This window comes from Hetaerina americana, unplaced genomic scaffold, assembly GCF_022747635.1.
Source record: "Hetaerina americana unplaced genomic scaffold, ioHetAmer1.1.p SCAF_3, whole genome shotgun sequence".
Taxonomy (NCBI): domain Eukaryota; kingdom Metazoa; phylum Arthropoda; class Insecta; order Odonata; family Calopterygidae; genus Hetaerina; species Hetaerina americana.
Window position 1 is genome coordinate 38,203,475 of NW_027286874.1, and position 116,329 is coordinate 38,319,803.

At 35.5% G+C, this 116,329-nt stretch overlaps 5 protein-coding genes across 10 annotated transcripts; 2 read left to right on the forward strand and 3 right to left on the reverse strand.

Moving 5' to 3' along the window:
• Nucleotides 1-10,767: 10,767 nt before the first annotated feature.
• Nucleotides 10,768-54,466, reverse strand: ALiX (programmed cell death 6-interacting protein-like protein AliX). Of its 2 annotated transcripts, none has more exons than XM_071588634.1 (15): nucleotides 54,217-54,466; nucleotides 53,936-54,054; nucleotides 53,714-53,841; nucleotides 47,103-47,256; nucleotides 43,880-44,004; nucleotides 40,614-40,715; nucleotides 38,694-38,916; nucleotides 37,552-37,675; nucleotides 32,925-33,230; nucleotides 31,298-31,487; nucleotides 26,932-27,135; nucleotides 23,047-23,196; nucleotides 21,919-22,066; nucleotides 13,202-13,408; nucleotides 10,768-12,717 (listed from the first exon to the last, which is right to left on the reverse strand). In XM_071588634.1, exons 1-15 carry the CDS (start codon nucleotides 54,420-54,422, stop codon nucleotides 12,632-12,634), a joined length of 2,472 nt encoding a protein of 823 aa, XP_071444735.1. In that variant the 5' UTR covers nucleotides 54,423-54,466; the 3' UTR covers nucleotides 10,768-12,631. The 2 variants fall into 2 exon arrangements, with proteins under 2 accessions (XP_071444735.1, XP_071444734.1); XM_071588633.1 differs by having other exon boundaries at nucleotides 21,910-22,066; nucleotides 54,217-54,465.
• Nucleotides 54,467-56,508, forward strand: LOC139690964 (transmembrane and ubiquitin-like domain-containing protein 1). Of its 2 annotated transcripts, none has more exons than XM_071588636.1 (3): nucleotides 54,467-54,534; nucleotides 54,883-55,566; nucleotides 55,807-56,508. In XM_071588636.1, the coding sequence occupies exons 2-3, from the start codon at nucleotides 54,899-54,901 to the stop codon at nucleotides 56,204-56,206; spliced, it is 1,068 nt and encodes a 355-aa protein (XP_071444737.1). In that variant the 5' UTR covers nucleotides 54,467-54,534; nucleotides 54,883-54,898; the 3' UTR covers nucleotides 56,207-56,508. The 2 variants fall into 2 exon arrangements, with proteins under 2 accessions (XP_071444737.1, XP_071444736.1); XM_071588635.1 differs by lacking the exon at nucleotides 54,467-54,534 and adding an exon at nucleotides 54,549-54,794.
• Nucleotides 56,509-56,763: 255 nt separating this feature from the next.
• put (activin A receptor type 2 punt) lies at nucleotides 56,764-86,044 on the forward strand. 2 transcript variants are annotated; one of them, XM_071588696.1, is made up of 11 exons: nucleotides 56,764-57,508; nucleotides 57,602-57,786; nucleotides 58,352-58,511; nucleotides 58,594-58,736; nucleotides 64,807-64,968; nucleotides 68,759-68,926; nucleotides 71,632-71,871; nucleotides 72,042-72,179; nucleotides 72,772-72,903; nucleotides 75,803-76,157; nucleotides 82,362-86,044. In XM_071588696.1, exons 1-10 carry the CDS (start codon nucleotides 57,451-57,453, stop codon nucleotides 76,097-76,099), a joined length of 1,683 nt encoding a protein of 560 aa, XP_071444797.1. In that variant the 5' UTR covers nucleotides 56,764-57,450; the 3' UTR covers nucleotides 76,100-76,157; nucleotides 82,362-86,044. The 2 variants fall into 2 exon arrangements, with proteins under 2 accessions (XP_071444797.1, XP_071444798.1); XM_071588697.1 differs by having other exon boundaries at nucleotides 64,822-64,968.
• Nucleotides 86,045-96,176: 10,132 nt separating this feature from the next.
• On the reverse strand, nucleotides 96,177-104,743 carry LOC139690389 (uncharacterized). 3 transcript variants are annotated; one of them, XM_071587821.1, is made up of 6 exons: nucleotides 104,657-104,743; nucleotides 104,344-104,574; nucleotides 102,822-103,148; nucleotides 100,525-100,582; nucleotides 97,986-98,057; nucleotides 96,177-97,538 (listed from the first exon to the last, which is right to left on the reverse strand). In XM_071587821.1, the coding sequence occupies exons 3-6, from the start codon at nucleotides 103,137-103,139 to the stop codon at nucleotides 97,180-97,182; spliced, it is 807 nt and encodes a 268-aa protein (XP_071443922.1). In that variant the 5' UTR covers nucleotides 103,140-103,148; nucleotides 104,344-104,574; nucleotides 104,657-104,743; the 3' UTR covers nucleotides 96,177-97,179. The 3 variants fall into 3 exon arrangements, with proteins under 3 accessions (XP_071443922.1, XP_071443921.1, XP_071443923.1); XM_071587820.1 differs by having other exon boundaries at nucleotides 104,344-104,725; XM_071587822.1 differs by lacking the exons at nucleotides 104,344-104,574; nucleotides 104,657-104,743 and adding an exon at nucleotides 103,829-103,993.
• Nucleotides 104,744-107,315: 2,572 nt separating this feature from the next.
• Nucleotides 107,316-115,627, reverse strand: LOC139690916 (methionyl-tRNA formyltransferase, mitochondrial). The gene is made up of 6 exons (XM_071588540.1): nucleotides 115,310-115,627; nucleotides 115,015-115,215; nucleotides 113,153-113,275; nucleotides 112,748-112,926; nucleotides 109,725-109,948; nucleotides 107,316-107,552 (listed from the first exon to the last, which is right to left on the reverse strand). The coding sequence occupies exons 1-6, from the start codon at nucleotides 115,540-115,542 to the stop codon at nucleotides 107,421-107,423; spliced, it is 1,092 nt and encodes a 363-aa protein (XP_071444641.1). The 5' UTR covers nucleotides 115,543-115,627; the 3' UTR covers nucleotides 107,316-107,420.
• Nucleotides 115,628-116,329: the final 702 nt, after the last annotated feature.

Genomic DNA, 116,329 nt, shown 5'->3' on the forward strand with positions numbered 1-116,329 from the left:
TTCGGGAGAGACCAATCTTTCAGTGGATGCGGATTTTGTAGATTTTAAAAAAATTTTCGACAAAGTACCACAGAGTAAATAAATTACAAATAGTAATAGTAAACCAACAAAAATATACTGAGCAGGATTAAAGACTTTTTGAAGGGTCTGGTACAAAGAGTAGTCATAAATGGAGTTATTTCTAATACACTAGAAGTCACTTCGGATGTTCCCAAAGACAATATTATCGAAACTATTCCATTCCTTCTCTACCTTAACGACATTAACTCCGTAGTCATTAATAAGATACGGCCTATTTGCCGGTGATGTAGCGGTTTACAGAGATATTCGTAATTCTAAGAATAAAGCGGCTTTAGCAGATGATCTAAACGCTATACATCCCTGGTGCAGTACTTGGTAATTAGAATTAAGCTTAAAAAAGTGCGCAGTGTTTTTTTTTGGAAAAGGAGCGATTCCCTCCTGACTGCTGCATCGGGGACACTCAATTAAATACAAGGGTAATTTGCGGAATGGAATAGAAATAAACGACTTCTTTCGGTGAAACTTTTTTACTTTTCTGCTCTCTCCCTGAACACTAATGAACTTGGTCCAGCGATGTTCCAATGTCTTGATCCAATCTCCAAAATTATATTCCTTCAGGTATGCAAAATACCCGTCTTCTTCGGTTGTTAGTTCTTGGTTTGAAGATAATCTCCATCCACCAAGGAAAATTTTGAGCTTGAGTAAGAGAAATGGAAATCTGATGGAGCCAAGTCAGGCGAATACGACGGGTGTGGTAACAATTCTCATCTTAGTTCACGTATTTTTGCCGTGGCAACGACACTTGTGTGGGCGTGCATGGTCTTGATGAAAGATGACTTTCTTCCTTGCCAAACCTGGCCTTTTTACGTGTATCTTTTGCTGTATTTGGTCCAGGAGGTTAGCATAGTATGTCCAGTAACTGTTTGACCAACGGGAAGATAATCTATCAGCAGAATCCCTTTCGCCTCCCAGCGAACTAAAGCATCGCCTTTCCGGCCGACCGTATTGTCTTTGCTGCATTTGATGGTAGTGAATCAACATAATTCCAATGCTTTGACTGCTGTTTGATTTCTCGAGTATAGCAGTGGACCCAAGTTTCATCTGTATTCACAAACCTGCGCAAAAAATCTTGTTGGCTGCTCTTAAAACAGGTCAAACATTGTTAGGATATTTCCATTCCTATACGTATGTGATCCTGCGTCAAGAGTCTAGTATCCACCTAGCAGATAATTTTCTTATATCCAATTCCACCGTTAAAATGTGATATGCTCGCTCAGAGGACAACCCCAAGGCTTCATTGATTTCTCGCGCTTTTAGTCGGCAATCCTCCATAAACATTTTATGCACTTCTGAAATAATTTCTGAGGTGGTGGTACATTTTGGCCGACCACTACTCTGATCTCTTCAAAGCTGTCCTGATCAAAGTTAAACTGATTTGTCCACTTGGTAGCAGTTGAATATGAAGGAGAAGATTTCCCTTGAGTGTTCTGAAAGTCTGCTTGAATTTCCTGTGCTTTATACATTTCATTACAAAGTATTTACTCACAGCTCGAATATCATTTTTTCCATCTTCACAAATCACAACACGGGAACAACAACCGAGAGGGGTTCGTCCCACAGATCTCTACCCAGAGCACTGACGCGTTACGTGTTTACTCATTAAGGAGTACCTATTGCCGCGTGGGAAACTCGTTGAGCTAGCGCAGACGCTTGGGTGTGATCCGGAGAATCTTTCGAGGTACCCTCGTACTTAGGAGTTACCCTCACTCACGACCTTTATTGGGTGAAACAAATCGGGGGAATAGGTGGACAATTAATCAGGACTAATTAATGGAGTATTGAGAAAATGTGCTGAAAAGACTAAGAAAAATATTATCTTTCGCTTGTTAGGCCTCATTTATTATACAAATATTCTGCTAATATGTATACTATGGGATCCTCATGAAGTTGGATTGATTGCCGAATAGGATCGCGTGCAGCGTAGAGGAGCTAGATTTGTATAATTTTCTTATGATGAACAGAGTAGCGCAACAAATAATTCTTTTGGATATTTTAGTACCGTGCATGCCCTCGCTAGGGTTTGTGGCAGGGGGTGAATACACACCAGACTAATTAGAGGAGCTAGACTGGGAATCACTCACGTTCATCTTCAAAAGATCCCATGAAACGTCGCCCAATACGTCTTTGGAAGACAGGGTACATTTTTTTAAGTCAATACCGGTAGGTACTGACTATTGTGCCATTAAAAGGGAGAGCCACGATCCCATATCTCCTTGAGTATGGGACCAGACCATCCAAGAGGAGAGAGGACCGCAGGGGAGTTGCTCCCAAACGATGGCGCCCGATGCTATTTGCTCAAGGATTCCATTACGACATTGGTAACGAGAAATGGTATCAGAGGCTACTCCGTACATGTCGTCGATGCCTTTTCTGGATGCTATATGGGTGTCGGGCTGCCGAGCCCGTGCCATAATGGTATCTACAAATGCATTGCCCTGAGTTAGTCATTTGTCAAAATCGCCATACAACACATACTGTAAACTTGAGCGTTTAAGAAAAATGACTTGAAACTTACGGTATAATAAAATCGCGTTTTTTCAGTCTCAAGAGCTTTAATTTTTTCATCAATATATAAGTCCATCGACAAAAGAAAGATAAGGAATACATTTTCGCTTCCCGGAGCCATTCTGGATTGTCATTATAAATTGTGGTTGACTTTAGCGTGGGCATCTAAATAATGGCAAAAACTAGCTTCAAGTCAGGGTACAGCATCATTAGTACTTAGATGCACATTATGTAGCACTGCTTGATCTTAAAATATTTCGCCTGTGGGGTGCATATTTGAAATATTTGGGCTGAAAAATGCATTTACCTCGAGCAGGGACCTTCCAGAAAATTAAAACTCTTGCTAATGACAATCTACCGTCTACCATTTAAATTCATATAAAAATAATAGTGTTTTACAAATTTTAGAAAACAACACCACAATTCTTTGAATAAGAATGAGTCTTAAATAAAAGATAATACTATTATTACTTTTTGAACTCACTTTATTTTATTTGTTTACTCTGTAGAAAGATGCAAAATACTGGATATATTGCACCTTTTGATTAGAATTATTCATTTCAAGTGCACTAGAGTGACATAACTAGACAATTTAGATATTTCGCCACAAAACCAATTGAAACATTTCAGATGATAAAAAATATGCCATGCAAGTAATATCCTAAGTATCCTAAGGAATGAATAAAATACCCAGTCCTTGGATAAACAAAATCTGCCCAGTAAAGGGTCTAAGTCTGTCCATATTCATTCTCATATATCAAGGCGTTACTTCCAAAAGAGCAAAAATAATTCAACCCCAACATTGATAGTATATGATACAGCAAGATCAGAGTAAAGATAAAGAATTCTTTATTTTGTTTCTAATCGGGCAAGAAAGGCAATTCGAAGCAAAATTTTATTCTAAAATTTTTTTCGACAAATATATCATCAAATTTTGGTGACCTAAAAGTACAAGGCACTTCATTTTAAATATTATTACTTTTAACCTTTGCACTGATGTTCTTCATCATCAGTATTCCAATTCCTAAGATTGATTTACAGCAGCCCTCCAACCTTCTCTATTTGGTCTTATTTCCCTCACCCTCTGATAGGTTCCCGGTTCTACGTCCTTAATTTGCCCTATATACTTGTCTCTTCGCCTTCCTCGCGGGATCTTTCCTTCTATTATGTTTCTAACTAATCCATCGTGCCTCAAGGTATGTCCAATCCATCTAGTTCCTCTGTGCTGTAGAGTTCTCCATATGGTCCTTTCCTCTTCTGCTCTTCTATATACTTCATCGTTTCTCACTTTGTATGTCCATTTAATCTCCAGCATTCTCCTCCAGCACCATGTTTCAAATGCTTCCATTCTTTGTTGGTCCAATATTCCATGCCTCCGGTCCATAGTGTCATGCTCCACACGAACGTTTTGACGAACTGCTTCCTTATTTGCAATCTTACGTCCTTTGAACATAGTAGTTGCCTCTTCCCAATGAACGCCTCCTTTGCTTGGGCTATTATTCGCTTGATGTCTGTCGAGCTTCTCCCGTCCCAAACAATACTGCTGACCAAGTAGATGAAGGATTCCACTTGCTATTGTTTCACTCCTCGCATTGTGATATCTGCATTCAGTTTCTCTCTTCCACACTCAAGGATTTTCGTTTTCTTCTTGTCGATGCTCATATTATAATCCTCCAATACATGGTCCATAGTATTCAGGTTTGCTCGCAGGTCCTCTCGCGTCTCTGCTACTACTGCTATACCGTCTGTGAACCGCAGCATGTTAATTTCTTCACCTTTCACCTTGATTCCTTTGATGCCTAATGCTTGTGCTTCCTTTATTGCCTATTCTAGATGTACGTTGAAGAATGCTGGCGAGAGGTTGCATCCTTGTCGAACTCCGTTGTTTATTTTTGCTTTTATTTCCCTTCCGTTTTTCATTTGAATGTTTGTTATCGGATTCTTGTAAAGGCGATGGATTATTCTTCTGTCATTGCAGTCCATTCCAAGCGCTTCTAGTATCTTGAACATTTTGTTCCACTCAACATTGTGGAAGGCCTTCTCCCAGTCCACGAATGCCACATTTAATAGCTTGTTTACATGGATCAATTTTTTGAACAGTACCCTCAAGCTGAGTATTGTTTCTCTTGCTCCTCGGTTTTTCCTGAATCCGAATTGGTTTTTCGAGAGGCTTTCGTCTACCTCTATTCGTCGACTGATTATCCGAGTATCTTCGATGCGTGAGAAGTCAGGCTCAATGTTCTGTGTTATTCGCATTTATCTATTCAGGGTTCCTACAGTATTGCAATCTTTCAGCCATCTCGAAGTCCTCAGGTAGTCTTCCACTGTCGTAGATACAAGGTGTGATAAAAAAGACCGGACTGATTTTATTCTGCGCAAAGGGTTCAACGGATCGAAACGAGACACAGAGCCCCATCTAGGGACACATCCGACAACGTTTACGTCGAGTCGTTACGCAGCAGCAGCGGGATGTCTTAACCTGTTCGTCGCCGCGTGTAACAGCAGCAACGAAGGAGCTAGAGGAACATGTGTGCGTGAAATTTGGTCTCCGACTTGTCAAAAGTGCTACGGAGACATTTAGAAAGATTCAGCAAGCCTTTGTAAATGAAGCTATGAGTCGAAGCCAGTGTTTTTAGTGGTACAGTGGTTTTAAATCGGGCAGAACCTCGGCAGACGAGGATACGCGAAAAGAGCGCGACAGACCCCAACAAGGTCAAATTGGTGCGGGCAAATCGCCGTTTAACTGTTAGAGAGATAGCCGAGGAGGTGAGCATTAGTTTTGTACCCTGTCAGTCAATTTTGACGGACATTTTGGGCATGATGCGCGTCGCATCAAAATTCGTCCCGCGGGTGCCGACTGATGAACAGACAAAAATTTGTGGACATTTGAGGGAACTCCTGGATCGAGCCAATGCCGACCCAGAGTTTCTTAAAACCATTGACCAACCGTTGACGAAACCTGGATTTACGGTTGTGACGCTGAGACTAAGGCCCAGTCTTCTCGGCGGAAAGGTCCTCATTCTCCGCGACCAAAGAAAGCTCGCCGGTCCCGGTCCAATGTGAAGGTCATGCTGGTGCGTTTCTTCGATTGGCAAGGGCTGATTCATTACGAATACGTCCCTCAAGGTCAAACCGTCAACAAAGATGTCTACTCTAAGGTTAAGAAGAGGCTGAGGGTCGCAGTGAGCAGAAAGAGGCCGGATGCGTGGAGAAGCAATTCATGGAGTTTTCCCCACGATAACGCGCCGGCTCACACGGCGATGCTGATCGTGACAGAATTTTTCATCAGAACCGGAACTTCCGTGATCCCGCAGCCACCCTATTCTCCAGACGTGGCTCCATCAGACTTTTTTTTGTTTCCCAAGTTAAAATCAACCTTGAAAGGGCGCAGTTTCGACTCTATTGTGGACATTAAAACTAATTGTGCGGACCTGAAGAGGATCTCTAAGGCGGCTTACCAGGCAGGGTTCGAGAGCTGGAAGAAATGTTGGCTAAGGTGTGCCGTCAGCCAAGGCATGTACTTTGAGGGCGACAATTTCGATTAAGCTGTATCCGTCGAAATAAACAAGTTATAAAATGAGTCCTATCTTTTTTTATCACACCTTGAACCTTTCATTAATTCAAATTGGGTATCCTTTGAATTTGCCGATGGTTTGATTATTTTCTCCGTTTATTTTATCAACTACCGGTGCCTTGTTGTTATTTAGCTCTTTCACGGCTCGGTCGAATCCACTTCTCAGTTTCTGCGGACCACGTTCGTCTTCTTCTGTCACGCTTTCTTATTTAAGTAAGTCATCTTCAAGTGGTTCGGGCCCTTGATAGAGATCTTCAATGTATTCCTTCCACCTCTTCATCTCCTGTCAGTATATTTCCATTAGCATCTCGGACGTTATGGGGTTATGTTTTTCTTGCTCTAAATTTTGTCTAGACCAGTTCATAAGCAGTTTGACTGCTTCCCTTCCTTATGTTGTCACAGTTTCCTCGCAGAAGCTTTCAATCCATTCTTCCTTGGCCTTCTTGCACTCTCGTATGACTTGGTTCCGCAATTTCTTGTAAAGGGCTTCCTCAGTTTCATTTCTTAGATTCTTGTATTTTCTTCCTTCCTCTATGAGGCATCTTATTTGAGCTGTTATCCATGGCCGTCTGGTTGGCGCCGTCTTGAGTTGTTCATCTGATACTTCGGTAATGATATTCTTCATTTCCTTCCATCGTCCTTCTATGCTAGTCGCTTTTATTCCTTCTAATTTTTTGTCAATGGTCGTGGTGAACTTTCCTCTAGCCTGCTTTTCCTCCAGCATTTTTGTGTTTCATCTTGGTTCCAGTGCCACTTTCTTAATTTTCTTCTATCGCAGTTGGCTGTCCATGATCACCACGATACGATCGCTATTTATATCTGCGTTGGGGTAGCTCTTGCATTGCCTAACTTGGTTTCTGTATCTCAGTCTTACGATAATGTAGTCAATGAGGTATCTTGCCCTGCCCCCTTGCATCTTCCAGATGTATCTTCTTCTCCGATTTTGCTCGAAGTGGGTGTTTGCCACTACCATGATCTTCTCATTGCAGCAGATGTTCTTCATAGAACCCATTCATTATGCTCTTTGACAAAAATGAAACTTTCTTTATAATAAACTCCAGCACTACTCAATTAGTTTTGCCAAAACTGAGATCTAGCTACATTATTTTCATAAACCTGATACAAGAGGATCCATGTCATTTCATCAAAATACTTATTACCACTTTAAAAATAAATTTAATGCTCACTTGATGCCATAGGATAAAGGTCACACTAGTGACATAGTCATTCTTGGTGGCTTGAAAATTGAAATAAATTTAGGATCATTCCCGGAGTTTCCTCGGTGCAGGGAAATGTCTCTAGTCTCTCATCAGTCAAGTTATCCTAACTTAAGTCACCACAATCATTAATTTTCACTTGCATAAATCAATCAGAAATACATATTATATGTTCAATGGAAGCCTGGGGTTTATTCAAAATTTGTGCCCATCATAACACTAAGCAAGTTTCACATACAAATAAATTACAAATATAATTATGCAAGTGGCAAATGTTCTCTAAAATCCTATTAAGTTATTGACCTCAATGGACATACCACATTTGCCATAATTATACTGTTTACAGCTTTAACTACTACTCCCAAAAGCAATATGGTGCATGCACATATAAACCTTCATCAAAAACTGGATAAAATACTACTTGTGTGTTCATAGTGATCACCCTAACCATTAATGGCTGAAAGCCTCAGTTGGGTTCGTGAAGAGGTGGGAGACAGGCATGACACTGGTATCAAAAAGCTGCTTACAAGGATGCAAAAAGTGAATGATCGTCAAGGCGACTATGTAGAAAAATTGCTAAATGCTCAAACTTTCCAACGATGTACACAAATTTGAGAATAAATTTGATTTTTCATGAAAAAAAATAGGACACCTTACTTTTCGAATCGCCCTTGCATCATACATTACCATAATAAGCCCACCTCTTTGGAGTACTGATGCTAGTGTGATTGATCTAAAGAATGTAAGCAGCTCTACGCAAGGGTGTAGGAGTAGTCATGGTAGGCATTTCTTATCACCATTATTCCTGCAAACCAAAAATCCTGTAATGCAGGACTTCTGTCAGGTGGCAGACAACAGAGGAAAATGGAAAACTATCAGGATTGACACCTCATTCTCCGGTAGCATGCAGGGTGTCTAAATTCAGGAAGGGTGCTTAAGAAAAAATGTCAACTTCACCTATAGTCTTAACACCTTTCCCCATGTTTTTCTTGGCCACTCTCATTCCTAATCGGCATAGGTACCAGTTTTTCATCTTACGATAAAGGTAACTTTACAACAGTCGGCATTAACATGACAACTAATTAACAAGACAAAAAAAGGTAAATGGATAAAATGTGATTTCAAATAGATGCAGGGTATGAAGCTTTAACTCTTTTCAATACTTAATAACAAATCTACAACTTAGAACAAGTCTCATATTTTGTTATTTAATATGCCCATGTTGACATTACAGAAAAACATTGTTACTTCGATAACATATACTTGTAATTCGAAACACCATGTCATTCAAAGCTAAGAACAACCTCTAATTAAAAGCGTGAGTATTTTTATGCTTTATGAAAAGTATAAATATATCTACAATGAAATTCAAAATCATTGCCTGGTCCAGACTTGCAAATGTATTATTTCAAAATTTACCAAAGGCACTGAACACCACTAAGCATTCATGCATTGCTAAGTTACCGGTATTCATTACAAGACTGTAATTTCTATAATTAATTTTTCTGACAGAAAAAACTGTAACTCCTAAAACTACTTTTGGCTAGGTCCAGTCAACATGGAATAATAGTGAATATATATGATATTTGTAATAAAATATGGAAATTAAGAAAATATCTATCTTTCAATTAATACACAAATAACTAATGTTTGCACTTACTCAATGGTTTCAGATTTCAATGCATGGAATTATTTAGGAATCTTATAAAAATAATTTTCACTTTTCGACAAACTTATTTTGAAGTACCAAAGTGTATCACTGACTGGCAGCAGGATGCAACAAGTCGGTCAAATGCATTGTACCGGAAGATAAATTTTGTGGAGAAGTAGAAAGTTCTTTAAATGTATACTAATTTTCGTTTATGCTTTTGGTGCATAATGTCAATGGTCAACAACCTTCATGCAAGATTCAGCCCTCAAAGAGTGTCAAAGAAAACTCATAGTCAGGCACTTGTCAATCGTTAATATATTGTCTAGATATAATGACTCTATTCTCTCCCTAACTTTTCCCTGGGTTAGGTAGTAGGTGGAGAAGTCAAGGTCACACTGCCACCTGCCTCTTGCGGGGAGAGCGGAAACAGCAGTTGGACCCTTAAGTATGGCAAGCAGGTTGTCAGACAAAATGAACAAATAAGAAAAAATTCTTAAGATGGCAAATGCAGATTCTCTACCCCAAGTCCTTTTGAGATGCCCTTAGAAATGCTTCCAAGCACATTCAGGGACTGTAAAAGTGTCCGCAATTGTTTAACTTGGCTCTCCTAGTACTATTTCCTGAGGTACTAAGTAGAGGAACAGATGAGCACTGAAGTGACTTCCACCTGAAGCTCAACATCTCGTAGCCTTTTCTCATGTCTGATAATGAATGATATAACACATGCCCCTTTCTCAAAAGAACTCTTGGGGAATTCACTGTACATAATCCTGAACTAAAAATAAACACTACACAAAATATGTAAACCCTGTGCTGATAGTAGTAGTTTTTTATGTATATGATACTCCAAAGGTTATATTAATACAAGTATCCCGCATCTTGATGCAAACCACTCCACACATATAAATGATTTCAACAAACCTTCCATATGGTATAAGGTGTTAAACATTTGGGATTGCCAGCTGATTAACAATTTGAGATGAACACACAAGTAAATGTCAAAGTTTTCACTAAATAATATAGCCAACATTCTTATAAAGCAGTGATGAAGAAGTTAGCAATTTATGAATTTATCATTCATTTAAACTTTAATGTTAGGCAATAATTTTTATCACTTGCATTGGGGATTTTATACATGCATCGATCGGCATGGGTATTTCATGTGAAACTTATTCTGGTGCAAAATTATTGCAATATTGATACACTACAGCCATAATTCATGGAAAAATTGCACCCTAAGGGAAATTAATTCAATTTCGGAAAAGGGAACAATCACATTAATCTGAAGAAATAAAAAATTCACAATGCAATAGAGCACTCCAAGAAAATATGAAAGAACTAGCTTAGTGCGGACTCAATGGAAGTCTCCAATATTTAAGTGATAATTAAAGAGAATCTTCCAACAACACAAAAACCAGAATGAAGCACTTCTTATGCAAGCAAGAGTGGCATAAGAAAGAGACAACAAAAAAGATGCACTTTCAATATCTGCTTTAAAAACATAGGTTACACAGATTTTTTGGGTGTAGGCCTAGGGATAGAAATCCAATTTACTAATTCATCCCAGCATAAATCATTTTTGTATTTTATTACTGAATACTTTCCGCAGCAAGTGCTTCTAAGTGCTACACATTAAGAAAAAAATTAAATTACAAACTTGCCATGTTTTTAACCAGTATTTTAATGGGCACATAATAGGTCATTGAGATGTAATTAGCCAAAAAGAAAAAGAATTTTGTTAAGTCTATTTATTTCAAACCCAGATACAGATTTAAAATCCATTTGTTTCAGTCACTTGAATTCCAAAATAATGAGGATTACTTGCATAATGACTTTCAAGTTGGTTATCACATATGTTGATGTCAGAGATTTAATTTAGATGTATTACAAGAATGCTGTAGATTTAAGTCAGGATATTCATAGAAATTTGGATGGCAAGAGTATTGCTATAAAAGGTCAGCCTGCCAGTGGTCAGCACCCAACTGGTGGACACAATGACCCTCTGTGTGAGTTTTGAGGTATGCTTAGCTGAGCGAGTTGCTTGCTGGCAAGTTTAAAGATAATACATCTCATACAAAAAGTCATTCGAAGTCGAGATGGTTTCATGTTGTCCATGCTAAATTTTGTCGATGCTAATGAATGTAGATTAGTTTCAGCATAACGTAGACTTCAAATGAGATTACTCATATACTTATTTAAGGTTGTTGACAGGTGTTTCATCATCAAACAGCAGAAAACTTCTCCAGCAATACAAACTAGAGATTGAAACTACTCATCAGAACACCAAAATGTTATCATCCTACATAATTTGTAGAAGGCACCTATTATATTACCTACCTCCGAATTCTGAATAAAATACAACAAATGCTTATTTTTTTTAAAATGGCAGTCTTAATATCACTTCACATATTTTGTGTGCATCACGTCTTTACAATGACAACAGCCAACAGATATATAAAACAATAATAAAAGAGGCAATACATGAAGTAAATCATAATTATAATACTATTTCTAAAGTAATAAATTTTCACAGTTGCAAAAAAGAAGGCACTTACAGTGCAAGGGAGAGTAAAGCCTAGATCTTCAATTTTCTACAAAAATTAATAGCAAGAAAAATTGTTTCAAATGGTACTACAATAACGAGATAATAATTAATGTTTATTTTAGAAGGGTTTTAATGGCGCATAATAAAGTATTAGTAAGAATTTCAAAACATTTCAAGATTCTCTGCTGACTTCCATTCAAACAGGATCCTAAGGAATGAGAGAAGCCTTATATTTTTACATAACGGCATTCTCATTTCAGCTCACAAAAAATTTTACCACAGCAATATCTTCTCATAACGAGGAAATAAATCCGTAGGTGGTTTACCATCAAAAATTAACTTCATCATGAAAAATGCCTGAAAAAGCAAGTCAGTCTTTGAGTTTTTAATTTCAGTTCAGGAATTTACCTTTAAACCAACAAAATTTGTAGCCAGAGATGAACATATTTAGTCATTATTTTCAATACCAACAAGATAGTTAAGAGTATGTAATCAACCCGATTACATATTCCCTAAACCAGATCTGCTGTAAAGTATAAATAATCAACATACCAAATTTAAGACAAAAAATCAATTTTCCTTTAAATATCAATAAAAACTGAGAGAGTATTCAAAATACCATTTCTGTACATACCTGATGCATCCCTTAATGCCAAAGCATTCTTGCTCAGTGACTATTAGAAATAAATTTCTTTAACTCATTAGCATTTTTAGTAATAATTTCATAAAGTCACCATGAATACCATTTTTCATTTATGCATTTAAGCATGATTCATTATATGCATTACACAACAAATTTTATAATTTATATTACTGGATTATAGTAGTTTAATTATTAAAGCGATACTGAGAAAAAATAGACTATTTAAAAAAGTCAACAGATAAATATACTTGTGTTCACATTTGAATATACTCAATTTCAAATTGTACCATGCTATATGTTACTTAGTTTTGAAAACATTACCAAATCATTGTAGCAGCTAATAAAAATGATAAAAAATATAGAAAATATAGCCAGTAGTTATTTCAAATCAAACACTTGATACAAATTGGAATCTTCATGATGGAGGAGGGTTTTGAGGAGGCTGCTGTGGATAGGGGTAACCAGCATATGCTCCTGGTTGAGGATACCCTGGGTAGTAGCCTGCCAAAAAACAAATACAACAAACAACAAATCATCAGCAAAGGTCATGGAGTAATTATATAAATGATTACTAACATTATCGTAGAAATCTTAATACAGGACACCCTAGCTAATCCGGACTATATGGGGTTTAGGTTTGCTCAGGTTAGGCAAAAAGCAGATTAACAGGGGCTTTGATACAACCCAGTGAGCACCCCCCGCCCCCTAATCTTGCACATCACCGTTTTCCAACAACTTCTATTGACACCATTAGGCCCCAAAAGGTATGCATTAGGCCCCCAAAGTGTAACCCTTAAATTTTCAATTAACTTATTTAAATAAAATACATCACATTTTCCTAACAAATAATTAATGAGCCAACTGCACCACTACATGGCTACTGTTTGGATTACGTGGAGTTGTTTATGTTACGAGATTACGCTACGAGATGTTTCTCATTCTAAATAAATGAAAACATGAATTTTTCAGAAGAAATGTTTCTCACCTGGTGGAGGTTGTTGATAATGTGTAGGATAGTACTGCATTGGCATGCCCCCATAAGCTGGCATGGTTGCATAGGGCATGGGCATGCCTTGGGGCTGGATTGGATATGGCAGATTAGGAGTAGGCTGATGCACGGTGGGTTGGTGCACAGCAGGTGCCCCAGGAGCTGATGCAGTTGGCGTACTTTCCCCTGGAGCTCTTGCACCACCTACATGATTTATTTGCGTAACAAGATGAATCGAAGGGTAATCATAAGTACCATCAATTAATTTTTTGTCTAAATTTAGTTTAATAAACTGGCACTAACTAAAAAAAACTGCTAGTATCCCACAGTAAAAAATCCTGGAAGAGTCACAGTACTCTACAAACTTTCCTCTTGCAATTTTTCACATTTAACAATTCAGCCCTAATATTTGGGTGTCCAAAATTGTTATTCATTACAATATTATAATTAATAAGACAACCTTTTTCACCAAAAATATTGCAAAAAAAACTAATTTAAAAACTTCTCAAATTTTCAAAAATCTTCCCACCTCAATGAAAAATAGAATGATTCCTCTTTAGCCTGACTGAATGGGATGTGTGAATTATTTCTTAGAAAAATTAGTTCATTTCTAACTATTTCTATTGTAATGGACACAATCCAAATACTCTCATCAAGTTATGAGCAGGCATGTTGATCAGTTTATACTGCCCCCACTTATTATGCAGCATTAATGCTAAGTTAAACTTTAAATCAGTTCTCAGGGAAAAAAAACATGGAGAAAACATGAAATTCAAATTTATGTGCAAATAAAGGCAAACTTCTATGTTGAACATCAGAAAAGACAGTCTTGAACATGTATGTTTTGTGGGGCTGGGGCGTAAAAAAACGAAACAGAAACACTCACTCACACCCTACTGGAATCAATGAATTTGTGAAATATATGAAAACTAATAATCACCAGACTTAAATTTCTATAAGTGCCCATATGGCTATTGTTTTCAAAATATGTACTTTCTCCTGAAAATGGATAAAGATAAACTAGTTCTCAAATGTTATGAACAAGAAGAGTTTGAAAAGTCCATATGAAGTCAGATAGATAACACAACTGGTGCATATTGAAATTATTTACAGAAAGTAGCATCTTTTGAAGGAATGTACACGAGTTTCAGCCAGATCAGTTTAATACTTTACTGTTTAGCAGTCACCTGAATCAAGCACATTGAGTGATTTCCATTAAATGAAAGAAAGAGAATTCAGTGAGTTGTTCCAAAATTTAATGAAAAGCAATCATCTCCAGATATTAAAACAGGAACTTAATAAACATTATGGTGAATATGCACCTTCAATTAGAATGGTTTGCAAAAGGCATCAAAATTTTCATTGTGGCCATAAGTTAAAAATTGATGCTGAATGTTCTGGATGCACTGTTGAGATTCCTACCCCAGGAATCATTGATAGAATACACAATATGTGTTAGATAATAGTAGTGATAAATGAGACTGGTAATACTGCAGGCATCTTGAGTGAATAGGTACATAAAATATTTTGTATTGAAATTTGAACATGATAAAGCTATCCACAAAATGGGTGCTGGGTTTGCTCACAGTTGACAAAAATCAACATTGTGTGACAAGTTTTAACTTCAGTTTGTTGTTGCAGCTAAATACAAAGGACTCTAGGTGTCATTCCAGCTACTTTTCATTTTAAATTACCTCTCATTTCTCGTTTTTTGAGAATTTTTTAAAGATAGTTCCCCTTCCATTACGAATAGATTTCCAGGATGTCTGGTCACCCTATCAATTAACACATGAGTTTATAATCTCACATCACAGAGGCAAGAAGGCAGCTTTCACCTATGATATCAAAGGAATTTTGGCATTGGAAAATAGCTACTTTTCTATAATTATCTCATCTATAAATTTCAATTTCAAGGAATTAGCACCATGTTTCCCAGGCTCATTATAAAATTTGGCATTGCTACATAACAAAATATAAATCATGCAGTGGGAAGGGCTCTTCTGAATTAGTGCTTAATTCTGCTAATATGTTCCTAAAGTGATTAGCAGCAAGATTCCGCATTTTTATCGACATTTTTTAATAAATACAAGTGAAGCCAGATGTGAATTTGAAGCAAGAAGCCATAGTCTAATGAGGAGTAAAATCTACAAGGTAGCAGTTAATAGCTAGGCAAAGTTAACACATTCCTACATTACTTAATGTGATTATACTATCTGGCATGCTGCTACCAAAAGTGTTCCTTCGCTTGCACAAAGGTGGCAAACACTTCAGCCCAAGAGTTTGCAAGAAAATGCATGAATTGATAGGAAATGCATAAAAATTCAGTCCTAACTACAAACAAGTCCAGAAAGTTTACAACCAAAGCCTATACTCTATTCCTTACCAAAATTATAAAACACGTTGAAATTGTGATATTGATAGAAATGAGCTCTTACGGCTAGTAATATATAATATATGTGAAACTCCAATAGCCGTAAACAGTTAAGACTGTTTACGGCTATTCGAGTTTCACATTTATTATATTATACGTTGAAATTGACCTATTTTTATACTAGGGGCAGTCAAATGAAAACCAAACATCAACCATAGCAAACAAACCGCTAAAAGCTAGCTTTTTGTGCATCGATACTGCCACCAATGAGTTAGGAGAACTGCATAATAACAACTCAATGGTGCACACAGTTGTTGGGTTATGTCCTTGTACAAGATCAGTTCAAAATCTTCGGGACTTTTCCATTTTTTCAAAAATTATTTATTCATTCATGAATATCTATTTTGTCCCTTTCAAAGTAATCCCCATTAGATAGTATACACTTGTGCTAATGCTTTTTCCAATCCTCTAAGCACTTCAGAAAATCATTTTTTGTGATTTTGTTCAGCTCCCGCTTTGATGCAATCTTTATCTCGTCAATCATAGCGTAGCGTCGTCCTTTCATGGGCCTCTTCATTTTTGGGAACAAGAAAAAGTCACTGGGGATCAGATCTGGGGAATACGGGGGCTGCGGCATCATTAGTGTGTTGTTTTTGGCCAAAACTTCACACACAAGTAACTATGAGAGAGCAGGGGCGTTGTCATGGTGCAAAAGCCCATTTTTGTTCTTCCACAAATCCGGGGGTTAGTGGCGGAATGCTTCATGCAAACTGCACATAAATTGCGGATGATATTCATTATTTATCTTCCTACCCTGTGGCTAGAACTCATGATCCTCCATGCCCCTGCAATCGACGAAAACTGTAAGCAAAACTATCACATTCGACCAAACTTAGCGTGCTTTTTTCGGCCTCGGCTCGAACTGCAGCTTCCATTGGGATGATTGAGCTTTAGTTTCCACGTCATAACAATAACCCCACGATTTGTCACCAGTTATGACCCTCTGGAGCAAATTTGGGTCGTTGTGGACAGAGCCCAACACCTCATTAGCAATGTTAATGCGTTGCTGTTGTTGGTCGAAATTAAGTGCGATTTTGGTGTGCATTTTGCGGCGACCCATGTCATGCCCAAATCATTGGTAAAATCGAATGGCACTAGCCAACTGATATGTTTAGGTCCTCAGCAACTTCTCTAACGGTGATTTGTCGATTGGCCAATACTATTTTCTTCACTTCATCAATGTTTTCGTCAATTGTTGACGTGCTTGGGCATCCGTCACGCTCTTTGTCCTTCACATTTTCTTGGCCCTCTGAGAACATTTTGTACCACAGCATAACGTTGCTTCGGCCCAAGGTAGCTTCTCCATATGCCACAATCAACACCCGGAATGCGTCCGTGCACTTAATATCATTTTTCACATAAAATTTAATGCAGATTCTTTGATCCATTTTTTGGAACAGGCAAAAATCGAAGAAAAACCAAAACATGTCCAAGCAAAACAGCTGTTACCAATTAACTAAACATTCAAAATGGCCGAACGTACCAACATAACACCATAAAAAAAATCAAATATATGTAACTCATGAAAATTCAAAATTCGCGATACCTTTTGAACAGGCCTTGTATATCCAACCAGCATGGACTGGTTGTTTTAGCGGTTGTTCGGTTTTCATATAACTACCCTCATACATACACTAACTTGTGGGCTGGGCATGGAAATGCCATGTACACAACCAAATGTTTAACAAAAAAACATTAACAGAGTCACTATATTAGATTCTACCGAAAACAATAACAAAGTGTGTCTGGTAACATATTTCTACCCAAAAGTGAAAAACTATACTAGGAGAAATTAAAAACTTCCTCTTTATTTTACAAAATAAAGAGATTTCACTACTAGAAGTCAAGTCATCAAACTTTTAACAATAAGGCATCTTCAGCTGCAATTCCAGTTTCCCTATCAAAGACTCGGTCAGCTTGTTTTTTTAGAAGTAGTCAAAGAGTAAAGGTAGATTATTTCATGGGCCCACGATCTAAACACTGCTACACTCTAAACCCCACCAAACACAGCACTAAACACTGGAACCCCTTCAGCTACAATAAATCACTCCATTAACTCAAGACACTTTCTACCTCATTTCATCCCATCCCACTTGCCTAATTTTTTCCTACCTCTAATACACTTACCTAATATTCTCCCCTCTATCACGGTCGTTAACGTTTCATTGCCAATCAGTATGCCTTGCATCCAATCTTCCTGCCTTCTTTGAAGTTCCCTCAATCATCTTCTCTCCCCCCCCCCCCCCCTCTACCTGCCTGGAAATTCGGGGTACTCTGAGTGCATATCAAAATTAAGTGATGAGCACAAGATATTTAAACATTACGTCAACTTTTCAGGTACAATTCAACCTTAATTAATTTCACTTGAGGTCTTCCCTTCTTTTCTGTTGTTGGTGGGATTAATTTACTAACTGAGTTATGCTAATGAAATAAGAAGTAGCCAGTCATATTTGGTCAATTTCCTCCTCAGTTTCATTAGGAGTACATATCACAAATATTAAAGATTGCTTTTTGAAAGGAGAGTGTATTGTGTATCATTGCGCTCCACATAATGTAACAGGAGTCTCAAGCAATTGTTAAGATCTGGCATTGACAGAAAAACTACGGTGAAAATTGTCGCAACTTCTAAATTTCTCCCTCCATAAAATATCATACAATAAATTAATGATGCGACAGCAAGTGTATTATCTTGAGTTTTTAATTTCATGAAATAAAAAGTAGACAATAGCATTTAATGTTATAATTTAAACATTTTTGTAGTAGCCATACTTTCCCTCACGTTAATTTGTCCTAAGAATTCCATATTCTCCTTAAAGCCAAGCAAATACATAGTTTTACTATGCAACAAATGTCTTAACTATCTACATTGGATTATTTTGTTCCGTATTAAATGATATGAATCCTTTTAATTGATCCTTTGTCAATATTTATCCTTAGCCAATCATTTGTTTTTTCTTGGCTATGTGATTGGTTTAGCTTTTGGAGGAAAATAAGTTCTGCTATGCACTTGAAGATAATTCTGTTTTCTTGTTCAACTATAATTCCACCATCATAAAAATGACTGAAACATGACACCTTGTACTTTCCATTGCTAAATAAATGTGAAATTATCACAAGGAATAGAAATAGTCTCCGCGTATATATCATGACAATATTTTCCATAAATTTTGGTTATGCGTTTATCGATAATCTGTGCTTCATCATACATCATCCATTAGCATTGATTTTCAAGAGTTTACTGTAAATGTATAGATATAATATATAAAGAAATATATGGTTGGTAGAGAGAAAGAAAAGAAAAATTATAAATGAAAGCATAAACCAATAATAACAACAGGACTGCATGCAAGTTTGAGTTTATAAAGCGGGAAGGTGAACTTTACATAGAATTGAAGGGGGACCACACATGTAATTTAAAGATATGTATTTTTAAACTGCATTAAAAAAGTTTCAAGGGCATTTATGCTCTTGTGGCCATCGAACAAACAATTTGTACACTCAATATAAGGCATGGACATTTTGAACATGCATTTGACTTTCTAGCCACAAATTTGGATGTGACCATGCCCAGACCTATATCATCAACAGTCAACTTCACAGATGCATCAAAACAAAAAAACTGCCTCAACCTGTCCTGAAGGTTTCATCACTTGAGGGTTTTTAAATATTTCCACTATTAAATATCTCAAAAACTATGGCCATATGGACATTTTTACCATTACGGGCACACATTCCACAGGCAAAATTACAGGTAAGATGAATATACATTTTCTTTCATCCAGCTAAGTTTGATCATAAACCGTATATCTTGGAACCAGGTCTTGTCATTAGAAAATGGAATTCAGGTTGATCGTAATGGTCTTATTACTATGTGCAATTATGCATCATATAACCAGCAGTAATACGATGAGGCATAATTTTTAACATCAATAAGATCATTTTTGGCAACAAAAACTCATAAATATCTATGAAATATGAAAGACAACACACCATAAGTAGCTCACAAGTCATTTAAATACATACTGGACGAAGTATAGATGTCGTGATAAAAGCATGTCGTAGTAGTGGCCAATAGCCCATTCAAGTAGACTTCTACCATTTTAAATAGGCACAGAATTACATAGTTTTTATTAGAACAACTTTGACTGGATTATGCCACAATTATGAAAAAAAAAGCTGGCAAATTTTTGGGTATACTGCTCTAGATAAATGTATGATGGATATTTTGCATCTGTATTTTTTTTCATTCAGGTTAATTTAAATTTTTTGTCAATATTACTAAAATATGTCAATTAAATCCATACAACACAGACAAAAATCGGTAGTAACCTTCATTGTACTTCCCTGCAACAATTCAAATAACTAGAGGCTGGAGGGTATCACAGGTGCCTGAGACAAACTTGATAGCTGAGATATATTATTACTCCAATACAATATAGTATTTGGTAAATATTGCTCAGATATGCAATATATTGATTCACCACCTCAATTTACATGTATTTCTATTATATTTTAGTAGCAAAATTAAGACATTTACAGTATTACCCACACCAGAAGAAATACTTTCAAAATATCTTGCTTCGGAACAATATTTAAGCAAATGATTTTTGTTATTAGTAATAGGGATATGGAGAACCAGAAAAAGATTCCACCAATTAACAGCTGCATTCCAGAAGTCATATTAACATTGAATGACGGCTCACTATCATTTCATAATCACATAGAAGTATGAGTTTAAACTTCATTATTTCAAAATACAACTAAGAATTGATGAAAACCCCACCAAAGATATTTTTATTAAATTATTTTTAGATCCTTGCATTTACGTTAACATAATAAAATGTTCTGGGTAGTAAGCCAACCAAATGCTTATGAAAAACATTGAGATTTCCCATCAAGGACAAGAGTTTGACTTCAGATGATAACAAGGAAAAATATTGGACTATTCATCACATCTCACTTTAAAGGAGGGAGCAAATTAATCAATCTTGAGAGTCCAGACGAATTTCAATTAAGTAAGAGGTCCCAGAAACCTCCAAAGTAAATGCATCTACTTGACAACAAATTTATAATACAAACAATTATGACTGTTTATAAACTGCAACACATTCATTATATACAAAAACACTACATTTTTGTTAAAACTATAGTAATCTTATATGAAAACAAATAAATTACATTTTTAAAAATACATTTGAACCTTACTTTACAAAGTTTTGCATGCCTAACTTACACACTCGTGAGAAATTGTAGTTAGATTAAGAAAATTAAATGGAAAGACTTTGAAATGGATGTTTTTAAAGGGAATTGACATTATTACATTAAATTAGCTACAGATATATCAATTTTTTTATTTGCGGGCAGAGAACTAAGTCTGGCACCTGCTCAGCCCAACACAAAGCTATATGATTAGATATCTCAGTTTTACTGCACTTAGTACTTCACTAATACTTGGCTAAATGCTCACAGCTAAATACTTTGTAATGAAATACATTCGGAAAGCAAAAATAAAATCACTATTCTGACAACACGTTTAGGAGAGCATACACATTTTTACTTTCTAAACCAAAAATTGTTTAGTAAATGGAATGAGATACTTCACTTGGGACTGAAAAAAGGAGCTTTAAATTGAAGAAACACTTAATTTGAGAAAGTAAAAATAAGTAAATAGTAGAAACGGATAAGTTAGTCATTGATTAATCAAAAAAATCCAAAAATTGGGAGCATTATTATACAGAAAATTAAAAATTGAAAGATTGGAGTCTTGCAATGAAATCCCACTTATTCAAAACATTTTCTAAAAGCAAACAAAGATAATCCCTTGATAATTTTCATTTTACCAATATCATTAGCAGATAAGTCGCATCCAAGCTATTGTCTGATAGTAATATCATTTAAAATGGCTAAATAAATAAATAAGCAGGAAAGAGCTTGAATGGAAAGGTAAAATTCAAATTACAACAATACAAAAATTGTTCTTAGTTTTTTCTTTACTTAAAAAGCAACAGGGTACAACTATGCAACGTTTCCAAATAAAGTGTATAACACCACATTTTAATACAGCACACACACTATTGAGAAAAAAAGTACAAAACAAATATTTAAGCCAAAATTAAAATAATAACTGTTAAATGTAGCAATAACAAGTGGAGAAGCACACAGGGAAGGTAATGGCATACAAAATGGCTATTTCAAATTAGGAAGGGATAAAAATGTCACCGGAACAAAATGTCTCTGACAACATCAAAAATTCCAGTAGCACTTAGGGAAGTACCTGCTGCACCTGCTGCATGATGGGAAGGAATTCCTGGCAATTGTCCACCAGCTGCATCGCGCCCTGCATTCTGTGTCAGATCTTTGAGGAGTTCCTCCTTCTCAGTTTTTCGAGCAAAACAAAAGTCAGCGACTTTATTTTGAAAACCCACAAGCAGCTGAAATTTCAATAAACAGTGATCAATTTTCATAAAAAACATAAATTAAACAATTGCACCATAATTATTAGATCTATCATAATCCCAATATGTATGTGACCCCAATGACCGTATCAATCATTGGAATCATAAAAAATTACACACAGCAACAAAAAGATTTAAAATATCACTGAAAAAATACATTGAGATTTGCATAAAAGTCACATGCTCTATTAAAATGTAAAAAATTCAAGTTAAATACCATATTTTTTACATAAGGTTGTGAATATCAAAGAGATTCATACTTATTGAAATAGTTACAACCCTACCTGCCCAAAAATAGTTTATTTAGAAACATTAGTACGGTTAAGAGATGAAGCCATTTATAACAAAAAAATCGTTCAAAGTCATGGCAGGGCAATGGAATATGACATCATAAAGCATTATTATTCTAGACCATAACGTTTAAAGTAATAAAGTGTTAAAACTAATACTTACATAACAGTAATAACATTTATGCCATGTGCGAAATGCTCATGGTCATTTGTCCTCACCAAAGTTGTTAGTATTTTACATGAATTATTTAACAACCCACATTAGATGATATCAGATAGATGTGTTCAAAATAGCCAATGAATGAAATTACTGGCAATCACCAACAAAATTACCTAATATTATCCCATTTGGCAAACAATAACAATCTTAATTAATCATATTTCCTGAATACATATTTGAAATTATTCGCCAACATCATGGGAAAGTAGAATTTTGTGATGCCAAAGAAATTTGAGGGGCATGCAAAAGATCAAAACCCTGAGGGTACAAAAGACAGAAAGTGTATACTTTTTAAATGTATTCAGTTAAATTAAATACTCATGAATCACCCAACCACTAAAAATAATAGTTTAATGATTATAGAAAGATGACTTTTCTCTTTAGCACCACACAGTATGAAACATAAAATGTACCACTAATGGGAACCTTCTATTTTGTATATTTACCTGAGTCAGATCATTGTAGAACTTAGTTCCTTCATTGAGATTACTTTCTAATTCTTTGAAAGCATCATATGCTGCTGCTAACTGCTTCAAAACTTCCTCCCTTTGCCCAGAGCCTGTGGAGCGCTCTTGAGTTAGCTCTTGATTCACTCGCTTATGAAAAAATAATCAGGAAAACAAAACAATTTTAATGCAATATAAAATGGTGATGCAATCTTTACAAAAGTCTGAGACATTCAAATTCCATCCATTCTTGCATCATAGCCTCTGCATCTTATGAAATAAAGCAATGAACTATTAATGATGATTCCTTGCTCTAACTTAAGGCCAGCTTACCAAGTTCACTGCATGTCCTATGCTGCTATTACACACTACAACTAATTTTAACACATATCTATAATTACATCAAGTGTACATCATCATCATCATTGGTCATTCAATCCTAAGATTGGTTGACAGCAGCCCTCCATTCTACCCTATCTGATGCTAATTCACTTCCTGGTATTTTTTGCAATGTAATTTCTTTTTTTTATTTGTCCCATATCTTTATCCCTTAGTCTTCCTCTTGGAACTTTTCCCGCTATTTTTCCTTCTATTTTATTCTTCACAAATCCATTGTGCCTCAGGGTGTGGTCAATCCATCTGGTTCTTCTTTTCTCTGTGGTGTCCCCCAAGGTCTGTTCTTCTTCTGTTCTTCCGTATACATCTTCATTTCTAATTTTATCCGCCCATTTGATCTTAAGCATCCTCCTTCAGCACCAGGTTTTGAAGGGTTCTAGTCTTTTCTGGTCTACTTTTCCAATGGTCCATGCTTCTGATCCATAGATTGCCACGCTCCATACGAATGTTTTCACGTATTGTTTCCTCGTTTGTAGTTCTATCTTCTTTGAACGCAGCAGTTGTCTTTTCATTGTGAATGCTCTCTCAGCTTGCGCTATTCTTTGCTTTATGTCTGTAAAACTACTTCCGTTCCATGTGATGGTACTTCTGAGATAGGTGAAGGAATCCACTTGCCCTAATTTTTGTCCTTTCAGTGTGACTATTGTATTCCGCTTCCCTATTCCACATACTACGATTTTGGTCTTGGTCTTGTTATACTCATGTTGTACCTTTGTAGAACTTGATGCATCACGTTTAGTGACCTTTGAAGATCCTCCTGATTTTCTGCTATCATTGCAATATCGTTGACAAAGCATAGCATGTTTATTTCTTCTTCATTGATCCTAATTCCATTTAATTTAATGCCATGAGCTTCTCTTATTGCCTCCTCCACATATATGTTAAAAATGCAGGTGAGAGGTTGCATCCTTGTGTTAGTATTTTTGATGCATGAGACACAAGACCCAAGTTTTGGAGTACCTCACATTTCTCTGACCTCGTCTTCTTTGGTATCGCAATCATTACACTCTTAGAAAGTCTTCATGAAATCTTCCATAGCTATCTTTGATTATTCTGTACAGATTGTCCCTGGCTTTGCTTCCGAGTGCCTAGATGATATCTCCATCAATTTTATCTTCTTCAGGAGCTTTGTTTTCCTTTTGGTATTTTACTGCTCTATCAAATTTGCTCCTCAGTAGGCATGGGCCCTGGTTTTCGTCACCCGTTTCACCCTCATCCTTCATCAGGTTTTCTTCCAGCGGCCTTGGACCTTGGTCGAGTTCTTCGATGTATTGCTTCTATCTATTACCAATATCTTAATCTTCTATCAGGGTATCACAGTTTACTTCCCTGATGTTGTTGCTTTTCATATTCCTTTCTCCAAAATGTTTTTTCACCAGTTTGTTTGCTGTGTCGGCATTCCCCTACTTCATATTTTCGTTGATTTCCTCGCAGCATCCTTCTATCCAATTCTCCCTAGCTTGGCTCTTAAGCTTATTATAGAGCCTTTCCTCTGCATCATTCCTGGCATTCTTGTATTTTATTTTAGTTCCTTATCTCCGTCGCGATCCATGGTTTCTTCGTGTCGGCTCTCTTTCTCACCAGTTGCTCTTCTGCAACTTCTCCGATTGCCCTCTTCAGTACATCCCATCTCTCTTCGGTGCTCCTTTCTCCTTCATCACCTAGTTTGCTGTCAATGGCCATGGCAAATATTTCTCTGTTGCCTTTTTCTTTGCCAGCAATTTTGAGTCTCACCTTGGCTCTTGTTTGGTCTTCTAAAATTTCTTGTAGTGACATTGGCTCTACATGATTACTAGGTTGTGATCGCCATTTATTTCTGCACCAGGGTAGCTCTTGCACTGCTTCACCTGATTCTTTTATCTCCTTACTAGTATGTAGTCTACTTGGTATCTTGCGATATCCCCTGGCATCTTCCTTGTGTACCTCTTTCATCAATGTTACTTGAAGAGGGTGTTAGCTAATACCATATTCTCTCCTCTTCCTGCTTCACCATCAGAATTCTCTCTTTGCACGGCAATATTGTCTTTACTCTTCCACCACATTCCTTCTTCAGTATGATGCCAATCCCTGTGATCCTGCGGTTGTCTACTGAGTATATAACTCGATATCCGTCGCTCCAGTAGTTGTCTGCTCACTTGATCCACTTGATCTCGCTACCTTCCAGGATATCTGTGTCCCAATCCAGCATCTGTCTTTCCTGACCGATGTACCTTTCCCAGTAGTCCCCACCCAGAGAACTGTTTGGGGGGGACTATTTTACCTCCAGAATATTTTACTGGGAAGGATGCCATCATGTCATAAATAGGTAGAGTGTGGTGCTGCATATCCTCGTGAAATTAATGTGGTGGTCTCCCGTTGCCTTCCGCAAAGTTTACATCAATATTATTTAATCAATGCTTTCTAAAGTATGTTTCCAGCCAATTTAGGCACTGATTGTCCTTTCTAAAAAAATTATGAAGGAAACTTAAATAAGCTAATTCAAATAGTAGTTCAAGTAATATACACAGCCGCTTGATCATTTAATATTAATACAGAGCAATGCTTTAGAAAAAATAGCACAACTGTATGCTTATAAGTGACGTATAACTGCTTGAGTGTTAAAAACACCTTTAGAGTTGATTAAATGTCATTAGCCAACTATACAGCAACTGGAGGGAATTTTCTTGAAGGGACAAATAGAAATTCACCTTTTGAACATGAGGTCCACAGATAATATATATCATACTGTAATTTATAATAAATCAATAATTAACTACGTTGTTTTTTAAATTTTAAAAGCACATATGGCATAGAATGTTCATTGCTGTAGCATTTTTATGCTCACAACTATCTAATTTTTTGAGGTCACTTACAGGTGGCATTACTTTCATCTAACTTCATTATATTTTGTAGGTTTATGATTATCCTTTGTCACCAGACCTGAACCATTAGAGCACCATTAATTATATTACTACTATACATGTAAGGGTTATTAAATAGGGTATTGAGTTACACACAAATGTAACCTAAATACATTCTTCAGAATCAACTATGGCACCATCTGTGCCCACATATTGATTTATGTGATGCATGAAAAATTCTTGGAAACTTAATTTCATAAGAAGTAAATTATTTACCGGATTCTTTGCTAAAAGAAAGCTATTCCAGTAGCGATTTTGGAAATCATAACATAGTGATGAAAAAACAACCTAACTGTAGTGGAAACTCATACAATGAGTTCCGGGCTCCTTTACTGAAACAATTATTCCAATATAATGTATATTAAATGCATATTTCGCAGAGAAAGACTGCAACTACTATTTGGAAGGATTAAAAGAGCATCACTGAAAAAAGTGTATTATTTATTAAAGGAGGCTAAGTTGTAAAATAAAAATTTTAAGAAAAAATGTCTAGTTTATTTGTTACGTCAAAAACTTTTTAGACTGCTCTTGTACTTCTACTAGTCTCTGCTTACATGCACTGAGAATGCAAACAATTTTAATGTCTAACCTGTATGTTTGCCAGCAATGTTTCTTGTCTACCAACACTTTCCTGCACCCGACGCTGTAAAGGACCATAGGTGCGATTCAGCTCTTCTACGCCTGGCTCTTTTCCCTCTTGGCCTAAGGCGTTCAAAAACATATCTTTCATATCTGTGGAAGCAGATTTGAGTTCCCACTCTATTGTATCTCTCTCAGCACGCACAGCTTCCACCTGCAAGACAATGACAACATTTAAAACAACACACATTTTATTCCCTAAATCAGGTTCTGTAAGCATTAATCATGTAACCCAAAAAAGTTTCAAAAAATATACAATATCTATAGATTGCAACCTCTGCCAAAAGATGCAATAATTAGATCATGGCTGAAGGCATCACATCGCCCACCATGAATTCTCCATAATTGTTCCCTTGGAGCATATGGTTCCATTGTAGTCACTCATTATCACTACATTTGTCACATGCTTTCAGGGATAAAGAATCAGTATAGTAGTGATAAGCGAATTGATAATATCACCAACAGTTAATCCTCAAAGTGATAAAGAGTAAAAGAATAAAACACTGGCATTGTGCTATGGCAGGTTTGCATATTTTTTTCACTTATTGCCATGATGGGATAAGTTTGAATGCACAATTACATCGCATAAGCATACCAAAATGCAACTCACATTAGGTTTAGTGTGAGTTGCATTTTGGTAAAAGTTTTCTTGGGGCTCAAAAATTAGACTGGTTGTGACTTTCAATCTCTATCGAAGTGGAAATAAGGACACACTAATATGCAGGTTAATTTCATAACTCACTTTGATAGCAATTTTAAAATAATGCAAGATTATCCAATGAAAGTACTCAGTTCACAAATTTCTATCTTATTTTCAACATACAATATTTCTGAATTAATTTCTTCTCTGATTAAAATTGTAGCAAGAGCATGCTACATAATCAAGACAATTTTTTTGCTAAAATTCCTAAAAAATATAAATATATATAAATATATATATAAATATATATAAATATATATATATAAATATATATATAAATATATATAAATATATATAAATATATATATAAATATATATATATATATAAATATATATATAAATATATATATAAATATATATATAAATATATATATAAATATATATATAAATATATATATAAATATATATATAAATATGTATAAATATATATATAAATATATATAAATATATATATAAATATGTATAAATATATATATAAATATATATAAATATATATATAAATATATATAAATATATATATAAATATATATATAAATATATATAAATATATATATAAATATATATATAAATATATATAAATATATATATAAATATATATATAAATATATATATAAATATATATATAAATATATATATAAATATATATAAAAATATATATAAAAATATATATATAAATATATATAAAAATATATATATATAAAAATATATATATATAAAAATATATATATATAAATATATATATATATAAAATAATGGGCTGACACAACATAACACAAATAGAAAAGAATAGATACATATAAAAGAACACTTACACGGTAAATTGTTCGAGCTTTCGGCCCTCTCAGGGGCCTTCTTCAAGAGAGACTCTTCTAGATGTGTCTATTCTTTTATATTTGTGTTATGTTGTGTCAGCCCATTATTGTGCCGCTCGTATGAGTTTTTCCGGACAATCGTGGTGTGTATATATATATATATATATATATATAACTTAAATATCATTGCATTATTTACTGGTCAAGGTATTTCTGATGGACCCAAAAACTAAGCACTGCTACACTTTTAAGCATCACCTAGTATGGCGCTTAACACTGATCCTCATATGAGGGTATTTAGTAAGGTTCCATGAATCACCACCATGTGTCAGCGCTAGTAAAATGAGTTTCCCACGCAGTAATAGGTAATCCTTTGGGAGTAAGCACATAATGGGTCAGTGCTCTGGGAATAAATCTACGGTGTTGATGCCTCTCTGTTATTGTTCCCTGTAGTGATTAGTGAAGAGGATAAAAATTGATATTCCAGAAGTGATTAAATACTTCGTAAAGAAAGGCATGAAAGCATAGGAAATTCAAGCTTGAATGGTCATGGAAGATCGTTGACTAGAAGTGCAAGAAATCATTGAAGCCTTGGGGTTGTCCTCGGAGCGAGCATATCACATTTTAACTGTGGAATTGGAGATAAGAAAATTATCTGCTAGATGGATACTGCGACTCTTGATGCGTATCACACACGTATCGGAATGGAAATATCCGAACAATGTTTGACCTGTTTTTAAGAGCAACCAACAATATTTTCTGTGCCAGTTTGTGACTACAGACGGCACTGGGGTCAACTACCATACCCTAAAGACAAAACAGCAGTCAAAGCAGTGGAAACATCTTGACAACCACCACCAAAGAAAGCAAGGGCAATACGGTTGGCTGGAAAGGTGATGCTTCAGTTTGTTGGGATGCGAAAGGGATTCCGCTGATAGATTATCTTCCCACTGGTCAAACAATTACTGGACAACACTATGCTAAACTCCTGGACCAATTACCGCAAAAGATACACGTAAAAAGGCAAAGTTTGGCAAGGAAGAAAGTCATCTTTCATCAAGACCATGAATGCCCACACAAGTGTCGATTGCATGGCAAAAATACGTGAACTAAGATGAGAATTGTTACCACACCCATCGTATTCACCTGATTTGGCTCCGTCAGATTTCCATCTCTTCCCCAAGCTCAAAATTTTCCTCAGTGCACGGAGATTCTCTTCAAATAAAGAACTAGTAGCCTAAGTACATAGGTATTTTGCAGGCCTGATGGAATCTAATTTTTGAGATGGGATCCAAGACATTGGAACATCCTTGGACCAAGTGCATTAGTGTTCAGAGAGAAAACAGAAAAACAAAAAAGTTTCACTGAGGTAAGTCTGCTATTTCTGTTCAATTCCGAGAACTTTGTCAAATTACCCTCGTACTACAATTAAAAATTCTCCAAATCCAGTTACTTCCTACATCAAATCATCCTGCCCAACATTCCTAATTTCTTCCACCATCTAATAGCTCAGCCAACATTCTCCTATTCTCCTTTCTCTCACAGTCTTCAACATACCAATTCCACTCAATATGCCCTCCACCCAATTTTTCTGAGGACTCCACATTTTTACAAAAATACCTTCTCCCTTCCCTTACAATGAACTTCTTCATTTCCTTCCCCTTCCATCTATATCATTTTTTTGTGATAGATAATCAAATCATTTAAGGCAGGTTTTGGAAAGACACCAACAACTACATATTACATTACTGGTGAACAAGAAAATCCAATATTGCACACATGAACAAGTTCTGTGAACCAGATGCATATTCATCAAATGCAACATCCATTGTCATCAGTGGGTATTTGTTGGTAGTTGTCAATGATTAGAAATTTGCCCTCAATGTTTCACACAACTCAAGATAAAGGAATTTGATTACTATTTTATATTTCTTTCACAAGACAATAGCCTCAGGCTCATAAACACTGGCCTCTGAGCCCTATGGGATGCATAGACATCATTGATACACTCTTAGAAATCCATTAAATTTGAAATTGCACAACTAAAATAATGTTACCAATGGACTAGGCAATCCATACACTTCTTTCCTGACAGTTTAAATTCCAACCTAATTCACAAATCAAGATAACTCTTGATGCATGATGGCTCTCAAGGTTATCATAATTAATCATTTACATGGATCATGGCCGATATTGATCGTAAGCCAATTGCTAATTTATTTACTGGCTTATGCGGGAAAAATAACTAAAAGTATACTCTCCCACTTACCCCACTGGATTTTTGTTATTTTTACTTGAGTTTGGAATTTTACTTTTATACAAAAGGAGAAATCTCAGCTAGCAAAAGCATAACAATTTACTATCAATTAAAGAATACTGAAAAATGACCATTATTCACTTAATTCATTCAAGGTATTTTACCTAATGTGGGTTTTCAGAGTTCCAGATGCCAATTAACTTGTGTCGTGACAACTTCCTCTCGTTTATCCTACAATATTATTTCATCATTCACTCCTTTGTAATGTTACCTACCTACATGCTGTCTATAAAGCTGACTTCCTTCCTCAACTCCACTTACCCAACATTCTCCCTTCCATCATGCCCTTCAACATCTCACTATCTATCAATATTTCCTCCATCCACTTCCTCTGTGTTTTCCTAATTTTCTCCAGGAATTTCCTTACTCTCTTCACCCACTCTATTTTAAACTTCAGAATTTGATGAACATGACAACTACATGTAATAGAAAATACAACTACAAAAATAAAGGGCCATCACACTCTGGAGCATGAAAAACAAGTTACCTCTTCCATTAGTTTCCTCATTTCTGCAACACCTCCTTGGCTGGATTGGGGTGTACTGGACTGCCCCCCCAAAGGCACAGATGCATTCAGCTGCTCCATACTTTTGCTAAGAAGTTCTATTCCTGCTCTATGTTTTCCAAATTTCTCCTTTACAGACTTATCAGCACTTATTGCATTTGATATTATCTTTCTGAAAACAATGAGGAACCAAACACAATCAGACATGGCATCTTGAATAATTTCAAATATTTATACACAATTAAATCCACTGCAGAACTTATAAAACATTTCAAATTTCCAAAAGACCAATTTTCCCAATTGTACCAATTTTCCCAATTGTACCAATTTTCTATACATGGATGAGGTAAAATAATACAAAACTTGGTGTAATCAAATATGGGAGTTTACCACTGGATTCCAAATGACAAACTCCAAAAAACAACTCCAAGTTCTTCAAAATTTTAAATTTCTTTACTAATCTACAGTTATTCATAATTTTGATGCCAAGGATACATTAAGTCTTTTGTTGACAGAAAACTAAAGCACTTCACATCACTCAGGATTGAAGGTTATCCTATCACACAACGTCCTCCAACCAAGGTTGCTGATAGGCACTGCAAATATCTTGGAGCAGGGATGGAAACACAATATGTAATGTTTACAGTTTACTGTAAGAGAGATAATTAATAAACAATAACTTTTAAAAAGCAGAGTGCTCACAATGCCATTGTTTACTGCAAAAATTTGACCTAGAGAGCCAATCCCAAGCGTAAGATGTGTGCAAGCGGAATCGCAGTGACATGGAAAGAGGGGATTCCCTAAATCAGGTTCTGTAAGCATTCAGCATGTAACCCAAAAAAGTTAGAAAAATATTAAATGTCTATAGACTGCAACTTCTGCCAAAAGATGCAATAATTAGATCATGACTGAAGGCATTGAATCGCCCACCATGAATTCTCCATGATTGTTCCCCTGGAGAACATGGTCCCATTGCAGTCACCCATTATCACTACTTTTGCCATGGAGAACATCACCTTTCAGGGATACAGAATCAGCATGGTAGTGATAAGTGAAGTTATATCACCAGCAGTTGCAGCAAAAAGCAATGAAATGAAACTGCTGAATAATGGTTGAGATAAAAATGGGCAGCTACAGAGCATCTACCATACCCCATAGAGATGAGCCTTTTATGAATATAAGTGTGGCCTTTTAATTGCTTATTTAAAATAATTAATCTCTTCAGAGATAGTGGTCTCAGAGGTTGATTATATGCTTCTAGTGAATTGTCTTTCATCACTGTTGGTGCCACTGATATCACCCAAGTTGGTCCTACCATAGTTTGGTTTTTGTGAGTGGGCTCCATGCATAATGGCCTGTACCCAAGACGAACTGACCTCATAGCTAAAGGGAGCAATTTTGCTTTGGAAATTTTGGATTTGCTTATCCTATTACTGCTTTTCTTATAAAAAATAATATTATAATAATGTCATGATGGCCATAGGAATTCTAAATTATCACCTGAAGATAGAAAATTTGGTTTACAAAGCCATCAGAGTTCATACTGTAAAAATGAAAAGAACACTTCAGGTGGTACACCAATCGACATTCCATACATCTATATACATACCTATATTTTTCAGAGTTGGAACGGAAAGTTTCTGTGAGCTTTACAGATGGTGTCCTTGTCCAACGATCTCCAAACTGAGTGCGAAGCTTGGAGTCAGATTCATTCTCATCACGAAGCATGCGATCAGCTTCATCGAGTATGTCTTGATTCCGTTGCAGTAGATCTGGTAGGTCTTTGATCATCTTATCCAGCCACTCAATTCCATTTGCAGAACGAACATAATCTGCTTTCTCACATAATGACTGAGGCAGTGAGTCACCAGTAGTTTCTTCAATAGCCGCAGGAAGGTTGAGAGAAGCCAGTATGCTAAAGAGAGTAAATTAGAAGGTGAAAAGGGGAAACTGCAGGGCATCCACCAAAATCCTTGGACATGAGCCCTTCTGCTTTTGAATTGCTTCTGAAAAAGTTAATTTCTAATTGGGAAGATACTATGATTTTCAGGCAAGGTTTAGATTTAGGTAGAGTGCTACAAGGTTTAATTATCATCCATACTAAAAAGAAAGACTCTTACTTTTCCACAGATTTTATTATACGGTATAACTCGTTTCACCGACTTACGGCATAATCAGGTATTTTAATTATCATATTTAATCTTTGCAAATTGAAAAAAAAATACCTCCTGCACCAAAATTAGAGCAGATACACTCCAGGTAAAAATTCTCTTTGATGATTTCATTCTTCCAGGTAAACATTATTTTCCATGATTTCATTCTTCTTCAAACAAATTCAAAAATACAAATGAGCAAAGGTACTTTTCTTTGATTTGACTGAGGTTCTTATTCTTTTCTTTGATAGTCAGTTTTAAAATTAACGTAAATGAAATGAAACTAATACCAATAATTTAACTTTGGAACCTTTTCCTGAAACATTTGATCACTTTGCATTCATAAGGACAAACAAATTAGACGACTAAGTGGTATTATCATTAATTATGACTATGAAATTAAAAACCAAGAACAATATGACAATGGAGGAAATGCATACAAAATGGCTCTCTGGATTTTGAGTAGATTCAAATATGGGAAAATCAAATTACACCAACAATCATATTCTTCATGATATTTGAGAATATTATGATAATACAATTCATAGAAGGCATGATATAAAGGATATTAACAAGAACTGGCTACACACTCGAGTCTAACCAAGGGAAGCGAGAGAATAATAGTGGAAAAATGACACCAAGGTAGAAGACTTGCAGGTGGGCAAAAAATAACAGCAAAGAGTAAATGATAATTTCATAAGCAAATTCAGTGGACTCAGTTCATCACACGTGTAATTTGTGTACAGTTGGGAATTAACTTCATTTTTTGCCAACAACTCAAATTTTGAAAATGATTTATTTTGAAAAACAATATTAAGTTGAATAAATAATCTGGAAGATCAATATGCATTACGGATGGATAAAATAGTATCATGATTATTCTCCATTGACATACGTTTTCACATTTTTTCAGTAAATTTATTTCAAAAACAGATACTATGAAATTCTATTTTATTCACCATACATGAAAATAACTAACTAGGCATGTCTCTGTATTATTATCACTGCCATTAATTGAGGTTTCCATTTAACAACCCAAAAAACCATTCGGCACCTATTATTGGAAAGATCAACTGCCGCCGTACTCTTATTGGTGGGCAAAGGATATGGTGAGGGAATATTTAGAGTAAAAATATGAAATTAAATTAAAAAATTATAGTGGGTTAGGATCGAACAAACGATTAAACCAACATACGATAACAAAACGCACACTAGCTAAGGTGTACTAGCTAGCACTGACCCTTGCCCGTAGCAAGCACTCAAACACCCAGGGCTTACGAGAGATTTCTGCCAACACCAATCACATGTAATAAAATAAATACAAGTAAATAAACCATGCACAGTCTAGCTTGCATATACTAAATAGTATTGACCCTCGCTAGTCTAAAACATTCACACACAGGGCTTACATGAGATTTCTCCCAATGCCAGCAGCCCACCAATCACCCACAATAAAATACGAGGGTCATCCGGAAAGTAGTACCCGTTCGTGCCGCATGAAGTGCTGACGACGCGAGTAGCCGCTGGACGAGGTCAGATAGCTTCAGTGGCTTGTCTGCCTTCTCTGAGCCAAGTTGCGTGACGCTAGCATTGCCTGTGTTGTTTCTGTGATTGTTTACAATGTTTAAAAAAATTGAGAACGCCGCCAGTTGTGAAGTGAGGGCAGTGATTAAATTCCTCAATGCAAGAAACGTTCGCCCATGTGATATTCATCGCCAATTAAAGGAGGTGTATGGAGACAATGTAATGGACGAGTCGTCTGTTCGGCGGTGGTGTCGCAACTTCAACATGGGGAGGGGGAACACACACGACGATGAGCGTTCGGGGAGACCGTCTGTCATTACAGACCAACTGGTGAGCTCAGCTGACGAATTCGTGAGGAACGATCGGCGCGTCACAATTGATGACATCTGTGAGCATTTTCCCAATGTTTCTCGAACAATTGTTCATGAAATTGTTAAACACCATCTGCATTATGCAAAAATTTGTGCAAGATGGGTCCCTCGCGTATCTCAATGAGCTGGCGGCGAAGGACTATGCAGCAGGAATACAGAAACTTGTCACACGTTATGACAAATGCCTTAATTTGCTTGGAGATTATGTTGAGAAGTAGTTTAAAGTATCCTCTTTCAAATAAAATTTTTTATGTTTGTTAATATTTACTTTTGTGTCTTTATTTCACGAACGGGTACTACTTTCCGGATGACCCTCGTAAATACAAGTAAATAAACCATGTACACTCTAGCTTGGATACACTAAATAGTATTGACCCTCGCCAGTATCAGGCACCTGCACACACAAGGCTTACCAGAGATTTCTTCTTATGTCAGTGGCCCACCAATTACACGTTATAAATAACAATAAATAAACCACACACTCTCTAGCTTAGATATAAAATTGACCATCACTAGTCTCACTCATGCACACAGAGCTTACGTAAGATTTCTCCCTACCCCAGTAACTTTCTGGCTTAGGTATTCATAAATGCCTTAACCCTCGCAAATCTCGCTCACACAAGCAGGTCTTCCATGGAATCTCTTCCGACATTAGTCCAGTAACTTGCACTTAGGGAAGGGGAAGGGAGGTGCCTGGAAACTGACACAGTGTTTCAATTGCCAAGCAGTCCTCTTCAGAGAAGGAATGATGCTGTCTCGTGTCTAGTATCTTATACATACTGTTTGTTTTGCAATGGTCAAATGTTGGCAGTTTGGGAAAGGTCATGGCGGAAGGGGAGGGTGTAAGGAATGATCATGTTTGGAATTTTGTTACTTGGGGGGATGGGGCAGAAAGCCATGGAGTGGATTATAGTCAAGGTCAGCCTAGTCATTAATGGTGTTTTTAAGTAGGGTAATTTTGGTGTTTTGCTAACGAGAATAAGAATGATGAGCTGGGACCCTGGTCATGGTTCATGAGTTTGTTTTTGGAGCAGAGGATGCGAATGCTTCATGGTAGTCTAAATAAGTGGTTTCGTACTGTGCTAATTAAGTTTTAAATTTCTCAATCAGTGTTGTGTGAGTGTTGATACATGTGTTTCTCAAGTGCTGATCTTTCAGTATGGCCTGTCAGTAGCAAGCCATTTGTTCTTTACACCATGTGGGAATGTTTCTATGTGTCTGTTCAATGTACGATTGGACACATTCGGGACAAATTATCCCATATATGCCTGATTTTTGGAGTTGATAGATGGGATTTTTTGGGTTTCTTAAAAGTGTTTTGAGTTTGTTGTTGTGACAAATGTGGGATGTCTACCATGTTTTTTTGAAGATCGATGCAAGTACTTAATCAGTGTGGGACAGAAAGGTAATTTTATGTATAGTATTTCTTTTCATCTGTGGGTAGTAGTGTAGTGCCTTCTGGAAGCAGTTTTTTGTGTTTTTGTTTCTTGAAGATCATATGAATAACATTTGGGTTATAACCATTTATTACGGCGGTTTGTTTCATGTACGCCAGTTCTGATTGAATTGGAACTGGATTATGTAACTCTTTCATCAGAACGTGAGTACATAAAACCCTGCAAGCCCTGTGTGTGTAAATGTTTGAGACTAGCGAGGGTCACTACTATTTAGCATATCCACGCTAAAGAGCGAGTGATTTATTTATATTTACTTTTTATTTATTTTATTACATGTGATTGGTGGACCACTGATGTAGGGTGAAATCTCTCGTAAGCCCTGTGCGTGAATGTTTCAGATTGGCAACGATCAATGCTATTTGGCATATCCAAGCTAGTGTGTGCATGATTAATTTGCATTTATTTTATTACATGTGATTGGTAGACCTGGAGTTGGGAGAAATCCCTTGTAAGCCCTGTGTGTTTTAGTACTTGCTAAGGGCAAGGGTCAGTGTTAGCTAGTACACCTTAGTTAGTGTGTGTTTTGTTATCGCATGTTGGTTTAATCGTTTGTTTGATCTTAACCCATTATCATTTTTTAATTTAATTTCATATTTTTACTCTGAATATTCCCTCACCATATCCATTGCCCACCATTTAGAGTACAGCTGGGGTTAATCTTTCCCATAATACTCATACGGCCATAGTTACCATTCATTCGCCTGCTATCATTCATAGTTACCATTCATTACCTGTTTAAAAGCTGAGTGTTCTCACGGAGTTTCAATACTTCAGCATTGACTATTTCATTTTTCTTCGAGTCATATGCAGCCATTGCTTGATGCACAGCCACAGGCACCAATGCAGCAAATAAATCTAAAATGAAATTGAAAATGCAGACTTCAGTACATTTAAAGGAAAGGAAAGTTTAAGCCTTTGGTTTCACTACTCAATTCCAAGACTAGTTTATAAGTGATTGCAACTATGCACAGAAAATATGGGTTACTTTGTAGAATCAATTTTTTTTATCCCTGATGCTTATACTTGGTGATTCTGGCCGGGAATAGAGATGATTTTCAAGGATATAAGGATATGGTGCCATGCAATGTGCTATTCATGCCAAATTCATTGTACCATTACGTATTCACACAGGGAATAAATTAGAGCTTATTGTTTTCTATCTTAATTTTAGGTATGCTTTACAAGGAAGGGTTGTACTATTTCCAAGTATAGAATTATAATTTTGTTAAATATCTAATTTTTTACAAAAAATTAGTTATTATTTTCAGAATGTTACCAATGTTTTACAAAAAGATATATAAAATAATGTGATATCACTATTTATTTACGACCTAAACAATATATTATTTTAATTCATGCGCAATATTGGCTAACAAGTATATTTCAATAATATTAAATATTTTCTTAATTCACTTTTCTAAGAATTTTTCTTCGGGGACATTATTAAAACTTTGCACAATATTATATAAACTTTGCCCAAAAAAATCACAAATAATTCGTCTGAAAACAAAATTGGAAAAAATGACAACTAGATGCTAGTGAAACAAGTGTTAAACACAAATTGAAGCAGCAGTCATGCAATCATTCCAGGATTCCCTCTCTCCCTGTCACTCCCAAAAGGTCAATGGTTCAGCAAGCCATTGCTTAAAAATACTTTTACTCATTATGTAAATTACCCACTATGCAAGGTGCTCATTAAGCGAGGTTCCACTGTACCACTTTTGCCATGGGGGCCATTCAAAAAATATTAAGCCTTGACCAACTTACGACAAATTTTGAAAAATTTTTCTCTCAACAGAGGAAATAGGGATATAGCTAATACCGCTAATAAAATAAAATTGAATTAAGTCACTTTTGATAACACAGTAAATACCTGCAAAATTAGCACTAAATCTTTCTGGAAGAGGTGTAGCTTTGGCAGGGCAAAATTTTCCCACAGGCGGCAATGACTTTGGATCTGGGATCCTTTCATGGTAGATGAAATCATTGTTCTTCTTTGCCTCCACTAGATTTAGTTTTGCTTTATTTAAATAGTCTTGCAGAAGTGGATTTCTTACGGCACTTTGCTGGGCTACCTTCATCGCTGATAAGGATACCTAAAAATAATTAAAAGGTTATGCATGATAATTTTTCTCCCCTGACCTCCAAAGGCATTTTTGATCAATAAAGGTACATGACAGTTTTCAATAAATAGAAAATTTCATCTACAGGAAAAGTCATTAATACCACAGATGATAGAAGACTTAAAACTAGTGATCAACAGTATAATTATTCAAAAATTTAAAAAATTAATGCAATAATGCATTAATTTTCCCATTTGAAAAATCTCATCTCTATTGGCATGAGAGAATTAGCAAACCAAACTTTTTGACTTCAAAATGGATGAGATTAAATGATGATGAGAAAATTTGATCTTTAAGGATAATTAAGTTTTATTTCTTGAGCAGTACGTTTCAATACATGAGCAATAATATGAAAAAGTTAGTCAGAATATTCTGACAAGAAGCCAAATACAAACTTTTTGTTACATGAGTTCTTTACCAATGGGTAGGAGTCGTTTGATGCAAAATGAAGTGCAGCCAGACATAATGATAATATAAAAGTTTCTTAACCACCAACTGCTATCAACTATGTCATAACTTGTCAAATAATTAGCCAATTATGGGAATGTATGCAGTAAAACAAGACATCAGAATTGTCATGGCAATTCACTGATGATGATGAAAGTCAAAGCAAGTTCTGATTGAACTTCTGTTTATATCATACATTATACATAATTTTTTGCAGCATTTAATAATTTATCTTTTTATTAAGCAAATTCTTCATTACAGTCTGCAATATTAACTAGTTAAAAGAGGTCACTAATAGAAAGGAACATAAAAGAGTACATACAATCAGGATGTATTTGTTTGTTTCTAGGATTTCTAGAAGGTATTCAATTGAGTAAACTGGAGGAATTAATGAAAATATTACAGAGGATAAGAGTAAATTTGAGGGATAGGTGACTTATCCACAACTTGTACATGCCCCTGACTGTTTAAGTGTGTATGGTGGATAGCAGAGATCGAGAGGGGTTTGAGACAGTGATGGCAGGAGTGAAAAGAGGTGGGGAATTCACAAAAGATTTTTGAATTATCAAAATTTAGTTAGCCAGCCAACCAAGGGGTTACCAATCATTGCTAAATATATTAGAAAATCATAGTGATATGTTAGGATGAAGATCAACATAAACAAAAACATTAAAAGGTATTTCAGAAAAAGGAAGGCTAAGTTACACAATCGAATCAGAGGGTGAAAATTAGAGTTAGAAGACCAATACACCTATGTACCAGTGTGTATTCTTATCGTGTAAGCGTTTTGGACCAAGATGGACCTAATAGTAGGGACATCAGAAGAATGGTTACATCTGGCAAAGAAGCTTTGACAAGGAGAAGGTATCCGATGACAGGGATGTTGAGTAAGGACGTTAAGAAAAGATATTGAAAATTATCATTTGGAGCATGGTTTTGTTTATCCAGACAACCTTCAGATTAGCGAGGGTTTACTGCATAGTTAATCTAAGAATTAGCCTAAGCAAAAACTATTGGGGATATCAAGTTTGAACTACATCAGCAAATATTTTGTCAAACCACACATAAAACAGACTGCAAAGAATATTTTCAATTACCTACATCAGCCATTTCCATTACACCATTTAGTCAAAACTAAAGAATTTTTCATTCCATCTTTATAGAAGAAGTTCTCAAGTCTTAATTCTATCTTAAATAAATACAGTGTGACATTGAAAACAAACCTCTAGGCGGGCAATTTCTTCACCAACTTCTTTGGCATCTCTGCACACTAAGCTTCTATGATAATCAGCTATTCCTTGATATAGTCCTTGTTTTGTGCACACCTGGAAATGGTGACAATCCTTCATTAATATTATCATCGGCAAGATATATAATTGGCATTTTAAATTTACACCTAAACATCAATTATATACACATACAAGTTATAATCAAGTATTCCCTCAAAGTTGAAAATATGTAAATGATCAAAAAAATAGATAATTCTTTTATTGGTGTAATAATTCTACTAGGACAATTAACAAAAGTACATTTGTAAAAAAAATAGCAACATAAATGTAAAACTAAATATTATACTTGACATGCACTGATCAATACATTTTAACAAATTGGAATTAGATGGCATGAAAGAAGGCTAGCCAATGAAATAGTGGCCACTCAATAAGCATAATAATCTCCTAATCCTAAAATTAATCATATTTTCTTTAAGGTTGATAATTTAATAACTTTATTCTTTAAATTATATGCTGAGTCATTAGAAATGACTTTTTTTTGTTTGGCATGATGATTTATAATTTGAAAACAGCAACATTAGAATTTCATTAATAGTATTAATTTCCCAATAAATAATCCTAATTTAATAAATGATTCAAACTTATGCTCACCCCAATCTGCTCAGATTACATTGGATGTTCTGGAAGAATTTGAAATCATTGTACCTAGCTTTATGTAATTTGTAATGTTGCACATCAATGATGTACATTTCCTGGATCTCCCAAAATTTAAATTATCAACCCCAAAAACTGCATACCATCTCACTTACCCATCCCCCTACTCCCTTTCTTACTTCCATACCCACCACAAGGCCTTGATATGAGAAAAAATGACAAAGTGTGGGAAGATTAATGGAAAGAGGTAGACAAACCAAACTTAAAGAGAAAATCGACCATAGTTTTAAAATAAAAATAAGAATGCAAAAAACTAATAAGAAACAACTACCTTTTAAACAGAATTATTATTGATTGGAACCAGCTGCCTGGAGGTTTGTTTGAACCCTTTCCATCCAATTTTAGGAGTTTTAAGAATAAGTATAAAGCAGCCACTGAGTGATTAACTTCATTGATCAGTGAGTATTATACTATTGTACTAATAAAAAATTGTTTGTAAGTGATGCGGACGGTGTTAGAAGTTGTATTGCAAAAGTGAATGATGTGTTACCGGTGCGTGATTTTGAACGGTATATGAAATTGAAGAGTCCAGAGTGGAGGGAAAGTGACAATGGATGGTGCAGAGTATGAACTCATATGGTATTAACATAATCCATGGGTGATGGTAAATGTGCGGTTGGTAATCTTTAATTGTCATTGTACATAAAAACTTTTTGTCTCCCATCTGTTCTTCTTGTGTATGTCCATTGTAAGAGTTACAGTTGACCAGACTTAACCATTGCCACCAGGTTGATTTCCTATTTGCAAGAATAAATTCTTAAATAAAAATAAAATAAATATGCAGGCCCTCCTCCATTCCCACTAATTGATGACACCCTACCAAGCCTTGCACATACATCATTGCCCATTCCATTACAATATCCCTCAGTGCCCACCCCTTCTCCACTGCACTAACCAACCACCTATCCACCCGAGTATGCATAAAATAAATGTAGATGAATTCTGAAACTAAGCTGAATTTGTTATACAGGAATGAAACCAGCATCATTCTTTAATGTGGAATCACAAATTATATTGAGTTCTTTCAATCATGCAGCAGTTCCACATAGGCACTCCAACAACCACTTTGTATTCCTTAGGCACTAATGATAAAATTGTATATTATGCTCTTGAAAATCACTAATATCAGAAGGTGAGAAAACTGGTAGCATAAGTGATTGCCATGAGAGAATTCTGAGAAACAGAAGACAGCATTTTCTTGAAAGCGAGATAATAAAAGAATCACTCAAAGAAAAGCCCACTCACTGACTAAACTCTAAAGAGGTTCCTGCTGCACCATGGGAGAAACATAAGAGAGCCACAAGATAATCCTTTCACAGCAGAACTGAAAATTATTCTTAAGATCAACACAGCATTACAGAAACCTAAATATCACACATGAAACACATTAGGTCCAAAATTAGAGATTCCATTAGATGAGGGTAAGTGGCCTGATGTCAACATCCGAGTAAGAATAAAATGTTTAATTATATTAGTATAAAGGAGTTGCATGTTAATACATGATTGAGTAGCCACATTGTACGGCACTCAGATATTGCAGAATTGTGATAGGTTTTTAATATGAAGCTAGATATACCATTCTGGCAGAAACTGCACACTGGCTCTATTTGCATATTATGTCTTGATTAATATGGACATCAAACAATTGCAAACAGTGAGGCCTGAAAGTGTCAAGTATAGCTATATCTTTAATTGAATTTAATTAAGTACATCATCAGGGACCTTTAATTGTTTCTTTATAATTATAAATGAAGCAAATTGATGAGATCTTGAAGTTTACAGCATACTTAATCAACTATGCTGTGAGCTTTTACCTGCATCCCTCTGGATCTAGCATTATTACTTAAGTAAATTTTGGCACACACAAATTTAAACTAATACAGCAGTTGTTGGAATGTACTAATTGCACAACTTGGGGATCACCAGAGGTGACAAAATATTCTGCATCTGAGCAAATATTGTTGCATAGTAGATGTGACCAATTGTTGATAAATTTGTGAACACTGAATCATTTCCTGAGCACACTATTCAGAGGGGGCAAATTGCCAGCACATCTTGTTCCTTTAAAAGCCCCAAAATTTCAGAGTTTAAGAGAACGCCTTGATAGCTTAACTGGATAAAGCACTCAACTGGACATTGAGGGATCCGGGTTCGAATACCAGTCATGGCGACTGATTTTTAAACTCCAAAATTATTGATCTCAGCAATGGTTAAATTTGTTTAGAAATATGAAGAAACAAATGAATTGGCCTGTTTTTCTGTAACAATGATAATTGCATTAACAAGCATTTCTTCAAAATAGGGAGTTCTAGTGCCATACTATATATTTCCTCGGACATAGAACTATCAACTTTAATGCAAACACAGATATTGTGACTTTCAGAGTCCCTCTATTAACAGCCTGGCTAATTAAGGAGATATATTTTTATAGTCCCTTAAACTTGGAAACTTTCACTGCATTATAATAAAACTAAATTTAATCAGTATTTGATCTAGTAAAATTTGTATGATAATCAAAAATCACCGCAAAATTTATTACTCACTGTGCTTATCCAATCTCTATCCCATAAAGGCCTCAGCATTTCCTTTTGTAATTGCTTGGCAACATCATCATACATCTCCACACACTGGTAGCTTAGTTTGGCAATAATCATGTCTTTCATATTATCTGCAAATTTAATTACAATTTAAAATAAATCAACATAAAAATAATGTATGAAGGAAGAATCAACATGACTTTGCATTTCCAGAGGAAACAATATATTGCACACTAGTTTCACTACACCAGAAGATAATCTAGATTGATTACAAGAAATTCACACCATATATATACTTTGACAATTGGTTGCGCAGAGAATGGGGGGGTGGAGGATGTGGGTGGACCAGGGTGGTTGTGGATGTGAGAGGAGAGAGGGAGGTCAGGAGGGGGAAGAAGTTACCATACGGTGGTTAGTCACTGGTTTCAGAGTATGAAGGAGAAGTTATTAATGGTTCTTAGGTAGTGTTAGTAATGTATTTGATGGTTTTGATGATGACGTCTAAGCATTGAAACTAGTAGTACCAAAATGGAAAGGAAACAAACTATGCAAATTTCACTTGAATAGAGATTTATTCACGACCCGGGTTTCAAACACTTAATGTCACATTACAATGTGACATTAAGTGTTTGAAACCCGGGACGTGAATAAATCTCTATTCAAGTGAAATTTGCATAGTTTGTTTCCTTTCCATCATGGATAAATTTCACAGGGTTAACCCTAATACCGTTCGGTTTGTTAGTAGTACCAAAATTAAGAACAGTGGAAAAATGCATTAGGTTCTTCATTTAACAAGTGTTAGTAACCATGAAATGCCTAGGAGAGGAGAGTGGAAAGGGAAAAGGTGGTCATTAGTGATAGTTTCCTTTCTCTGAACATACGTCAGTATGGCCAATTGTTTGTGGATGCCCATCCATGTCCCCTTCTTTGCACATCATTTGCAGCAGGAGGTCTACATGATGACCCTTGCTGAGGAGATGGGCTGTATACTGTAACACTACCATTCCTTTGTTAAAGTCCCAGCAATGTTCCTCTGTTCACACCGAAGACTTCTTTCCATCTGATTAAAGTATGATGCCTCGTATCGTACATTGGGCAGGCAGTAAGACTTACATTTATTGTAGGTGATAAACTCCACTCTGTTGAAGTGTCTCCATAAGGTCATTCACCAATGGTAGCAGGCTTTTGAGATTTTGTTTGCTGTAGGATGCTGTTTTTATGTCAAATCCTTTCAGGAGTTTTTCAATTATGATGGAAGCTTTCCCCAATATTTTACACGTCACCAACACTGTTGTTCCATGGGATGTGAGGTATAAATTTTTCTCAGGGCTGATTTCTTTTGTTTTTGTCATTAATTCATCTATGGTTTCCTCAGTGAAACCAATAACCACCACTATTTTTGCAATGGTGGCTATGTCTTCAGGAAGGGCTATGGATGTTAAGGGTATAGTCAATACCCTTTCCTGCTTAAATTCACACCACCTGCCATACCCTCAAGGGACACACTAACTTCATTACTCCCCTAATATAAGTTACAGGTTAATTTGTTCCGACATGGCAATGATGAAAAGTCTTCATAATAAATAGGTGGTATATAACATATTTTCCAGTGCATAGGATTTAGTAGGGTATAACACTCCGCACCCCCTTTTTATGCAACTTCTTAAGAAAAAAATTCCACAAAGGTATCAGGACAAATTGAAGTGGGGCTCTTTAAATCTTCTTTCTCAAAACCCAGAAATTCATTTCTAGGGCTGAAGAATTATTGGCATGCTCTTCATACGCTCTGTCTGCATATAACCAGTGCCATCAAGTGAGTTACCAATTTCACATTTCTTGATTGACTTTACAATTCTCACCGTTTAACACCATCCATAAAGTTTTGGCCAGTTGACAAATCTGAAAATGCTAGGCCTTTTCCTTAATTGCATTGGAACTGATTGGGTCACTTCAAAATCTGCACCCTCCACCTAACGGTTCCATTTCTCCTTCATGAAACATTTAACTGGTTTACTAATGTAGACATCTGATGGTTGAAGCAAACTTGGTAAGGCACCTGGAATCATAGCTAACCAAGTTTTCAAATGGTTGATTGTATTCCTCACATTTTCTGTGCTGTGACTCCAAAACTGATCACATACCAGCAAGGCAGGTTTCTTTCACAATCCACCAGGAGGTCTACACTACTACACAGGGTCCATCAAACACTAAATCCCCCTATCATCTATCCAGCCCATAGGAAAACATGCACACACAACATTAGGCTGCTTTTCCATGGGCAAGGTTTTATTTTGAAAATCAAAAGAGGCAATATTTTTGTTCCATTGGCATAGAAAGACAACATGACTGTGTGATGCATTCTCCCATTACCATAATATTTAACAGTCACTTTTTTTGCTCCTTTGGATCTAATGATGTCGAATCACTCCCAGGAGACGGTCAATTATAGGGAGAACTGAAATCTCAACATAAAATATCACAGAATACAGATGATGTTCTGGATGAATCTACGAAGCTCAACATTAAAACACTGTCGTCAGTCAATTGTTGAAATGCAATCATGCACACACACACTGGATAGATGGTAACCTTAAGAGTCCAGTGGATTTGAAATCTATTTTACAGGCAGTTTTGCTCTTCCAGCAATGAAGCATGAAATATATCAGCAAGCTCATTTTTTTACAGAATAGGAAAAAATTAGGAAACTATTCAAAATTATTCTTTCACTACAGATTAAAATTAAACAGAATAAATGCATATTAATTTAAGCCAGAAATTTTAGACTCAGGAATTTCACTCATGATTTTTATTACTGGTGGATAAGATGCACCCCATATTTTAGGTATATTTTGAGGGAAAAAGTTCATCCTATATGCCAGCAAATATGGCAATATTTTCAGTAGTACGCTAATACATAAACATTATAATTACACATCAACGAATATACACACTGGACTACATGCAAGAGACTGCAGACTTTTCTTTTACTCTTTACTGCTGTTTTTCCCATAAATATTAAATATAACAAATCATTAAGTTCATGGTAAAATGACTATTGATGATAGTGGTACAGAGGACAGATGAATGGATATCAGCAAGAGTCAGGACAACCAACCATTCACAAATGCCAACTCAGCAAAACCAGATCATTTTCAGTGCTGTGACAACAATAAGGCAGAAGAACTACTTTAATTTAGAAAATTACTTTAATCGCTTATCATAAACTTACCATGAATTGCTTTCAAGACAAAAATTTCTTGGGCTTGAGCCATCATGAGTGATGACAGGGCCCCCAAAGTTTCTGGGTTCAGGTCAGGAGTTGGATTTTGTTGAAGTAAAGGCATCACACATCCTTTAAGATGGCTAAAGATTCCAGCAGCTTGCTTCAAAGAAAACATAATTTTAAAATTAGACAAATCCTTCAAGAAATATGAAATTGTCTTTCAGTGAATTGCGAAGTGTAATTACAAGTATATAGGCACTTCTGTCAGTGTTGAACTGATGAATACTAAATTTAATATTTTAGTGATACAAACGATTAATCATGGGTAAGACAAAACATTTGAGAATAAAACATTTTTCACACAAAACTAGACCGTAAAAAAAACAGTAAAAATATGCAAAAAAGTATCAATGAACACACATTTTCTCCAAACCCAAATGTTTTAAAGCACTGAAAAGAATAGAAATCAAATTGAAAAAAATATCACAGGATTACCGTATTTCCTCATCCATAACGCGCACCCAGAACTTTGTAGTTATTATGAATTTATATAGATACCGCGTGACCAGGGCTTCATAGTTATCTTGAACGCGGCATAGAGGCCGCGCATCTGATATACATATACATGCACATAAAAATTAAAAATAGTGTGAGTAAAAATGTCTATATCGGATGTGAGAATGTAAAAATATGTCTATATTTGGATTTTTTTCAATTTTTATTACATAACCCACATCATTTTTTCGATCATCTGAACACAAATAATATGTATAACATATACACATATGTATATACACATAAACATACGAGGGTCATCCGGAAAGTAGTACCCGTTCGTGAAATAAAGACACAAAAGTAAATATTAACAAACATAAAAAATTTTATTTGAAAGAGGATACTTTAAACTACTTCTCAACATAATCTCCAAGCAAATTAAGGCATTTGTCATAACGTGTGACAAGTTTCTGTATTCCTGCTGCATAGTCCTTCGCCGCCAGCTCATTGAGATACGCGAGGGACCCATCTTGCACAAATTTTTGCATAATGCAGATGGTGTTTAACAATTTCATGAACAATTGTTCGAGAAACATTGGGAAAATGCTCACAGATGTCATCAATTGTGACGCGCCGATCGTTCCTCACGAATTCGTCAACTGAGCTCACCAGTTGGTCTGTAATGACAGACGGTCTCCCCGAACGCTCATCGTCGTGTGTGTTCCCCCTCCCCATGTTGAAGTTGCGACACCACCGCCGAACAGACGACTCGTCCATTACATTGTCTCCATACACCTCCTTTAATTGGCGATGAATATCACATGGGCGAACGTTTCATGCATTGAGGAATTTAATCACTGCCCTCACTTCACAACTGGCGGCGTTCTCAATTTTTTTAAACATTGTAAACAATCACAGAAACAACACAGGCAATGCTAGCGTCACGCAACTTGGCTCAGAGAAGGCAGACAAGCCACTGAAGCTATCTGACCTCGTCCAGCGGCTACTCGCGTCGTCAGCACTTCATGCGGCACGAACGGGTACTACTTTCCGGATGACCCTCGTATATATACGCATACACATATGTATAACATATACACAAATGTATAAACAACGCGCACTTTATCGATGGGAAAATACGGTCATTCATTTCTAAAATACAGAGAAATGAAACATTTTGTAAACACAAAGCAAAATGACAATTTCCTTCTATCATCATGAAATTTAGAATCAAAATTTTCTATTAGTGGATTAACAAGTATAAACCATTACAATGCAATAATTTCAGAGTGAAAAAATCATTTGCCTTGACCAGGATTCAAACCCAGATCCCTTGACGTCCGATTGAGTGCTTTATCCACTTAAGCTAACAAGACTTCCAAGAACGCATTATTGGAATTATTTTAGGTATAAACTAGTTAAAACCTACGATACATTAGCATAAATTATTAATACATTTAAATTTATCCAAAAATTACCATAAAATTTGAAAATGAAATAAAGCACAATTTATGTATGATTTTTTCCCACTGCAAGGATTCCAATTATTTTTATTTGCCAAATTAGCAACAAGCCACTTGAGGACATTACCATCAATGATACCTCTCAAATATACCCCTCATTCAAAATGTACACAATAATATTGATATGGTCGGTAATAAGCAATGAGGATATTAGTATTAAAAATAAAGAGACATTCATAAAAAGTTTTAAAATACAAATTGCTTTGTATCAATAAAAAATTACATAAAATGGCATATAACTCGAGCTTAATTTCAGAACACCAAAATAAGGTTTCCTCAACATGATAATTTTCAAATCATTAGGCTAGTTGAAGAATCATCATATATTGTGAATTATCTTAATGTAATTTCTATATTACTTAGTATGCATGGTATTGTCATCAAATATTTGTTTAGGAGTGGAAATATGACAGATACTAAAATAATAAAAGAAAATGTGACTTCATGCAGAAATCAAGAAGCTGCATGGAACTGCAACAGCTACATAATATCACTGATTAAAAATAATCTTTCCCTACTCTTAGATAATACTCACCGAAGTGTTAAAAATAACAGAACATTTTTGTTTAAACAAACTAATTACAATTCATTGAATTTGAGACTTGTAATTCCAAAAAATAAAGAGATTAGAGTCTCATGTCACAGTTTGTGATGAAACTTTCATAATAAGTCAGTCTGCCGAAAAGACCAATTTTAATGAATTTAACAAGACACTAAATTACCCAACCCTTAAAAACTATTTCTAAATTTCCTATGCCCTTATGGCCTGTGCATTTTTATTTTAAGAAAGATATTTAACAGCATATTTTCACAGCAAGAACATTAATTTAAAGATAGCACCAGCCTCAACAAATAGACTTCCAAAACAGCAGTGGTGTGACAACAAACATCTCTCCCTTTCAGGCCAAACCAATCCCAACACAGAATTCAGACTAAGTCCTTTTAGTCAGGCAGGTGGCACTCCATTTAGAGCTAATTGCACTCAGAGCCGTGGATTTTGATTGAGTTCCTTCCCCAGATGGGTTCCCTCTCGTGCTAAGCAAAACCTCTAATCCATTCTCTCTTCATTAGGAAGGGTTTCTGCATGATTCACTCTGCTATTGACCAGAGTATCTGCCAACATGACCTCATTTCCTCGGCTGCCCCATGTTGGCATTCACCATTCTCAGTATCTCTTTCTACGCTCTCAGTTGTTGGTCTACATGCATTTCCCATGTGTTAAAGTCATTAGTCTGCACCATGTAGGTTATCGCTCCCAAGCATTCAATCACTAAGGATGGAGCCGACTTCTGATTATACCTGAATCTGCTTGCTTATGTCTGATCCTAATATGCAACCATTCCAAGGCATGCACGTGCATTTTACATGTCCTCTTGTTTTGCTGTCATCTGCTGGACAAAATCTGGATGGAGTATGTCTTCAGGCATACGTTCATCAGCAACTCTTCTGAACTTCAGCCAGTTGCACTTTAAGTGGTAGTGGGTAGCACTCCTAGGTACCTGACAAGTCAGACCCCAACTCCCTCAGATAATCCATCTTGAGAGCATTCTTTGTGTGTCATACCATATACTCACTTTGCCAATTCAGGTAGCAGTGTCTTGGGGGAATGGCAACGTGGCATATTCCAATGATTCTTCTAATTCAGAACTTTAAACATGAAAAGCATCCCATTATCCAAATTTATAGTCTCTGGAATGCCATGGACTGTAAAGAGCCAATATAATACCTGCATGGTGGAAGTGCACTCGGTCATACTCACTAGAAGCACCTCCAGCCATTAGGAATACTTGTACATATTCACGACTATTAAAAAAGTTTTGCCTAAGAATGGCCTTGTGGCATCAATATGAAACTTTGACAGGTTGTCTTTGGTGGTGCACACTGTATATTATGGCATTATCAAATCCTGCCTTCCACACCTTCACCTATTCAGGGATTGATAGGTAACTCCTTGTCAAAGTCCTATGTACAATCAGAGTGTAAAAATCACTGATGGCACAATCTTTTTGTCACATCTTGTTCCTTTAAACCCCTAAAATATTTGAGTGTAATGGGATGCCTTGGTTGCTTAACTGGCTTGAGGTCTCGGTCGGACATCAAGGAATCCAGGTTCGAACCCCTGTCAAAGCATATGATTTTTACACCCTGAATTGTTGCATTGTAATTCACATTGAGCAGATGACTCCATTAAAAGTTACTATCGCGGCATCTCCAACAGTTTCTCGGAATTCTTCTCATGTAGATTTCTTTGTTGTGGCTCATCTAGTGTGTTAAGCACACACCCTAGGGCCTCCTCCTGAAAAATCTCATGGCACTCCCATCAGCACTCATTAAGGCTGATAACTCACGTTGCCTTTGGGTAAAAGTTTATCCTGTAATGAGCTTTCTCACTGGCCATCCTCTAAAGCACCCAGCTCATTACAAATGAAAGCCAATGATCTCTCTTAGTCATCCTACCAATCACTTTGGCCAATATTGGTGATCTGCCAAGGATTTTGAAGAGAAGTATTCCTAGCGAGGTGGTGTCACATTCCTACGCAATGGAAAGGGGTTGACTACTACATCTTTTGCCATTTACAATTGAATTCCCGGGTACATCAAGGAGTGTACAATCAGATGCAAGGTTGGCTCCAATCGAAGACCCATTGAGACACTATTAATCATGTTTGTTGGTCACTTCCTATTAAACTCGGTAGTAGATTTTTGTTGGTCCCATTTATAATGTTTTGGCCATATATGTATGTACCTGTGGAACTCCCGTGACTCTCAAAATGATTGCCTCCATATCCATTGGGGCATAATTGCAGTTTTATTCTTGGTTCAAGAATAGAACACGATGGGCACTTCATTATAGTGACACTTGTTCACTAAGGACACATCCAAAGAAACAAAGGATGCAACCCATGACAAAATAATTGGTTTTAAAGGGTCAAAGTGTAATAATTAACTATTCCACAACAAAATTTTCAACTTCTCTACATGTCCATATGTGGATTCCATCACACAGCCATTTTGAGCCCCTATCCATAATAAGTGTATTTTGTCACTTATTATTGCCTTGCCCTTAGAGAATATTTGCCTAAGAAGGCTAGAAGCTAGTCCAAAATTTGTGTGAAGTACGTTTATGATGACCTGGATATCTTCTCACAAGCCCCAAGGATTTAATGTTTGCCACCCTTATGACACATTGCTCTCAGCACAAATTCCTTCCAGAGTGAATCTAATCGGGGCTTCTCCAAAATACTGGACTGTTCTTCATAGTGGCTTCCTTTAGAAGAACACCTCAAAATGAGAGATTGCCCCTCAAATTTCTGCTAGAATAAGGTTTAAATCAATTGCTGTGGAAATCCTGTTTCCATAGATATCCCAAACTGCAAGCAACAACATCTAAACGAGCCACTATGTACAATCATTGCCTGTGTTCTTGCACACCCTATATCAACAAGTAACTGAAAAATCGTCCTGTGATAAATGAAACTTGGAGAACAATCTTTCTCCAGAGAGTTCCAACAAAAGTGGGGTTAGCATTAAAGTCTACTAAATGTGCATTTAAAGTCTTCACATAACCAGACACATTGGATTATATTGCTGCATGACAAGTCACTCCACTTGCTCAACCGCAACTCACTTGGATATGCCTTGATCGAATAGTCACTCATTCTTTCGATCTACCTTCAAACACTGGCACAAGGTGTTCCTGGTCTTCATCTGGATAAGTAAAATGGTCTGATCACACTATATGTCAAAAGCAGGACCAAGTATTCATTGACAAAGGTCACAATTCTTAGTTCTCGAGGTCCGAATTCTTATTTAAAATTTCAATGTACTCTGCAGCATCAAGGTCATGTCAACTGCCAGCAGAGTGTTAAATGTTTCTAGTATGCTTAACCCACTTAATAAACATTTCAATATCAATTCCTTTCCTTTCATCTTCACCAGATAAATATGGGAGGTACTTGGAAAATGATTTGCTTCAAGGGAAAATTATCTTGGCCATGGAAGAATCCATTGACATTGAAATTTAAGGCGTATTTTTTGGTATTTAGTTCATGTATTTTTTTTAACCCTTGAGAAATTAATCTAAAATCTTTCTCGAATCCAAGTTATCAATTTTCAACTTATCAACTATATAGAATAGCCTTGTTCACCATCAACTGTAACATACTTAAGTGAATTATCCCGATTTCTACGGGACCAATAACATGTCATCATCGGATTTTACCTACATATCTCGGATAGATGGAATAATATATCAGGGTTGATAAAAGCAACTAAAAATTACAATATCCCATTAAACTAAATTAATGAGGCAAAAATTATGGGATATTGTGAGCCTTTTAGTTTGGTTGATTAATTTCTAAATGAACTTGGAGGTAAATAAAGAGAGCAGTAATTTTAAGCCATCAGTGCAATTCATGATGACGTAACATTCCATCCACTCATCACAATTTTATGGAAAGTGATGAAAATTATTAATGTTAGCAGTAATTCTCCCCGTATATCTTACAATTGACTATTGCCATCACGGCATATTTCAACATACAGAAGTTGGCTTAAATAACTGACATTGAAAGTGAAAATTCAAAACAATTAAATTACCTGTAAAAGTTTCGCCGACAGCTTAAGACCTTCATCACTTTCAACACTTTGTGCAGCCGCTATGCTACTCTGAAGAGCCGCAATATTGAACAAAATGCACACTCTTTCAAAGGATAGAGATGTTATTGCTGAAAATAAGGATATTTCAAATTTAACCGAAGGTGATTAAAAATGTTGGTTCCTCTATTTTTACTGCCGTAACATAAGGAATTCTTAACTAACTTAGGCTAATGCGACCGCCAAAGATCGAGCCTTTATCGAAGGCATCCTTCCACTTGAAAGGAATCTGGATTTCGTTGGGTGGTACCTTGCATTCCAATGCACTTAGCTGATCATAGTAGCTACAAAATTCAAAACAAAGACATCATTACAAAACATGACAGGTCCAATAACACAATGATTATATCGAAAACTAGGCTTCACAATTGAAAAATGAAGTACTATTTAAAATCTCTAGGCTAATTTACCAAATGAATATATAAATGTTTAAAAAGAACACAAACCAGTTCATCATTTCCAGCGCCGTTTCATTTTTCTCGAATGCACGCCATATAGCACTACTTCTCAATTTACTGAATTCGCTTATAGCTTCACTGTAATCTTCTTGATTATTGCTTGAACTATAAGTGGACGATAGGAAATTTTTCAATGGTTTGATTACATCTACATCGGACGGTTTCTTTAACGGAACCGCTAAAATCCCTGCCATTGTGACCGAAAGTCACGTTACAAAATGACTCATTCAGTACTTCCTTTACATCAGAACCAGAAATACACAGCGAATGAACGACGAATTAACCGCGAGCGAGCACCTACTAGTGGCAAGTAGTGACAATATATTCACCTTGACTGTTACGTATTATCCGGTTGATTATCTTCGTTGTTGGTTTTTAAGGTTTATAATTTTTCAAGTTTGAGAGCCTATCAAGATTTTGTTCTTCAGCACAATACAATCTGCGTTTAAAGTTATTCAAGATACTTTTGACCTACGCATAAGCTGTTTCTACCATTGTTTATTTTCCTTAAAGCTATTTGCAGTCGATTCAAATAGGTGTCATGTCAAAAGTTACCATCGCTTGAAGTAATTAGGAAACGCATTATAGCTAATGAATTTGCTGTTGTAACTAATTCTTAACGATTTTTTGAAATTTTTATTTCTTCAATTACAGGTTAAAAAGAGGGAGCATGACATTGATAGAAGGTATTGGTGATGAGGTGATTCAGTTTTTTGTTGTTGTTTTTATTGTTGTTGTGGGACTGCTGGCATGGTGGTCTACGAGTATTGCCGAACAACCTCTAGTTCGGGCAGTGTTGGTTTTAGAAATGATGACACGGCAAAGATTGGAAACAAATCAAGCAACCAATACAGCAGGAGAGACTTCAATAGATACAGGACAAAACACTTCTCCCAATAATTTAGAAGAGGAGACCGAAAATGTCTCATCTGATGTGACAACTTCCCTCAAAGAAAATTCTGAAGTAGTGTCAGACTCGAGTAGTGAAAGTATAAATCGCACTTTAGGTGCGCCCAGCGAACACACACAAGTGACAAATGGAGTGGAGCCCAATTCATCCAACGAAGAAGAATCGGATGTTTTAAGAAAAAGAGTGGCATATTTTGAAAAGAAAACTCTTTCGTCGTCAGCCAAGGCAAGTTCTGCTAGTAATGTTGAGGCATCTACCGAAGGAGATGTGTCAGATCCTCAAGTAACTGTATCTGAGATATCACAAAATGAAAACACAGAGGAAGATGATAATTCACCTGGAGTCATCAGAATACGTCTCAAGTATTTAAATGATACCCAGAAGTTAGTCGTTGGAAATCTCGAAGAGCAGTTAGGTGAATTTAAGAGGTAATGTGTTCCTCCAACATAGAAACCATTAGCTGTAATCATAATTTGCAATATTTAATCATCGTTCGCCCATAACTGATATTCATATTCTATTATAATTGGCATTATTTATGCCAAACGGTGTTTTAATTTCCTTTCAATTCTCGTTAAAGAGTAGTTTCTGGTATCAAGTGCTATAGAGTAACGTTTAATTTGGCCAACCTAGTGTCAAACTAGTAACAATTTTCAATTCTATTTCAGGAGACATTTTGGATTGGAGATACAAACCAACAAACTGGTTCGCCTAATATTTAATGGACAAGTGCTGCTGAGGGATAGTGAAACTTTGCAAAACTACGGACTCTTTGACAATTGTGTAGTTCATTGTTTAGTTCATAATCAAAGGCCCGTTGGCAACAATGCTAGTGGCAACTCAGTGGATATTGGACAAGCAAATGGCGTTAATGTCAGAGAGTGGGACATGGACAATCATCTGTTCGGGTCTTTGAGCTTTATATTGGTTGCAGCTTGGTACTGCCGCTATACTTATGCACAACTTTTTACCACGACTACTACTGTTGCGCTTGTCTGTCTTACTGGAGTGTTTTTTGTATCCTTGTTGGGTGTTTACTTACCAGATCAAGGAAGGGAAAGACAATGAATGTGAATTAATCATACGCATTGTTATTGGTTCTTGATTGTAATGAAAGTTACACATTAAAGCAAACTTGTAATGACACTTGTAAGCCTTTTCTGTAGTTATTGTACAGGTATTACCATCACAATGTCTTTCTTGCTGCAAAATGTCGCTGTACGATATTATTTTGATACTTTGTATATATTTATGAATTTTATTAATGTGATTTGTTTTAATTTCTGTTAAAGTGCACATATGAAAGATTGTTAAATAGCTTGTTTGAGATTATTGATTGGAATGCCAATAAAATACTAGAATTTGGGCCTTTGAAATTATCGTTTCCTGAACTTCCTTGCATAATTTTGTGTCATCGAAAATTTTTTAACGTTTGAAAACTAAATAGATTGTCGAAATATTATGACAATCGACCGTCTTTGAATAAAGTATAGGCGTCAGCACATGAGAAATGCGAAGACGCAGGTCTAAACCCCAAGCGGGAAATATTGAACCAATCCTAAACCTCCTTATATTGAGGGTAGGTTGAAGGACATACGGGAGTTCTCACTGCGTGCTCCCGCAAAAAAAGTACGCCATATTGTTTCGCCGATGTGGAGAGATCTGATGTGTAATGAAAGCAATTTATTTGTCACCGTATTGTGCTGTTTATGGAATTATGAATTTTGAAACTATTATGCATATTGTGTGCGTACATACCTCGATGTGACTTGGGGACATTTAGTGTTGGTGTACAATAATGGACCGTGGAGTAATGTAAGGATTGATCTTCGTAGCATTGTTTTGAAATGAAATAAGTGTTCTTGTTTACAGCCGACTGATTATCCCTCGCCTGTTTTGGAAAGAAATTAATTCATTATTTTAAAGTTTACCTTATATTATGATCAGTGCGTCATACGATAACTGATATGAAAATTAACTCGATGGGGACAAGTGTTAGTAGGACTTATGTTTTTACGAATGTTATTGCGAGTGAATACTTCGTAAAGTCATATAGAAACCTGATTTATCAGTTTTCATTGACATAATGAATTCAAGGATAATAATTCCTTCGGTATGTTGGGTCTATAACGATTCAATATAACTGAATTAAGTAAACATCGTTTTGATAAAAATCAGTTTTGTACACCTTTTAACCCTCAATCATTTGCTCTACATCAGAAGTTATTCGCTTCGAAATTAAGTAATACACGTGTTACTGTGTATTATGTATTTACGTAGTTCCCAAGCACTCGTCTGAACTATCAGATTCAATGTTACCCTGGGCGTTCATGAAGACGTCGCTGTTATTTCTCCTTTTTTTGTTTTTTGGTGAGTGAAGGAAATCCTCAGTTGCAGTTATATTATACATAAGCGAGGAAACTGCTTGTCATAACATAACCAACTTGTAATACGCAATTTCAGAAGTTTCATACTGTCATGCTATCACAACCACACGCTGTGAGTACTACAATGCAACCCTATGTCAAACTTCAAGACAAGGATGTAATGAGACACAAGAATGCGCGCAAACGGAGCCCGACAAGAGAAACCATTGCTATGTACTCTGGCAGAATAGCAGTGATGGAAAACCTTACATAAAGCTGAAGGTGTGTATTATCAACACCAGGTCAATTCCTGTCATACCTTGTTCAATATTAGTTTGAAGTTTAATATGCAGGCACTTGTATGAATAAGAAACTCATCCATTTGTTATAGCCTCAAGCTTAATGCCAGCTATGAACCTTGCCGTGCCTGTTTTCATGGTAGAAAGGGATGCATATTGTGGAGTCGTGCTTTATCACGAACAGTCATTTTTGTTTTGCCAAATTTTAGCAAATGGCCCCAATGATGCTAGCACTTTTGCCGTGCCTGTGTTTATATTTTACTTATTATGCCATAACTTGTTTAATTCACAAATCATTTAAGTTTCGCTTTGCGTGTAATTTAATGATATTTCTATCACTTGCGGTCCACTCCACAACTTTTTATATTTGATTTCATAAAATAAATTGAGCTTTACGAACTCGTAAATCAATACAATATAAACTCTTCTAGCCGTAATAACTTATCTGAGTTTAAAGGACTGAGGCTATAGGAGTTTTAATTTATTCATTTAATTCAATGCCTTGATAAATGTTGTATTCCAATGATAAAAATAACTTTAATTCTCAGGGGTGCTTTTTGGATAACATAAGTTGCTACGACCAGCAGCAATGCATCGAAAAAAGAGAAGAACCCATGAAACAGCTCATGTTTTGCTGTTGCGAGGGGGATATGTGCAACAGCAATTTCACTTGGGAACCTTCTCCAACTCACTCACCCACCACTCAAAGTTTGTACTTAGTTACTTGGAACTGCAATGTTTGCTGTCTTGTTTATAGATGTGTATTACACGTAAAATTGTTACTTTGCAGCTCCCAAAAAACCAATCCATCCTGCGAATCACCAAGTGTTATACAGTCTAGTTTACACGTTTGGTTGCCTGATTGCAGTCGGCATTGTAATATCCTTCCTGTATTGGCTCTATAGACAGCGAAAAATGGCATATTTTAATGAGGTAAGTTGGCTTATTTTTTCGATGTATATAGCAAGTTTTGTTCACATTGGTCATTGCCTAAAATTTCGCAGTGTTGTTGTCCCAATATATGCTTTAAGGTTTCATTTTTTTGGTATTTCATGCCTACATAAATACTTGTGATGATGTAAACAAAATGGTGACATTCTGGTGAGTACTATTTTGTTGTGTTCATTCTTGTTTGCAAGTGAGAACCTTGTATCTAAAGGAAACCCAAAAGCATGTTTGTCCAAGATTGCTTTGTAGTAGTAGTTCATCTCCCATTTAAAATCTGTTAGTTTTGGTGTTCTGCATGATTTCAAAATGTACTATATAAACTTGTAGCCCTTGTCCATTTTTAATAATGTTGCAGAAAGTATCTACTTTCTCCTACTCGATTGCATTACCTTAAATGTCGATCTAAACCATGATAATTGTGGCAGAAATTGTCTTCTGAAGGGTTTATGAGCCTTCCTTTAGATGCTAATGGCAGCCATGCCCAAGTTTCCATTCTGGTTGTCGACTTTATTAATAATTACCAATCTGAACAATAAGGATTCCTATGGTAACGTTTTCAGTGCCATAAGTTTTTAAAGTGTTGATATATTAAAGTCAGGTCATCATATAATGCTATTAGAGTGAAATATAATAGGAAGACACTTTAAAAAACACTAATTTTAATGCATTATATTTCCATGTACACTTATTCTACTGAAAGGTACGTGTGAAATTGTAAGAAAGTTTGCACTCGCTTGTCTCATCATGACACCTGAGTTTTATAAGCAGTGTGTTACTGCCTCAATTGTAGTGCAGCACTTTGGCTCCTGTCTCATTAATGCATATCACACTGAAATGTGAGGCCTCAAAATTTTGGATCTGGTAAACTTAGAATCTGTATGAAAATTTTTGCCTCACAAATCGGTAATGCTAATAATCTTTGGGTCCAAGTGGCATGTATAATCCCACATGCATTATTCTTTCAATTGCCCCATATTGATCTGTCTAGTTGCTTTGTGATTAAAATTGTTTTATGAGACTTAAATGATACAAGGATTTAGAGTTCAGCACCTTTCCTTGCAGCAGAATATAGTAGAGTGCTTTACGTAAATAATTAATTACCTTGTGAGAAAAAGAAGGCTTGATTAAACTGCTTTTAAAATATTATATTAAAATTTTACTAATGCAAGATTTGTACATTGTAACAAGGTGATTATTGAAGTAATTGTGATAATAAAAATTCCTATATAAAAACATGACTTCAGTAATGAAGATGGGATTTGAACTAGTGACCTTAAGATTGAGTAGCTAATGTTTCTCAGTGTGATAATGGGTCATCCACTAAATATGTACCCATATATGGATGGAAAACATTGTGCCACAATTTTATCACCATTGTAGGTTTCTGAAGCATTAGTCATCATTAGTGCGCATCATCAAACTCTGGATATGCTATGATGTAGTTTACCAAGTTTTGAATGTGCAGACATAGTAAATTTGAACTGGCTTACGAGGTATATTTAAATTATTTCATGAAAGTATATTAACTTATTTATGTACACAGAAGGTATACTAACATGAATTTGTCTGGGCTTGCCACTCTATTTCAATTAGTGATGTGTAGAAAACTGCATCTTTTAAAGACCATGTATATTCCTGGCACATTCATCTTGAAGGCTTTTATTCCAACATAAGAATTATCATAAAAATGGAGTCAGGCAATACTTAGTGGAAACTTACCATATTACAGTCAAACACAACTCTATTAACTTGAGTCACCATAATTTATTAAAGAAGAACCATGGTTTTGACAGATTACTAATTATCAGGATGCATTCAATACCAGGTTGAGCCATTCATTTCTGTATATACCACAGCATTTGTGTAAATGTAGTAAGTGATGGGAGGAACCTATGTTGTAATAGGCTGGAAAGGAAATATGAGTGAGGGTTATGGAGGAAAAACAGGTCTCCAAATTGGATGCCAGGAATCAATCCTAGACGGTAGTTTTTTGTGTATGTAGGGATATTTATGGGGGATATGTCATCAATTAGCCAGTGACATCCTACTTTTTCAGTAGGAAAGGTTTCATTCTCTATGCATTTTTATATCCTGAAAGGTGCCGATGAATTAGGAGATTACTGAAGTGTTTCCATTTTTTTAATTTTATAAATAATGTATTTGTTTATGTGTAAGCACATATGTAAACATGAAAGCCTAGTTATTGCCATGACTCTCTCTGCCACAAGTCCTTTTGGCAGTTTATTTGCTGTAACAGTGTAAATATTATCTTGGCATATCTAAGAGGTTTAACTGCCTTTATTTTGTCATTTTTAGATTTGTTTCAACGTGTATCAGAATCGGGGAATGCATTTAGTTAATATCATGTACTTCAGCCAAGTTTTATGTGTGTTGTGCATTGTTGGGGAACAATGAAAGCATGCATCCCTGATTAAAATTTTTCTTAGTTCTCATTCATTTCAGTATTCTGGTTCACTTACAGTGTGTCAAAATTAATGTTCTAAAAAATGTGTCGGGAGTCTTCCATCTGCAGCTGTGCTCTAGAATGAAGCAATCAAATACCTCCTATTTAAACCTGTTATGCCCTAATATCAGATGTAGAATGCAACAATGGCTGTGAATCTACTATACCTTGCATGAATGATGTTGTGTATTGCATGTTCCTGTGAATAGTTATGTAGTGAAATGGCCAACTCTTGAAGCAAATATTACTCATTGCCAGTTAAAGTATTAGAGAAGGCACCTTGTGATCTTGGCATACATTTTGTGTACAATTTTGTGAAAATAATTGTCAGTTTTAAATATTTCCACGTGGTAGATTGTTTAATTACAATGAATAAATTGAAAACTTCCATTATCAGTAATTGTAGAGTTATGTTAATTCTATGTATATGTTGGTGTAATAGTTAAGAACAGGTGCGGTTATTGTTGTGGTAGAAGTGCTAGATTCATATTTAATGAGATAAATGATTTGCGCAGGAATTTTCTTTGGTCAAGCAAGATCATTGCAGCATATTTTGAATACAACAGTTCTCCATATACTGCTGGTTCACTAAAAAATGTCATATTTCAAAATGGTAATTTTATTTGAAATTCAGTGATTGCACAAAAATATATAACATGTGTGCTTTAGTCATTTTCACATCAATAATAGTGAGCATATGCTTTTACGAAGTAGTTGGCAGTAAATGCCTGAAACATGGTTTACATAACCTCTATAGTGCACATTTACTCATAACCTAAATCACTCGTTAAGTAGTTGTGCTACAACAAAAGTCCATTGATACTCATGTGCACATTTAATTAGTTGTAAAGTGCAAATACCTAACTTTGTAAATATTTGCTCCAACCTCCTAACTTGTTTGAAGTCCTTTTTAAAAATATAATTTATTCCGAGCAATTTTTGTTAATATTTTCAGGAATGCAAATTCATATATGATAGTTAGCATTCCTCAGATAATTTCAACAAAGTGACAAGATAATATCTGAAAAGCTTTTGCATGTGTGATGAGCATGTGAGGTGTAAGTTGTGTAGCAATCAATGTTATATAAATCTAAATCTCTCCTGCTTCAGTGTTGATTGCCACTTAACATTGATGGTCTAGCACAATTAACACAAATTGCCACATTGTGCACATTCTCCTCAGAAAAATTTGATATAATTTCAAGATGGTCATAATTGAAACTCCTGTCAGGGGTACCAAAAAGCACTTCTTTGATTAATTTCTTAGAATGATAGATCAGAATTCTTCCAGACCATGATAATAAAATTGGAGCATTATTTGTACTGTCCTCTTATTATAATATACAGTATGCATTCTAACACCTAGACGTAATCTGTGAAACATTCACTTAATGGCATCACTTAAGACTTGAAAGAATGTAATATATATTTATTATAATAAGTGAACCACACAGTGTTCTCCATTTAATACAGTAGTGTTTCTCACATCACACTGAACATGGTTGAACTTATTCTCCCGAAGCATCCATCTTTCTTTTTTTCCTAATACTTTGATTAGAAGATTCTATTTGCTTTGGAGACCCATTTGTTCTGGGTATGTAATGCTCTACCCATTAGAGCATGCAAGTTTTTTTCTGATATTCTAGTGTGGTTTAAGTTTCCACACTTAAAAGTTTCTCCACCAGATATAAAGGAATGTCCTTTGTCATTTGAAAATATATGGTTACCATTATAGGTTTTAATTAGTTAATGAAATGAAAGGAATGGTGACTACGGCCGTATGAATATTATGCGAAGAGTCAACTCCATCCGTGCTCTTAATTAAGAGTACAGCTGTGGTTGATTCTTCCCGTAATATTTTAATTAGTTCATTCTTTATAACCTTTCAATAAACATTAACAGAAAATCGTTAATTGCGTAGGGTTAATATTAGTAGGAGAGGAATTTAGGAAATGATTTGAATTGGGGCCAGTTTAGTAGCAAGTTTAACCTTTCTTATAAAGCATATCAATTAAATAATGCTAAGACATGTGGGATTGTGTTGATTGTGGACATGTGTTGATTAGTCTTCCTAGTGGCTTATTTATCTTCAGATAGTGCATTAACAAAAGTTCTAAAAAAATATGCGTGACTTGTATACGAGGTCTGTCCTACTGAGTTGATTCGAATATTTACTACCGGAATTGATACATTCACTCCAAAGTTTTCAAAGTAGCACCCTTGTGCATCCACATTCGGTTGCCAGTGGGTTTTCCACACCTCGTACGCCTTCTGAAAGGCCATACTTGGAATGTTGCTGAGCTCCCTTGTCACAGCCTGTTGTAACGCTTCCACCGAGCCATGGTGATATCCTTACAGGATGGATTCAAGGCAGGGAAAGAGGAAGAAGTCTGGTGGGGCATTTTCTAAAAAAATTGAAACATTAGGTGTGTAGGGTGACTAAAGCAGGATCGGAAGCTCTTGGCTGATCATCCTGCAAGTTTCCTTTTGTTCATCAGAAACCATGTGAACACTTAATCTGTGAACCCTGTCCAACAAAGCCATCCCTCTTACAAGATTCTCATCACTTTTTGAGGTTGAAGGGCAGCCTGAACGTTCGGCATCTTCAACATCTTCTCCACCCTGCCAAAACAACTTGTGCCTCTCAAAAAAGCCTGATCTACCCATGGTGTTATCACCATTAGCTGCCTTAAGCATGTCATGAGTCTCTTTCCTGGTTTTGCCAAGGTTCACTTAAAATATGATTGTGTAGTTCTGTTCCAACAGACGGTTAATGATGAAGCGTAACAAGGTCACATTACAGAGGTTTTGCAAATGAACAATCCTCACTCCGCAAAGGATGAGAGCCAACTGCCTCCAGCCTTTCCTGAGACTCCCTTCCCTCGAACCCAGCCAGAGAAACCACCACCTGTCCATCTGTATATCTGGGAAAAAATAATTCATACTAAATTTGGGTCAGACCTTGTAAATCTATCCCCAGAGGATCTTAAACATTTTTCTAAATGTTGCACTCACTAGTTAAATTTCTGCTGTTTCTCATTAGTAATTTTGGTGATTCAAAATTCATAACTCAGGGACTTAGGTGTCAGTTTTGCTAAATTTTCAATTAATTATGGAACCCATTGGGTAATGTCATTTGTTCAAATCGGCCTGTGCCTTTTTTTTCAATATACATCTCTAGTGATGTCTCAACAATACCATGTCATCATTACTTTTTTGGATTTGAGCACTCATCCTTTTTTTGTTTGTGTTGGCATCATCATCAGTATGTTTAATCTTAAAATTTGTTTACTGCTGCCTTTCACTCTTTCCGTTTTAGTATTATCTCCTTTAGTTCCTGATAGGTTGTTTGTAACAATAAGTATGTAGTTATTCTGTTATTCGCACTTAAGATTATGATTTATTTCATAGTTATATTCATTTATTTACTTTTGAGTCGATTGAAGAAAAGTTTCTTTATGGTTTAATTCTATTTGTAGATCAAATAAAAATTAATTAAAGTTTAGCATGAATAGATCAATGAATCAAATACAAATATCTTTTTACTGGCATAAATATTTTAACTTAAACCTTTCTCATGTCTAAATACAGGTTCCCACATTGGAGCCTTTACCACTTCCACCATCATCACCATTGTTGCTCGGGCTGCGGCCTATCCAGCTCATCGAAATCAAAGCCAGGGGTCGTTTTGGAGCAGTATGGAAGGCTCAGTACAAGACGCAAACAGTGGCAGTGAAAATTTTTCCTATCCAGGTATTTATTGTATAATTTGTGGAATAATTAATAGAATGAGATAGTGTTTTTTAAATGTTAATCATATTCACTTGATTTCATTTTACTTGATCACAAATGGATTAAACCCTACTATACTGGTAATTGTTAGAAGCCAGTTTTGTCTAAATCAATTCTCCTTTCTTTTGCAAAATTTTGGTATGAAAGTGAAAACGTTCGTTGATAATCCATAGTAGTATCAGTATTATATGCAGTGAAGATTTTACTGTATTGGTGTAACATTTTATCGATGTGTTTAATTGGCACTTGTAGTGCTTGTCGCAATGTTTTACTGGTCTACTTCTTGGATGCAGTAGCAATTACAATGCTTTCCCTTTGTTAGGAAAGGATTGTAATGTGATCATTGTATTTACATGTTTCTTGTCCATTCCGTATAATCTACATGATTCAGTGAATGTTTGCATGCAAGTTGATATAGTACCTGCATTACAACAATTCTTACTGGGTCAACTTTTATTCATGTTGGCTATCTTGACTCTAATAATAATCAGTTTGAAAATTTTTAAGGTATTAATGAGAGTAAGATGTTAATAGGTTGTTAACCTAATGTGATTCTTTGGAGTCTGTTTTACTATGCATGAAAATCAGTACCTTTACAGCCTCATTTTTGTCTTTGATCCTGGAATTGATGTAACATCTTGCAACCCCTTGGAAATAATACCAATTTTTATTCCCTGGTTTTGTGTGTGAATTGCAAATTTCATGTTTATTTTTTTTAAACTACAAAGAAACAATTGTTTCTAACTGCTTTAAAAATTTTACTAATTTCTAATTGTGTAGTGTATTTTCATCACATTGATGTTCTACTGTATATTCTCAGTAAAAAGAATTTACTCATTTTTTTAATTGCTCCTAGGGAAATAAATCTAGCACCTTAATCTAACCTGTGCAAAATAATGTTACTTCCAGTGGTAGCAGTTTTTTAACCATCTAAAATCATGCCAAAGTAATTAACAAACTTTAGTGTTGCATATTTTTATCTTAAATTTGATGTTTTTACTTAATAAGTCAGAGTAATATCAAAAATCTGGATATTGAATTTTAACCTTGAGGGATGCTTGATATAAACCCTCCCCCTTGGTTTTAATGTATTGTAAATATTCATTGTCCATGCTAATGGATGCGTGATAAAGCACAATCAAAATTACCATAATAGGTGGAAAATATATCCATGATAGAAACAGATTAATATAAAAACTCTCCATTTCCTTTCCTTGTGGTTAATTCATGAGTTTTAGTAATGAAAAGGACATTTTTCCATTCTTCAGCCTTTTTATGGTTGAATGTTAGGTTTAACGGAACACTGCACTGTTATAAAGTGGATTGTAGAACATATTTTTTCAGAAAGCTCAACTCATACATGTAGCCTGGGGAAAAAAATGACTTACATAGGATAAATTTTAAAAAATGATGAAAGGATTCACTGTCATTATGTGATACCCAATGCATTGTAGGCCGGTAATAACTTATTTTTAGCATAGGAAGACTATGTATTTGCTCACCATAATGGATAATGTGGAATTCTAGGGGCTGATGAATGCGAAGGAAATGATAATGGGAAAGCACAGTCAGTATAGAAATATTTAAATGAAAACATTAAATATTATTGACATCTTTTGATTTTGCAAAATTAAAAACTTTGAAGAAAGCCAAGGTGTTTCAAACTTGCATTTTTTAAAAAAAGTATGTCAAATTTTCTGATCATGCAATAACTCTATGATTGTAATGTTGTGAAAATTTCAAGGTGCTGGGTAGAAAGTAGCGCTGATAATCTTCACATGGATAATTGAGACTGTATTTGAAAAAGAATTCTGCAAGAAATAGGTATGAATATGAGAAACACTGGGAAGTTAAAGGTTCAAATTCCAATTTGAATAAAATAGCAAAGGGTAATAGCAAGACATAAACTAGGATTACTTTTTTCATATTCGTCTGCATTTTCCCCAAACTTAGGGACTGCTCATTATAACAATACAATAAAAATGAAGCTAATGAGAGCACACGGTCCCTGCAAAAGCAACTGCTTTGTAGAGTTCTCATTATTGTTTATGTGATGTAATCATCAGATATTGGCTAATTCTTATGACTTTTCAAGATGTTATAATCATCAAAAAGGACATTTTATGCCAAAATATTGAAGTATCAAATGGGAATTTGTTGATGATAGTTCATCATACGTTTTTATGACTTTTCAGGCTATCAATAGCATGAATCATCATTTTATAATATTTATGTAAATAATTGGTGGTCGATATTGGTGACCGCACTTCACTTTACATCACGAGCATGGTGTGATTTTTACTAGAGATTACTACTGCTAGAAATATATTAATAAGTGGAAATGTATGGCAAACAAGATAATATAACTTTTTTTTAACATCACAGCAATCCTTCATGTCCACCACTTTTCAGTAGCACCATTCAGTGAATGTTTAGTGAGGAAAGAATTTGTTAAACAGTCCTGTTTCATCTCATCAAATTGGCATTATTTATGTAAATATTTTCTTATATCAGGGTCGAACTTCGGAAAAACAAACGTGCCCCATTTCTATCCAAGTTATGACCATCTGAATGCTTTGTCTGTCACTGATATACTCAGTTTGGGCTTAATTAGATACCCACTTAGACTGTTGATATAGTTGTTATTAAATACCTACTTCATCTTTAAAAAGTTCTATTAAGAAAGGATACAGAATTTGTGATGTCCAAAATTTTTTTCAATTTCATTCACTAGCAAAGACAGTACTGTGGGCCCGCTCAAATGTTTTCCTGCAGAAAATGAGCCATGAGAAATATAGTTACCCATATATTACTGATGGAGAGCCTGAGGTGTTGAAAGAATTGGGTTCTTGGCCATTAAATAATGATGCAATTTTGTTATTTATGCAGGTATTGATCAATCATATTATTAAACAGTCAATGCAAGGGCCATGCCTGTTTCCCACTATTTATGATTTATTTTACATGTAAATAATTGGGCAACAAACTGTACCTTGGGCAGTACTTGTCATACTGAGATTCTCCTTGGAGAATATTACATTTCCACTTGTTATATTACATTTCCAATGTGCACAACTTCCATGGAATCTAATAGGTAGTGTCAGCTAATGAAATACAATTGTGATCACATCATTCTTGGATGGAAATCACAAATGGAAATGTAAAACATAATAATTATTTACTTGTGTCTCTCAACGGTATGGCAACTAGCAAAACATAAATAGTGTGCATTTGCCCCTTGTAAGGACAAGACCTGTTTCACCAAATACAGGATTTAAAGTATTTAATAGATGTTATGCTATGTGGGACTTGGGACTTGAGAAAAACTGAGGTATTTGGTTATCAGAAACTTACATTGATCGGTAGATTACTAATAATATATTTATTTATTTTGTTATAACCCCAGGAGAGATTATTTTGTGAAAAATGGAAGTATTCTTTCAAATATTTTTCTCCTACTCCCAATTTTTCTTTTGTCAAACATATCTTGTTAATAGTCCTCCCAAAAATGAAAATTGGAAGTTTCTCTGTATTTTAGCCCTATCTCTGCTACCACTGGGAGCAGATATAGCCAGTCTACTTGTGATGGGTTTACAATTAAAAAGAAACAACAAATTGAGAAATATTTTTTTTACTTGCACTTTTTACCTTATTTCCTAATGTTATGATTAAGTTTAAAGGCTCTATGTAGTAGAATTCACGTCACCATGGTTTATGGAAAATAATCACACTTCATCTATTTCTCCTGTAGGACAAGCAGTCCTGGATCACAGAGCAAGAAATTTTTAAACTTCCTCATATGGATCATGAAAATATTTTGCACTTTATTGGAGTGGAAAAACGTGGAGATCATTTGCAGACTGAGTTTTGGCTAATCACTGCATTCCATGAGAAGGGATCCCTTTGTGACTATCTTAAGGTAAGTTACACACAGCATCATTCCTTCTGTAGTTCATGAGACATGAAAAAGGATCTACAAATGGGTTCTCTTGTCAATCGTAATGCTAAAATAATGCCTAGAGTTTGTTGGAAAAAAATAATTTCCATTACAAATTGTAAAGTAAAATGAGCTTGCAATTGATGTTTTATTTTTGTATGAATATATATTACTGAATTGCAAGCTTTCAATAATATGTCATGTTAATTTTGAAGCAAACCATGGTAATTAGAGCATATGGTAGTGGTAATAATATTTGTCAATTTACCAACACATTAGAAAGGATTTGCACAACTTTTGTAAAGCTTCAAAAAAAATGGATTGAATCGCGATTTTGCAAATACATTTATTTTTGTGCAGCAAAATGTTGAAATTTTGCTTCATTGAATACATAATAGTTGATTTTATATTAATTTTATTAGTCTGGACCGGGTAACCCTTTCAACAGCAATTGAAGTCTTGGTGCTTTCAAAATGTTTCACTAGTTTGCAAGATGCTTGAAAGAAAAGGAGGGATCATTAGTTTTTATTGTGGGATATACTTGTTTTAGGATATTTCAGATTTTGTGAGTACCGGGTAAATAGGTGGTAATAAGGTTAGACTATTAGGGTTGTGCATTTTGGTTTGAGGAATATTTCTGGTACGTTTTTGTCACAGTAGTAAGTTACGAGGGTAAGGTGAAGCCTTCTCAGCCTCCAATGAAATACTGCAATTTTCAGTTAAAATATTATTTGATTTTAGTACATAATCTCCCATGACTTCAACACACTTGGTCTAGCATTTCTCTAACATCAGTATTCCTTCCCGGACGTGAGAGTCTGAAAGGCTGTGAAAATATCCATCTACAGCCCTCTCAACTTCTTTATTGGATGCGAAGTGTTGCCCAGAATTTTTTTTCCCAAGTTTGGGAACAGATGAAAGTCTGAGGGAGCTAAATCAGGAGAATAGAGAGGATGGCCGAGCAATCTTATTGCAAATCCCATAGTTTTCCCATCGCCAAGGCAGCTTAGCAGGTGACACCAGGTTGACCTGGTGAAAGATGATTTTTTTTTCTTCTTTAAGTCAGGCCTCTTCTCAATAACCATTTGCATCCAGCTGGTCAAGAAGGTTGGAGTAATATTAGCCTGTAATTGATCTGCCCCTTTCAAGGCAGTCAGTTAACAGTATCCCTTTTGCATCCCAAAACACACTGACCTTTCCAGCAAATGCAATTGACTTCACTTTCTTTGGCACTGAACCACCAGCTTCCAACCACTGCGTCAATAGCTGTGTTGTTTCCAGCATGATGTAGTGGACCCATGTCTCATCCATGGTGACGAATTGCCTAAAAATCGGTCGCTTTCCTCTTGAATCAGTCTGAAAATTGCGGCAAAAATAATTTGCGCATTTCCTTAGGGTTAATCCATCCAAAACAATAAATTTTATGACCACACAATTCAAGTTTTTCCAGTTCTACGAAAAACACGAAAAGAAGTCTATTGCAACAATACGTGTTTACAAACTACTTGAGAGAACTAGTTGAAACTTAATTTATGAGCTAGTGACACATGTTTTTCAGGCAGGAATCATGGAATGCAATCTCTGAGTCAGGTCGAGAACTTTTTACCTTACACCTCTAGAGTACCCACAGTTGCTTCTGGTATGGTGCAGGCTATCAGTATATTGATGCAGGGAGGGGGCATTATTAGGTATGCATTGGCCATAGATGGAGAGGGGGAAAATGGTATGGAGCATTTATTATTGGAGTGGTGACAACTGCAGGAATGGAGGCATTGTTTGTGGCTTGCTGATTTTTTGGATAAAATGTTCTTGTTTTCAAGATGGATGCCTAATAATGTTATATAGTCCATGATAGAAAAACTGAGAGTTAGATTAGAAGAGGATAAATTTTCATGTCAATGAACCCAGAGGAGTATATTTTCTTTGCAACTGGCCCAGAAAGGAGGTTTGACATTTTAATTTTAGAGAAAAGTGCTTTTGAAGTGGCTGATGAAAAGGTCGGCATGAGAAAAGACCATGAAACTATCCAGAGCAGTGCCTCATATATTCAAATGAAAAAATTATCATTGAAGGTGAAGGCATTTTTCATCAGCACTTTCCTGCCATGTGCATGAGAGAGGAAATGTGTTGTATGGTGCATTTGGTGATGTGATACTATGAAGGTTCTAGGCATTCTCTGTTGGGGATTTTGTTATAGAGGGTAGTGACATCAGTTGTAGCCATGAGTAAGTTCTAAATATTCAATTGTTCCCGGCTCAACCTTGTGGAAATTCATTTTAATTAAATGAAGAATACAATAGGACAGTGGAAAGATACATGAGTAAGTTCGTTTAATAGGGATAGAGGGTAGGAGGAGGCTGAGGTAGTGGTAGATATCTTTGAAGAAGGAGAGGATGGATGTGACAATGGGCTTAAAAGCTTTGAAGTGAATAGATTCATCAGAATGAGAGTTGATTTTGCTGAAAAAACCTAAATACTATGCAAATCCTAAATTACCTATAAATGCCATCATACTGCTTATCCCTTATGTAAAAATGTATACACCTATTGGGTACTGAATAGAAATGCAATGAAGACAATATTTCAGTATGTCTTTTGAGGAATGGTTGATGAAACTATGATAGCTGATTATCTCAGGGGCTTGTGTTTTTTGTCTTGTTGCTTACCCTAAAATAATTTATTTGCAGGCCAACATAGTTACCTGGTCCGAAATGTGTCGTATTGCGGAAACAATGGCACGTGGCTTAATGCATTTGCATGAAGAAATTCCTGCTAACAAAGCAGATGGTTACAAACCTGCTGTCGCACACCGTGACTTCAAATCTAAAAATGTTTTGCTGAATGCAGATCTAACGGCTGCCATCGCTGATTTTGGCCTCACTCTGGTATTCCTACCTGGGAAACCATGTGGCGACACACATGGTCAGGTAGGTGAAATCAAACTTAAGTAATATATTTCACGTCAGTAAATTCTCTCAAAAAAATTTGTGTTCATGTGGAAACAGGTTATGATAATTGTACACTTCATAAGGACGGGTTGCAATGGACTAGAAATTCTCTTGTTCTTCATAGGATAATATTTTATTTTTTAATGTAGGTTGGCACAAGGAGATACATGGCTCCAGAGGTATTAGAAGGTGCGATAAATTTCTCTCGAGATGCCTTCTTAAGGATTGATATGTATGCATGTGGTCTTGTTCTTTGGGAGCTTGCTTCGAGGTGCACGGCTCAGGAGGTAAATATATTAGTTAAAATCTTTTGAATGAGTTTATAGTTAATATTTTTTGCCTTTGCATAATCAGCAACTATAACACTACGAGGAAATATTACATTTCCTATAAAGACTCCATCCTTTATTTTTATAGTTTCATACTCACACCCTCTACCAAATTTCCGCGTGGTGGCTTTCAGGGTATTGTGTAGGCAATACCCTGAAACCAACAACAAACCCTGAGTACCCTTTCAGGGTTTGTGTGTATTGTGTTGATGATGAAGCTATGAAATTTAACTAATATTATTTAACATTTAATTTAAACTTGTCTTGCTTCAGTACTGATGACCTATTATGTTATTTTGTACATCTTCTTGCAAATCATGTAAATCTGGTGTTACTATTTCATTAAATGGCCCTTAGCTTGAAAAGAGAACAAAATTAATTTCACAATAGTGAGCAACTTGAATCATCATCTTTGGAATGTGTTTGACCTTGAGAGAGGTCTGTTTTATATGGAACACCAAGTCTGTGGGCAAGGAGTTTCCAAAATCTTCGGTTCTAACATTAATTGTTTGGAATAATTATAATGCATCTTAATGATTATTTTTCTTAGGGACCTATCCCAGAATACATGTTGCCATTTGAAGAAGAAGTGGGTCAGCATCCATCTCTTGAGGACATGCAGGAGTGTGTTGTCCACAAGAAGCTGAGGCCCATCATAGGAGAGACATGGAAGAAACATCCGGTAAGTCATCATGTAAAACCTTCCATGAAGTTTAATTATTCAATGAAATACTTCTCTTTTCTTATAGAATGCATTACCACAATTTTTAATTGTTTCCTTATTAATTTTCATCAATCTTTTTCAAAAAATTTATGGATATGTTAACTTATGTGACTGTCTAAATTTACATGTTATTATGACAGAGTGCATTCCATCTTTTGTTTAGCATTAGTTGAAATGCTCTCAAACTCTGGTTTTCCCATCAGCACTCTTATAGGCTTTTCTAGTGAGCATGCATCTATCTCTTGAAGTTCTCCATGCAAAGCTGTCAATGGGCACTCTAAAAGCTTAGTTCCAGTGATGTAGAAATGGAACAAGAGTCTAATATACTGGTGCACCAAAACACTTGAACAAGATGGCCTCTCATATTCTAGAATAATATTTTTGACTTACTCCTAATTTCATCGTCAAAAATGTATTCTTTTCATGATTTTTTGCCGAAATGTTTGGTTACCTTTAGTGAATTATCCCTCATTGCAGTATATGCCTCTGTTACTGACTTGTTGACCCTGTTGAAGCTAGAGGCAGAGCACCCCAAGTAAATTTGCTGTCTCCTGCGTAACTTGTGGAATTCATCGCATATTGAAATGAAATAAGTAACTGAGTAATTCAGCACAAACTTTATTTAGAACACGACCTAGGCTTCAACATTGGACATCATCATCAGGTCTGAAGATGATGTCCTACATCAAAACCTAGGTCATGTTCTAAGTAAAGCATGAGTGGATTATCAAAGTTACTTATTTCATTTCAGTACCCCCAAGTAAACTAGAGGTGTAATATAAATTAGTATTTTATGGCAATGCAATGAACATGAGCACTACCGCAGCCACCAATAAGCATTGAATTATGTGGCAGCTGGCTATTACTGTACATTATGGAGTAATATCTTTCATGCATTTTTAATAGCATTTTTTACTAAATGAAATTTGTTTTTGTTTTCCATTTTTTTCTCCTAATATTAGATTTTGACAGGTGGCAAAATGTCTAAATTTTTAAATTTGTGACTTGTGTTATTGAAAATGGAAGATGTGGAGCTATTGGCTGTTAAAGTAATAATCTCAAGGAAGAAGATCCATCCATCCAATGAGCGTACCCATTGATATTGCCCTTGAAAACATCGCAGATTGGCTACACACAAAAGACATAACACCCATTGAAATTAAAGAATACGTTACTCTTACTAAAACTTGCATGGACATAACATACTTTCAATTTAACCAAAAATTTTACAAACAAACGCAAGGCACAGCTATGGGAAATCCTCTTTCCTGCTTTGTCGCTAACATCTTCCTACATTACTTTGAAAAAGACTGTAAACACACGTTTGACTATTTCCCCAACACTTGGCTTAGATACGTAGATGACATTTTTGCCATTTTTGACACCAGCAAGTGTGACATAAATGACTTTTTGGACCGGCTGAACAAAAAACACAATTCCATAAAATTCACCTTTGAAGTCGAACAACATAACTCACTGCCTTTCTTGGACATACTAGTAATTAAAAACCATGAGGGCTTAGAGTTTGACATTTTTAGAAAACAGACCCACACCGACAACTACATCAAAGCAGATTCACACCACCCCTTTCAACAAAAAATGGCAGCTTTTAATTTTCTCAAACACAGACTACTGACGACACCACTCAACAAACAACGCTATTTCAAAGAGTTGGAAAACATCAAACAAATAGCCATTAACAACGGATACACACCCCAAATTATAGACAAATTAGTTAGAAACAAAAAAAGAAAACTTGCCAATAAACATACTACACTTCTACCACAACGGAAAGACAACAATAATAAATTTATCGCATTACCTTTCTTCCCCACATTAACCCGAGGCCTTGATAAGGTCTTTAAACAAATTGGTACCAATGTCACTTACACGAACCGTAACACTCTTCTTACGTGTTTAGGGAACCCGAAAGACATAACACCACAGTTAGACAAATCAGGTATTTACGAAATTACTTGCTCACACTGCCAACTCTCCTACATTGGACAGACCAAACGTAATCCCAAAATCAGATTCAAGGAACACATAGGACACTTTAAGAACGGACGTTTCGATAGATCAGCGGTCGCCAAACACATTTTTGAAACGGAACACTCTATCACTCCCAACGACTTAACATTATTAAAACCGATACAACACTATAAACTCGATGCCTGTGAGAGCTTACACATACACTTAAACAAGAATAAACTTATGAACATTGAACCAGGCATCATCAACAGTTCACTTTTTAATTTTGTTAGTCATTTCAGAAACAGACAGCCCCCTCCTAATAGCCACCACTCTTCCCCCACTCCTTCCCTCGTGACCTCAACAAACTCCCCCCACCTAGGGACCATCACTTAACCCCTCCCCCCTTGCCCCTCCAGGTATATATACCTCACCCCCCCGACCTGAACACCCACTTGACTTTGGACGGTGCCTGTGCACATTCCTCTTCTTAGTTCAAGTGCCCTATTTGATTTTCTCCCCGTTGATGGTCACCTGTGTGACCGAAATACCGGTATAGGAGTTCTTCTTAATTATTTTTATTGGCCTTAGGATCTTCTTCCTTGAGATTATTGTGTTATTGAAGATTATTTACTTCAGTGTTTCTAAACATCAGAATGAGATAGATGATTGCTATCTGCAAAATACCTTAATAATCACATTTTAGAAGTATTTATATGTTTGTAAAAATTTTGAAATATTGCTGATTGTATCCATTTTAAAAATATACAAAAATTGTGATGTGTTGAAGATTTCTCTTGGCCCAAGGGCAGTCCTTACTTATTTTGTAATATGGTTGATGTTATCATTCTGCTCACTGATTTGTCTCTTTGGCATGTATTCGCAGGGTCTCTCAGCCCTTTGTGACACAATGGAGGAATGTTGGGACCATGATGCTGAAGCAAGACTGTCTGCATCATGTGTAATGGAGCGAGTTGCTCTTCAGGCGAGACTCCTTCCCCCCTCTTCCACGAATGTATACTCTCCTCATACACTCCAGCAACCTCCCACATCTTTCTCCCCTCCGCCACCATCCTCATCACCTCCACCACCTCATCATAGCCTTCTCTTGCACCCATCTGAGGTTCCAACAAACGGACCTCCTCCCACATTTGCTGCCAGACAAAAGGAGTCGAGCATCTAGCATTCATTATAAGTCAGTGCAAGACAAATGAACTGTGGAACTTGGCCTGCTGATGATGGTAATTTAAATCTCTATTATGGCGTTCACTAAAATGTGAAAGGTGTGAATGTTGGTGATGTTTCTGTTTATATGTTAATTCAGTAATACAGTTTGGGGCATATAGGATTCTGAACTGGGAGGTTTGTCCAGAGTGCAACTTATGTTTACATGTAGGGAGCATTGCAGTGGGGGAGCCAAACGTGTGCTGTATTGACATTAGGGCAGTATGCCTCGAGCTGCAGTATTTGGAAGGCCACACCACCTGACATTTATTTACAGGAGCAAGTCAAAATGAGCAATGCAATTGGTAATCCCAGCAAATGTAAAATCCATTTAATGATAAGGTTTTTACTGGCAATAAACCTCTAAGCTGCTGATATTTATCAGGAAATTTGAGCGATGAACCAACTAAATGAGTGACAGTGTTGTGCGTCAATAGTGTTATACATACATATATACGTACGAGTCATGTTCATAAAGGAAGGGCCCTGTGGTCACGGGAAAAAATATATCCATGAAACACATTTTATTGGCACTTTTAGTCAGCTACAAACCCCTTTCACTTCTCTGCATAATTGCCGTTCACTTCTAAGCATTTTTCTTACCGCTGCACCAACTTCTTAAACCCCTCTGCATAGAAGCTCGCCACCTGAGAGTTGAACCAATTGACAATGCCGATCTTAAGTTCCTCTTTGGTTTTGAAACGTTGCCCACCAAGCCGCTGTTTCAAGTGCCAGAAGAGGAAGTAGTCGCTAGGTGCAAGGTCAGGACTGTATGGTGGGTGGTCAAAGAGTTCCCAACGAAAATCTTGAATTTTCTTATTGGTTTTGGCAGCAGTGTGAGGACGCACGTTATCGTGGAGGAAAATTATGCCAGATGACAGTTTCCTGTATCAATTGTTTTGATCGCACGTCTGTTTGTTGAGCATTTCACAGTAAACATCAGCTATAATTGTTTTCCCACGTTCCATAAAATCCACTAAAAGAACACCATTTATGTCCCAAAAAATGGTAGCTATCAATTTTCAACTTGTGTACTGAGCTTGCTAAAACGTTTTCAATTTTGGTGACTATGACTGTCGCCACTGCATCGATTGCTGTTTTGTTTCTGGATTGATGTAGGATATCCACGCCTCATCCCCAGTAACAATGCGAGAAAACAAGTCTTATCCATCTTGTTGGTAACGGCCCAAAAACTATCGTCCACTGGACATTCTTGGTCTTTGTGGTTGTTGGTGAGCATTTTCAGTATTCACGCAGCACACATTTTGTGGAATCCAAGGTTTTCTGTGGCAATATTGTAGACAGTAGTGCGTCCAAGTTGAGGAAATTGTTCAGCCAGGCCATTAATTGTCAATCGACGATCACATCGCAGTTTTTGTTCCACTTGCAAAACAATTTCATCTGTCAGAATACTTGGCCTGCCACTTTGCTCTTCATCATGGACATTTGTTCGTCCATTTTTAAAATCACGACATCATTGTCTAACCTTTCCTTCCCTTATACCTATAGGTCCACAAACTAGGCATAACTCCCTATGAAATTCAGCAGCCGACAATCCTTTTGCATACAAAATGATATGACAATGCACTTCACAGCTGGTGGGATAAATGATTGTCACGAACATTGTTGTAAGGAAAGGACTTCTGAAACAAAACAAATGCTGCTATAGCTTCTCAATGAATCAGTAGATGGTGCTGCAGGAGCAAAACTGTGTTCTGAAGCGCCAATATTTAAATATAAGCCCACTGCCCTTACTTTATGAATATGCCTTGTGTGTGTGCATGTATGTATGTATATATATATGATCATAAACACAGTAATCAACCCTAAGGTCGGTTTTAGTAGGTGATGGTAGAGTTCACTCAGTACTAAGCCTGACGGCATGTGTAATTCACACATCAGGATAGGGGGGCCAGTTCCTTTCCCTGTGCCGGTTATGGTTTTCCAGGAAGATCTGATACCTGAAAACTCACATAGCTTGGGTGGAGCTGCAGGTGCCCAGACTGTCTTGCCCGGGATTCGAACCCGAGACCCTCCGGTCAACAGTCCAACACTTTACCCACTGGACTACTGCGACCCACATATATATATATATATATATATATATATATATATATATATATACACATATATACATACATACACACACAATGGATTGCAGTAGTCCAGTGGGTAGAGCGTTGGACTACTGACCGGAAGGCCCGGGGTGGATTCCTGGGGAAACCACTCTGGATACTTGCAGCTCCACCCAAACTATGTGATATTTTGGGTACCAGATCTTCCATTACCATAACCGGCATAGGGTAAGGAACTGGCCCCCTTACCCTGATGTGTGAATTTCACATGCTGTATAGGGCTTAGTACTGGGTGAACTCTGCCATCACCTACCAAACTTCGGGCTGATTACTGTGTTTATGGTTATATATACATACCTTCAAACACAAAAACCCACCGTATGGAAAACAAATACTTATTTGTATGGAAATAGATAAAAGGGATAGGAACATACAAAAAAGAAAAACTTAAGAGAGGTGAGGAAGGCTGAATCAAACAGATCACAAGTGCCAAAATATTTCCTTGAATGGGACTTGAATTACGCATCTTTTGACTTGCAGGGCTGATGCCCTCACTACTTGAGCTATTGAGGAAATGTAATTTACACTGAAATGTGCAGGGGGTTTATGTAACCTAGTGCATGCAACCAGAATTGGGGCAATCGGGTTAACACTTAGATTTAGACTTTCAACTATAACCAAATTTTTTGCAGGGGTATATACTTCACTGAGCTTTTAGTTCAAATAGTCAAATTCTGGTTGAATTTTCAATAATTATTTTGTCTAGTTCTGAAGATACATTGAAATTATCATGGTATTGAAGTATTTTTCGAAGTCAAGACCTTTAATAGGATTATATTTTTTCCTAAAGCAGGAGTGTTGTACAAATATTTGTATGTGTAATTATAAATACTTTATTATTCCCAAATAATGCCCATCATAGGATAAAAAGTGATCAAAATTCTAATTTCCAATGGTGAGTCTAGAAAATGTCAACAAAATTTGTGGGAAAGTTGCTATGCAGTGCACCAGTTAATTTTAGTGACAATTGTATGTGGGGCTATCAAAAGAATAACTCAAATAATTCCGAATAATTTTTTTTGCCTGAAAATTCACACCTGAGTTTCCTGAAAAAGTACATGGAATGAAGAACACAATGAATTTTTCCACTATTCTTTATTTGGTAATGCTAGTTTCAATTTAATCGTCATCATGAAGTCCATGGTTCAAGAACCTGATGATGATGCCTAAGCATTGAAACTAGTTGTACCAAATAAAGAACATTGGAAGAATACATTTTATTTTTCATTCCATGAAAATGAACTTCCATGAAATTGAGCCGGAAACCTTCGAATACTTAAAAAGTTCATTTATATAATGGCTTAATCAATTATTTTTCAATCTTTAGCTCCTAATGCCTTGGTGATTCTGCTTGTTTGCCTTGATTCTGGACTTTTTCATCTGTTAACGATAAAATCACTGCCTAATCACCTAGTTTTTATTCCTTTGGGGCTGCATGGTTTCAGTGCAGCTGAAATATGTAAATTACCTTATCATTTGTCCATTGTGTCTAAAAATATAGCTCAAAAATTCAGAAAAGTTCATAGAATACATATTATAGAGTGGAGAAATGGGAATGGCTGCTCAAGTGCTATGATGTGCTCAAGTGCTCAAGTCTAAATGATGATATGTCACAATTAGGTAATGGGTTAACTTGTGATGTTAAAAAACCAACTTGATGTACCCATATCTGGATACCAAACAAATTTATTCAGTTAAATTATTTTTCTTGTCATATGGGGATCTAAATATGTACCATAATTGGTACACTGAAATTTAAAGCCATATATTTGGGCCACCTAATGAATTATAACTAATTAATTAAATCTTATAACCACTTCAATTCATTACAGATTTATAATGATGCGACACTTTCCTTATTTTTTAGGGTCTTTGGCAGCCATGGTAAGATTAAAAGGCCTATCCAAAATTTGTATTAAACCACTTGATCGTAGTGAAATTGGGATGAAAAAATTATATTCTTTTCCTTCTCTAAAATAAGATTGGTAAACCTGGTTCATCTAGAAATAAAAATTAGCTTTCCAATTTATAATTATTGAAGGACTCTTTAACTTATTTTGATGGTACACTTTCATGTGCTCATTGATTGTTTTACTTGAAAGGAGACGGAGTATTTGAGGAACTAAGGTTAGGGGTAGTTAGTTAATTTAGCTGAGGTGCATGATTCTTCTTGCGATGGGTAACTTGTGTTCTCAGGACCAAATTTAATTTAATTTAAACAAGCTCTTAATAAAAATAAATAATGAGCGTACAGTCATGTTTATTTAACAATTTCAAAAAATCTTCAAGTTCCACCAAAGGGTAAAATTTCTGTTATTACCAAAAAGACCACCTATTAATTAAAAAAATAATGTATGCCATTATAAATGCAACATTAAACAAGTATCACACCTTTAAAATTGTTTTGACCATTCTCAAAATATTCAGTTTCAAGCTTAAGTTACAGTGTTTTGAAGAAACATTTAAGATAATCATCAGACATGGACATTAAAATTGCAACACACAAATGTGTTTGACCTGGTAACCAATGTTCCAATTCCAAAAATATTACTGTGTCTAGTACTCTAAATGATTAATGATGATTATGGAATCATTCATTTTATAAGTTCTTACTTTCTTGATAATTTTGTCATTGGTGCGAAGGTTTTATTTTGATAGTGATGGTGTCAACTGGGAAACTGTTAATAATAATTTATTATACATACTTATTGACTTAACATGATTTTTATAACATACATTTCCTTATAGTTGTCATAATAATTATAATTTTTAGTGCTCAATCCTGGTGATTGCTTGTACCCTGTATTTTTTGTGGTTATCAAAAAAGTTGTTTGCTATAAAGGCACATGATTTGGGGTGTTCTGAGAGATTATCTAAATATGATATTGAAAACCCTGTCAATGACTACTCTGCTTAATAGGGTACCACACTACCTTTCATTGATTTATAAATTGTTCATTTTCAGGTGTTATTGTATCTTCCATCATTTTCTGAAGTTCCCATCTCATGCATATCTCACTTCCTTATATTTGACATAAGTGGATTGAATGCTAAATAAATGCTTATCATATGCCTGTGAATGCGAGTCAACTTGTACTTTTCAACGAAAAATGTTGACTGAAATCAATGAATAGAGTACAAGTATTAGCGGAAATAAGAAAACATAATTTAATTTTGATATTTTTATTGACAGTCAGTCAATAAATAAACCAAAAGACAAGATAAACATGATTGAATGTATGAAAAATATAGATAACAATTCAATGATATGTAAAAGTTTTCAACATATTAACTGTTTGTGGTAGCTTCATCGTAAAGGATAACCATTAAATTTTCTACTTTTTAATAAAATTATTCCTGAAAAAGTAAATTTTGTTGCTCAGCTATGATTCACCTTCAGCTATTCTCCTGTCTGAAGCAGCAAGAACTTTCTGAGCATATTCTCAAAAAATATGGTGCTATGTAATTTCTTTATGGTGATTATTCAACTGTTCATGTTTAACAAAATAAGGAAGACATTGGTTGGTTTTGTTTGCTCAAATATCATTCAGTCTACATTTGATTCCTCTGTGTATCTGCATGAATATAAGAATGAATGTTATATGTCACATAGCAGTTGTGGCCAACTCTGAGATATGTTTTGAGGATAGGGTGACGGAAGGTATTACGGGACAATGTACATATGTTGAATAATTTAAAAGTAAGCTTTCAATCTAATGAAAAGAGAAATTAAGTGAAAAGCATGCCAAGGAATTTTTGACATTAGGACAATGTCTTTCATTTATACCAATTGTTTCATGGTAAAACTCTGTATTTACTTTAAAGCTTTGAAACTGGTATGATGAGGATTCATGTGTTTTTAATTAGCTTTTAAACCATTTCCAACCCCTAATAAATTTCAAATTCAATAAAAATTGCATAAAAATCATGAGTTGGTAGTTTTCAAGAACCTGTTACTTTGGAGTGGTGTTTGTTTGATTTGATTAATATATATATTTAAACCTAGTTAGCATACAATTGCTTCTACTACTACTTTAAATGGAACTATTATAAAGTTATGTTTTTGTTTCTCCTTTACCTCTTCAGTGTTGAGTACCTGCTTGAGATATACTGTACCTGGAATGTTGGGTGAAGAAAAAGAGTAATGGTGTGTGCACTGACATCATCATAAAAATCTCCGACTTCTGTATGTGAACAAGCTTGTGTCTGTGTGATCTGAAAGCTTACACATACCTGTATCATACTATTAGACTACGTCATACCTAGTGCCAATAAGACTATTTGTTTACCTCCGTCATTGTCACAACCCAATCAAATGGGGTGTAGCCCCCACTGTGTACTGAGTACCGGATCGTTTTGAATGAAAAGTCTGAAGCTACTTCTGCCATGTCTCAATCACTTAATTTGAAGAGTTTTACCAGTGGATGCTGCTTTTATACTATATGGTGTTCTCATACTCTGTTGTCTTGCCTCAAAAAAAAACCTGCAGAGGGATTAAACTGCTGCTTTACATCTTCGAAACTTAAATGTGCTAATAGAAGATTAATAATGGAATTGGCAGTGAATCAGAAGAAAGTGAAGTGCATTTTGAGAAAATTTTGGAAAGAGTTGAAGACGAGAAGAAGCGCTAACATCGTGCTTTTTAATAAGATGTCATGCAGGCTGTCCTTCCTGAAACTCAGTGATGTATTTGGATTATTAGCATGGAAACTCAATATGGTATAGGGTAATAACTTGTTTTTAAGTTTAAATGAGTGGTGGTTTCTTTTCTTAGACTTAAAGCATTTTACCTTGAGAGCCATAGATATATTGATATATGGCATTAAATAAATATTGTGACAATTATGATTAGTCAATTATCTCAGGTTTGAGTGGGTTAATGTATTCATGTCGTTGCCTACGTATTTTTCATCCAGGATTCTTTCTCGAGCACGTATCTGTTGAGTTAAATAGTTTCCACATTTCTTTTAATAATTGGCTTCAATTTCTACCTTTTTTACGTAAAAGTTTTTTAAGTCATGAGGGCATTTGGGTAGTCCTCTTTTGACAGTTTTACCTGGGCATTGATTACTTATTGTGATCGTGCGATGCCTCTACATTTTATTGCTAAATTTATTTTTCATCCTGTTCCCAGTCTACATAATGCCATTGAGATGGAAGTATTAATGCATTTGTTTTCATTGTCAGATTCAGTGTTTTAATGTGTGTGTCACCAATGTATATTTCTTCATGACTTGTAAATGGCACTTGTGTATAATAAAAAAAAGTAACCACATCAGCAGCAGTTAGTGCAGATGATAGATGAACTTTTGACTAAGGTTGCTGTTAATGTGTCTCTTTTTTGTGGCTACAGCAACCAGCATTCATGGAGAAAATGCTTTTTAAAGGTTTATGAAATCTAATCTCAGAAAAACTAACTAGCTGCTGATGATGTCTAAATAATGGTTTCACTTTTAGGGTATCCTTAGCAAGAACTCAACCTCCATACCTTTCTTTGTTTCTTGGCAATATTAAGAAAATAACTAAGACTGATAATTAGTACAGTTTGCTCAATGGCCTCTAATCCTGCGGTGATACCTTTCATCCTATTGTGCCCTGTGTGCGCACCTCAACAATACAAGTGACTGCGATTTCCTTCTTCCCATTAAGCCCCTCTCTCATGCAATGACTGAGGGTGCAAGCATGCTCTTCCCTGAATCCTGTTCCTTTTTTTTCTCCAGTGCATGAAATTTAAATATTTGTTATATCTGTAAATATTGACAGAGTTATGTGTAAGATGGGTAAATTGTGATTTGGGTGAAACCTCCATTATCCCTCGTAAATGGTATATATATGTATCTGGGAAATATGGTTTCTCCCAATCGTAATTTCTCATTTGTGTGTTTATAGTCTGGCAGCTAATTATCGGCATTAGCATTGCTACTATTATTGTGAATGCTCCTCAGTTATTTCCGTATCTACTCATTTCTCTTTGTAAAATGTCCTTTACTATTTAATTTCTAATACAACTATACCAAAAATACCATTTAGAAAAATATTCGAATTTGACAACTCTCAAGTATACATTGGCTACTACTATGAATAAATTATTTCACTGATAGAATTTAACAATGATTGAAAATCTATTTATTTGTTGATTAATTGCATTTGCATTTATATGTGAATCAAAACTAATTGAGCATTTTTTTTATTTTCATGAGTTAGATATTACCATTATATAAATTAGGTATTTACTTTATTAATTTGTTGAATGTTTCTTGTGTTTAGGCCTTTTAGAAAAGCCAGGCATTTTAATCCATGTTTGAATGTTATTTGTCATTTTAATCTTCTGTGAATATTAGATCCAAGAGTCTATCTTGGTCAGTACATACATTTATTTTTCAGTCCACTAATTTTCTTAAATAATCCTCTAAAAAGGTGACATCTCTTTATTGCTGGTTGGCAGTGGTGATGCATAACATCTTTTAATTCTCAAGACTTTGTATCCTCATACAAAATATTTAATTACTCAGAAAACATGTTTTACCTGTACTTTATTGGTACATAGCATTGTATAATATATAGGCAGCTGTAAATTTGAGTTAATTTCAGTGATTGGTATTTTTCAAAAAATCGAATTATCATTCTTTTAATAATTGTTACTGGAAATGTAAATCATAGAAGATGGTTGTCTAATATATTAAGGTTTTATATTAATTATTGTGATGTGCTTTTGAAGGTATTTTTTAACTTTATCATTTTGTAGGCATTTCATATATCAATTATTGTCATTAAAAGTCATCGAATTGATCAAATTTCCTTATGATTTTCATCATATTTAAGTCGGCGAGTATTGTTTTCATTTGATCCTTTTTGATGCTAATAAAATAATTCTTCCTTTTGTATTATCGATGCTAAAATCAATAATCTTTATTAAATTAATTGTATCTGAAAGTTCTTGCTGTGTCTGATTATTGAGTAAGATCATTGGTATGGTGATAATGCTATCTGCAGTTAAACCGTTATAATCACTAACAATGATGTGATGCCATTCCCTCATATTTCTTGGGCTTGCTCTTGAAGATTCTTTTGTATGTTACTTCTGACCATTGACTTAACTGTGAATGATTTTGTGAGTCACTACTGATGGACTATCTTCACTCTCTTAGATACTCTAGCCCTTGATTCATCAATTTTTAATACCACAACTATCATTTATTATAATACGTACAAGGATCTTGTCTAAGTTAGACATGACATTTGTAATTACCATTGCACCTTAATTGTAATTTTAGTTTCGTTTTCATTACTGTATATGCATTGATATTTTAAGGCCTTATGCTCAGACTATCTTTTATTTCCATACTGCATAAACATTTCAGCTATAGTCATATTTTGAAATCAAAAGGAAATACTGGTAGCTTTTGAAAAAAGCATTAGTATACTTTATGATTGAATGATATGGAATTTTTTAAGTGGCAAGTTGTATTGTTACAACTCTGACAGTGGAATTTTTTCTATAAATAACTTTTCAATTAATACCATTAAAGCCAAAACTAAAAGTATCCAAGGAAATGTAATTTTCTTAATATATGCATCAACACCAATTACTTTATAGAAGGTTCAGTAAATGGCATTTTGTGATATGTGAAAAACCCAATGGCCTGCAAAACAGAATTTTAGATGTGGCCTACATTAAACATGGAAATATGTGGACTAGATCAAAATATATAAAAGTTTCTTGGTGTAGAAATATTTAAATTCCAAATAAAGATATCACTTAATGATGATTTTTGATTACCTACAGACTCAAATTGACCTCGTGTGAAATTTAGATGTTAGTTACTGGTAAGTTGAAATTGAATAGTTACTGAATTGCATTTGTATCCACTTAAGTTATTGCTGGTGGTAGATACCTCAACTTATTTTTAATTCCTTATTGGAAAAAGCTAGTTGGTAAATGTTGGGAGAAATCTTGTTTGCTTTTAGGAAAAATGCCTAATCAATTTTCAGTAAATTTTCATATAATTATTGTTTTATTTTTGATATTGAAATGGATTTGTAATTTTACAATATATTCCCAAGTAACAATGTGAGGAAATATGTATCCTGTCTCTAAATTGCAATACACGTGTGTAATTTTGATGAATTTGTGTAGAATAATTGTAAATATAAAATGCTATTAGTATATTTTAAAAGTTTGTTTCATTGGATTTTGAATGAGGTATTATTACGATATAATCCTACAGTATTTTTGTGTGTTAACCACTCATTAATGAAACCATTTAACAAACTTGTATATGCCTATATCTAATATGGTTGGCAAAAATCCCTCTTAAATATCTCCAAAAAATACAACCAGTTCCAATTAATGCCTTAATGCAGCAGGGCTGGACCCTAAGTAGGTATGAGTGCTCATCCCATCTCCTCAATGGAAGGTTTGTGTAATATGTTATAAATCCTTTGAAATAATCCTAAATGATCTTGTTACACAGTTAACAAGATCATCACAGTTAACTGATTAGTTAAGGTGCCTTGCAACAATATTATTAGGTAATTTATTTCGAATTTTTCTTGCAAAGTTTTATCATCATCCCTGGTTAATATAGATTGTTTCATTTTCAAATAAATCCCCTCTTTTGAAAATTTGTGTCTGCAAATAGTCCACCCAATAGTGAGTTTCTGGTCGATTTACTTGGCTCATTTCTTTTGCTAAGTCTTTGCATTGATCGACAAAGGCAATTGAAAAATGCACAAAACTATAAGTATTCTAATTTAATATGCTTTTTTTTTTTGAATTTCCTTATAGCACATCCTGATAATAAGTACGTTTTCAATTACTCGAGGTAAAAGATATGTTTTGTAATAACTAAATCTTTCTATTACTGGATATCAAGCGTTATCATTTAGGTAATGAGTAGTTTATACCTTTCTCCTTTTTATGATCTGAGAGATTTTAACATCATTCTTCTCATAGCTGCTTCGATATGTATTATTATTCACATGAAATGGATTGCTGTAGACCAATGAAGTTATTGGTTAGCCCAAAAACAGCTGCAGAGATCCAACAAAAGATTACCGTAATAAAGAGAGAGGGAGATTTTAAAAGTTGGCTAGCCAAAGAAGAATGGGACAGAGAGATGGCAAAGGGTGCAGTACCACTGCCAATGAAGGAGTGAAGTGCACAGGAAAGAGGGTATCACAACAAACTATTAGGAAAAATGTCATGTTCTCAAACTGCATATTTTGATGTTCAAAATCAGCTTTCCAAGGGTGAGGTAATTTGTATAAAACTTTCCTCAGTGATTGTTGCCTAAAATCTCACATTTAAACTAAAGTATCATTGCTGACGTCAGCCTATACTATACCTATGGAAAAGAACAATTATAGTCCCACCTCTGCTGCATAGATTTGGTGAACATGTATTGGGAAAAATGCTAAACCAGCTGTTAAAGAGGTAATACAAGAATCAATAGAGCCTAGAAGTAATTAGGGAAGGTGAAGAAGATAAATGGAGATCCATATGGTTAAGCTATAATGCCTCTATACATTAAGTATATGGTGAATTATGCAAATACATTGCTGTGTATTTTATCCATAGGCATTCAACCATTACAAATTTAAAATTTACCCCAGTGCATAAGTAAAATATATTTTCAAAGAAGAAATTGTAGTAGTGTTAAAATTATCACTTTCTAATGATTGCAATTTAATTCTATTCAATACAACATCCCTGTTGAATTTCAATGGGTAGATCAGATTATACACTCCACATTCTGCATTAATGCCTCTGACAAGATTATAACAAAATACAGGAGAAAGTTCTCTGATGAGGATGTAAATGCTTTCTGCAATTTGCTTGTCTCATGATTGGACCGATGTTTACCCCATGAGCTCCTTTGAAGATGGTTTTAATTGTTTTTACTCAACCTATTTATCCTATTTTGATTTTTGTTCTGTATTACCCGTTAAAATTAAAAATTCGTCTCTGTCTAAGGGCAGAAAGTCATGGGTCACTGATGAAATCCAGTGTGGATCCAGAGTCATGAAAAACATGGCTCTCCATTACAAAAACAGATCGGTCCCTATTGAACCTCTCGAATATAAGGCAATGAGAAAGAACTACAAATGTCTTCTTTGTATTGCAAAAAGAACTTTTAATGATCGTAGAATATATAATGCTGGAAACAGATCAAAAGAAATATGGAAAATTATCAAGGAGTCAAAACTTCCTAAATCATTTACCCCCAATCTCAGATTACTGGACTCTCATGGTAACGAACTTGAGGACAGTTCTGCTATTCCCATGGCTTTTAATGACTTTTTCACTTCTCACCAGTCATCCAACGTGACTCAACATAGCTTTCATAGACAAACATCAAGCCAATGTAATTCCCTATTTCTCCGCCCATGCTCTGACATTGAATTAACTAATATCTTAAACAAAATGGGAAATAAGTACACCACTGGTCCAGATGGCATTCCTCTTATCATCATTAAAAAATCCTTTGATGTCATTAAACCCCCTCTATTATTCTTAGCCAATGACTCTCTTAGGCTTGGTCAGTTTCCATCATCCCTTAAAAGCACCAAAGTTATCCCCCTTTATAAAGGTATAGGAAATAAACAGCACATGAGCTCTTATCTTCCAATATCTATACTCAATCAATTTGATAAAATTTTTGAATTAGTGTTTTATTCTCAATTAATATCATACCTGGAGTCGCACAAACTGTTATCAACCTCCCAGCATGGATTTAGAAAATCCATGTCAACTACCACTGCTACCTACCATTGTATAAACAAAATATTGTCTGACCTAGACAATAAACTGGAATCTCTTGTTTTATTATTTGATTTCTCCAAGGCCTTTGATTATGTCAATCACCATATGTTACTGCTGAAACCAAGAATCTGGCATAAGAGGTACTCCATATAATTGGATTAAATCTTTTCTAAACAACAGAGTGTCAGTGTTACGAAAGATGGAATATCTCATGCATCGCCTGCAAAAACTATCCTGCGGGGTTCCCCAGGGATCTGTTCTTGGCCCAGTGTTTTTTCTCATTTACATAAATGACCTCCCAAGGATGCTTAATTCTGTACCTAATACACTTCCCATACTGTATGCCGATGACGCAAATAACTTAGTGTCTGCCTCTTCAATCAATGGCCTGTTATCAAGTGCTAACAATACTGTCCACCTTTTGCAAGAGTGGTATGATCGTAATTTTCTTCATATTAATAAGGAAAAAACAAATTTTATACTTTGTAAACAAAAATAAGCCTCTAACAGATATTTCAGTGTCTTTTGACAATGTGATTATTCCAAGGAGTGATAATGCCTCCTTCCTGGGTGTTACCCTGGATAGTAGACTAAACTGGGATAGCCATATTTCTAGTTTACACAGAAAACTCTGTTCAGCGTGCTATTTGGTACGTTCTATCAGGCAAACTCTAAATAATGAAGTTCTTATGTCTATCTATTATGGTGAGTTTTATGCCCATGTAATTTTTAGTATTCTTTTTTGGGGCCCATTACCCTGTGCTCATGTTGTATTTAAAATCCAAAAGAGGATACTAAGACTAATGTGCAATGCACCCCTCAGAGCTCCATGTCGCCCCCTTTTCAAAAAACTTTGTATTCTCCCTCTTCCCTGTGTGTATATGCTAAGTGCTGTTGCTTATGCTAAACGCCATATCTCATTATATACCACTAAAAATAGCATTCACAATCATTATACCAGGACCTGCAGTCATCTACATGTGAACTTCATCAGAACTTGCAAGTCCACTTTTTCCCCCCATAACATGGGACTCTTACTGTATAATAACCTTCCTCACCATTCTAGGTCCCAGTACCAAGGGCAAGAATCCTAGGTATTTCCCCTTTCTGTTGCTTATTGGTATCATAAGATATGACCAGGGATAGTGTCTAAGGCAAGAAAATGTTGTATGGTACATCAGTACCAGAACCTGGGGTACAAATCTTAAGTCTCAGAATCTAGAGCAGCAAGCAACATCCTAATTATAAATGTGTGTGTATATATATATATATATATATATATATATATATATATATATATATATATATATGTGTGTGTGTGTGAGCCTTCAAAGCAAACATATATATATATATATATATATATATATAAATATATATATATATATATATATATATATATATATATATATATATATATATAAATATATATATATATATATATATATACACACACACACATTCAAACACGAAATCCCACCAAACAGCGAACAAATACTATTTATATAGAAACAGATATAAGGAAAAGGGATAGGAACACACACAAAGGACGAACTCAGGAGAGGTGGGGAAGGCAGAATCCAGCAGATCATGAATGTAAAAATATTTCCTAAAATATATATATACACATGATAGATTCAATGATAGAGCAGCTTTAAGGTTATCACACATTCCCTTACATGCATCTTTTGTCTTGAGGCTGATTAATCCCTGAAGTTGTTTAAACATATTCAAACTCCAAAACCATACTTAACTGCTTGGCAATTGGGTATTGTTTGATAGTGTTGTTATTATTTTATCAGATTTTCACATTTAGGGGATCATTTAATGAATTCAATTAATAGCAATGGTTAAAATATTTTCATTATTGAGCCAGAATGCTTCGTGTTGATTACCCATAGCTTTCCTGGAATACATGTGTGGCAAAATAATACCATGTGAATTTTATTTCATTAGTTTTTCGATCATCAAATAAAGTTAACTGATGTCACACAATCATTTTTATTAAAAATTTTTTCCAATTAGTCTAACTTTGGTCTCTGCATCACATTTAGAAAATAGGAGGGACAAGCTATTTGATGGCCACAGGAAGGGAAGTGTGGAGCTCCTACCGCATTGCACTTCCCATTCCATTTCCTTCAAAATAAAGATTAAAGAAATAAAATTAAAGTATACTCCAGAGAATCTAGAGATGAATTCATACTAATCATGTGCATGTCCCGGACTACAACCTTGACGTGGTGGAAGGGCTTGTGCGTTCCGATGACCCCTAGAGCTGTGCTGGCGGGAGTAATAAAAATTGCTCCTGGTAGGGTCACCCATGCCAGATAGGTCGAAGGTTAGGAGCCAGACGAAAGGTAGTCCACGCAGCGTCTGTTCCTCAGTGAGGTGGCTGCAATGGCATCTGACCCCAGTGGGGCGGCCAGTAAGTGATGGTGTCACGTTAAAAACACTATTGAGGAAGGCAACGGGAAACCACCTCAATTATCATTCCCTAGAAAAATATGATGGACAATAGAGATATTTTGAGTCCTGGCAACCACGGGGCTCGGCCCAATCGGCCGTGTGTCGTGCCCGGCAGCGGGGGAGGCAAGGCTTCCGCGGTCGTCATCCCACGAAACCCTTGCAAGGGAAAACCAGCAGCAGCAGGACAGAAGACGCAGGAGAAGAAGACAAAATTAGTTAGAATAGGAACGTGGAATGTTAGGACAATGATGAGGATAGGGAAATTGGAGAATGTTAAGCGAGAAATGGAAAGGGGAAATATAGATATTTTAGGTCTATGCGAGGTGAGATGGAAAGATAGCGGGGATTACTGGAGTGATAAGTATAGAATAATATACAGCGGTGGGGACGAGAGCCAACGAGGGGTTGCCATAGTATTAAATGAAGAGGTAGGAAGAAGCGTAGTCAACATAGAGCAGGTAACGGATAGAATACTACTAGTGGAGATAAAAGCAGAACCGACGAACTTAGTTATTATTCAGGTATACATGCCACCGAGCAACCATAAGGAAGAAGAGGTCGATAGGATATACAATCAGTTAGAGGACATGATCGCGTGTGTTCCTGCAGGGAAACATTTGATAGTGATGGGGGATTGGAATGTGACAGTAGGTGAAGGAAGAGATGGTGATGGGGTGGGGGACTACGGTTTAGGCACGAGGAATGACCGCGGAGAGAAAGCAGTTGAGTTCTGCAGGAGACGGGTTAGTCATCACCAACACTTGGTTTAGACACCACAAAAGACGCAGGTATACATGGAAAATGCCAGGTGACTCAGGAAGATATCAGCTAGATTATATCCTGGTTAGACACAGGTTTAGGAACAGTGTGATAAATTCCCACAGCTTCCCGGGAGCGGATGCGGACTCAGACCACAATTTAGTTGTTATGAAATGTAGCGTACGTTTCAAAAAGATAAGGCAGGGGCGGCGAGTAAGAAAATGGAATGTACGAGGGTCATCCGGAAAGTAGTACCCGTTCGTGAAATAAAGACACAAAAGTAAATATTAACAAACATAAAAAATTTTATTTGAAAGAGGATACTTTAAACTACTTCTCAACATAATCTCCAAGCAAATTAAGGCATTTGTCATAACGTGTGACAAGTTTCTGTATTCCTGCTGCATAGTCCTTCGCCGCCAGCTCATTGAGATACGCGAGGGACCCATCTTGCACAAATTTTTGCATAATGCAGATGGTGTTTAACAATTTCATGAACAATTGTTCGAGAAACATTGGGAAAATGCTCACAGATGTCATCAATTGTGACACGCCGATCGTTCCTCACGAATTCGTCAACTGAGCTCACCAGTTGGTCTGTAATGACAGACGGTCTCCCCGAACGCTCATCGTCGTGTGTGTTCCCCCTCCCCATGTTGAAGTTGCGACACCACCGCCGAACAGACGACTCGTCCATTACATTGTCTCCATACACCTCCTTTAATTGGCGATGAATATCACATGGGCGAACGTTTCTTGCATTGAGGAATTTAATCACTGCCCTCACTTCACAACTGGCGGCGTTCTCAATTTTTTTAAACATTGTAAACAATCACAGAAACAACACAGGCAATGCTAGCGTCACGCAACTTGGCTCAGAGAAGGCAGACAAGCCACTGAAGCTATCTGACCTCGTCCAGCGGCTACTCGCGTCGTCAGCACTTCATGCGGCACGAATGGGTACTACTTTCCGGATGACCCTCGTAGAAGCATTAAATGGGTTGAAAAGGAAGGAATACAAACAGGCGGTAGAGAAAATCATGGAGGATGGTAAAGAGCTAAGTACTATCGAAGAAAAATGGGAAAGTTTCAAGAAAGGGTTGTCTAAAGCCACAAAAGACACTATTGGAACCATTAACGCTAAAAGGACTAGGAAACCATGGATCACGGATGAGATGATTACAAAGATGGATGAGCGGCGAAAATGGAAGAATGTAAATACAGAGTTAGGCAAGATGAAGTACAAAGAATTAAACAATAAATTGAGGCGGGCAACAAATAAAGCAAAAGAAGCCTGGTGGAAGACGCAGTGCGAGGATATGGAGAGTCTCCAGAGGAAGGGTGAAATCGGTGCGCTGTACAGCAAAGTTAAATCGTTATCAGCAAGTAAGAAAGGAAGAGCTATGCTAACAGTTAGAGATAGGGCAGGTAAGGTAATAGTTGACGCAGGAAAGATCCAAGAGAGATGGAAGGAGTATATAGAAGAACTGTATAGTAAGGAACTCAGACCAACAAATTTAGACATTGAAAAAGAAAATTACGTAGAGGATGACAGCTTAGGTCCAGGCATACTAGACAATGAGATAGAAAGGGCATTAAGGGAGATGAAACTAAATAAGGCCGTGGGGGTAGATAACATTCCCGTGGAACTTTTAAAATGCTTAGGAAAATGTGGGAGGAAGAGGCTATATGGGCTGATCCGTAGTATTTATGAGGAGAGAATCTGGCCGGAAGACTTTGTGAGATCAGTTTTAGTTCCTATTCCGAAAAAGGTAAAGGCCACGTCATATGAGGACTACAGGACAATTAGTTTGATATCCCATGCAGCTAAAGTTGTTCTCAGGATCATAAAAAAAAGGATAGAGAGTAGAGCAAATGATTACTTAGGGGATGATCAGTTTGGGTTTAGGAAGGGGAGAGGGACGCGTGATGCCATTGCAGTAATGAGATTATTAATCGAGAGGAATATAGAACACAACCAGGAGGTATTTGCCTGTTTCGTAGATTTCGAAAAAGCGTTTGATAGAGTGAATTGGGAAAAACTAATGAGTATATTGCAGAAAATAGGAATAGATTGGAGGGAAAGGAGGCTAATCCGCAACCTGTACATGTCTCAGACTGCTCAGGTGCGGGTGGGAAACGGGGAGTCAGAATGGGCAGTGTTAGGAAGGGGTGTAAGGCAGGGTTGCCCATTATCACCATTGCTGTTCAACCTGTATGCAGAGGAAATGATCAAAGAGGCATGGGAAGGACTCGAGGTAGGAATGAAAGTGGGCAGGGAATTCGTAAAATCAGTTAGGTTTGCTGATGACCAAGCTTTAGTTTGTGAGTCAGCCAAGGGGCTGCAAGCATTGCTGAGTAAATTGGAAATTCAGTGCGACAGGTATGGGATGAGAATCAACATTAGTAAAACAAAGGTTATGCGATTTTCTAGAAAGAAAAAGGCCAAGCTTAACATTAAAATAGGAGGGCAAAAACTAGAGCAGGTAGAACAGTTTACGTATCTCGGTAGTGTTTTGGACCAACACGGTCAAAGTAGTAGGGACGTAAGGAGAAGAATTGCGCTAGGCAAAGAGGCTTTCACAAGGAGGAGGGAGTTGATGACAGGGACGTTGAGTAAGGATGTTAAGAAAAGACTCGTAAAAACTTTGATATGGAGGGTAGCTATGTACGGCGCGGAAATGTGGTCATTGAAACAGGAGGATAGACGTAGACTGGAGGCTTTTGATATGTGGGTGTGGAGAAGATTGGAGAAGGTGAAATTGACAGAGAAGAAAACAAATGAGGAAGTACTTGAAATGGTGGGCGAGGACAGGGGTTTGTTGGGAGCAATCCTATGGAGGCAGGAAAAGTGGATGAAGGGGGTTTTGACCGGCAGTGGGATGTTGAAGACGGTGATAGAGGGTAGAATGTTGGGCAAAAGAGGAAAGGGAAGGAACAGGATAGGGATGTTGGATGGGATGAAGGGAGGAAGAAAGTACTCAGAGATGAAGAGGGACCTGATATAGAGTAGGATGATGGATTTTTTTGTTTTGTTAGGAATAATAAAATGCTTGTTTGGTAGTTGTGTCCATCCAAAAACCTACCTTAACCGGTAGATTACCTTAAAAAAAATATATATATACACACTTCTATACACACACATATATGCATTTTAATATGTACCTACACACTTATGTATCTGTGCACCTATTAACACATATCTACCTAGGATAAAGTTGAGTGGATGTAGTAAGGATAGACAAATTGGTATGCATCCTAGCATCTTACAGTAATGAAGGATGCTGTAAAAAATCAAATTTAGGAATTTTAAAAGGACAAAATAAATGATAATGCAAATTCCAGGGTATCCCTATGCAATTAAGTTTATAACAGAAATCATAGTGAATGGCAACATGGATTTATTTATTGAGAAACTGCATAGCAAGCTTTTCAAGAAAGGAAATAGGCGAACTGTCTCGTCAAAAAGGTGTGAACAACTGTAATTAAAAGTTTAGAAGCATTTCGAGAAAATTACAGTAATTAAACAGTTCCAAAAATTCTGTCAAGCATATGATTTAGAATACAGAAAGACACAACTGATATAGCACCTTCCATTACCTCAAATTATCCATGATTCAGAGGTGCATTTAGTTAAATTATATAGTTTTAAGTACATATTCGTGGCAGTTCGGTGAAAACATTTTTCAAAAAGTTACTCCTAAGGAATTCCTCGCAGGCTAGAAAACTGGCAGGCATCCCACCAATGCTTACCCATTTTACTATGTACATATTTAATATAAATGATAAAATGGATAATTTTCACTGGTATTTTTTTATGCTAAGAAATTCAATGATTATACTACATGAGCTATTTCAGAGAATTTTATTGATGAAAATTTTCAATTTATTCTATGTTGAAGAGGCATGTTGATTTGAAATTCATATTGCATTCATTAATATACTGTGCAACTTAACTACGATTAGGGAAACTAAATTAGGACCTATGTAGTACATACATTTAAAGAAATGAATACTCCCATACACCCCAATTTATTTGTAATAAATTATCATGGAAACACTTTTTTAACAAATATAAAATCCATTTTCTCAAATAACATTGCTTTGAAGCAGTGTTCATATATGTTGACTTCAAATAAATATGAGTTCTTGAGTAACAATACAGACATGCTTCTATAAATATACAATGGATAAAAAGATCAAAGGAACAAGATTTTTCTATATGTTATGCATTTAGGAAGAAACCAAATTTTATTGTATACAGTTGAAAAAATATATCCTTGCATTTGAAAAACTCCTATGAAAATTTGGAAGCACCCATTGTCCTATTATTTGTATAAAACATTTGAGTATAAAAGATGCACAAATGGTTGCTGACAGACATGAGATTAATGAGACAGGTGTCATTGGCATTTTCTATAAAAGTTAAGACTGAAAACTTTAAAGGGAATAACAATAGTGACACCACATAGTGACATCAATGTGTATTTCCACATGAGAGAACATTGAAATTGAACAAAATAATCCATAGTTATTAATTAAGCTTATACAATCACTTACTTAGGTAGTATTTGATATGTTTTATAAGGTTAAATACTTTCATCAAGCATGCAATCACCACACTACTGATAAAATTTTGCAAGTTTAGTACTTTGGTTGAATATTTGGTCCATAATACACATTTCAAGAATGATTGGCACAAAATTCTAAAATGTTAACATTTAATGCTGATGAATGACAGTAAACAGAAGTGTTACTGGGTTGAAAAATAGTACAAGATTTAATTACATCAAATCTAGAGAAAGAATCTCTATTCATCTTTATAAAGCAAATTTTCTACAGTTATTTCACATTAGACAAAATATGTTAGCTTATATAATCAGTCCTTTGTCATTATTCAAGTCTTATTGAGTACCATTACACATTCACAATGGTCTGACTTATTGGCTCGGTTGGGGATTCTGAGTCAGAGCTGCTAGTTGGAAAGGAAGGTATGCCCTGCTCCTGAAAGTCTTTGTGCTGCATAGTATTAGTTTGGGTGAGAACACAAGAACCATTGCCATTACCATCTGATGTCATAGGAATTTTCAGTTGGCCTAACTTAACATCATTATTGTCACAATTCCTAGAGTCACCCTCATCATCTTCTAGACTGGAGTAGCTGGCATTTGTAGCATCAGAGTCTTCACTATTTTGCTTCTCTCCACTGATACTTGTAGCATCACTATTATCTTCATAAACACTCACCTCACTGTTGCTATCGCTTTCATCAGACACTAGAAAGAATGATGATTAGGTTTTGGAGTTAGGACTCAAAATAAGTAGTTGAAACTAATATTTAAAATTCTGAGAACTAAAATTCAATTATAATTTGGATTCAGAATTGAAATAATTCATTCAAATTCATCAAATGTTTTCTTAAGATTCATAATTTCTTACTGATTTATTTATAAGGAGCAGCAGATTTAAAAAATAGTACTAATATAAACACACACCACCCAAATACTAGCAAAACATAGTTGTGTGAATTATCATTCATCATTTAATATTTTGCCCACAGATGACATTTTCAGAAGAGATTGAAATTTAATAGTGATTGATCTTATGAATTATTGAAAAATGGTTATCTCCCCAGCGTGTGAAGTTGGAAGTACCCTTGATACCCATACGGTTATATAAATATTTGCATTGGAAGAACGTGGACTTCTCATGATTCTACTTACTTAGCTTTATTTTTTCAATGATGAGAGGATAGAATTCTTTGGCAGCAGCATTGTTTGGCTCATACTGCAAAACTGAAAATATACATAAATATATGTGAAATTTCAATTTCAAGAGGTATGATAATAAATTGATATAATTACTCTGTTATTTCTAACCCTGTATTGGGAGCACTACAGAAGTAATCCATTAAATGTTACTGGAATTGAAGGAAAGTGTGGGCAGGAGTGTTCAGAGGGACAAATGCAAAAGAAATTATCCCATTACTCAAACCATATAGGGTTTGAAATCATACCTGGCATTATCACGTAACGTGTGTTATCATAATATTTAACTGTTCCATTAAACTTTTTTTTTCATTTTTTATTTCTTCAAATATTTTTCTATGGTCAGCCTTGCTGGAACTTTCATGCTCTCTTCTCTCCTATGACATTCCTAATGAATCCATTGTCTCATTTTGTGCCTAATCCACCTGATTATTCTTTAATGTATACTGCTCAAAATTGGTTTCTATTCTTCCCTCATCTAATTACCCAATGGTCAATAGGTCCATTTACTGATGGTTCATTAGTAACTTTTCTTCTTTCATCTACTTTCCCAATAGTCCACGCGTATGAGTGCACATCCCATGCCAATGTTTCCCCTCTGGTTACAATATTTTTTGGGTATAATAATTTCCACTTCATTATAAACTCCTTAGCTTGAGCTGTTCTGCATTTAACGCTGATGAGCTACTTCCATCCCATGCAAAATTGTTTGCAAGGTACCTAATATTCCATAAAACCTAAAATCTCTCCACTCAATGAAATATATGTTTTCAGATTCTCTCGTCTACATACTTCAGGATTTAACCCAACTGATTTTCATATTTTTTATTTAAAAGCCGGAACTTTATCTGTTGTATTCAAGGATGTTCGCAGAGATTCTTGAAGTGCAATGCCATCTCCAAACAGGAGGGTGTTAATTTCTCCCTAACTCCAACCCCTTTTATGGCAATTCATCATATTCCTTTTATTCCCACTTCTAAGTGCTTTTAAATATTTCTTGTGAGGTTGGATCTTTGATTAATTCATACTTAATTTACCTTACTTTCCTTTCTTTAGCTTCTATACATCTTCTTTCACTCATTTTTGCTGTGGTGGCTTGGTTCTTACAGAGATAACAAGTTATTCTTCTGTCACAGTAAATGACTGTTTCCTACAGTGTGATCCTCTTTAACATAATGATGTTGTCCACAGTTCTTCTCTAAGTCCAAATATGCCACGAACAGTAGCTGGTTGATTTTTGTCACATTTTCTACATGTATTCTCAAGCAGGGTTTTACAACATTTCAATTACTAGGCTGTCACCAATTTCTCTTTCAGTGGGCTATTAGTGATCCTAGGAAACCTCAGGCTTATAGGTTATTGCATAGGGAAGGGAACTGGCCCCCTACCCTGATGTGCAAATATTACATGTTGTTGGGCTTATATAGTATTATTTGAGCTCTACCCTCACCTAACAAACCAACTTTCAGGTTAATAACCGTGGCCCGTTATTTTTTATGTATGTACTTATATGATATCAGTATCAAGACTTGGTGCTGGTCAGATTTCTCAGTCCTTATTTTCTTCAGTACTTCAACATCCCATTAACCTCAAAATCCTCTGGTAGGTGTCCACTTTCTTAGCTGCATTTTATCATGCCATGGAATGTCTTATGCTTTTCCTGTTTGCACTTTGACACTCTATCTTCCGATTTTACCCCATTGGAGCACCTTAATTTTCACAACTTAATTCACTGCTATGTAAAATTCATTCATATCAATTTCTGAACCGCAGTTATTTGAAAAATATATACTTAAAACTTTATTTCGTTGTCTCCCAGAGTTTTGACCCTAGCTATGCATTTTTCAATGCAATTGTTAAGTGTATCTCCTCTGAAGGTCTTGCTCAAATGGCATGTTTGCCTCTACCATAATCTTCCCAGTACAGAATTCTACTATTCTTTTTACATTGGCACCTCTTTTTGGCATTTGGAAAGCAAGAGTAACAGATGTATTGTAAGTATACATAATGAGAGAAATGGATTCAAAGCTGCAAAACCTCAAACAGCAGATAGACAACCATTATTAGGGTATTATTCACAAAGGAGGTCTAACTTTTGAGTACAAATATGACAATGGCATCATGTATAACTAGTGACAAAAATGATGGAATCTTGTCAAAACTCTTGGTAACTATAATAATTTGACTCTACTTTAATAATATACTAATTTCAAAGAAAAATTTAAAAAATGCCGAGTAAAATACTGAAAAATCTTTTATTCCATAGCCATGGCTTTAGTGCTGTCTTCCTTGTGTACATTTCTTCCTTTATAAAAACACTATTTGATGGATGGAATAAAATAATTTACACTTTATTTTACCGTGTAAGTTTTTATGAATTCATTGATCATATTTATTTACTGCAGTACGGACAAATTTTATTATCTAATGAAATAATGCATAAACCATAAAATATTAGTTTGGAGTGAGGCTATTAAGCACAGTAGAAACTTACTTAGTTTGCAGTATTTCAGGGCAGTAGTAAAATCCCTCATCATGACAGCAGATAGAAACTGGAAATAGAATGACAAAGATTAATTTTAGTTTTTGCATTCATTAGTGCTCTAGTGCTGCAATTTGTGGTCTTGACAAGAAAGGCCCCATTGCATATGCCCTATCAAATACAGTACAGGAGAGACAGAAGCATCATAATAAGTCTAGTTGACCCATGCAATTATAATCACATGGGATTAAATGCAAATTACCTTTGGATGTTTTATCTGACAACATATTCATGAAAGAAGGAAAATATAGAAGTAAATTGTAATATACCAAAAATATGGGAATGGGAAAATAAGGAAATTATGTGAAATCAACATAATTACAACCATCCTTAAAACTAATCTACATAACCCTTTAAATTAACAAAGTGGTGTTATCAAGCAATACTGATATTTTTGTTGTTATCACTAAATTTTCTTAAATGTTCTTTAGGATACAATTGTCATTTTCCGCAAAAAAGAAGAGAACTTTACCATACTTAAAAGTTAATGCTACCAACAATAGTGATCTCTTGAATATTGAACAGAATTAATCCACTGTACATGTGTTGTCATCTCATATTAAATAATACTCCCGTTGCTGTTACAGTCAAAAACTTTGTAGATATCCTGCACATTCAATTGTTTATGTTTGATTTAAAAATAAATGCCAGTTTGTATAAAATTAAGATAAATTTCCTTACAAGCTTGTGAATGGGATTATTCAATGATGATTTTCTAGTGGGAATTTAATGAGTAGCTTAATTGTAAATGAGAAACATACAAAGAGGGTTTTTACGGAAATTTCTATGCATGCTGATAGTTATCTAATTATATAAATGATTGTCTTCTACAATAATAAATAACAATAACAACCTAGGTATGTTAGAAGTCGTTCTGTTTTCTTATCTTCAACACTAAAATCAGCTAATATTTCCATATACATCCATAACCGGCACAGGGAAAGGAACTGGCCCCCCTACCCTGATGTGTGAATTTTCACACCCCGTATGGGGCTTAGTACTGGGTGATCTCTACCATCACCTATTAAACCGACCTTCGGGTTGATTACTGTGTTTATGGTTTTTATGGGGTAAGGTAACTATATAGCACAATGTGCAAGTTAGTGTATACGTATTAGCCAGAAGATCAGGTATACCATGAGAAGTCTGTCATTTAAGAGGTCCATAAAGGTGTTTTTTGCATGGATACTACCTCGTGACATCTCCACAGGCTTGTGTCAGGTTTGGTTGTCAGTTTTTTCACTCCTGTATTTGACCAAAAAATCCTGTTCCTGATTTCCGGTATCATTTAATATGGATAAAACTTATAATAAATCTGGTGCCCAACTAATAGGCAACTTATGTTGAAGCAATTTATTGATGATTGTACCAACAAGTACCTCTAGTTCCTACCCGTGATAGTGTTAGTAGTCATGACCTCCCATTATTATTTATTGTTGAAGGCCTTCAGGAATATATTCAGTGGATAGTGCAAATAGCTTGTCTTTGGACTTATTAAAAAGGTTAATGTTGGCAGAAAATAAGAGCGAGATGTGAGCTGGAAGTAAAAAAGTTGGGATAGATGATCTACTTCTTGATGATATAGTTGAATGGATGTGATTACTTTGAGTTCAGTAGAACGGACATACAGCATAGAAGGGTAAAGGGTGTTGTATGGCAACAAAGCATTATCATGACATTTATTGTAGACTAATAATATCATTTGTGAATTTTTAGTTGGGTTTACAAGAGATGAAGACCAAATGGGAAGAAAGAAAAGAGAACAAATTTTGTCAAAACATCTCATTTTCCCCATTCTTAATTATTATTCAACATGGCCAAGTCTATCTACCACTGTTAAGTGCCACTACCAAAGCAAAACCTACATTTTATCCATACAAATTCAATCGTCATGCCCTTTAAATACTCTAATTGTACTGACTCTCAAACAAATGTGTTTTATGTAAAACAATTGTTAATAGGAGTACTAAGAGTTGAGAAAAAATGTGAGCGCCATCATTAATATAACAATAGATGCCATTTATAAGTTTTCTATGCCTCTTATGCTAACCAGAGATTCATTGATAGCATCAGTCCTTTCAAAAAAATTATCTTCATATGTGTATTCCTTTTCAAATATGATGAAATATTATCCTGAAAAAACTATGTCTTATCATCTCTAAAGCGATTGCATAGTTTATCAGAAGCAAATTATAAATAAAAATAAGATAAAATAGGGAAAAGTATTCTGTTAAAAACACAATACATACCTCTGCTAAAAACTCAGTTGGTGCTGAAATGCTTTCATCGGCATCTGTATACTCGCTGAGGTCTTCACTACTGCTGCGAGGGGTAAGGACTGTGGAAGAGGTAGGTGAGAGAAATGTGGCAGGAGTTTCTCCTGAAGGGCCTGCTTCTTCTCTTCCAACCACAATCACCTCCTTCAGGTTGGAGGAACATTTTGATGGGGATGGATTAACGAGCAAATTGGAAATGTTTTTTGCCCCAATTTGTGCTTCTGCAATTCCCCCTAGGATGGAATCCTCGTTTTCATTGTTGTTACAGTTGTTGTTATTATTGGCACTCATCTTCAATTCCTTAATAAAAGATACATATCATATTTTAGTTTTATAACAGCCATGAAAACTGCATTAATTAAAGAGGGAAAGGCAGTATCAAAAATGAACTACAATCAATGGACCAATTCAATTGACATATTTCTAGCAACTTCAAGTAAATTCCCAAAAGTATGATCATGCCAATCTCCCTTTAACCGATGATTGATGGAAAGCAATACATTGTCAACGATAGTGAATATGAAATTGTTTATTTTCCACATTATTCAGACTATGAACAATAAGTGATGAACTTATCGTAAATTCATATCTTCAGAAGATTTCTTTAAAAACAATTGTGACCATAATTACGCTAAATAACATGCTTTCCTTTTTTCTAGCTATTCATACATTAATGTATTAGCCACATGTTCTGAAAACTCTTTTTGTTAATGAAAATTATAATCTGCATTTAAAAATCAACAGAATAACTCCAAGTAAATAGTACCTGCATTTAATATGCCAGTACAGGTAGTATTTACTAGATCCAAGAGGGAAATTAAGTTAAATTGCGCAGTAGAAATTCACCACAAATATGCTTTTAGAGCAAGTCGTCACTGTAGATGATCGTCGAGTGCTTCATTCATTTAGTATACCAACGATATTAACGTCTTGCAGTTTTATTGTCAACGTACACAATAAGATTTGTGAAAAAGATTTACCTAAAATTCAAAAGAAGCCACAATCTACTGGGAATGAACATTTTCTGAAGGGTGCGGAAACGTATATGTAACCCGCACATCACGTGTCTGCAAATTTCCACTTGAGCAACATAACCACGAAACAGCCATAACCAAAGATGAACCAATGAAATGTTATTTACATAATGCTCCATTACAGATCAAAGTTTTCAAATTCTGTGAACAAATAGGGTCGTGAGCGTTTAATTAATTATAAGAACATAAAAATGCAAACGCTTTATGTTACAAATAAAAAACAAGCACCTGAAATATGAATACAATTATTTACAATAAGTGGGTAGCAAAAATAAACAAGCTCCCGGATGGTCTAATGAATTTAGGTTACTCCAGCATAAGGGAACGCGTTCTCTTTATTAAATAAATTTTTGAAGTAATTCTGAAAACACACTAAAAGGAACGGTAGAAATAATCATGTGGTAACGAATGGTAAAAATGAAATAGCACTCTTTCAGTTAGCAGCATGAAGGATTCCTTACCTGCGGAGCATTCGTCTTACTTAAATAATCAGCAGTAATTCTGCTTTATGATTTTCTCCAAAATATTACGTCCACTATCATCCTCCGCTTCAAATTCGTCTTCTTTCTTAAAGTTGAAATGTTACTTTGGCGGTGGAGGTAACTCCCCCATTTCTGACGCGTTTACACGCGCATGTAGGTACTTCGCAGATACCTTCGATTACGGTGGTTACAAACGACGTCACAAAAAGTCTAAAAAGGGAAAGCCATTCAACAATTGGAACAGGAAGAAATTCCCAAATTGCCACCTAATATTTACTCCTAAACTACTAACCTACGAAAGCATATTATTATCTATGTAAATAACGAAGTTAGAGAGTCTGATTGACAATGCTCCAGATCACAGAACTCTTCCATGGAGTCCGCGCTCTGGAAAGCAAAATTAATCAATACATTATTACGTCACTGGAACGATGACCTCATCTTTTGCTGTCGCCACGGCTACAGGCACTAACTTTCGCTCATCCGAAATTCAGCTCTTTTATTATCACTTAATTCGAATGCATTACCTAATTAAAGTGTTTTCCCGTAACTTTAGTCGGATATAATTTTAAATTACCATTAGCAATTGAATTTTAAGCGATATGTACATGGAATCCATAGATATTTGGTACCAATATTGGCCATGACTCAAAATGCCAAGTTTGCCGGTATTTGATTCCATATCGTGGCTTGACTTGACCTACTCAGAAGGAAAATTGATAATTGTAACATTATTTTCACTTTCATGTTCTCCCCTGGTAACTCTTATTTCGCATGCTAAATGATTCATCAAATAAAATTACAGCAAGCTCTCTTGGGTAGGCACGCAGCGGGATTCGAACGAACAGCTTCTTTAGATTCACCAGCAAGTACACTAAAATTCATATTTATATGCCTAACCTATTATAATTCGCTAAATTAATTTCCACACACAGTAAATGATTTAATTAAGCTTTTTCGCATTATCTATCACAGTTATTACATTGGGCTGCCCCAAAAATGGTAAAATATTAAGCAGCCACTCGAGAAAACATTTTCTAAATCGAGACAGATATATCTATCCTATTTTTTTTATAATATAAAGCAGCTCTAGCATGGGAAGTTGATTTATTGCTTCAATATTTTATTTTAATGTAATCATAGCTGTGCAATGAACACTATCTTATAAATAAAACAGTTTCTGGCATCACTTCATATTGAAATTTACATTAAACCACTTGGCTTTTTCCCTTTGAAAAATTTTTTTAGGACAAGTGGTATAATTTAAATTTTGCTATCTAATAATAATTCTTTGAATATTTTAATTCTTCATCAAACTTGTAATGTTGATCATTTATAGCCTCAATTGGAGAGACTGGCCGTAGTTTCAATACATACTTTTACTTGTAATTTTCGTTTCTATAAAAACTAATTATAATTAAAAACCATACTTTACCTTTTCTGGAAAGTAATTTTCATTTGAAGATTGATTTGTGTGGGCAGAGCTCATCTTGGATTAATACCATATGAAATTCACACCATCAAGTGCAATGCAACTTGAGTTATCAAAATAGTTTATTATTAGACAAAAAAATCATACTACTTGGATTTTAGATGGGATTATGGGACATTATCCAGATTAGAAGCCAGGATCTTTTACTTGCACAGGAAAAACCCTATCCTGATGCAAAACTGCAAGTAATCTGTGCACATATGTGCTTTATTTCTTGAAGTAATTACTGAGAGTCATTGAAAAGGAATTGTTGGAAAATCAGATTTTTTTGTTTAAAAATCCTACTCTCACTAATTCATCATTCATTCTTGTCGTTACTTCTATCAGAGAAGATAAATGCATACAGGGAAAGCCATTCAAATATAAATAATTGGTAAGATTTAACTATTTTAATAACCTGCCTTTCAACTTGTTACCAAAACTATTATACATAGTTTCAGTCTTATTTATTACCCACAAAAAGTAAGAATTTTGTAGGGAAAAAATCTCAAACATTCAAAAAAATATACTTAAATGTAACCACTATTATTATTTTAATTTATGTTGCTTTTATACACATATAAGGCACACAATCATCAATATTCTTCTGCTTTCATGGATAATTGACTTATAAACCCTTTGTAAGTATAATCATTTATCTGCAAACTTTATTTCTTTTATCCCCTACATGAAAGAAAATTTTTGTAAAAATACACTAAAATATAATAGAGCCAAGGATTATGCAGTATTTCAAGTATAATTTTCCATTCCTGGAATTCATCTACGTTGGCCAACTTTTTGGGAAAAGTTTCACTTTCAGTCACAGGCTTTCTAAAGTTGAACTAAATATTCCAGTTATAAAAAGAACTATTTTATGCCAAAAGCTGACAAAATAACTAACAGCCAGAAATGAAACTTGATGTAATATAATTATATTTATTTCAATCAAATATTGATATGGTTAATAAAATCTAGTATGATTATTAAAATGCATGAGAGAAACTTCCGTTCCCAAGTAATTATGCTATCTACAGAATGCCCAAGTCAGTTTGGGGTTTGTACTCCAGATGTAGAATACTTGATAAAATGGATCAAGCATGTATGGTGGTGACAACATTATGTAAATGGCCCTGATACCTAAGGCAGTTTTGTAAAGAGGAATTTATGATCATATGGATTTCATATCATGGCTCATGTTAATTACATCCATTAGGGATACCTTTAAAAGCAATAATGATGTCTGAGTTTGGTGAGAATATATTTCACAATTTTCTTGAGGAAAAAGTGAATAAATTTTCGATCTCTATGAGAGACCTCTTGAAAAAGACAAAAAATTTTTCTTCCAACCTTAAGAGAAACACATACAATGCCAGTTAAAATAAGTCATGGAAATAAGTTTATCTAGGAAATGGTAAAAAGCAATATTTCAAGTAGGAAACATGCCATCGGAAATAAAATGAGAATACCAAGCACATTTAAAAGAGTAAATGCATTTATTTGCCAAAATATTTTGCAAGTATGCATGTAATCACCTTACTACTATAAAGGCAGATGCTAGAACACAGTGCCTCTTAAATAATCATGTTCAAGAAAAGTACCATTCATCAGCACTCCTTTTTGACATATAACCATTGTAGAAGTCCATTGCGGACATGGGTTTTTTTCCAGTAACACCAAGTTTTCTGAATCCAATTTTTCCTCCATCTGCACATATAACCTTGTTAAAAGATAAAATAAATAAGACATTAATTATCTTGGAAAACAATAAACAACTAATTCATAAAGTCAAAAATCTTAACTAACAATGGTATTTAAAAATTTTATTAATATTAATTACTGCTACTGTCAGCATTTATATAAATATGTATACTGACATTTTAAATTATAATTGATAATAAAGCTTAAAGAAATCTTATTCCTTCTTCAAATAGGAACAGTCTGAGAGGAAGAAATATAGGTTTTGGGATCCCTCCTCCAACACCTTGCTTTGTTTAGCATATAGGAAATATTCCTTAGTAAACCAACATTAGTTCCTATAAACATTTCATTATAAATTTAATAGTTCAATTTTCAGTAAGTAAAACACCCTCTACCCTCCCATGGACTACAACCTCAAAGTGGAGGAAGAGCTAGTGCGTTCTGATGACTCCTGAAGCTGTGCTGGCAGAAGTTATGAAAATTGCTCCTGGTAGGGTCACCCATGCCAGATAAGTCAAAGGTTAGGAACCAGATGAAAGATAGTCTTTGCAGCATCTGTTCCTCAATGAGGCGGCTGCAAAGGCATCTGATCCCAGTGTGGTGGCCATTGAGTGATCGCGTCACGTTAAAAACACTATTGAGGCAGTCAATGAGAAACCACTTCAATTTTATTCCCAAGAATATAATGATAGACACTATACGACGAGTCATGGAACTACGAGATTCTGCCCAATCGGCCATTTGCCATGCCCGGTAGCAGAAGCGGCAAGGCTTCCACGGTCATCATCTCACGAAACCCTTGCAAAGAAAAACCGACAGCAGCAGGACAGAAGACACAGAAGAAGAAGACCAAATTAGGAATAAGAACTTAGAATGCTAGGACAATGTAGAGGGCAGAAAAATTAGAGAATATGAAGTGAGAGATGGAAAGAGAAAATATAGATATTTTAGGTCTATGCGAGCTGAGATGGAAGGATAGCTAGGTTTGCTGTAGTGATAGTTGTAGAATAATACACAGCAGCGGGGACAAGAGCCATAGCGGAGTTGCCATAATATTGAATAAAGAGGTAGGAAGAATCATAGCCAACATAGAACAAAAAATGGATAGAATATTACTAGTAGAGATAAAAGCAGAACCGATGAACTTGGTCACTGTTCGGGTATACATACCACCAAGCAAGCATAAGGAGGAAGAAGTTGACAGGATATATGATCAGTTAGAGGACATAGTCACGTGTGTTCCTGCAGGGAAACATTTGATAGTGATGGGCGATTGGAATGCGACGGTTGGTGAAGGAAGAGATGGAGATGAGGTGGGTGACTACTACTTTTTAGGCACGAGGAATGACCATGGGGAGAAAGCAATTGAGTTTGACAGGAGACAAGGGTTTTTGACAACTTATGGATGAAGAAAGGTATAAAATATTTCCTCAAAGTAATTCCAGTAAAGATAAAAATAATAAAAAACTTATAGCAGCAAACAAATAAATTCAAAAAACAAAATGATGTGGCTCTTTTTCATGTTGAACATGAATCACAGCCTCAATTTAGGCAATCTGGGTGAAGTGTCTCTCCATGTAGAGTCAAATAAAACTAATTCCATTGGTTTGTTTTTTGACACAATATTGAAGATTTCTAAAATTTTTAGGACTCTGTGAGTACCTCAACATATGCCCTGCCATTAAGGAGTTACAGTCCTTAGAGTTGATATATCAGACATGTTTTATAAAGCTGGTTTTAAAACTGACCCATGCTTGACCAATATTTATTCCTTATTAAAAAGATTCATACCTAATTTTGTGAATTCCACCCTTTAGGAATGTATCAAATTTGTCTTCCACATTATATAACAATTTGGATGAAGTTATTACTTATCTCAAAGAAAAAAGATACGAAATTGAATAAGAAACTAAACAAGACATGGTAATTTAAACTATACAGAACAGTGGTGACTCTTTCTCAACCAAAACGTTGTACGATGTTTCAAACATTTACATGTACACGTGTCATGCCTTCCTGTTAAGTTTTCATTTAAGTATGAATTGCCACAAATGTGAGCCTGCCACAGTATCTAATATAAATCCCTAGAATAACTATTATATTACCAGTTTACAAGTATTAGGAGCATTACCTAAATTTACTACCCTATTACCTCACAGGGCATCAGAAACTTCCGAATCATGTTACTCACCAAAATCATTCCTGATGATTTTGAAAATGTAATTTTTCCAGGCCTATCTAGACCTGATATATCTTTGTCATCACAGTAGTGCACATCCATAAGTCTCACTTGTGTACCATGCCAAGAGGTGGTAAGATGATAGACACCAAACAAGGCACGCCATAGATTATACAATGATTCAGCATTTTTCTCCTGCCATTGGACCATTCCTAGGGATGGTGTGACCTTGGGAGCTGAAATTTACAAGGCTTAAGAGTACATATGATATTAAACCAGCGAATTTCTATTCACACAAAGTAAGACTCAATAGAGACTATAACATTTACATAGCTTGGTAACCTATGGCTAAGAAATGACCGTTTCTGCTTAACCTGCAATCCATATTTTCACGCTATAATCTGATTTAGAAGAGCATAATCTATGTACGTTTTCAAAGAAACATCAATATAATAATGCTTAGTAGTCTGAGACATGTACAGGTACGTTATCAAAGAAACATCAATGTAATAATGCTTTGGCCGTTTCAACAAATACAGCACACCTTAGTAGTCTGAGATATGTACAGGTTGCAGATAACCCTCCATCCTTCCAATTTATTCCTATTTTCTGCAACACAGCCATTAATTCTACCCAATTCACTCACTCACCCACTTTACTGCCTTTTTGAAATCTACAAAACAGAAAAATACATCCTAATTGTATTCTTTGTTCCTATCTATTAGGAACCTGATTATTGCAATGGCATCACGTGTACCTCTACCCTTCCTGAAACCAAACTGATCATCCCCTAAGTAAGCATTTACCCAGCTCTCCATTCTCTTTTTGATGATTCTAAGAACCACTTGGGCTGTGAGCAAAATCAAATTTATTGCCCTGTAGTCCTTATATATGACTAATTAAAAAGCTACTACTTAAAACTAAAAAGCTACTTGATTCCAACCATTTCTGTGATTTTGACTTTAAAGTGCTTCACAGCCTGGATAAAGGAAAGAAGCTAGATGCCATGGAACAACTAGAAATCATACGTCACAAGGATTTGGACCTCATCAATGAAGTCCAACTTTTATTATCTTCACCCTCCCCCCTCCTCTCCATCTCCTTCCCAAGATGTTCTTGGGATACATGATCCCTTGTCCCTACTTATAGGACTTAACCCCCCACCCCTGTGCCTTTGGAGACCATGCTTTCCCGACCTAGGCGGGAAGCCTTGACCCCCCCCACCACCCTTCTTTTTCATGGACGGGGAGGGAAGGTTCTATGTTGCAGTACCACCCCCTTTCATCATCAATTTAAAAGTGTGAAATATCCCTCCTCCACCCTTCCACTAACCTTGGAACCACAATAGATAAGTGATTCCAACCCTTAATCACCAGTTTACCCTTTGTGCAAAGTGCTCCGTTGTCCATTGATACCATGCCGATGGCCAGTCAATGACTGCGGGGGAAAACTCCCGACTTCACCTGTTTTCTCCACGGCCCATTCGGTGCCGCTCCGTAGGACACCCCCAATGCAAAATCCCCCTTCATCCAGCTATGACATTCTCTGCAGACTGTGAAGGACTTTACACCTGTTTACTTTGTCTTCCCCACCCCCTTCCCTCCCCCCACTCACATACATAGTCCCCCATGCTGCCTTCCACTTTTCCTTCCTCTTCCTCTCTTTTCCACTACCCTCCCCTTACTTGCTTTTCAGCATATATACCAGACTGGAAGTGATGACTGTTACCTGATGATGATGTAGTTACATTGAAACTGGTCACATCAATATATTTTATTTCGTGGAAAATTGCCAAGTTTTAATTAATTATGATATTCCACAACTTCACGCTCGAAATGTCTCTTTTCACAGCCTTCCTATTTTGTAATTGGAACTAACACTGATATGGCGAAATAGTCTGGCCAAATTCTTCCCTCATAAATGCTACAAATCAGTCCATAAAAACTCTTCCTCCCCCATTCTCCCAAACCTGTGCCACAGCCAGTGCTAGCTTGTGTTAAAAAATTAAAATTAAGTGTATTTTAAAATTTTTACAATATGATCATTTACCTACAAAATTTTCGTTTTTTTGCTCAAATGTTCACAAAATCTGAATGAACAATTTTAGGCGGTTCTGCTGAAAGATGCAAAATTTACTTTTAAAAACTGGTAACTGCTCTTGTGGGAAAACATGATGGGAAATGGGAATACTGTGAGATAGTCTACAACACACAATGGGAGGACCAATGACTTCACTACCTCAAAAGTCTCAGGATCTACTCCAGTTAAACACTCAAAATGAGTCTGCCAACCAAACTACCTATCTTGGTAATCAATAGGTAAAAGTTATGAACAAGTAGTAGCAACTTTCCACTAGATATTTATTTAAACCACGACCAGCTTAGACGTGCCACATCCACTTCAGGTGAAAACTTTCCCTTTTAGGTGGAAGCAATAAACATTAACTTCTAAAAAGTTGGAAAGGGAGCCATTATTATGGCCTGAGTAGTACCCACTTTAAAGTTTTTTACACTGAAATATGAAACCTTGCCATTATTTTTTTTTTCAGAGAAAAAACATTAGCCAACCCCTGATAAACTGGATTGACTTTAAATGAGAATATATTTTCAATCCAATTTGTAGGGTAAAAACTCATTTGGTTTTTATATTTAATTTAAAAATACTAATATGTTTTACTGACCCTACCCCTTCCTAATTTCTTAGTTACGGTGAATTGATAATAAAAATATTTTTGATTTGACTTATCTTTACTATTTTATTAATGGGCATGTTAAATATTTTAACTGAGGCCTATATGGAACTCCAGAGCCTGAAGCCTTGGGAGCATTGAGGCAGCGTATGTGAACCATTCTGTAATTCCTTCTTATAACTCTGAAGATTGGTAGATTAAGAAGTATTAAATGCTGCATGTTGCATTCTACTTCATGGTAGATCATGTACAAACTGCAGTTTTTGTTACAAACAACAAAAATGATGCACATCAATAGTAGCTGTATGAATTAGACTAATCTATCATGTTGGACATCTTCACTTACCATATGTAATTCCAACTTCACTCTGAGGTTTGGCATTATTGGAATATCTATGTAAATCTCTTAAACAGCTGACTAAAAGTCTCCCTCCAGCAATAGCTAATTTATTTGATATTTCACTATTAGTTTCATGAGGCCCTATTGTGATTTGTGATTGTGCTAATATGTCTCCAATGTCGAACCTATAATATTTAATAGAGAAAAAGAATAGGTGAAACCAAAAATCATATATATTATGGATAATATGAAAACTAAATATTCCACTTATATTTGGGGTAATAGTAGCGGTATTATGAGTAGGATAAATTTGTTGCAATTTGTAATTGTGGTAAAACTCAATTGCAGTACTTGTTATTATAAATCCAAACATGCAAATACATATTCACAGAACACAACAATTCTCCAAACCTTTTGGGCTTAATGCGCATAATTGTAACTCCAGTTTCTTTATCCCCATTCATAATGGCATGGACAATGGGAGCAGCTCCTCTCCATCTGGGCAACAAGCTTGCATGCACATTTAACATCCCGCTTGAATGTAAAAATTGTCATTTGCATTTTTTGTGCTAATAAATTAATTTTACTTAATTTAAGTCACCAATCATAAACAAGCTGTGGTACAATAGGTACCTTACAGTCAAATTCAACTCTACTTTTTACCACATTATATGCACAAAAGGAGAAAATTTTAGCTAACGAAACTCACAATACCTAGCATTTGAAAATGAGCAAAATTGGATTGGAGGGAGCAACCAAAATGAATTAGGCGAGCACAAAATGTTTTCTCATATTCATAGATTATCCAGTGAAAAATGGCTTATTCTAAATATTGCATATTCAGAAAACTGATAATTATGAAGAAGCTATCCAAAAATATTAGTTGTTAATCATTGGCAAATTGTGTAGAGTAGGCTACGCACGAAAATTCAATCAGTAAACACGTTTCTAGTGATTTTATCCAAAACTATCACTTAAATTTCGTTCTTTAGTATTATTAAATCTCTCATCTCGGCCACATAAGATATACTATGCATCAATAAATTACAATTCTTACGTCAACATTTATTTATTCGCTATCGGGAGTACTTTTTGAGATTATTAACTTGTGCTGGGGGTATATAATTTTATTTTCACCGTGCTAGCAATATTCTATTCAAGGTTATCACATATATCAGTTTGAAATGTTTTCTTGGCTGTGTTACCTAACATTTGCAATTTAAGAAATGGAATTTACCAGTTGTCAATGCAATTAGCACATCGACATAGCACTGACCAAATACTGCAGTAGATATGGGTACAGTAAGTGAATTTCAATGATACATTCAATGATACGTGCTGGAGTTCAGTAGTAATTTTTTTCAAACGTTTCATGCATTTGTCTAAGAATGCAAATAAGCTTGAGCATATAAAATTTTCTTTTCTGAATAAATAATCATTGGGAAATGAGAGGCGGGCTTAAAAATGAAGGTTGCCACTACTTAGCTCCATGGGGAACATTTACCCTACTTGAAAGCCAATAATCTCATTTACCCTTTAAACAATGTTTCCAGCAAAGAAGAGATGGTGAACGAATTTCGAATTAGACATTTAAAAGGCGACTAACACATTTTGCTATCAATACTAACTTTCTATTAAATAATATTGAGTTCATTAGTGGCTGCCTTGGAATATCTACTCATAACGCCAAACAGAATACTAATGGTAAAAAGACAAAGAGCACCAAACCAGTTTCAAAACTTCGCAGTTTCCCTAGGAACCCAAACAGTCTTCGAAGGAAGGAAATGGCAAGTTCTACAATGGTGGAACATAGAAGCATTCCAAGCTTCACTAACCATTCAACTGTATACATCCACCACCTATGTGGCGAGGTTGAGATTAGATAGAATTTCAAAATATCCTCCTAACACCCAAGCATCGATATGGGCAAACAATGATACAGAGTATATACACGATTCCCTCGAAAATAGCCAGTAGATATACATATAAAAAGTGTATTCTATACGATGGAGTAGTTCTGTATTTAAGTTAATGTTGTTCAACGTGAAGGTTGTTTGATTTCTGTTGAGATCTTAAGTGATTTGAGATCATTAAATTAATACATTAGCCTTTAAGAAGTAATGCAAGTCATTCTCAGTTACTAAAATGCTCTTGAGGAACCAATGCACATCCATTGAATATTTTGTTCTACTTTGAAACGATTCGAGTATAAAATTCAATGGCCTCCGTTAGTGTTAGAAATCAAATTGCTCATTATTACCAGCAAAACTTACTGAGGAAAGGAGTTAATTATTCTCTCTGGAATTAAATGGCCAAATGATGCTACGAGGCCTATGTCGTATTCATTCGGGCACCTCTGTAAAGGCCAGTCCAAGGTATTCAATCCATTTAAATGGGAATATTTACTCACTGCACAATTCTTATGCTTATTCGACGTTACAACGTCCAGGCGATTCAAAATGTAACCCAACTTTCTATAAAAACAACAAACACCGAGCATTTAATCACGAATAACTTCAAGTAATAAGTTCAATCCCATCACATTCACTTTGATTCAAACTAACTTACAATTCATGATTCAATATTTTCAAATTCTCAACGGCAAAATTATCTGTCCCAAAAAACAACACGCGCAAAGGATATCCAACTTTGCTGCTGCTAAATTTACATCCAGGTTTACGATAAGTATTCTTATTTATTAATTCCGGCTGTCTGAGTATCGAACATATTGCGCAAAAAATATTCTCACTCGAATGCCATTTGCTCGAGCTTGGATAAAATACGTCCCGTAGGAAACCCATGTTTAAAATTTCAACATTTCGAAACACCAAACAATAACATCATTTTCAGCCGATTGGAATTCGACGGCTTTAGCCTTCAAGTTTTGAAGTGCCAGCACATGTGTGAAGTTGCAGTTTATCGCTATCGGTGGCATATCGACCTTTTCACTAAAGACCGAAATAATAAAACTTAACGCCATCAAGTCTGTCATATAAATTTTAAGTTGTTTCCAACTAGCGTATGAAAATCATTTTAGATTCAAGAAAATTAATTAATTTTTTATTATGAAACATAAAGGATTCTACAAGGGCGAAGATATATCGCTTCACGATCGATCATGATGATCAATATCTTGAAATAATATTATGAGACATCTTGTGGCAAATATAGTAAATAAATCAACGGAAGAGAGCGGGAAAATGTTCCGTTTTGATAACATATTTTGAAATATCATTATTCCATTTGCTAATGTCCTGTGTCTACGGATTCCTGACAATTTCTCAAGAAGGCTAAATTATTCGTTGATCAAAAAATTTTAGAAAGATCTTTTCAAGGTAGGTAGACCCAATGGCAGAATCTTGATGTCCAGTTGTATTCACGTCATGGGTCACTTTTTTCTGTAACAAATGGAACACAATTGTTTCGAAACAATTTTAATTATCATATATAAGCTAACTAGGTATTTTAATTCAAGTGGGAAAGGAACAAATACGGTCGTAAAAGATTTTGTGGAAGAATATGTGCACAGAGAAGCGTCATTTTTTTCTTTATTGATAGGCTTGAGAAGACAGGAAAACGAATCGGAAA

Bases quoted from the DNA above. Each gene is read 5' to 3' on its own strand.
- ALiX (XM_071588633.1), bottom strand. From the start codon at position 54,422: ATGGCAGGGATTTTAGCGGTTCCGTTAAAGAAACCGTCCGATGTAGAT. The intron at 53,842-53,935 runs GTTAGTTAAGAA...CCTTATTTTCAG, and splicing joins TGGCGGTCGCATTAGCCTAA to CAATAACATCTCTATCCTTT. The intron at 40,716-43,879 runs GTGAGTAATAAA...CACCATTTCCAG, and splicing joins ATAGAGATTGGATAAGCACA to GTGTGCACAAAACAAGGACT.
- LOC139690964 (XM_071588636.1), top strand. From the start codon at position 54,899: ATGACATTGATAGAAGGTATTGGTGATGAGGTGATTCAGTTTTTTGTT. The intron at 55,567-55,806 runs GTAATGTGTTCC...ATTCTATTTCAG, and splicing joins CAGTTAGGTGAATTTAAGAG to GAGACATTTTGGATTGGAGA.
- put (XM_071588696.1), top strand. From the start codon at position 57,451: ATGTTACCCTGGGCGTTCATGAAGACGTCGCTGTTATTTCTCCTTTTT. The intron at 57,509-57,601 runs GTGAGTGAAGGA...ACGCAATTTCAG, and splicing joins TCTCCTTTTTTTGTTTTTTG to AAGTTTCATACTGTCATGCT. The intron at 72,180-72,771 runs GTAAATATATTA...TATTTTTCTTAG, and splicing joins CGAGGTGCACGGCTCAGGAG to GGACCTATCCCAGAATACAT.
- LOC139690389 (XM_071587821.1), bottom strand. From the start codon at position 103,139: ATGAGTGCCAATAATAACAACAACTGTAACAACAATGAAAACGAGGAT. The intron at 100,583-102,821 runs GTATGTATTGTG...TTCTATTTCCAG, and splicing joins CAACTGAGTTTTTAGCAGAG to TTTCTATCTGCTGTCATGAT. The intron at 97,539-97,985 runs GTAAGTAGAATC...CATTCTTTCTAG, and splicing joins CATTGAAAAAATAAAGCTAA to TGTCTGATGAAAGCGATAGC.
- LOC139690916 (XM_071588540.1), bottom strand. From the start codon at position 115,542: ATGGGTTTCCTACGGGACGTATTTTATCCAAGCTCGAGCAAATGGCAT. The intron at 115,216-115,309 runs GTAAGTTAGTTT...TTGTTTTTATAG, and splicing joins AAAATATTGAATCATGAATT to AAAGTTGGGTTACATTTTGA. The intron at 112,927-113,152 runs GTTTGGAGAATT...TAAATATTATAG, and splicing joins ATGCGCATTAAGCCCAAAAG to GTTCGACATTGGAGACATAT.